Here is a 144179-nt window from a genome sequence, read left to right on the forward strand (position 1 = left end):
CAAAATTACTGTAGCAACTGGCTGTGAACCAAGGTAAATTTGAAGTGGTAGGGTGTAATACCAGCTATTAAGATAGGGGACATATTTTCTGGCAGGCTGACAGATGCTCGCTCCTACAATCCGTGTCTCCTATGCAACTGTAGAAAATGAAGACAAAACTTCCTCAAATTTACTGTCGGAATATATATCTATCTATATATATATAGATAGATATATATCTGTTTATGATTTTTGGGATACAAACGAAAACGCAGTTGCACCACAACCTCCTTGTGACCTTTGACCTTAGGCCTGCCAGCTGGACTTTGGTTTCAACCCCATAGAGGGGACGCGCTCCTTATCTGTGTCTGTGTGAAACTTGTGTTGATGAAGCTCAGTTCGAAGTGTCACAGTCAGTAAAAATTGTTTTTTGGGGTGATTTTCTGAAATGTAACTTTTGACCCTGACTGAGGTCTCAGAAAGTTGCTCACTATAACAAAATTGTCTAATGTGTCGTGAGACGTTTGCTTTGGTTATCTTCTCATTTTTACCAAAAACCCTCACACACCAGCATCCCATAGCGCCTCCACCTGGAACACAGCAGCTATTACACACAATCACACTGAATAGTCCACCAGGTGGCGCCACAGAGCCACAGATAATTCAGGGATTTGAACCAATTTCCACTGAGAGGAAAATATTCAGACTTTTTGTTGAAATAAAGAAAATCAAATCAAATCAATTTTATTTATATAGCGCCAAATCACAACAAACAGTTGCCCCAAGGCGCGTTATATTGTAAGGCAAAAGCCATTGTTAAGGATTTTGTATATATGTTATCACTGTTAAACATTTGTACATTTGTCTTCTTTCTCATGAGAACGGTGTTGTGCTGTTTTGCACTTCACCCTGAGAATGTACGTGTTATTCAACCTTGTTTTAGCTTTGTCTTCTTTCTCATGAGAACGGTGTTGTGCTGTTTTGCACTTCACCCTGAGAATGTACGTGTTATTCAACCTTGTTTTAGCTTTGTCTTCTTTCTCATGAGAACGGAGATGTGCTGTTTTGCACCTGTCTTAATGCAATCCTGAGAATTCAATTTTGTTTTAGCACTCTGGGGTCAATCTGAGCTGGGAATGAAGGGCTGGATGTACTTATTATTATAATATAACTTTGTTTTCGCAGCCTCTAACGACTGGGAGTAAGAGAACGTTTTGACTATTGTGATGTGGTGTTTAGTGTGAAGGAGTGTGAAAGACAGGACACTTCAGGCAGATGCAGAACAGCTGATACCTGCAACAGACGAACGAGATGTGCTGACCTGAAAGTGTTCTTCCTTACAGCTGCACTTATTGACGTATGCGTTTATGTTATGGGAAGAAACTTGTCTTGCGTCATCACCCCCACCCTTAGGACAACTTTCTTGTTTATGTGATGAGGGCGTCTCTTAATAAAAAGAGCGGCAAAGCAGGCCAGACTTTAGTGTAGCCTTGGTGTACAGCCTGGCCGCACTCCGCGCGTAAAATTTGACTTTCTGTCTCACTGGTGTTTCTTGACTCTGTTTGTCTTGTTAAAGGTTTTAAAAATGTTTGGAGGAGAAAATACCCAACATTGACTGGGGGCTCGTCCGGGATCTCAACAACACCGGAGGTGTCCAGCGGAGGTCGTCAAGTCCAGACGTAAATCCTTGGCCAAGGTCCGATCGATCGATTGATCGTGTCTGCAATTGTCGACCACCGTTGGCATCGTCTGGTTGACGAGATTTTCCCGAAGAAGACAGACAGGAAGTCGAGTCAGTGAGTAAAATTTCTTTGTAAACAGTACTGAGTGAGTGGTGATCAGATCACATAAACAGTTAAATTCCGCAAGCGATAATACAGAATCGTCTGTTAATGCAAAGCAGTTAAACTCTGTAAGGAGGGTGCGGACTCCTCTGTTTTAATACGCGTACCGGTAGGGGATAAAAGTGATCACATAAAACAGTTAAACTCCGTAAGCGATGATACAGATTCGTCTGTTAATGCAAAGCAGTTAAACTCTGTAAGGAGGATACGGACTCCTCTGTTTTAATACGTAAAGGAAATCCCGGGTAGGAATATGTGCACTGTAAAAAAGCAGTTAAATCTGGCAGGGACGGCGGAGTCCCCTAATGCAGGACATTAGTTAAATTTCACGGGAGGGCGAGCTCCCCTGGCATAAGAATACGCGTACGATTATTAAAAAGTGTTTCTATGTGTAAATAGTGTTTTGTGTAAGTGTAAATAACTGTGTGAAAGTGTAATATTTTGGACAACGTTAGTGACAACCGTGCGTGTGGAAGCAGCAGGCAAGTGATTCCGCTTCCTACGGGGAGGTGAAAGGAATCAACCACACGACGGCAAATTGATTGTCACGTCCAAAGAAAGTGTGAAAACTTCAGATTTAGAACACCCTAGGTGTGCCCCCGTCTGAAGTCCAAATTATAACAAGGGATAATAAAAATGGGGGGTAAGACGTCTATAAATAAGGGAAATTTATCAACTGACGACTGGAAATTTATGGAAGCAAAAAATCCAAAAACAACAAAGAAATTGGAGACCTGGATAAATAAACATGACTTTGACGGACGACTGAACCTGATCAGCATACAAAAGCTAAAGAAGGAGTTAGAACAGAAACATAAAGGTGATGAGAAAAAGATGAAGCAGGGAGATCCTTGCACTATTAGGTGAGGTGGTTAACAACACTGTATCCTAGCAATCATGACTGAACTACAGCAGACCCCGGAGCGGCGTGCTCAGCGCCGCCGCTGCCGGACTGTTGGTAGGGCAGTCGGTTGCGTTGTGATCTTAGTGTGTTTCGTGCTCCTCGGATTCCTGGCCTGGTGGTTGACCCAAGAATTGCAGCTCACTGTGGACCGAGCCAGAGAACAACGCAAGCAACGTCAGAAGAGGTTTATTCATAATGTGAACGAGACAGATGGACACCCTCATATATACCATACTAATATGTGGTACAGATATGTTCATTTATTGGCTATGGAATTACGTTACTAATTGTTATGTTTATTCGCAAATACCTATATCCTCAACACACCCAGCTCTGACGGCTAAACCGTACCCTGCTAGGGTGACAGAATGTCTTATCATACGGATGCATAATCAAACTGTATTTCGGGGGCAGTTCTAACACCACTTGCCTCAGTGCAACCACTTATATGATAGGGATTTCAACAGAGGACGTACAAGCGTGCCCAAGTGCTGCTCCATTGACTAGACTGAAGGGAAATGCAAAATATCATCACGTTAAATTGTCATCACAACGGCCATTCCCGATTTGCTTTTACAGGACAGGGAATAAAACTGTAGGTAAAATTAAGAAACGTCTGTGTACCCAAACGTATGTTTTATCAAATAATTTAAGCCTAGCCAAAACATAATATGTGGATGGTACTTATCTTCATCACATTGGACGGGGATGTAATTATACAGGCTCCTGTCCATGGGGAACGGATGAATCATGTGCTTATGTTAGTAAGTTTTTGCTACCACCTGTAAATGGTACTCCGGTGTATGATGACATCTATTGGCTTTGTGGTTCCAGACTGTACATGAGTCTCCCACCAAATTGGGGTGGTGTGTGTGCACCTACCCAGGTGACTGACCATACATATGTGGTAGTGCCAAGGACCTCCACAGAGAAGAATGGCAGCACCAGACGGAGGAGATTGATATACCCAGATGTGTTACCACATGATCACATGTGGGGCTCGGATGTACCAAAGGACCAAAAATTGTGGTCTGTAGGGGATAAAATAGCACATTCATTGTTCCCCTGGATAGGAGTGGGAAAAAATTCATTAATGATTGAAACTCTGAATTATCGATTGGGTCTGTTCATGAATGTAACTGAAAAAATAGTAGCAGCTCAAAACACTGAAATAGATGCTTTACGTACCATGGTGATGCAAAATCGCATGGTTTTAGACTTGCTTGATGGTTCACAGGGAGGAGTTTGTGCTCTGCTGAACACAACATGCTGTACTTTCATCCCAGACTCCATTCATTCAGTGGATATGCAGGACGCATTGGAAGAGCTGAATAAACTTCGTGATGCAATGCATAAAGACACCCTAGCCGTGAACCGGTGGAATCCCTGGTCCTGGTTGACTTCAGGACCATGTTGGCAGTTACTATTGAAAATGGTGACACCAGTTATTATAGTCCTAATTCTGATTGGACTTTGCATGTGTTGTGTGATCCCTTATATCAAAACAATGGTTGGCAAAATCAATCAATCAATCAATTTTTTTATATAGCGCCAAATCACAACAAACAGTTGCCCCAAGGCGCTTTATATTGTAAGGCAAGGCCATACAATAATTATGTAAAACCCCAACGGTCAAAACGACCCCCTGTGAGCAAGCACTTGGCTACAGTGGGAAGGAAAAACTCCCTTTTAACAGGAAGAAACCTCCAGCAGAACCAGGCTCAGGGAGGGGCAGTCTTCTGCTGGTGGTGTCAAATACATTTGTACAGTGTAATCTGGCCTTCCAACAAACTATGCCAAGATATCAAGCATTGAAACAGTCAGACCTTAGTGGAAAAAACTATAATGACTGTACTGAGAATTATGATGATATTGAAAAGCTCACAACTCCAGTTCAAGCTTGAACTGTTGACGTGATGAGTTAACACACTCTTAGCCTATGAAGCTTTAGCTGAAAAAGTAATAAGACAAGTGGTGTAGTCGAATAATACAGATAAACGGTTCATTTATACCAGTCAGCCGAAGTGGCGTGTGGTGGTGTGGTGATAACAGAATCTTTGACAGACTGCCACGAAATGTGTCAGGTTATTGTGCATTAATATTATTATTGTTACCCATGACCCCTGAAGACGTTACGACATATGCAGCCTCTCTTATTCCTGAAGAGTGGCAGAAAGGCATAGCCAGACATAGAGTGAAAAGAGATTGGAAAGGAGTGGGAAATCCAACATATATTGACGCAATAGGAGTCCCCAGGGGAGTGCCTGACGAGTATAAACTGGTTAATCAAATAGCAGCTGGATTCGAATCTTCCATCTGTTGGTGGTGCTCAATTAATAAAAACGTGGACAGAATAAACTACATCCACTACAATGTACAGAAATTAGGAAATTGGACTGAGGAAGGATTTAAGGCTGTCCATTCACAGTTAGAAGCCACGTCCCTTATGGCCTTCCAGAATCGTATTGCTCTGGATATGTTGTTGGCAGAGAAAGGAGGTGTTTGTGCCATGTTCGGAGAACAATGCTGCACATTCATTCCCAACAACACGGCTGCAGACGGCAGTCTCACTCAAGCCATTGACGGGCTGAGGACGTTGAACAGGAAGATGAAAGAGCACAGTGGAGTAAACACCGAAGGCTGGGATTGGTGGCTGGAAGGGATGGGAAAATGGAGGTCTTTGATTTCTTCACTATTAGTGTCTATAGCAATATTTGCTGCAATTCTAACATTGTGTGGATGTTGTTGTATTCCATGTCTCCGAGGCCTTGTAAATAGAATGATAACCACAGCAATAAGTCCAGGACCAGGAGGGGGTCCGGCATCATATCCACTTCTGGGGACAGACGACAACGAGGAGGACGATGGCTCTCCTGACCTGTACCCAGACCAATGGAAGTATGATGACCCAGACACCGATGATGGTGACAATGACGACATCACCTCTGGGGTGTAAGCCTAGAGAGAGAACATACCATGATGAACCTCTTAGTGAAAATCTCAAAAAGAAGTGCTAAGCTGAGTGATGCCTACTGTATGTTTAACAGGCGATAAACAGGAGGGGAATGTTAAGGATTTTGTATATATGTTATCACTGTTAAACATTTGTACATTTGTCTTCTTTCTCAGGAGAACGGTGTTGTGCTGTTTTGCACTTCACCCTGAGAATGTACGTGTTATTCAACCTTGTTTTAGCTTTGTCTTCTTTCTCATGAGAACGGTGTTGTGCTGTTTTGCACTTCACCCTGAGAATGTACGTGTTATTCAACCTTGTTTTAGCTTTGTCTTCTTTCTCATGAGAACGGAGATGTGCTGTTTTGCACCTGCCTTAATGCAATCCTGAGAATTCAATTTTGTTTTAGCACTCTGGGGTCAATCTGAGCTGGGAATGAAGGGCTGGATGTACTTATTATTATAATATAACTTTGTTTTCGCAGCCTCTAACGACTGGGAGTAAGAGAACGTTTTGACTATTGTGATGTGGTGTTTAGTGTGAAGGAGTGTGAAAGACAGGACACTTCAGGCAGATGCAGAACAGCTGATACCTGCAACAGACGAACGAGATGTGCTGACCTGAAAGTGTTCTTCCTTACAGCTGCACTTATTGACGTATGCGTTTATGTTATGGGAAGAAACTTGTCTTGCATCATCACCCCCACCCTTAGGACAAGTTTCTTGTTTATGTGATGAGGGCGTCTCTTAATAAAAAGAGCGGAAAAGCAGGCCAGACTTTAGTGTAGCCTTGGTGTACAGCCTGGCCGCACTCCGCGCGTAAAATTTGACTTTCTGTCTCACTGGTGTTTCTTGACTCTGTTTGTCTTGTTAAAGGTTTTAAAAATGTTTGGAGGAGAAAATACCCAACAGCCATACAATAATTACAGAAAAACCCTTGGCGACAGTGGGAAGGAAAAACTCCCTTTTAACAGGAAGAAACCTCCAGCAGAACCAGGCTTAGGTGTGACAATAATATGACAGACTGGTGTTCTGTCCAGGGTGGACCCCGCCTCGCACCCTATGACTGCTGGGATAGGCTCCGCCCCCCGTGAAAATGTGACGTCTTTGTGTCTGTTGTCCTGTTTGTCTTGTGTGTGTCAGATGACGTGTGAACATTAGAGGTGTAATAATATTCAGCTCCTGGTTCACACTTTGACACACTCACCAGATTTAGAACAAAACACAAACTCAGACTGTGAAAAATTACTTTATTCCTCCTCAAGACTCAAATGGACAAAAACACATTTTATCAGTTTGAGCATTTTTACAGTTTAATGACAGATTTAGGAGGAAAAACAAAACAAAAGAACAAGCTGTTTTACTTGGACATAGATCCACCTGTCTGATGGCTGCAGGTGGGCGGAGCCACGATGAAGATGTCCAAATGATTTGTGAGCAGACAGACAGACAGACAGACAGTTTCTTTGAACAAACAAACAAACTGTCAATCATGTGAAAATCATGTTAGTTTACAGGCTGAATTTACAACAACTGAGACGTCAAAATCAAACCAGCTGGACATTTATTGTCCAAATGTGTGTGATGGAATGTTTGTGTCCACAGGAGGAGACGTTTTGTCCTACAGTCCACAGAGAGACACTGAGGAACCAAAACCAGACCAAAACCCGAACCCAGCATACAGAGGTTCAGTGAACGTGCAGCAGAAGGTGTGGATGTGGATCAGAGAGTCAGAGGAGACGTCATAGAAGGACAGAGTGCCAGCAGGACAGTCCACAAACACTGAGACTCTGTGAAAGGACGAAGGAGAGAGAGGAAGGTCTGTTTGTCTGTTATTGTGATAGACAGAGTAACAACAACCATCAGAGCACATCAGACTCCAGGACTGATCATTAGATCCAAACAAACAGTCCAAACTGTCTCCTTTCCTTCTGATTCTTCTGTAAGTCACTGATATAAAAACGTCTCGTCTCCACTCGACCTCCCAGTAACAGCGACCAGTCAGACCAGTTGGACTCAGGACCTGAGGCCAAAGGTCAAATCTGTCTGGATGATCAGGATATGATTGATCCTCGTCCACATGTTCCACCTTTGTGTTGTTGTTGGACAGTTTGAGTTTTCTGTTCGCTGAGTTTGGATCCAGAGAGAGTTCACAGAAATCTGATGGAACAAAACACAACACAGGAATCAATCAATCAGTTCACTGATCAACACCACCCAACTGGAGTAATCAATCAATCAATCAGTTCACCAATCAGTACAACACTGCCGGAGTTATCAATCGATCAGTTCAATGATCAACACAACACAACCAGAATTATCAATCGATAAGTTCATTGATCAACAAAAGACAGCCGGAGTAATCAATCGATCAGTTCTTCAATCAACACAACACACCAGAGTAATCAATCGATCAGTTCACCGTTTAACACAACACAGCCAGAGTTACAGACCGATCAGCTCACCAATCAGTATGACGCAACCAGAGTTATTGATCGATCAGTTCATCTATCAGCATGACACAGCTGGGATTATCAATCGATCTGTTAATTGATCAACACAACACAACTGGAGTAATCAAGCAATCAGTTCACCAATCAACTCGATGCAGAGTTATCAATTGATCAGTTCCTTGATCAATGTGACCAAGCTGGAGTTACTGATCAAACAGTTCTCTGATCAGTTATCAACTGATGAATTTATTCATCAGCACAATTTTGATTCAGGGCGTGCACGGAGAGAAGAGGAGGAGCTAGTCACAGTCAGGTCAGACAGACAGGAAGTGGGTGGGGCCTCTCAATGTGCTGTGCACAGCTTTGTGGTTGAATCTGAACTTATTAAAAAAAAAGAAAAATAAACATGTGGCATCAGTGTTGATTTTGTTTCTGCCACAAATAAATCAAAGTGTGAAAACACTGAATTTATTTTCAAATTGTCAATTTGGAGAAGTCGTGCACGTGACACACGTGGATCAGACACGCCTTCATGTTGAACTCTGCTTCACTGTCAGTAGGACTTGAAAGAGTGATGTCACAGAGGGTGATTACTATGGAAACAGATGGATCAAAGGGAGGGAGTGCCAAGATGGCGCCGTTGTGTCTGGCTGCTCATCTGCTGCTCTCCAGTCTGTTATTTTATTGTTTTTAATTTATGCTGTTTTTGAGTCAGAGGCATTGCGGGTGTATGATCGCCAAACTCTGCTGGATCTCCAGCCCCTGGTTCGTGGTGTGGTGTGGTTTTCAGTGGGTGGACAGAACTTTCCGCCCCCATTTATATCGGAGGTGCCGGCTTTTCTGTGCCGTGCTCCTGCGCTGCCTTTCGGCCGAAAGCGCAGTCGTTGCCATGGGAGACGAAGTGGACGTCTGATGAAGCTGAAGCTCTGTTTGGCCTGCTGTTTGGCTTCCGGACGAGCTGTGCACAGAATTCTGGCAGGATCTGTGCTGCCCTGGCGCCTTGAGGATCCGGTTAAAACCTGTGTGGTGCCGCTGGTCGGCTCTGAGGACTGTCGGCCCGGACGTCCATGTCTTCGCCGGATTGATGTGCGCCAGTGGCGCTCTCGGATCCTGGGCTTGCTTCGCCGGGTTCTGAACAGTGAGACTGTCATCTCCACTGAGGTCCTTACCCTGGGTCTCCTGAACATCAGATCGCTGTCCTCGAAATCATTGTTGATTAATGATTTAATCATGGATCATCATTTAGATATGATTGGCTTGTGTGAAACCTGGCTCAAACCCACAACTCTCCTTCCTCTGAATGAGGCCTGTCCACCAGCGTACACATTTCGTCACGTGTCTCGTGGTATGAAGCAAGGTGGGGGTGTTGCTTTTATTTACAAATCTAGGTTTTCTTTATTAGCTGTTGGGGGTCACAAATATAATTCCTTTGAGCATCTGACTCTCCGTTATGCCCATGATGCTAAGTACTGTCAGGGTCATAAATCTGGAGCTCAGCTATGTTATTTTGTCACTGTTTATAGGCCCCCTGGCCCATATTCTGATTTCTTAGATGAATTTGGTGCGTTCATCTCTAGTTTGTCAACGAGTGCAGATAACATTTTGATTATTGGTGACTTTAACATTCATATAAATAAGGCCTCTGATTCCCTTTGCAATTCATTTATGCAAATTGTGGATGCTTTAGGATTCCAGCAATGCATTCAGGACCCAACACACATTAGTGGAAATACCCTGGATCTGGTTCTTGCACGTGGGTTTGCTGTCACAAATATTGACATTTTGCCTCTCGCATCTATAGTCTCTGACCATTCACTTATCAGGTTTACATTTACGCTGCCGCATTTAGTGGAACAACATACTTGTCTACAACGGCAGCATCGTATTAAACCCTCAACTATGACTGAACTTGAGGCCAGTCTACCTGATATTTTAGCTTTGATCTGGAGAATGCTAAATCAGTGGACAGCCTAGTCTAAATTTAACACTTAAAACTACACTTGATAAGATCTCGCCTCCTCTTTTAAGGTCACACCCTCCTAAGGCAGAGTCACCTTGGTTCAATGATTATTTGCGTGACCTCAGGCAAAAGGCTAGAGGTTTGGAATGGAAATGGTGTTGTTCCAAATTAGAGGTGTTCCGCCTTGTGTGGCGGGATGCTGTTTTAGATTATAAGCATGCACTACTGGCCACGAAGCGGAACTATTACTCTGATTTGATCCGTAAAAACAAACATAACTTAAAGTTTTTGTTTGACACGGTCGCATTTCTTATTCACGGGCAGCCACCTGTTAGTCGTTCTCCCTTTTCAGCACAGGATTTCTTGGATTATTTTGAGAAGAAAATAGAAGATATTAGGCTGAGCATATCTCAGCATGCCTCGGCCCAGTCATTAAAACCTGCTATGGAGGTGGGCGCTACCACTGAGGTGTTACCTAGATTGACAGAATTTAGTAGTATTTCAGTGGGCGTGCTGACGAAGCTTGTGGCATCTGCAAAAAGCACAACCTGTTTATTTGATCCTATACCAACAAAACTGTTTAAGGACCTGTGGTCCACTCTTGGGCCGACTGTGCTGGAAATTATTAATCTGTCATTAACCTCTGGATCGGTTCTGAAACATTTTAAATCAGCAGTGATTAAACCATTACTTAAGAAATCTAATCTGGACCCTAGTGTATTGAAAAATTACAGGCCGATATCAAATCTATCATTCTGTTCCAAAATTTTAGAAAAGGTGGTTTCATGGCAGCTCGTAGACCACCTTACTGAGAATGATCTTTTTGAGCCACTGTATTCTGCTTTTAGGAAATATCACTCCACAGAGACAGTGCTCACTAAAGTAGTGAATGATCTTCTGCGAGCATTGGACTCAGACGCCACTACGGTTTTGGTGTTGTTAGATCTCAGTGCTGCGTTTGATATCATGGATCATCATATTTTGCTCAATAGGTTGGAGAATATTTTTGGGATTACTGGAAGTGCCCTTGCCTGGTTGACGTCATATCTGTCCACTCGTTCTCAATGTGTCTTGTATAATGGCACTACTTCTGAACGTACTGACATGAGATTTGGGGTTCCACAGGGATCTGTTTTAGGCCCCTTGCTTTTCTCTGTGTATGTGGCACCCCTTGGGTGTATACTGCGGAGTTTTGGGATTGCCGTTCATTGTTATGCTGATGATACTCAGTTGTACATGCCAATAACTGCGGGAAATCTCACTCCCTTAAAATCCCTGGAGGACTGTCTTCTATCAGTGAGAAGTTGGATGTCTAGTAACTTCCTACTTTTAAACTTTGATAAGACTGAAATGATGGTTCTTGGTTCAGCGAGACATTGGCATCAGTTTGACCAGCTGGCGCTCAGCCTGGGTTTATGTGTCATACATCATACAGACAAAATGAGGAACCTTGGGGTAATTTCTGATCCCACGCTGTTTTTGACCTCCACATCAGGGATGTTACTAGGACTGCTTTTTTCCATCTGAGAAATATAGCGAGGATCTGCCCCATCCTGTCCATGGCTGATGCTGAGACCCTGATTCCTGCTTTTACAAGATTATTGTAATGTTCTATTTTCAGGGTTACCGCAGTCCAGCATCAGGGGTCTTCAGCTGGTTCAGAACGCTGCCGCCAGACTTCTGACACGTAGCAGAAGGTCTGAACATAACACACCCATTTTGGCATCTTTGCAGTGGCTCCCTGTCTCTGTGAGAGCAGGTTTTAAGGTTTTGCTATTGACTTATAAGTTTGTTCATGTACTGGCGCCATCTTATCTGGCTGATCTGGGGGAACTCTACATGCCGGCCCAGGCTTTGCAGTCGCAGGATGCGGGACTTCTCTGTGTGCCCAGGGTGAAGAAGAAGTCAGCAGGTCAAAGAGCCTTTTCGTAACCTGCAAACACCCTGTGGAACAGTCTTCCTGCGACCGTGAGGCAGTCTGAGTCTGTGGACATTTTTAAGTCAAGACTCAAAACCTATTTTTATTCTCTTTCTTATGAATAGTTTTTATTTTTATTTGTTTTATTATTTTACTTCTGTTTTTAATTATGTATTTGAATTTTTCTTATTCATTTGTAATTATTTATTCAATTTTATGTTTACTTGTTTTATGTAAGGTGCCTTGAGACGGCTTTTGCTGTGAATTGGTGCATTATAAGCTAATTAAATAAAATTAAATTAATTAAATTAATCAAAGTACAAACAGACTTACACTTCCTCAGACCTGGTCTCAGCCATCGGACTCCACCAGGATCCACCCTGAAAGGAGGAGGGGGCGGAGCAACACATGGGCTTTAATCATGGAAACATCAACATGACATTGATCTCATCTACATACTTTAGTTCTTCTCTTCTAACACACTCATCGCTCCAAATGGATCATTGTTGATCACCTCTAACTGTGCTGATCAGCAGGAACAAACAACTTTTGGATTTTTTAAGTTTGAAGATTCTGGTGAAAATCTGTTCAAGTGGATTTAATCCTTTAATCAAAGTCACCAACCCTGCTCCTGGAGGTCACCTGACTCTCCAGGCTCCGCCTACTGATCACTAAGTCAGGTGTGCTCAGCTAATCAGCTGCAGGCGTTACATGTCCCCTCATATTGTGGAGCTTCGTAGCAAATCCTCCAGAATTAAAACTAAATGTTTCAAAGATTATTAAACACTAGATTTATTTTTTCATGTTTGCAAATTTAATTTCCTGCTGTTCTTATGAAATCACATTTGTAATTTACATTTGTGGGGTTTTTTTTTCAGTCTTTGCAGAATGAATGACGTCCACATTAATTTCAGCCAATCAGCAGGCAGTATTGGTGAAAGATCCCTTCGTAAGATGGCGGCGTCCATGAGTTCACAGACAGACCAGATCAGATTTTCTTGTGATCTCTGGGACTAAAACAGAACACCTTCTGCTCTTTTTGGGATCAGATGATAACAGGGTCGTCCAGTCCACAGTCCATGTCTCCATGGAAACGTGTGAAAGAACAGAAGATCTTCTGTGTCTTTTTCTCAGAGTTGATATTTTGTCGTCTTTCTGGTTACTTTTTGTTAAACACGCGGCTGCGCTGCTGTGACGCTCATTTTGTCTCTGAGTCCCACAAGTCTCAGAATCTTCGTGGAATGTTTCAAATCTAATTTCCAGGTTTCATCATGTTTGACTTTTCTTTTTGTGATCTGTGACTCTGGAGGGAAAAGTTTCAAACTGCACTTGTTTAGAATTCAATCTTGGATTCTGAACTCACAGCGACAATAAGAACACAAAACTGAAATGTTCAAATCCTGAAAAATGTCCATTTATCATTTTGGAGACAAAGAAAAAAACAGATCAGTACTGGTTCAAGATCCAACATCCACTGGAGTTTTATCTTTTTTAAACAGAGAAACAACAGGATCAATTTCTGATTGATAAACTAAATATCTGAATTATCTGATTTTCTGTGTGTCAGTTTGATTCTGTTCCTGATCAGAATTATTGGCTCTTCACACAATTTAAAATATGTTCATAAATCAATATCAATAAATTTTCAATCACCAGAAAAACTGAACAACAACAAAAACAAAATGTTTTCACAGTCAAATAAAAAAACATTAAATATTTGTTTGGACATTTTCATTGACAGACTGAAGAATTTATAGAAAATTGTCACTTTTACAGCCAGTTTTCTTGAGACAAGTAAGAGGATGAACACATGAACATCTTCTTAGACTTCATTTCCATCAATCATTCAGCAACATAAAGAATATAAATACAAGAAAACAGATCAAATCAGGGCTCCGGTCTCCCATGTGCCTTCTGACAAACCAGCTGAAATTCTTCTCTTTACTTTTTTATTTATTCAGGTTCTTATTTCGGAAGTTTAATCACTGCTGATGTCTCAGAAAAATGTTTCATTCTGCACAGAAAATGATAATGTGTTCATCTGATCCAAAGAAAACTGACTGTGAAAATAATGATTTAATCAGTTAATCAATCAGCTGTGGCTGCAGCAGGTCCACATGGAGAACATGCAGGACAGCAGGGGCCTTATGGACAAAGCGTGCACACACACAAAAATGTGGCGTACGTCCGTCTCCATGCCAACCTTCAGATGGATCAAAAGTGAAATGACTGTGGAAATGTGCGGTGCGTCACGCAAAAATTCTGTCTGGTGTTCAGCTACTACAGCTACTGTTCCACTGCTGAAAACAAGAAGTTATCAGAGTGATGTGAACATCAGAGAAACACTTATGAGCAATTAACACACCCACGTGTTTGCAATTATGTGGGTGGACATAAAAGCATGTGCAAAGTGATGTGGAAAATGGCACCAACAATCACTGCGTTAACGTTGTTAGAGGACCTTATAAATGGAGCAATCACACGTGAACGTGTATTCAGGGAACAGGAGGATTTACTTGCAAATGACGATAATTGACTCAAAATCTGAATTCGATTACCAAGGACAGACTGGAGTTATGTGCAGAACTGCGGCCGGCCCAGAGTGCAATACGGCGAGGAGCCAGGGATTGTCTGTGCACAGGTGCTGACCACACTGGGCTTCCTGGCAACAGGGACATTCCAGTGGGAGCTGGCTGATCAGTCCGGAGTGTGTCAGTCAACCCTGAGCTGAGCCATGCCAGCTGTGTGGAACACAATCATCTGAATGTCATCCAGGTACATCACAATCCAACATTAAAGCACAATTTGCAGCGAGAGCCAGTTTCCCAAATGTGATCAGAGCAACTGACTGCACACACACGCATATAAAGATGCCATCACATAATGAATATGTTTTTGTTAATGAGAAACTTTTTCATTTCATCAATGTTCACATCATATGTGATGCACAGATGCATTGGGTTGAGGTGGGAACAGACTAGAAGCTGGCACACATAGTTTTTTTGTGTAATTGTTCTGAACGAAAAACAGTGTGGGCACATTTGGGCATGTGAGCATTCAAATATGTTATTTGTTGTTATGATAAATGTGTTTCTTTTTTCTTGATGGTGAGACTGGAGCAGCAGAGCTTCTTTACTGGTTGTCTCCCAGTGTTCAGTACTTGTCAATATACACACATGTAAAGTTGTGAATGTCACACAGTCGGCAGCGACGCACTTCACCTTTTTAATTTCAGTGTGTGTGTGTGCTGTTCTGAGCTGACAATGTTTACACACGCATGCACGAGCACACACACACACGCACGCACACACACACACACACACACACACTAACATTTTACCAGTTTCATGATTATTCTGTTCATCAGGGTTCCAAATAAATTATTGCTGCATGTCTTCATGTCATTTCCATCATCTGTAACTCACACTCAGTATAATTTCTTGTCTGTGTTCATGTTGTCTGGTGTGAGATTCAAGATTCAAGATTAGTTTAATTGCCATTTGTAGTTAAAAAAAACACATAGGAAATGGTTGTGCAAAAAGCTCAGTGCATCACACGCAAGAAAACAACAGACAGACATGGAATGAATAATCACATAAATACACACTGACACTGTGAAATACAGGTACAGAGATCAAGTTAAAAAGTTAAGATCAAATACTTTAAATAAAATAAGGTGCTGTAGGCAGGCTTAAAATGCACTATTCAGGCTGATCACAGCTTGTGGGAAAAAGCTCCTTGCATAACGAGATGTCTTACACCTAATGGAGTGGTACCTTCTTCCAGAGGGAAGAAGCTCAAACATGACTCTTCCAGGGTGGCCAGAAGGATCATTTATGATCTGAAAAGCTCGGTTTAAGAGTCTACTTTTGTACAACGCCTCCAGCACAGGCAGGTCACAGTTCACAGTTTTTTTTGGCTGGTGACGTTGTGGTGAATCACAGCTCCAGGGCCTATTTACATGGACTTGCATATTTAAATAGGGGCGTGGCCAGGGCAGAGTTTGGTGCGTCTGCATGTGCACTCAATTCCATGTTCAGTGAGCTGTACTAATGGAACGTGCTTGGATCCATGAGGATGCTCACTTTGATACATCTGAATATTTTTGTGTTTACACCAGTTTCTGGGTTTTGGCGTCCGACATGTTTCAATCAGAAATCCATGCAAGTCGTTGTACATGAGGCCCCAGGTGATCTCCAGGAGCAGGTTGGTGACTCCTGGTTCAGAGAAATGAAGCTTTTTGTCTCCATTCTTGTTTGAAACATGTGACTCTGAACAGACTGACAGTGAAAATGATCGACTGTTCTTGTTTGTGTTTGCACCAGAATGTGTGAACGACTAACAAATGATTTCCTCAAACATGTGCAGAACATATACACATTTATGTTCAGGGGCAGAGCTCGGTATGTTGGTGGTGGTGTTGGGGGTAACAAGGGAGGTGCAGGGGCATGACCCCAGAACATTTTGAAATTAAAGGTGCATTTTCCTGATTTCTCAGGCAGTTCAAGCAAGTATTTTGGACATTTGGAGCAGGTAATTGTAATAATTTTATTAACCTCCAGGTGGTCAACAGGAGGAGTGACTCTCCTCTTGTGGGTCAGACTGTGTTCACTCTGTCTTGTGTTGGACAGGAATTGGTTTTTGAGTGGCACAAATAATTTGTGTGGGATCTTATTGTTTTGCAAATAGTTGAATAAAAAACACCCGAAGCATTTCATGCATTTTATCTGCATTTTATTGTAAGTAGTTGTATATAACTTTGTTGTTTGCTATTTTTGTACATTTTTAAAATTTACAATTTATATTTGCATTCTGTTATGAAAATGGTTTGTTAAACATATCTGTGATTTTCACAGTAAAAAAAAAAAACAAAAAACTTTTTTCAATTATGATTTTTTTGTGTGAATTTACATTGACTGTGTTAATACATCAGAATGAACAAAAAAACTGTAAAGTAACACAGGTGAGGTTGTGCTGAAAAAATGACACCAAACAAGACAAAGTAAACAGTTTTATGGTAACGTGAAAAGTAGTCAAAAACGGCCAATTATACCCTGGATCGCTAAGAACTAAGCTTTTGGCTGACAAGTAGAAACAAAGATATTTAAGTTTTGGCGCACCTCAAGTGGGACGGGGGTGGGATTTATACCCCCTAAACCCCGCGCTTAGATCCATCAACTGTAATCTGTGTCATGTGTTGATGTGAAACAGTAACAATGAGTCGTCACAGAGAGTTTGCTGAGTTGCTGTTTGTCAGTGTGAGGTGTTTGAGGTCAGCTTGGTGTGTCAGGTCCACATGAACCAGTGGGACTAAATGTCTCCACATGGAGCTCCTCCATCAGACTGAGTCCATACCTGAGAGAGTCCAGAGTCCAGCGTGGATCCTCCAGTCCAGCAGACAGCAGCTTGACTGAGTCTCCTGGATGGTTGTAGCTCAGGTCCAGCTCTCTCAGATGGGAGGGGTTGGAGGTCAGAGCTGAGGCCAGAGAAGCACAGCCTTCATGTGTGATCAGACAGCCTGACAGCCTGCAGACACACAAACCAGCAGACACAATGTGAGGACAGTGTCAGGACGTCCCCACTTTGCAGCAGCACGGACACACTGATGTCTGCTGCAGGATGAGCTCATTACTGTGGTTACAAACACTGATATCCATCAACACTCACACAACATGACAGGGAGCAAAGCTGCAGCTTCACTCTGATTTATGGAGCTGCTGCACACATTGATGAGTCCTGACCTGAGAGTCTCCAGGTGACAGTGTGGACTCTCCAGTCCAGCAGACAGCAGCTTCACTCCTGAATCCTGCAGATCGTTGTTACTCAGGTCCAGTTCTCTCAGACTGGAGGACTGAGAGCTGAGAACTGAAGACAGAACTTCACAGCTTCTCTCTGACAGATCACACAAACTCAACATGAAGACAAAATCAACAAGAAACAGATTTGTGTTGTCATGCAAAGGTTCCAGTTTGTTCTAGACCTCAGACAGGATCCATAAACCAGCTTTGGACACTGAGTCAAACCTGAAAGTGTTTTTATTCAGTCAAACATGATTATTAACTGGACCAGCAGGAGACCTGGACGATGCCTGGTTAGGCAGAAAACACATGAACTGTCTTTGATTAAAGACATCAACAACATTAAAGACTGAGTGAGATTAAAGACAACTTTAATCCTTCTCAGTGCACTTTGATATGAATGATCAATACTTTCATTGATTTAACATTAGGAGCTAATGTTTGGACATGTGGACAGAAAGAAAGGTCTCTGTCCACACATAGGTGGGCACTCCCACATACACACACCTGACTTTCATACATCAGATATATTTATCTGTTAACAGTAATATGTTATTGAATAAGGTCAGATAAACATTTTTGATCCCTGAAGGGAAATTAATCCTCTGCATTTAAGCTGTTCTAATCACATTAGACACATTTCAGGAGTGTGCAGCTGCAATGCAGTACCCAAGAACCAAGCCCCAACCTCCACCCACAGGAAATGAAGCAAACCCGGAAGTTGAAAATTTTGCCTTGATTGGCCACTTGAGGCTGACTCCTAAAAGGAGTTACTTTCCACAGAAGCCCATGTTTAAATGTCCAACTTTAGAGCAGAAATAAACATGTTTGCAGCCTGGAACAACAGTTTTGGTGTCCACATACAGTTACCCCTCCACAACAAGTATAAAGGGGTGATTTTTTTTTCCTTTCCTTCTGTTTTCAAATACCTCACTCATCACTTTACCATGTTTTAAGCCATATCATTGTGAATAATTGTGAGGTAATTCAAGAGCCATGCCAGGAGAAAGTGCTACGTTTTCTGGTCAGACTGTGTCTCTCCTGTCTGAGCATTTAATTCCAAATATCTGGTATAAAACAGCTTGTTGTGCAGTTCATTCTTCTCATGGACCATTTGAGAAGTCTGTGCTCCAGTATTTCAATTGAATGAAATTTTCATGTTATTTAATTTGGTATGTTTTCACCATTAGAACTGTTAGCAGTTCAATCTGATATTAAAAATCGGTCCACATTTTTGCTCCACAAATGTTATTTGTTGAGATTTTATCTTAATAAAGACATCAACATGATTACTTCACAGCAACTAATGATAAATAATGATTTACTTATTCTGTTATCTGGAAAGTTTCATTCTGGTTCTTAAGTGAAGCTTTTTTTAAGTTTCTTAAAGCTTCTTAAAGTTACAGTCTGTCCATAAGCAAGGTCGGGTAGGATTACTTTGAAAGAATGTGGAAACCATTTGGAAGATTCAGGCGGCTTTCAGTGGCTTTTCAGTTGAGTGAGTATCTGAGAAATTGTGTAACAGCTGGGCATGTCACACCTTGTCCTGTCAGACTTCCAACACGGAGGTGCCTTTTGTTGTGCGCCATTGCGGTTCCGTCCGGACGCGCAAATTCCTCTGCACGTCTTTCATTACAAAATCTCCTGTAACAGTGGAATGTGCCGCAAAAGTGCTGATGTCCACCTCTTCTGCAATTTCTTTGGTAGTCAGACAACGTCCTGGATCAACATAGCCTTCACTTTGGAAATGATCTGGTCTTTTCAGCCTGTTGATGGCTCTCTCTGCCACTGTGGGCCGTCTTTAATCCGGTTGTAATGCTCCTTAATCTGTGTGACTCCCAGAGTGTCCTCACCGAAAGTCGTCTCACAGTTTCTGGAAAAATTTGATTCAGCGCTGCTCCAATCGCTCAGCCATTTCCCTGACAGTGCACGAAAGTTCAAGCTTGGCTGATGCAAGTGCACATGATTCAAATCCATATAGTTTTTGAAAAACAATAAAAAGGTCGGATACTTTTCTAACAGACCTTGTATAGGCCAAACACCATAGTAGGAGAAACATGGCCATATCATGATGCTTGCACCACCATGCTTCACTGTCTTCACTGTGAACTGTGGCTTGTGAGCGTGCGATCGACAGACAGATCGGTGCAGCATCTGCAGTGATGCGGTCGCTGTATTGGACCGTCGTGAGTGTGCATATCATAAATGCTTGGTCTTGTTGGATTTGTGAGAATCTACTGAACCTACTGGTACCTTGTTTCCCACGTAACAATAAGAAATGTACTAAAAACTTGGATTAATCTTTTTAGTGACATAGCACTACTATTATTCTGAACACTACTGTATGCTGACCGTATTAAAAATGCTGGCATACGCTGGATATGTCAAACACGTTAATGCAGCTGTCAGATCATGATGATGTAGTCAGTGTGCTGACAGCCCCGTTTCCACCGAGTGGTTCAGGTCAGTACTGCACAGCATGGTACGGGTCAGAAGGGCTTGGTTTGTGTTACCACCACTGGCCAGGAGTGGGAACAGCTCACCAAAAAGTTAGCTTTGGTAACCTCTAATGCGTTAACTGAAAAGGTAACTTTTATAACAGTAAACCAATAAACAGCTAAAAAAATTGAGCGGAAGTTACAGCTAATCACTAACTTTTAGTAGTGACTCGGTACACTGTCGACTAATGATAAGCCAGTTTTGAGTTTAAACACTGCAGGGGCTTCTGAGTAAATTCAAAGGCAATGACAAACCCAAAACGAATAATACATTAAAAAAAATAAATAACCCCAAACACCATCATCATGTTTATCAAAAGAAGACACAAGTTGTCTCTATATTACACAATGTGGCAAACTGCACGGAAGAAGGAGCCAAAGCTTTTGTCTTCATGCACCCTGCCAGCTGCTGTAAAGAAACATTTATTTTTCTCACACAACACAAACGGTGGCCGAAGACATCAATTGCCAAACAGACTATATTACTTGAACTAGAAAACCACAACACATCTAGAACACTAACAACACTGCAAAACCAACATGTACTACAATATCAGTAATAAAAAAAAAACAACAGCTAAACTCCCATAATGCATTGCAGCAGCAGAAGCACCACATCAATTCAGGAACAGCTCACCTGTGTTGCATTCAAGTCAACTGGTAAAATTGACACCTCATCCATGAGGTGTCAATTATACTGGGGACAACCGCCAAACCTTTTACACTAGTTCAGTTCAGTTCAGCAGCAGGGACGCCTGCAGCTGCAGGGAAGGAGCGCCAGTTTGTTAACTCCCCACACAGTGATATGATGATCACTGCTTTGCGGCACAGGTGATGATGATTTTTTTATTATTATTTTTTTTAAGACTTTCTGCCGCCCCCTGTGTGTCAGGAAAAAAAATGCACCCCAGGCAGCTGCCCGTTTCAAAAACTGTGCCTGAATGCCCAAAATGTTTTGAGGTACTCTGTGTATTATGACATATATCAGGGAGCTTTAATGTGACATTAACTTATATATATATATATATATAAAATAAATAAATTACCTGTAACTTATTACACGTACGTCCACATATGTCCAGTGTTTTTGTGTTGCATACGCTCACTAAGTCTTCAAGGTGTGACAGGGATATAAGATCTTTTTACTAAAAAAAAAAAAAGGTACCCACTTCACCACCCTGCTGTGTTTCCAGCAGAGACTGAAATCATTTTGTTCTGGTGTGTTACAAACAAACAAAGGCTAAGAATACTACTAGGAGACTTCATTCCTCTTTACTTTCCAACAGGTGCTCTTTTGTTGTGGGTTTGGTTAAAATACCAACAAGAAAAATAACAAAAAGCACTCTGTTAAAGAAAAACATATCAAAAAACCTTTAATTAAACATGACAAACTAATTAAAAACACAGGGACCTAAACACTGCAGACATATTAACACAAAACCAGGAAGGAAAGAAAAGTTTAAAAAGGCACCCATGGGTGTTAGATGGGTGGAGCTTTACTAGTGTGTCACAGGTCACATGACTGACAAGAGGATCAGCAAATAGGTATCAAAAAACTAAAAACACACTGAACAACAGACCATTTTAAAGTTCAGAGTTTATATACAGACACACAAGCAAGAAAGGAAAAAAAAAAAAACTTTTAAAATACACAATGTGAGTCCACAAATGACAAAAACAGACAAAAGTCACATTCAACATTCAGTCCAGGAAAAGTTGTGACCTTAAGTCTACTGATCCAAAACATTTCTCAGAGGATTTTAAATTGGTCTCCTCCTCCAGGAGGTTTTATGATCACCTCTATAACCATCACTTTGAGAGAAGAAGGAGAAGAGTGTCCCACCTGTTCTTTAGTTCTGGTTCAGACGACATATCTGAGTGTTGATGTGAAACTGAATCTGATGAAACAGTTTAGAATTCAGAGAAACATTTTGAAACATTTGAAGCAGAAACTAAATCCTGACCTGAGAGTGTCCAGGTGACAGTGTGGACTCTCCAGTCCAGCAGACAGCAGCTTCACTCCTCAATCCTTCAGAGTCCGCTCGGAATTAATAACTTCAAAACAAATTGCTGCTTTAAATAAAATGACACCTCTTACAAATGTTGCAATACAGACAATAAACTACAATCGACTAAAAGGTTTTTCCTCCCAAAATGAGACATCTTGCATTCTTTATAAACCTGACCTGCAGCACATCTGCAAGAGCTGCAGCTCATAGGTATGGAAATACATCCATGCCAAAAATAATGTCTGAAAGGAAATGTTTTTGACAAAAACTAATAGATTTTATATCTTTTTATGTCCAGAGATCAAGGAACCACCATATAGAGTTTATTATGTCCAGAGTTTAAGGATCCAGTAATCAATTTCATATTTATTTACTTTAAGACTCAATAAAATGTTGTTCAATTTCAACTTAATCAGCTTATAAAGCGCCAAATTACAACAAAAGCCGCGTCAAGTTGGCTCACACAGAACAGTTCAACATAAACAAATTTAAATAAATAAATAAATAAATAATCAAATACCTAATTAAAACAGAAGTAAAAGAATAAAACATAACAAAATAAAAACTACTCATAAGAAAGAGAATAAAATAGGTTTTAAGTCTTGACTTAAAAATGTCCACAGACTCCAACTGCCTCACTGAGGGCCATGTACTGGATTAACTCAGAATGACATTGCCCCCTCAACAAACTTCCCCAGCCTTCTGGACATGATCAAGGGACTTGGGCTGTCGTACCTGGCTTTTCCCCTTTGGGTAACTCTAGAATTTTTACCTTGAATTTTCAAAAGCTCAACCCCCCCTTGTTCAAGGGCAGTGGGAGGAGCCAGAAACTAATGAATATAATTTTAATGTCAGGAATAAACTCACAGACACGGAGAGAACATGTAAACTCCACACAGAATGGACCTGGACTTTAATGGGAACTGAACCTAAGACCTTATCGCTGTGATCAATCAATCAATCAATCAATTTTTTTATATAGCGCCAAATCACAACAAACAGTTGCCCCAAGGCGCTTTATATTGTAAGGCAAGGCCATAAAATAATTATGTAAAACCCCAACGGTCAAAACGACCCCCTGTGAGCAAGCTACAGTGGGAAGGAAAAACTCCTTTTTAACAGGAAGAAACCTCCAGCAGAACCAGGCTCAGGGTGAGCATGTGATACCCGCTGCACCACCCTGACATGTTTACAACAGAGACTGAAATCTTTTAGTTCTGGTTCAGACGACATATCTGAGTGTTGATGTGAAACTGAATCTGATGAAACAGTTTAGAATTCAGAGAAACATTTTGAAACATTTGAAGCAGAAACTAAATCCTGACCTGAGAGTGTCCAGGTGACAGTGTGGACTCTCCAGTCCAGCAGACAGCAGCTTCACTCCTGAATCCTGCAGCTGGTTGTTACTCAGGTCCAGTTCTGTCAGACTGGAGGACTGAGAGCTGAGAACTGAAGACAGAACTTCACAGCTTCTCTCTGACAGATTACAGCCAGACAACCTGCAGAGACGATTAAAAACAAGAGTTTCGTAGTATAAATTAAGTTAGTGTTCAAATATCAAAGTGTCTCTGTCCTTACAAAGCTTTTTTAGATGCTTTGATCACTGGCAGCAGCATCAGAAGAGCCTCATGTGAAGCAGAGTATTTCTTCAGGTCAAACACATCCAGATGTTGATCTGATGACAGTAAGATGAAGATCAGAGCTGATAAATGAGAAGGAGACAGATGTTCTACAGAGAGACGTCCTGAGCTCAGGAACTGTTGGATCTGATCCACTAGAGAACGATCCTTCAGTTCATTCAGACAGTGGATCAGATTGATGTTTCTCTCTGCAGACAGATTCTCATTGAGCTTCTTCTTAATGTACTCGACTGTTTTCTGATTGGTCTCTGAGATTCTGTCTGTCTGTGACATCAGGCCTCGTAGGAGAGTCTGATTGGTCTCCAGGGAAAGACCCAGAAGGAAGGCCAGGAACAAGTCCAGGTGTCCATTTGGACTCTTTAAGGCCTCGTCCACAGCACTCTGATGGAGACGTGTTAGTTCAGATTTAATAAATATTTTAGTCCACCAGGATGTTGTTTGTTCTTCTGACAGCAGATTGACTCCAGACTGGATGAAGGTCAGATGGACATAAAGAGCAGCCAGAAACTCCTGAACACTCAGATGGATGAAGCAGAAGACCTTGTCCTGGTAGAGTCCTCTCTCCTCTTTAAAGATCTGTGTGAAGACTCCTGAGTACACTGAGGCTGCTCTGATATTGATGCCACACTCTGTCAGGTCCTCTTCGTAGAAGATCAGGTTCCCTTTCTGCAGCTGATCAAACGCCAGTTTTCCCAGAGACACAATCATCTTCCTGTTCTCTGGATTCCACAGTGGATCTGTCTCAGCTCCTCCATCATACTTGATCTTCTTCACTTTGGACTGAACCACCAGGAAGTAGATGTACATCTCAGTCAGGGTCTCTGGCAGCTCTGGTGTGTCTCTGGTGTCCAGCACGTCCTCCAGAACTGTTGCAGTGATCCAGCAGAAGACTGGGATGTGACACATGATGTGGAGGCTTCGTGATGTCTTCATGTGGGAGATGATTCTTCTGGACTGCTCCTCATCTCTGAATCTCTTCCTGAAGTAGTCCTCCTTCTGAGGGTCAGTGAAGCCTCTGACCTCTGTCACCATGTCAACATACTCAGAAGGGATCTGATTGGCTGCTGCAGGTCGTGTGGTGATCCAGAGGTGAGCAGAGGGAAACAGGTTCCTCCTGATGAGGTTTATCAGCAGAACATCCACTGAGCTCGACTCTGTGACATCAGTCAGGATGTTATTGCTGTGGAAGTCCAGAGGGAGGCGACACTCATCCAGACCGTCCAAGATGATCAAGACCCGGAAGTGTTGGAAGCTGCAGATTCCTGCTTCTTTGATTTCAGTAAAGAAGTGATGAACAAGTTCCACCAAGCTGAACTTCTTCTCTTTCAGCACATTCAGCTCTCTGAAAGTGAATGGAAATATGAAGTGGACGTCCTGGTTGGTTCGTCCTTCAGCCCAGTCCAGAGTCAACTTCTGTGTTAAGACTGTTTTTCCGATGCCGGCCACGCCCTTTGTCAGCACTGTTCTGATTGGTGGCTGTGTGTCAGCTGAGACTTTAAAGATGTCTTCACATGTGATTGTTCTTTGTTGTGTGTCTGTTTTCCTGGATGCTGCTTCAATCTGTCTGACCTCATGTTCCTCGTTGACCTCTGAAGCCCCGCCCTCTGTGATGTAGAGCTCTGTGTAGATCTCCTTCAGAAGAGTCGTCTTTCCTGCTTTAGAGATCCCCTCAAACACACGCTCAAACTTCTGCTTCATGTTAGATTTGAATTTATGACGACAAACTTCAGCACGAGTTCCTGAAAGAACAAACAGCACAGATCAGTTATTGAATGATGACATCACTTCCTGTTTTCCTGATAGAATTCACACATGAATATATTTCAAATGGACAAACATCACGTGTTATTTAGTGTCTGTGTTAAATGTGGACAGAAGTCCTCTTACTGCTCAGCAGACAGTCAGCCAGCTCATCATAATTCATTGACCTCATCAAGGTCACTGTGAGGTCCAGGAAAACCAGTCTGCTGCTCCTCTGCTCCTCATCCTCACTCTGACTCTCCAAGTATTCTGCATCATCTGTCAGGAGAACCTTCTGGATGATCTTCAGCTCATTTTTAACAAGCATCAACATTTTCTCCTCAAAATTCTGCAACCGAACATAAAGCTGGAGGTAAAACCTCATCACTTCATACAAGTGTGGATTTTGTCTCCACATTATACAATTTTTTACTGTTTAAGATTCCCTGGATTTTGTTCATAAAATCCAATTCAGTTAAAAACATTGAAAAGTTAAATCCTTTAAATCATTTTTCTGAAAGGTGGAGATCAGAATTTGTCAAAATAAAGCACAAATAATTCAAATCATCACTTTCAACAACAGTAAACCCATGAATGGTGCTCTCATGAATATAAATGAGAGAATAAACATCATCAAAGTGTTTGTTGCTGCAGCATGAAGACATTATGAACAAACTGTCTAATGATAATATCTGATTGAAGTCAACAGACCAGAAACCTGTGGTTCAGGTGTGTTTGATGCTGCTGAGCAGATGAAACCCTGAGAACCTCTGAGCTCTGCTGCTTCACTCTGTGGACCAATCAGAAACAGTTTACTCACAACAGTTCACATCAACCTGCATCATTATTCTGAACACTCAAAGTGGTTTTCATGGTCGTCTTCTTGGTCCTGCTGATCCCACTGAGAGTCAAACAGTCACACTGTTTATCTGTCGACACAGGACCAAGAGGAGGAGACTCGTATTTCCGGCTTGGAGGAGGAAAGTTGCTGATTTGATCAGAATAAATACACAGCTGAATGACAATATTTTGGATATTGAAAACCATTTAAGACGGGATAATATTTGTTTGTTGAACTTCAAGGAGTCCACAGAAGGTGAGGACCCGATTTCATTTTTGAAAAGTTCATTCCAAAGCTCCTACAGACGGCCGTCCACAATGCATTGCCCCTGACATCCTACCTGCGGTTTGACTGGCTAGGAGAGCCTATACCCTGGACTGTGCTGATCTGATCGAAAGGAATATACATTTTTGGATGGCATTTCCTGCTGTGCTATGTCTCCAGCTAAATGGAGTCTGGAAAGCTTTTAAGGATACCGAAGAAACCAGGGCTTTCCTGGAGAGTCCGGATATCTCAGCCTGAGTTTTGCTTAATTTTTTTTTTTTTTTTTCTGGGCTTAACACTTAACTGTTGAGGTGGGTTTATTGATGGACAGATGTCCCCCTGGAGTTTCTAGTATAAACCTTTTCCATGTCTTCTGTTATTTTTGATCCATGTTCTTTTATGGTAATGTATTGCAGCATTTACATTTCCCTGCAATATTCAGTATTTTTTGAGGCTTGCTGTGTTTCTGTGTTGGGTTGTGCTGCTGTTCTCCCTCGTTCAATATTCATAAATGGGATTATCATTATTTTATTTTGAATTGGTGCACAGACTTTAACCGTGCATTTGTTTACTCTGATGGCCAGGGTGGTGTGCGTTAGGTAGTTTGTGAACTAGAGATGCACCGATACCACTATTTTCCAGACTGAGTACAGGTGCGAGTACATACATTTTGGTACTCGTCAATACCGAGTACCAATATGAATACTTAATGATGCCATTAAAGTTTTATGATGACTTTGAACACACGTTTTTTCATCAGTTGTTCCTTACTTTTTGACTGTAACTCCTACCAATTTCATTAACTTTGTTTTGATTTACAAACACTTCACTTAAATCATGTAGCATCACTTTTTCACTAAAACAAATTGTCCTGTTGTATGGCTGGGGGGGCCTGGCTGCCTTTTTGTTTCTGTCTTTTGTCCTGTCTTTTGTTTTTCCTTCCAGGTGGCTTGCATTTGGGACTGAGTGGCTGTGTAGCTGAGTTTATCAGGACCTCACCCTGATCACCTGAGGCTGATCACCTGCGGCTCGTCAGGACTCACAGCTGTGGTGCATCTACATGGATTGGAACATGGTGGCATTTAAGACTGGAGTACACAGTGTGTATTTGCCAGAGACTCGACCTTGTGACCAGACGGGTGAGATCGTCGTCTCGGGAGCCGTCTCATCATCAGTGGATGCAGAGAACGTCCAGGTTTGATGCATGGTCTGTGAAACAGGAGGGGGTGAGGTCTCACGCTCGTCAGCACACTTCCTGAGGTACGTTAGATTTTGTGACTAACATTTATACAGTCAGTAAATGTGGTGTCCCTCACACCTTATTATATTGAGCTGTATGTTGGTCGTGTAATCAGCTTCCTCTGCAGTGGAGTTTTGTGAACTGGGTGTTCCATGCCTGCAGGGTGGGAAGCTGATTAGTAATTAAGCCAGGAAGTGTTTGCTGTTTGTGCACCTTTGAGCGTTCTCTCTGTGTGTTGAGTGTGGACTCACATAATGATTCCTTCTTTCACAGACTCGGTTTGTCGCGGCCACCTGGGGGGTGTCGGCGGGGTCCTTGGGTCCGGGTTGGTTCTGGCTCCGGACCGTTGGCGCTGCTGGGAGCGCACCGCAAAACCACCACGCCAGACCGCGCACTTTTATATTTTTTCACAGCACTGTTATGTTCATTAAACTCTGTTATCCTTTGTACCGTGCTCTGCTTATTTTATACTGGGTCCTTCAAACGCTGGTCGGTTCTCCGGGCTGCGTCCAACACATAACATGTCCTTTGACATTAACTGTGTGTTTCTTAACAAACATGACACTGCCAGACATCTCACTTAAATGTAATCTGTGGACTTCAGCACAACAAAATAAACAACACCAATAACTGAAATAAAACTGTCCATCAAATATTTATGTCTGTGAGGACTAAAAGCCATTTTTGAAAATGTGAGGGGCAGATTGTTTTTGATGAAAAGAAGCTTCAGCTGTGAGATTGTTTCTGTTTTCATCTAGATTGTGTGTGACACTGAGCTAAACAGCTTTTCAGTCTCCACACTATTTTTTTAAACTTTAAATTAAATACACACCAGTAACATACACAAATACAAACCGTAAATGTTTTTTGTTTCCCCAAAGGTGGAACATGTAAGGTCGGAGGAGCACGCACACACACATGGTGTCACGCGACATCTCTGCAACACACGGAGGCACAACGGAGTAATTTACCATTATTTTATATTATTTTTTTCTTTGTGGATCATGGGTAATTTCCTCACGTTCAGACAGAATAGTCCCTTGCCTGTGGTAAATGAGCCATTAACGAGGAGCAGTGACTCAAATTCTGGCCCAAATTGTGGCCTGTGGAGGAGGAGCGGAGGATCAACACACAGCACCACAGACATTCTGCAAATGGATTACACTTGTACCCGACTTAGCAGGTCTCCCATCAGCCTGGACACCCTCACCAAGGGCTGAAACTCATCAAACTGATGGACAACTTCCACCGCTGAAACCGCGATCTGAGTTCTGACGGAGGAACTGGCGCAAAGTGCCGAAGTCACGGAGGAACTTTTTTTCAGCCACACAAGGAATTAAAGTATTTTCAGAAGTTTTCCAAACTCAGGAGGCTTTGTGTGGATTACTTTTCTTCAGGATCGTATGAAGATGAATTCCACTGAAACAGGTAAGACTTTTTATTTACTCTCTGGGTGAATTTTCTCCACATGGACAGCATTGACAGACATAGTTCGACTTCTGAGTAACTTACAAGAAAGCCTGTAAAAGTCCATAAATTAGCCGCATCATTGTTTAAGCCACAAAACATATGAAAAAAGTAGTTTCTTATAGTCTGGAAATCACAGAGTATGTGTGTGAAAATCCTCCATTGAGAGGTTGAATCACGCTGCTGTAAAGGGGAATCGGGTGACGTAGTATCGGAGACATTTCATGATTACAAGTACGAGTAAATGGATACAGGATTGGACTGACACCCGATACTGGTATCGGAATCGGTGCATCCCTATTGTGAATGCGTTTCAGTTTTAATTATTTTGTTTAGGGCAGTGGTGTCAAAAGTACACACATTTGTTACTTAAGTAGAAGTATAGATACTGCAGTTTAAAAACACTCTGGTAAAAGTTGAAGTATCAACTTGACCTCTTTACTCAAGTAAAAGTGAAAACGTATGTGCTCCAAAACCTACTTAAAGTATAAAAGTACAAGGTAACCTTAAAAAAAAAAAGGTAAATGTCACTATATGAATTGAAAGCTTAATTTAAAAACTGATTCGTTCTACATGTGGCCCAAGACCCAAAACCCAAAATTACCCCCCAACACCACCTGCACGAAAATGTTTCAATTCTAGAAGCTCTGAAATGCAATTTGGGACTATTCCAGACAATAAACTGCAGTGAGTGCAGCATCCATTTAGTGAAGGAAGAAAAACAAACAAACAACAAAAAAAAACTTTCCTTTTTCAAATTCATTCCAGTAGTATTCTGCTCTTACAAGGATGCAGCAGTTTTCTAGTTTGGTAGATAGTTCTGGAGGAAATCACTGAAGAAATTAACACAATGAAAATATGGTTTGACGGAAAACAAACTGTCATTAAATAAGACGGGTGAAGTGGAGGTGTAAGAGTCACTAGGTGTTCACAGGAAACACTTATTTATTTATGTATGTATGTATTTCTTTATTTATGTTCATTGTTAGTTGCTTTTATGTTTTGTGTTGTTTCTATTCAGGTTCTTTTGGCCTCTTTCTCTAAAATTGTATATAATAATCATTAGATTATTAATATATAAACAAAAATAAATTTAAGAAATATTACCATTTGAAAACAAGTGCACCCGAACGTGATGAGAGCTGCAATTGCTTTTAACATTGAAAATGCCATAGACATGCTAACGCGTTAGCATCGCTCCCGTTTTTAAGTTATAAAATACATCAACTGTTTCAGAAGACCATAACTGGTCGGTTTAACATAGAAAAGGTAAATAATACTCACAGAAGTATGCTCTTTAGGGTTGTAGCGGGGGAAATTAAGCGAAAGAAAGAATAAATGAAGCAATAGGTTGAAGCAATGCTTCAATCTGCGAACCACTGCTTCGATTGGTTCACGGTTCAAAGCAAAGCCGTGCTGCAGAAAAGTTGATTACAGGCACACATGACGTGAAATATATATATATATATATATATATATATATATATATATATATATATATATATATATATAAACACTAAACTGAAGCCAAGAGTAACAAGGCTGTTTGTTTTAAAAATGTAAGGAATAGAAAGTACAGATACTTGTGTGAAAATGTAATGAGTAGAAGTCAGAAAAATAAGTAATAGAGTAAAGTATAGATACTAAAAAGTGTACTTACGTACAGTAACAAACTATTTGTACTTCATTACTTGACACCTCTGGTTTAGGGCCCTGTCCCACTGGGGAGAGGATCAATTGCGCATGAATTGAGTACACAAATTACGGCGTTCGTTGTCGTCTGCAACAAAAATGGCCAAAAATGACAACCGTCCCAGTATGAATTATGGATATATTAATAATATTTTGCGAATATATGATGAACAATCACGGTTATATAATGCATGTAGTGAGGAAACTGATCCGACACAGTGAGATTATCACGGCTTTATTATGGGTGTATTATGAATGCATCGCGCACGTGTTGCGCATGCATGGCATCTGCAATGCAGTCATAAGCTCACACTGGCCTTTCGGCATCACTATTCACACCAACAATACAGCCTCTGGAGCAAGTGCTGGACTTGGACAAGTTGATCATAGCGTTAATGTTCATTTTGTCATGCAAGGGTTAAGAGTGTCACAGAAAACAGACTTCGGCATGAGTTGTAGCTAAACAGCAACTCTTCCCTTTGTTAGTGTTAAATAAAAGTCCTGGAGGAGACCCGATTGCAGCAGCTACGTCTTTGTGGATTTACATAGCCGGACTGGCACTGACTGGCAGGTATGTCGCTTTCTGCCACATATAGTGCTTTGGGTTTACGTGACATGTTTGTTATGCATTCACAGATTGTACGCAAATCAGCTGCAAAGCAGATGTAATAAAAACACTTCGTGGCCAATTTGTATGCATTCGCTACAACATATTTTAGTTTGTGATGTGGACGTGATGGGCACGATATATATCTGTTTTACACACTGTCCTAGTCTGCTGCCAAGCCACAAATCCCCATCAGTTGTGGATATCAGCGGTTAACGGCAGATATACAGCGCATAGAGTGAGTATGTATTGTGTATGAAATGAGTATATAGGGAGTATGTAAGGCAGATGTCATCCGCATCCAGATTTTTGAACAGCTCAAAAATCCTGGCTGTGGACATGCGTGCCTCTGTGGATGATCATGGGCATGTTCGGATGACAGCCGACTCATACAGGCATGTTACATGGATATTGCGGATATTTGGCGAATATGGGCCAATTTTGTGCGCAATCCATACGCAAATCCTCCTAAACGCCAGTGGGACAGGGCCCTTAGCTGCAACTGCAGTCTAGGACAGATCAGTCCTTTTTTTTCCTCCATGGGAGCTTTCGCTAAGGAAGTTTCCTTTCTGCTCATGCTCTGTTTGTATTTCTGTGTGTTTATGTTTTTGTGGTTGCTATGTTGGTTTTCTCAACTATAATGCATGAGGCCTTGATAATCCCGTGAGCATGTTACTATACTGAACTTTCTATGTCACCAAGGGATTCGGATTGCAGTGTTACAGGAGACCCATTTGCTTGGAGGCAACATTCACAGATTAGCATATCTATGGGGAGGTGATGGCCATACGCTTTGCCTCTCATAAGAAACAATCTCTCATTTACATACTGTGTATTTTACAAAGTAAACTTGCTGTTTTTGACAATCTTTTGCAGCAATGCTCTGACGAGGAGATTGCATCCTGTTACGACCTAGTTAAAAAAGAAACTGACATTCTTAAGTGCCCCTTCACACACAGTACGAAGAAGTACAAATCAGGGTGAATCATGGCGGAACAGCTCATATGAACGAACCACGAAAACATCGAACCAACGGACAGGTGTGAATGACACAGCTGCGGTTTCATGCACTCGGGAACACAGTGCGAGCAGCTGCACGATGTGTTACCACATCACGCAGCTGCTGTGAAAAATAAATAATTAAAAAAATACATGCTGTTTTGGTTTTATGCACATGGTATATGCACACAGGATCACAGTGCCGTGAAAATAAAAAAAAATAAAAATACATGCCACCCACGGAATTCGAACATGCAATTTCCAAAAGCTCTGATTGCCAGCCAGAAACATTAGCACTGAGCTACCATCACTGTTCTCTAAAAGGTGCGGGAAAATGGCTCATATCAAGAAGGAAATGGACATATTTAAAAAAATAAAGCCACACACCATATAAAAACACCACATTTTATGGAATCCCTCTTATCAAGTGGACAATACAGGTATGATCCATCTGTTCCTCTGTAGATGACCCATGGTCAAGACGTACAGTCATGAAATGACATGAATGAGAAGCAGGGTGCTCTTATCATATCCACATCTGCTGGCAGCATGTCCAGCCAGCCCTGCATGCGTGTCCAGCCTGACACAGCAAGCATTTTTGGTCTCATGGTTGCAGGGCTGGCACTTTTTGGCTTATGTGCTGCATCAAGAACCACTGCCCCTTGCTTATCCCTCATGATTAACAAGGTTGGCAAAGCAGTGCATTCTCAGACTGCGCTGACTCTTGAACTCAGATGCAATTTAGACGACATCTTATCTTCATTATTGGGATTTGGTTGTTCAAGTGGAACTGTTAAAAGTGTTTTTCACTGCTCAACCACAACACTCTAGGCTTATCTAGCCTCAAGGACAAATTGCCCGACTGTTTTCTCCTCCAGAGGAATGTCTTCAGGCTCTTGTGAGATTATTTGGCTCCTTCTTATCTCAACCCACATAGACAATAAACTGACAGACTTACACATGGACAAAGACTGAAGCATGCTCCATTTTCCCCTTTACCTCCCTTTCTGCTCCCCCATCAGTCACCCCATCCCGGCCACCGCTCACACCACCCCTTCTCACTCCTGGGGCTGTGCGGTTTTTAGCTGCGGCAAGTCCCCGCTCCCCCCAAGCTAGCAGTGTCGTGACTCTAGTTGCAGAGGCCTTCACCCACTTTACCTCAATTCGCATGATGGAGTGCTTCAAGTTTAGTACACATAAACAATGTCAAATGTATATGTCTTGTCTTTAATTTTGATGTGTGCCATTATTACGGTAAACAAGTAATAATTGTGGATTAATTGCTGTATCTTGCCTGAGGTAACTGGAGTGTTAATGTAATTGCCTTTTTTTGGATCAATAAAGATGTCTGAAGTCAGACACACACTTTAATTTGGGATTTTTGTGCATTGATGATGTGTACTTTTTATTATTGGCATTTACGGTTTAATTATTACAGTTTATTTTGTTTAGTGCTTTGATTCCTGTTCAAGTCTGATGTCTTATTTGCTCCCAAACTAGTAGTAAAAAAAAAAAAAAAAAAAAATATATATATATATATATATATATATATATATATATATATATGAAGTAAGTCCCTTTGGCTGCTCCCTTGTGTTTCACTCAGGGTAGCCACAGCAGTTCTAAGATGGACCTGCATGTTGAATATTGGCACAAGTTTTATGCCGGATGCATTTCTGGTCACAACTCCACATGACAAAAACGAAGATGGCAGGGTTGCAGTTTGAACCAGGAGCCTTCCACACTAAAACCAAATGCACAAACAACTTGGACAACACCCCCGCTGGATGTTGTACTGACAAAACTGGGTTTACCCTCAGTAGTGGAGTAATGGAGCTGCACAATCATGCAGATTTTCATATCTAGGGTGTTTACGCTCTGTTTTCCCAGGAAATTGTTATCATTATTATTATTTTTGTGGAGCTTTCCTGGACCATAAGTGCCAGCGGTCTGAAAAATCTTCAGTCAATGAGCAGGCTGCATGTGCACGTTAACACAGTATGTGAAAAACTGGCCTGTGGAGTGCACCATTTCTGCAAAAGCCACATTGATAAATCTACTGGGTTTCCTGTTGACAGATCAAAACTCTGATCGATTAAAAAAAAGCATCTTTTGAATTGTTAAAGTTTGATTTGGTTAAAGTGTGCATCCTTTCACTTGCCCTGTGAGGTGGAGAGCAGCCAGTGGACCAAGACACAGCACGGTTTGTTTTTAAAAATACACAAACACACTGCTTCACTTTAACATCTCTTGAAATGGTACCATGGTTACAGAACACTTTGTGAAAATGACAAAGATTGAACCCATTTCCACGTGGACAAGGACTTATTTTGTAAATTTCAGATAAGATGTAAAGTTGAAGTTGCAGCAAATGGCTTCTATTGGTATTTAAAAAAAAAGTCAATTCTTGAAGCTTCTCCCGAATGACTTGTGTGGGGGGACTGGTACTTGGATGGAAGCCCCCCTGCCCCAGATGTCTGGTGCCGTCACGCTCTAAGTTTCTGTGAGCCCTGAGACATTCCTTCAACGCTGTGACTTTGCAGCACTTGTCTTCTGGAGAAGGCTGTCCATCCATTGTCCAAGAGACATTTGACTAAACAGGCGATGAAATCACAGACTGTATATATGTTGGACAAAGTCTGCAGGTTTTCTGTTTAGACCCTGAACAGCTGATATGAAGCCCATTTCTGGGTGTCACAGTGTTGGCAGAAGCTGCAGCGTTGAACTGTGGCTACATCACAATGAACTCATTAATGAATAAAGGAGAGGATCGTGGGTGATTCTGTGTGTGATGACAGAAGCCTGGACACACTCCTCTCTTCTAGTCTGAACCAACAAACTAACAGACTAACCTCAGCTTGGAGGTTTATTAAATCATATTTCTGGTTACTGTGTGGTGGTGTTCCAAACTGTTTCATTTGGTGTAGACATTAAAAGTTATGAGCTGCTTATTTTCTCAGGTGTTGTGGCAATCCCTCAGTGTCTCTTCATGACTGAATGGGCCCAGTCTTGATGTGGACTGTTTCTGACACACTGTAAACAGTTGCTGCTGACTGCTTTCATTGATCTGGATCCTCGTTCTTCTCCTTATTATTATTGGTTAAGGTAATAGGATTAGTAAGTGGAATAGTTTTGACTGTGTTGAATGCTTTGGTCTCCAAAGGTCAAACAATGTCAACGTCCATTGGATTCTATGACATGTGACATATGTTACCCCATAATATGAGAACTAAGGATGTCACTTGGTGCAAACTATTCCTTTTTGAAACCCTATTAACTCAACCAATACTTTGCATCACTTTTCTACCAAAATTGGAGTAACTTTAACTTTTGAACCCTGTACAAACTGTAATTGACCTTTCTCACCATTCTTGCTGTTTTAACCCCATAACTCCAGAACATTCAGTTGTAGATAGTCCAAACTGTACCTTTTTGGAATCTTAATGTGGTATAGTTTTCAATATAACTGGAGCATTTTTAATTTTTGACCCCTGTGTAATTCCTCAATTGACCCCCAACCTGGCTGCCTATTGAAAATTCAAGTGGCCAATCGCTTTTTTCAAAATAGTAATGTTAAGGAGTATTGCTGCCAAATTTGGTGCTTGCTTCACCATTTGAATGATTCCACTGTCAATATTCTGTTATCTGCTGCACTGTCTGTGCTATTTGTCCCCTTTTTTGCTAAGACTTCCCTTCAAGCAGAGAGTAGATATGCTTGGGAAGTCAGCTGTCATCCATCCTAACAATCTGACCCACCCACTGAAGCTGGCTCTTGATGATGACACACTCAGGACACTGATGTTGGTATCGTAATCTTCCAGGGGTCGAAATATATTTTTTAACCTATTTGCACTGGTCCTCGTGACAAAAAAATTACTTGCACCAAAAAAAAAAGTTACTTGCACAACCAAAAGTCAGTCTTATATCAACCTTAATACTCATCTGATGTGTCAGACTCTTCCTCTCTGGGCCCGTAAAGCCTCTTTCATACCGGGGCTGCTTCCAGCTGTGTCGTGTATCGTCATGACAATGCCACGTGGAAGCAACTCAGTGCCGAAACAAGCAGCTCGACACCACAACAGCACGAGGGAGGCAAAGGACGAAGCAAATCAGACGCCAAAAATTAAACATGTTTAATTTTTGTTTGCGTCCTCTGTTCGACACAGAAATTAAGTGGTTTCAGCGCAAGTCAGAGCAACAGGATGGTACTCAGCGTGACTGGAAGCCACACACTCACAATACAACGTTACCCAATGCAATCTGATTCCTCCTGTGTTCCATTGTTACTGAAGTCTAAATCACACAGGATTGTTTTACACTGTGCACAGTGCAGTAAAACTACATGATCAAAAAAGAGCACAGAAAAAAAAATGCTGATTGTAGCTGCTGCTCCTCGCTCTGCTTCTCTCACAAAAGTGTTTAAATAAAATCCATAAACGTCCTGCTCACAGACTGATTGCCAGAGACAGGACATCTCCAGTCCACTCACGGACGATTTGTTCGCGCATGCGCACATCTCGCGGTCAAAGGAGGAAAGATAAACTCAGAGCGCTCACCTGCAGCCCTGCACAATAACAAATATAAACTAGAAGCACTCAGAGAGTGGAAACCTCCACAAAGGCCACGGGGTCACTGACGCCATAACATCTACACGCTGTGGAATCATTGAACCTAAAAAAGTCTAACGATGTTTGCTCAGTAGTAAAAAAAAGTTTCATCTGCTGTGACTCGATAGCATGTATCCTTAGCGCTTGGCATCACAGTTTATTGCAACTTGTACCTTTCCCAGAAGCTACTGTCATCTGAGCACTGATATTGATATTGCATGTGCTTATAGACAAAAACAAATGAGACAAAATTCAATTTATTATTCAACTAAACTGCAAATATATGAATTTTTTTAACATTTATGAAACACTTCTCTAAATAAATAACAGTACATTCTGAAATAGAACTATTTTTGAAGTGTTGCATGTGCCACATAATGAAGTTCACCTTCTATATGTTCAGTGAAGTGCACCGAAGCAGAATATATGCGACAGTAAGGTGCTGATGTCAGCCTCTGGGTTTTCTGGATCCTAGGCATGATTCATCAACACCTGGGAGTGGGTTTTGCACCTTGTGTACTTAGTTCAGTGATGAAAAGTTATTGTATAAAAACGATTTTTCGGTAATGGCAGTTTGAAGCTACATCAAATCTGATGACACCTTACTTAATCAGTACAGATTCAGCTACAATTTGGTGTTAGTTGTGCATCTCTAGCTTCATTTGTCGCCTCACACTGACACATTTTCTATTTTTCCCTATATTTTTGCATATTCTGGATCACCAGATCCGGAATCCGGATCCGATCATCACCAAACTTTGTTGTTTGATAGAACATTTGACTATGTTACACCCTGTTTTTTTTTCAAGCCTTTCTGCCTTGTTTTTTTTTTTGAGTTAGAAACTAGAATGTCAAAATTCCCCCTATCCCGCAATGGTGAAGAATCCTTTAAAAATTTCTGGATCCGGATCATGATCCGGGTCATCACTAAAATTTAATCACTTGTTCCTCTTGTCATTTCCAACCACTCCACAAAATTTCATCAAAATCCGTTCAAAACTTTTTGACCTATCCTGCTGACAAACAGACAGACAAACCAACAAACGCGACCGAAAACATAACCTCCTTGGCGGAGGTAACTAGAAGAGAAATCAGAGTGCACAGTCTGTCTGCAGCCAAACTGTGCACTCTGATTCCTCTGTGCAGAGAACCTGCATGCTGCGTTCTCACCTCCTCTCTGCCCCCTGCTGTGCGCATCTGACGCAGACATTCCTGTGTCATCATGACGCCACATGAAGCAACTCGAAGCAGGTCCAGTGTGGTTATGACAGAGTTTGAGGGAAGAGCAGCAGCAGTGGCAGTTTTTTTTTTTTTTGTCACAGATCTTTTATTTTATTAGTGGAACAAGAACAACATGTGGGCTTTTGTAACATCTGACATTTGAACAGGTTTAATTACATATACATATATATATATATTAGGGGTGTAACGATACAAAAAAATCATGGTTCGATACGTACCTCGGTTTTGAGGTCACGGTTCGGTTTATTTTTGGTACAGTCTGGGAACAAAATGCAAAACCTAAATTTGCTTGTTGTTTAAACCAACAATTTATTTTAATATTATACAAACAGGAAAATAAAATAATTGCAAAGTGCTGCCTGGTAATAAGTTAAATAAAAATTTCTCAAAAAAACAACAATATGTCAATTGATTTCCTGGAAGCTGCGCTCCTCATGCGGTGTGAATTCACACACACATACACACAGTGTAAATACAAGGTCTGTTAGAAAAGTATCCGACCTTATTTAAAAAAAAAAAAAAAAAACATATGGATTTGAATCACGTGTGCTTGCATGAGCCAACCTTGAACCTTCATGCGCGATTTTTTTCATGCCTGTCGGTTGCGTCATTCGCCTGTGAGCAGGCTTTGAGTGAGGAGTGGTTCACCCCTCTTGTCGTTTTTTTCATTGTCAGGGAAATGGCTGAGAGACTGACGCTTTGCTTGATCAAATTTTTTTTAGAACCTGTGAGGCACATCCAAGTGGACACCATTCGAGAAATTCAGGTGGTTTTTGGGGAAAATTTTATGGGCTTCAAAGACATTAAGGGATGTTACTGTCGCTTTAAGGATGCCCACAGCAGCTGTGGGGCGCGCCGCGCTCCAGCTGCCATCGACAGGCTGAGCGACCATTTCATTTCTAAAAGGATGGCTCTGTGGACCCGTGACCATCGTGTGCAATTTCTCTGGTTATCACAAGAGCTGGACATCACCCATTTTCCTGCATATTTCACTTTTAACAAGAGATTTTGTCTTGGAAAGCCGAGCGGATACTTCGCGTGTCATGATGGATTCGCTGCTGGACCGACACAAAACCACCTCCATTTTGGTCCCACAGGACGGCTTTGAGATGGCGTTCAGACAGCTGTCGGTGGTTTTTCAGTCGAGTGATTATCCAAGAAATTGGGGGCGAGCCTGGACATGCCAGAACATGTTCTGTGACGTTTCATCACGGCGTTGCTTTGCGCGTCGTGGCACCACCGTGACGTGCGGAATTCCTCCACACGTCTGTCTCAATTTGCCGAAAAAGTGCTGATGTCCACGTCTTTTCACAATTCCTGTGCTAGTCCAGACAACGTCCCGGATAAAACACAACGTCCTGAGACATGCCTTTCAGTGCTTACCAGTCTAGTGAGTATCAGAGAAATTGTGGAGAGCTGGACATGTCCCAGCTTGTCCTTCTGGCACTCCGAACCGGAGGTGTTCTTTGTCTCGCTTGCTGTCATGACGCGCGAAGCGTCTGCTCGGCTTTCCATGACAAAAACTCCTCATAACAGTGGAATGTGCCGTTCATTTCCAAACTGGACGCTGCGTTTTATCCAGGACATCATCTGGACTAGCACAGGAATTGTGAAAAGACGTGGACATCAGCACTTTTTCGGCAAATTGAGACAGACGTGCAGAGGAATTCCACGCGTCACGGTGGTGCCGCGACGCACAAAGCAACGCCGTGATGAAGCGTCACAGAACATGTTCTGGCATGTCCAGGCTTGTCCACAATTTCTTGGATAATCACTCGACTGAAAAACCACCGACAGCTGTCTGAACGCCATCTCAAAGCCATCCTGTGAGACCAAAATGGAGGTGGTTTTGTGTCGGTCCAGCAGCGAATCCATCATGACGCGCGAAGTATCCGCTCACCTTTCCATGACAAAATCTCTTGTTGAAAGTGAAATCTGCAGGAAAATGGGTGATGTCCAGCTCTTGTGATAACCAGAGAAATTGCACACGATGGTCACAGGTCCACAGAGCCATCCGTTTAGAAATGAAATGGTGGCTCAGCCTGTCGAAGGCAGCTGGAGCGCGGCGTGCCCCACAGCTGCTGTGGGTGTCCTTAAAGCAACAGTAACATCCCTTAATGTCTTTGAAGCCCATAAAATTTTCACCAAAAACCACCTGAATTTCTCGAATGGTGTCCACTTGGATGTGCCTCACAGTTTCTAAAAAAAATTTGATCAAGCAAAGCATCAGTCTCTCGGCCATTTCCCTGACAATGAAAAAAACGACAAGAGGGGTGGACCCACTCCTCACTCAAAGCCTGGCGAATGACGCAACCAACAGGCGTGAAAAAAAAATCACGCATGCGCATGAAGGTTCAAGGTTGGCTCACGCAAGCACACGTGATTCCAATCCATATGTTTTTGTTTTTTTTTTAAATAAGGTCGGATACTTTTCTAACAGACCTCGTATAAGGTCTCGCCTGTGTGTTTTAGTGAAGAAAAGTCGCTCTGCGGCACTTTGCACAGTCAGATCAGTTAGCGGAGCAAAGCCTTCTCCCCCATCCTTCTGCCCCGGGTTTAAGTCTTTGAGCAGCAAGTCGAAAAAGTCACAGTGCCTCAGTAATGTCTCATTTACCACAGCCTCCATGCAATTCTGGCTGCACAGGCGATGACATCTCAAGAAAAAGTTATAAAATTACTCAGTTCTTCATGTGGAGCAGGGACACCGTGCGCGTGCTGGATGATGTGCGTGTCAATTTTTAAGTATAACACTTCAGGGAAAACAATGCATTTGTGGTACATATTTAATTAAAAGTTACTCTTTCTGTCTAACATCTTTCTGTGTAAATATCTCATGTTTCAACGGGGAGACCCGCGGCTTATAGACAAGCACGGTATATTTATGTACAAATTCCTTTTTCTTTTTAAAACTGGTGTGTCGGCTAATATTCAGGTGTGCTCTATAATCCAGAAAATACAGTAAATAAACGCAACGCGAACTCACACGTGCACAGCCCTGTACCAAACCAAATGTCCTGTACCAAAACGGTTCAATACAAATACATATATATATACATATATATACATACATATATACATATATATATATATTTAAATTATACATTTATTGTTATTTACATTACTTATTAAGATGCTACTGTCTTATGTACAATTTGTACGTAATGTTGAAGCCCCTCTATTAAACAATCAAAAAGACTATCTGTCTTTATGAGCTTTTGACAAGAGCAGAAATTAGCTTTGAGTTAGCATACACGCTGACGTCTGCGAAATGTCTTGTACAGCACTCCAGAGGTGTTGTCAGGTTACAAAAACACCATTTTCACTTTGCCATTTGTCACTTTGTTCACTTATGTTTAAAGTTGCTTGACGCAAGGACGTTTCGCTTCAAATCGCAGAAGCTCCCGCAGCTAAAATTCTTGCTCTGGAAGTCTGACTTCTGTCTGACTCCTGTAGAGATGAATAAAACAGAAGCCAACAAAAGCTGGAGTTTTAAACCTAACCAGACCCCTCCTACTGAGATGCAGACTGCTATAGGCTAGTGACTAAATAAAAATAGCTCTAATTAGCAACTATTGTGCTCTAGTTAGCACACCTAATGACAGGACAGCTGTCTCTCTAATGATGGGATGGATGCCTTTCTGATGGCTCCCTTGGTGATGTGAGTGACTCATTACCATGAACAAAAGACTGAAACTCCTTTGACCTGAGTAGGATATGATTCCTTCTTTGTTATGTTCTCAAATGCCATATACCAACACAGTGCAGAGTAGCTACCTAAACTCTGTGAGTGAGATACATTATCTCGTCATTAGTTTTACATCCTCATTGAGCACTTCTTTGGATGCTGTAGCTCCTCTGAAAAAGAGAGCCTTAAACCAGAAGTGCCTGACTCCGTGGTATAACTCACAAACTCGCAGCTTAAAGCAGATAACCCGTAAGTTGGAGAGGAAATGGCGTCTCACTAATTTAGAAGATTTTCACTTAGCCTGGAAAAAGAGTCTGTTGCTCTATAAAAAAGCCCTCCGTAAAGCTAGGACATCTTACTACTCATCACTAATTGAAGAAAATAAGAACAAACCCAGGTTTCTTTTCAGCACTGTAGCCAGGCTGACAAAGAGTCAGAGCTCTATTGAGCTGAGTATTCCTTTAACTTTAACTAGTAATGATGGTATTTGGTTAGACTCTTTCTCTCCGATTGTTCTGTCTGAGTTATTTTCATTAGTTACTTCCTCCAAACCATCAACATGTCTATTAGACCCCATTCCTACCAGGCTGCTCAAGGAAGCCCTACCATTAATTAATGCTTCGATCTTAAATATGATCAATCTGTCTTTATTAGTTGGCTATGTACCACGGGCTTTTAAGGTGGCAGGATAGCACACATAGCGTGGGTGTGCATGCCAGCTTGGTTGTATAACCAACAGATTCAAATACCCCCCTTGATATGAATGCATCCTTTCTCTGCACATGCTAAACCTCTCTTTGAAAAGATTTGAACAACTCTACAAACTTTAGTGTTTTCAGACCTGTTTATAGCAAAAACAAATGTGAGTATTCTGTCATTTACTGACTAATCATATACTGAACATTTTGATTGTAAGAATATAATACACAATTCAATACAAAGTAACTTTCTTCCATGTGCTTTGTTATCCCCATACTCCCCTCTACCAATATTACACCCATGATATTTGACACCATGTGTGAATGAGTAGATATGCCGTCCTACTTAAAAATAGTCCTTAAATCTGATTTAATCATTATGGCAATATGTACCCTCAAACTGAGATTTTTCTGTACCTAATGGCCAATACTGCGTTATGTTTATCAAGTTCAAAATAAATACAGGGTAAAGTCTTCATAATACTGTCCCCAGGAACAAGGATTTAGACCTGCAGATAGTGTGCCAGTTCAGATATTCAGCATCTCAAATCCAAAATTAACATTTGCTTAAAAGCCATTTTATTTTAGTAGCATTCTTATGAACTAAATTTGCAATGTATCAACAATTATAAAGGTCATAACATCAATTCTGATTAATGATTATGAGCATACTTGATCTGCAATATAAAGTCTGAAGAACTTAATTGTTGTTTCTTGCATGCAGCAAAATTCAGTTTTCTCTCTTGGTTTGGGGATTCCAAACCTTTGCCTATTCGGACTACATATACTTATAAGATATCTACAATTATGACAAAATATAAACTTTGGAATATTTTGTAGATTACGAGGTCTGTCCAAAAAGTATCGGGCCTTTTAATTTTTTTCAAAAACCATATGGATTTGAATCACGTGTGATTGCATCAGCCAAGCTTGAACCTTCGTGCGCATGCGTGACTTTTTTCACGCCTGTAGGTTGCGTCATTCACCTGTGAGCAGGCTTTGTGTGAGCAGTGGTCCACCCCTCTTGTCGGATTTTTATTGCGAATAAATGTCTGAACGATTTGGAGCTTTGCTGCATCAAATTTTTCCAGAAACTGTGAGAGACCTCCAGCTGGACACCATTTGGAAAATTTAGATGGCTTTCAGTGACGATTTTATGGGGATTACACAGATTAAGGAGTGCTCCAGCCGGTTTAAAGACTGCCCACAGGTCTGAGAGCGCTGTTGTGTGGGCCGCTGAAGAGGAGGTACTGCTGGCCCACCACCACCAGAGGGCGCCCTGCCTGGAGTGCGGGCTCCAGGCACCAGAGGGCGCTGCCACCTCACAGGAGCAGCCAGGGTGACAGCTGTCACCCATCACCTGCGACAGCTGTCATCAATCACCGGATCTGCAGGGATATATCAGCAGGACGGCATCTCCACCTCATTGCCGAGATATCACACTACCAAGGAGGTAACGAACTCAGCCAATCATTCTGTTGATTAAAACCTTAATACCTTGTTGCTTGTGTATAGGACAGCTGAAGACTGTGTTGGACGTTATTGGATAAGTACTCACATTCCTACACTGCAGTATTGTATCTGACGAGAGGTGGAGGTGGTGTTTCCACCCTACGTGTTGCTGGGGTGCAGCCGCACCCACATCTGACTGTTTCGTTCCTCGCCAGCAGTACCGGGATCCGACGAGCTGAGGCAGTGGGCCACCTGGGAGTTCGGGACTTGGCGCTCCAGTATTCCCGGGGGTCGGGTGGTGCGGTGGAAATCGGGTGGTTCCGGTTCGACTTGGACAGACTCTCCTACCTTCGAGCCTGCCCACACGACACCATTGGAATTCGGCTTGTTCCCGAAATTGTAAATCAGTTGTGTTTGTTGTGCAAGTTTCACAACAGTAAAGCTTTGTTATTTGACTTCTCCATTGTCCGTGTCATTTGCGCCGCCTGGTTGTGTCCGTTTCCTACACTTTCACAACAAGCGCGGCGCACTCTGAGCGCTGATGGACAGGCTCAAACCCCGCTCAAACAGCCAGATCATTTCCAACGTGAAGGCTTTGTTGATCCGGGACGTCATCTAACTTTCACAAAAAAGGCAGAAGGCATGGACATCAGCACTTTTTCAGCACATTCTACTGTTACAGGAGTTTTTTTGGACGGCTTTCAGGTGGCTTTCAGATGGCTTCCGGTTGCTTTTCAGTCGTGTGAGTATCCGAGAAATTGTGCATGAGCTGGACATGCCCCAACATGTCCTGTGAGGCTTCATCACGGCGGTGCTTTGCGCCATGCGGCTCCGCCACAATGCAAATAATAAAAAGGTCCGATACTTTTTGGACATACCTTGTATATCTTAAACTGGTGAACCTGGGAACGCCGGGTACCCCAGCTAGTATATATATATATAATACACGTACTGTTACTTTACATACAATTTGTACATGTTCAAGGTGTTGTGAAAGTGTCGTGACACGGACCCACAACATCGGGGCGTTAATGACGGACAATGGATAAGCCAAAAGTAACAATTTAATGTTGTGAATCGCACAACGATGTACAGACAATAACAATATGGTGGAATGTCAATTATACACCAGGTGACGTGTGGGCAGGCTCGACGATAGAAGACGCCTGGCGAGAGAAGAGCCGGATCCCACACAGCTTCCACCACCAACAGAGCTGAAGAACACCGGAGCCGCCAAGCCCTGCGCCCCAGGTGGCCGCTGTCTTCAGCAGTCAGACCCGGTACTGCTGGCAGAGAACAGAGACAGTCCTGATGAGTGTGAGTTCGCACACTCAGTAATCCCACAGTCTGTATACAGTTAGGGGGAAAACCTCCACCTCCAATCACACACTCGTGCAGCTCCTGTGAAACCACTTATCTGGTTTGGGGTGTGAGGCGAAGCCGTCGCAGTCCACACCAAACGCCAATACCGCAGATAAGGACACCGTCACAGGAAAACGGCTGCAAATGAGATCAGACTATTAGTCACAGTTAAGCTTAGCAGAGTAATTACCTGAATGGTAGCTGATTTCTCAGCGGGGAGGTGGAGTTGCAGTCCGGCCTTTATGGTGGAGGTGATGAGTAGTGGATGAGTGACAGCTGGTACGGATGATGAGTGACAGTTGTCACTCCCGTTCGCTCCGACGCCCTCTCGGGCTTGAAGCCCGCACTTCAAGCAGGGCGCCATCTTGTGGTGGTGGGCCAGCAGTACCTCCTCTTCAGCGGCCCACACAACAGGACCCCCCCCCTCAACGGGCGCCTCCAGGCTTGTCCGGTTGACGGGTGTAGAGGTCGGCCAGGAGGGCCGGGTCCAGGATGAAGCTCCTCTTCACCCAGGAGCGCTCTTCGGGGGCCATAACCCTCCCAGTCCACCAGATACTGGAACCCCCGGCCCTTTCGACGGACGTCCAGGAGCCGGCGTACCGTCCACGCGGGCTCCCCGTCGATGATCCGGGCAGGAGGCGGCACTGGTCCCGGGGCACACAGTGGTGAGGTATGGCAGGGCTTGAGTCTTGACACATGAAACACGGGGTGTATCCGCAGTGAAGCTGGCAGCTTCAGCTTCACTGGGGCCGGACTGAGGACTTTGAGTATGGGAAATGGTCCGATGTACCTGTCCTTTAATTTGTGGGATTCCACCCGCAGGGGGATGTCCTTAGTGGATAGCCAGGCCTCCTGCCGGGGCTGGTAAGCAGGGGCCGGGGAACACCGGCGGTCTGCATGGACCTTAGCCCTCGTCCGGGCTCTGAGCAGGGCAGAGCGGGTGGTACGCCACACCCGATGGCACTTCCTCAGATGGGCCTGGACCGAGGGCACCCCGACCTCTCCCTCCACTAGCGGAAACAATGGGGGCTGGTACCCAAAACACACCTCAAACGGGGAGAGGCCGGTGGCAGATGAGACTTGGCTATTATGAGCGTACTCGATCCAGGCCAGATGGTCACTCCAGGCCGTCGGGTGCGCGGAGGTCACGCAGCGGAAGGCCTGCTCCAGTTCCTGGTTCGTCCGCTCTGCCTGCCCGTTCTTCTGGGGGTGGTACCCAGACGAGAGACTGACAGTGGCCCCCAGTTCCCTGCAGAAACTCCTCCAGACCTGGGAGGAGAACTGAGGACCACGATCCGAGACAATGTCTGATGGAATCCCATGCAGACGCATGACGTGGCGGACCAGGAGGTCTGCAGTCTCCTGGGCCGTCAGGAGCTTCGGGAGTGCCACGAAGTGGGCCGCCTTGGAGAACCGGTCCACTATCGTTAAGATGGTGGTGTTGCCCTGGGACGGCGGGAGGCCTGTGACAAAGTCCAGGCCAATATGAGACCAGGGGCGACGAGGCACGGGCAGAGGCTGGAGGAGGCCTTGGGCCTTGTGGTGGTCGGCTTTGCCCCTGGCACAGGTGGTGCAGGCCTGGACATACTCCCGGATGTCAGCTTCCATAGACACCCACCAGAAGCGCTGCCGGACCACTGCCACGGTCCTTTGCACCCCTGGATGACAGGAGAGCTTGGAAACGTGACAGAAGTCAAGGACCGCAGCCCTGGCCTCTGGTGGGACGTACAACTTGTCCTTTGGACCTGTCCCCGGGTCCGGGCTCTGTGTCAGGGCCTCCCGGACGGTCTTCTCCACGTCCCAAGGAAGGGTGGCCACGACAGTGGACTCTGGGATGATGGTGTCAGGGGGGTCTGACGGCTCGGTCTTGACCTCCTCTTCATGCACCCGGGACAGGGCGTCAGATCGTTGGTTTTTTGTCCCGGGGCGGTAGGTGATCCGGAAGTCAAAACGCCCGAAGAACAGCGACCAGCGGGCTTGCCTGGGGTTCAGACGCTTCGCGGTCCGGATGTACTCCAGGTTCCGATGGTCCGTGAAAACCGTAAATGGTACCGATGCTCCCTCCAGCAGGTGTCTCCACTCCTCAAGAGCCTCCTTCACTGCAAGAAGTTCCCGATTGCCGACGTCATAGTTCCGTTCAGCTGGGGTCAATCTGCGGGAAAAGTAGGCACATGGATGGAGAACCTTGTCGGACTCCCCGCTCTGGGATAGCACGGCTCCTATCCCTGAGTCAGAGGCGTCCACTTCAACTACGAACTGGCGCTTGGAATCGGGCTGCACCAGAACCGGTGCAGTCGAGAACCGGCGTTTCAACTCCCTAAACGCGGCTTTGCACCGATCTGACCAGGTGAAGGGGACTTTTGTGGAGGTCAGGGCTGTCAGGGGGCTAACTACCTGACTGTAGCCCTTGATGAACCTCCGGTAGAAATTTGCAAAACCGAGGAACTGTTGTAGTTTCCTACGGTTCGTTGGTTGGGGCCAATCTCTCATCGCCGCAACCTTGGCCGGATCAGGGGCGACGGAGTTGGAGGAGATTATGAACCTCAGGAAAGACAAAGAAGTGCGGTGAAACTCACACTTCTCGCCCTTCACAAACAGCCGGTTCTCCAACAACCACTGTAGGACCTGACGTACATGCTTAACATGGGTCTCAGGATCCGGAGAAAAGATGAGTATATCGTCTAGATATACGAAGACAAACTGATGCAGGAAGTCCCGCAAGACGTCATTAACCAATGCTTGGAACGTCGCGGGCACATTGGTGAGGCAGAACGGCATGACCAGGTACTCAAAGTGACCTAACGGGGTGTTAAATGCCGTCTTCCACTCGTCTCCCTCCCGGATCCGAACCAGGTGATAAGCATTCCTAAGATCCAATTTCGTGAAAATTTGGGCTCCATGCAGGGGCGTGAACACTGAATCCAACAGAGGTAAAGGGTATCGGTTGCGAACCGTGATCTCGTTCAGCCCTCTGTAATCAATGCATGGACGGAGGCCACCGTCCTTCTTGCCGACAAAAAAGAAACCAGCACCCATCAGGGAGGTGGAGTTCCGGATCAACCCGGCAGCTAATGAGTCCCGGATGTAGGTCTCCATTGATTCGCGTTCCGGACGTGAGAGGTTGTACAGCCTGCTGGACGGGTACTCAGCGCCCGGTATCAAATCAAGGGCACAATCGTACGGACGGTGCGGGGGCAGCGTGAGTGCCAGATCCTTGCTGAAGACGTCAGCAAGGTCGTAGTACTCGGCTGGCACCGCCGCCAGATTGGGGGGGGACTTAAACCTCCTCCTTAGCTGTCACACCGGGTGGAACCGAGGATCCTAAACACTCCCGGTGGCAGGTTTCGCTCCACTGAACCACAACCCCAGACGGCCAATCAATCCGGGGATTGTGTTTTAACACCCATGGAAAACCCAAAATTACTCGGGAGGTAGAAGGTGTTACATAAAACACAATCTCCTCCCTGTGATTCCCAGACACCACCAATGTCACTGGCTGTGTCTGGTGTGTGATTAGTGGAAGAAGGGTGCCATCTAGTGCCCGCACCGACAATGGTGACGGTAAGGCCACTAGAGGGAGCCGAACCTCCTTTGCCCATCTGCTATCCAGCAGATTCCCCTCCGACCCCGTGTCCACCAGTGCTGGGGCGTGAAGGGTTAGATCCCCACTCAGGATCGTGACTGGGATACGTGCAGATCGTCGGGGTCTCCCCACGTGGGTGTTGTGACCCACCCTTAGCCCAGTCTCTAAGGACAAGTGCTGCTGTTTTGACCGTTTGGGGCATTCTCTCTGTGTGTGCTCAGTAGAGCTGCAGAGAAAACACTCTCCACGGATCAGCCTCCTTTGTCTCTGATCTGATCGCTTTTTGGTCCTGCTCGTTTCCCTAGCAACGTCAGCAGGGGGTGCTGTCATCACATGGAGAGCCCTGGCAGCGGAGCGTGGGGAAGTCGGCTCCCTTTCGGACCCGGGAGGAAGAGGGACGGCTTGTGCCTGACCACGCCCTTCGTCTCACTCTCGTCGGTGTTCTGTTAATCGGTTGTCTAAGAGTATAACCAGGTCAATAAGCCCGTCTAAATCCCGCGGCTCGTCCTTCGCCACCAGGTGCTCCTTAAGGACCAGAGACAGTCCGTTTACAAAGGTGGCGCGGAGCGCAACAGCATTCCAGCCGGCTCGCGCTGCCGCGATGCGGAAGTCGACTGCATACTTCGCTGCGCTCCGACGCCCCTGCCGTATCGACAGCAGCACGCTTCAAGCGGTCTCGCCTCTATGAGGGTGGTCGAACACCTGTCGGAACTCCCTCACAAACTCAGTGTAAACCGTTAGGAGCCATGACTTCTGCTCCCAGAGCGCCGTAGCCCAGGCGCGTGCCTCTCCTCGAAGCAAATTTATAACGTAAGCCACCTGGCTAGCGTCTGACGCGTACATGACTGGACGCTGTGAAAAGACGAGCGAGCACTGCATCAAGAAGTCCGCGCACGTCTCCACACAGCCTCCGTACGGCTCCGGAGGGCTTATGTATGCTTCAGGGGAAGGTGGGGTTCATTGAATGACCAGCGGAATGTCTGTCTCTGGCACACTGTCAGCAGGAGGAGGTGCTGCAGCAGCGCCCTGAGCATGCGCTTCCACCTGGGCGGTGAGAGCCTCCATCCTACGATTGAGAATAATGCTCTGCTCGGTAACTAAGTCCAGCCGAGCGGTAAAGGCGGTTAAGATGTGCTGCAGCTCACCCAACATGCCTCCTGCTGGTGCCTGTGCACCTCGCTCTTCCATTGGCTGTTCAAGCGATGGTTGACGCCCCTCGGGATCCATGACGCTGGCCGAGAAATCCTGTTGTGAAAGTGTCGTGACATGGACCCACAACAGGGGGCGTTAATGAACGGACAATGGATAAGCCAAAAGTAACAATTTAATGTTGTGAATCGCACAACGACGTACAGACAATAACAATATGGTGGAATGTCAATTATACACCAGGTGACGTGTGGGCAGGCTCGACGATAGAAGACGCCTGGCGAGAGAAGAGCCGGATCCCACACAGCTTCCACCACCAACGGAGCTGAAGAACACCGGAGCCGCCAAGCCCTGCGCCCCAGGTGGCCGCTGTCTTCAGCAGTCAGACCCGGTACAGCTGGCAGAGAACAGAGACAGTCCTGATGAGTGTGAGTTCACACACTCAGTAATCCCACAGTCTGTATACAGTTAGGAGGGAAAACCTCCACCTCCAATCACACACTCGTGCAGCTGCTGTGAAACCACTTATCTGGTTTGGGGTGTGAGGTGAAGCCGTCGCAGTCCACACCAAACGCCAATACCACAGATAAGGACACCGTCACAGGAAAACGGTTGCAAATGAGATCAGACTATTTGTCACAGTTAAGCTTAGCAGAGTAATTGCCTGAATAGTAGCTGATTTCTCGGCGGGGAGGTGGAGTTGCAGTCCGGCCTTTATGGTGGTGGTGATGAGTAGTGGATGAGTGACAGCTGGTACGGATGATGAGTGACAGCTGTCACTCCCGGTCGCTCCGACGCCCTCTCGTGCTTGAAGCCCGCACTTCAAGCAGGGCGCCATCTTGTGGTGGTGGGCCAGCAGTACCTCCTCTTCAGCGGCCCACACAACACAAGGCCCTCTATTAATCAATCAATCATAAAGACTATTTGTCTTTATGAGGTATTGACAAGAGCAGAAATTAGCTTTGAGTTAGCATGCATTCTGATGTCTGAGAAATGTCTCGTAAGTCACTCCAGAGTTGTTGTCAGGTTTCACAAACACCATTTTTAGCTATAGAAGTGTTATTTTTCCCCATCATTTCTGTAATATATATGACACAGAGGTTATATTTACACACAAAGTAACCTGTTTCCAGCTAGCCTGTGACACTATCACGCTAACATCCGCAAAATGTCTTAAATCATTTCAGAGGTGTTACTAGCTTCCAAAACAGTGTTTTCAGTTTCAGATGTGTTTATTTCTTGCAACCTTTCACAGTTGTTAGAGCGAGCACTCTTAAGGGCTTTTCACATTGCATGCTTTATATGCGTTAGGTAACGCCTCCCAACGCATTTGGATGTCACGTGGGACACAGCAAGGGCCAAAGATGTTCAATTCCTGAGAAAGCTGAGTGATCGCCATCTTTGATTTGCGTCTGAGGAACCACAAAAAAAGCTTTAAAATCTACTTATCAGCATGACGCCGAGCCGAGGGAGGACTGATGATGGTGGGATATCATTCAAACCGTGACAGTGGGCTGACCTGCACAAAGCAGTCAGTGTTCAGGTCTCATCCCTGGGTAGACCGAGGTAGGCAGTCAGCGTAATGGAGCAGAACCACGCAGTCCAAAATTCCTCACTTTTGGATATATAAAAATACCCAGTTTAAGCAACGGAGCTTACTTCTTACTTACTTTTTTGAGGTGAGAATAATTTAAAAATAAATTGTGATGTGCACTTCTGAAGGTTTAATGTTCGGCTAACGTTTGCTTAGCCTTTTAGCTGCACAATCACAGTCAGCTGAACATTTTAACTTATATATATATATATATATATATATATATATATATATATATATATATATTTTTTTTTTTTTTTTTTTTTTTTTTTTTAACCAAATAAGCTGCAGCATTTTTGTTAATTCTGAGACCATAAAAACTCTCTTCTTTTTTTGTTTGTTTTTTTAACTGTTTAGTGTTTCTTCTATTTTAAGATAGGTTTTTTATTTGTCCCACAATCAGGAATTTTTGCTGTGCAGATGCACTTCAAAAACTTCAAGTGTTGAGCTAAACACCAAAACCTGAAGTCCAGTCAGAAGAAAACCTCTCTGCTTTTCAAAATGAGAGATAAAGTATCTTTAAAAACTCCACCAGAGTTCGAAGCTGCAGAGGAGACTTTGGTTAAATGTCCCGAGAGTCCAGCAAACCAACACCTGCTGTTTCATTTTATATTTTAACATTAAGGAATGAATCATTAAACATGTCCGTGAAGTCCAAAGTTAAGTCAAAAGACATTTGCACAGGTAGAAGAAGCCCCGCCCTGATTGTGCATAATTTTAAAACATTAACAATCACTACAATAGTAAAATTCATTTTTTCAGAAATTTCTCTGTCCTGATTGCAACATTCAAAGCAAACACATAATCAACGAGGACGTAATTAAATGTTGAAATGACTAAATAAAAAAATGATTTCATCATGAGGTTTATGTCGCCTTAACAATCACACTGCAGTCATTGTTAAATTATCTCCTGTTGCATTAATAATAAACATTTGTATTTATTTCCAGTGTCTGTTTTTTCTGGTTGAAATGAGATATGAATAATCTACCAGACTCAAAAAATTTACACATTTCTATGTTATTTTATTTGTCTAAAATAAACGTCCAAGGTTCCTTATGTTAAACAAGAAATCACATGTAAGTTATGGTTTTAATTTACAGATGAAGAAAAGTTTCTAAAGAATCTTTTTTGTTGTTGTTACTATTTTAAATACAAGTGTTCTATTTTTTTTTTATTTTTTTTTTTTACAATAATCAGAAATGAATTTTGAGGTAAAACAAAAAACAATTTTTTTTCAGAAAACTGCTCTGTATAAACGTCCTGTGACACATTTCTGCCACTGATCTTGAGTTCTACAGATCAGTGGTTTCTGCACTGCAGTCTTCCGTGTTTTGGCCTGACGCCTCGTGTCTGTGTTACATTATTAATGAAAGAAAATTCTGATTTATGCTAAAATTCAGAGGATGAATAATTTTGAAACAGATTTTAGTGTCAGTAAGATCTCACTTCTGTCCAGCAGACGCTCGTTGTCCTTTGAATTGAATGAGATGTCTCTTTGACCAGTCACTCTTCAGAGACATCAAGCTGGGTTCAGGTTGAGGTCCAGCAGAGGGCGCTGTGTCCTGCTGTGGTCTGGAACACACACAAAGCTCTGAGCAGTTGATAGATAGACAGATAGATACTTTATTGATCCTTCACAGGAAAATATTCTGTGGCAGCAGCTCACACAGACATAAATTTCATACATCTATCATCAACATATGATACAAAATAAAATAAAATGAAAGTGCAAAACCACAACATCATTTTAATAGTCAATGTGCATTAAACAGCCTAACAGCAGCAGGACAGTCTGTCTAAAATACTATGACTTGCTCCTCAGTACCAACAGCCTGTGACTGAAGGTGCTACAGGTGGTCACCTCCAGGGCATGGAGGGGGTGAGAGATCTTAGCCTTAATGGTCTTGAGCTTTGAGAGCATCCTCTCCTCAGACACCTGTTGGACTGGTGAAAGTTCTGAGTCATCTACATAGCCTGCTTTTTAATAAGCTTATTCAGTCTGTTTCTGTCTGCTACGAATGCCCTCTCCCCTGCAGGCTACCACTAAAAATATAGCGCTGGGCACAACTGTGTGGTAAACAGTCCAAAGCAAGGGTGGGTAGATATTAAATGACCGTGCGCCTCCTTACAAAATACAATTGGCTTTGCCCCTTGCGATACACAGACTCTGCCTGACTTTTCCAGTCCAGCTTGTGATCCAGCTGCACACCCAGGTATTTGTGGTTACAAACCACCTCCACCTTGGTGCCCTCAATGGTAATAGGTGTTGCATGGACCACTCTACCTCGGCTACAATCTACAGTCATCTTTTTAGTTTTTTTCCGGTGTTGAAGATAAGTTTATTGTGCTCACTCCAGGTCACAAACTCTCTGATGGATTTTCTGTAAACCTCCTCATCTTGTCCCTGAATCAGGCTGGTAACTGCTGTATCAGAGGATTTTTGGAGAAAGATGTTGCTGGTGATATGCTTGAAACCTGCAGTGTAAATGGTATAGAGGAATGGTGCCAATACCGTTCCCTGTGGTGCCCTCGTGCTACTCAGGGTGGTATCCAAGACACAACTTGCAGTCTGTGGGAGAGATATTCCACACACCACTGGACCACTGATGGACCCACCTCCCTTCTCCTTATCTTCTCACCCAGCAGCACAGGATGGATAATACTGAATGCACTTGTGAAGTCAAAAAACAATAACCTCACAAAACATTAGCCGTACCCAGATGTGTAGCATATAGATGAGTGCATCATCTACATTAATATTCGGTTGGTAGGCAAACTGTAGAACATCCATGTGAGGTGCTACAGTGGTCCTGATGAGGGGGAGGATCAGCTCTCTAACACCTTCATTACATATAAAATAAGGACTACAGGCCTATAGTCCTTATTTTCAGTAGGTCAACTGTTCTTTGGCAGAGGAACCAAGCAAGATGTCTTTCATAGCTTGGGGACCCTCTGTAACCACACAATTCAGTAGAGCCATTCTTGAATAGCTTAGGGCTGATTTTATCCGGTCACACTGCTTTCTCCATCTTCAATCGGTCCAACTTCCTCTTGGCCTGAGCTGGAGAGAGAGTCAGTGGTTTCCCTACCAGTGAAAGAGTGGAGCCTGGACCCTGAACAGCTAGTGAGGGTGGATTGAATGAAGGAGGAAAACACTGAAGTTGACAGGGAGCCGGCTGTAGTTCAGACAGACTGGGAGGACTGTAGGGACTGTGCTTGTTTGGGGTGGCCAAAGCTGTTAAAAAATGTGTTTAGATCATCAACTAGATTTTGGTCACCATCAGACAAAACTCCCCCTTTCTGTTTCATACCTGTAAACTTCCTCATACCAGCCCACACCTGCCTTGCACCATCTTGGTGCAGTTCTTGCAGCTATAAGCTCTTTTACCCTCCCTCAACCCCACCTTCTGTTCCCGTTGGATTTCTCTAACTTTGTCCCTGTCACCCATTCTAAAAGCCTGCTTCTTCTCATTTATAAGGGCTTTCAGGTTGCTGGTAATCCATGGTCTGTTGTTTGAATAGCAGTGATTGTCTTTGGAGGAGATGATGTTTTCATAACAGGTTGATTTGATTCTGTTAACACATCTATATCATTTCCGTACACCTCACTAAAAATACCCCAGTCAGTTCTCCCAAAACAACACTTGAGGGCTTCAACTGCCTCTGGGTTCTGGTGGTAACAAGCAGCCTTTTAACTGCAGGCAAGTAAGAGGGAGCTAGGTGAACCATGTCATGATCGGATCGACCAAGAGGAGGCAACGCATTTATACATGAGCTGAAATGTTCAAAAAAATATTTCACGCATAAATGTCGTGCTACGTGGCACAATCTAATCGCCAACACGATGTGCAGCTGATCAAGTGGAGTAAAGAAGAAGTGAACAGATCAAGTGGTGACGTCAGCGGATCACATCAGAGTGCAGGTCGTCTGAACGATTATAACAAGAAGTTAAGACATATTTAACAGGTGCACACAAGAAGGAAAGAACACACAACTGTTTTACCAACCCATGACAATGTAAACATGACAAATAATTACCTTTTTAGACGGCTCAAAATGCTTTCTGCAGCTTGTTAGGCACACGTGCGCGGTCGGCTGAAGCTGAAGCGTTCCTCTGTGATTCAGGAAGTGATTACAGCCATTTTCAATGGCCAATTTGCAAAGAAAATGATTAATCCGACACAAAATAATTATTTTATATACACTGCGTCCAGCGTAGAGTGTGTGGCAGCCGCGAGAACAAAGAACAGCATCCAGCTGGGAACACAGCAGGTGGGATCATCATGATGACGTGTGTGTGTGCTACTGAGTGAATCAAAGACATTCTTGTGTCAGGATGCCTTTAAGGCCCTTTCACATTATCAATCAATCAATCAATTTTATTTATATAGCGCCAAATCAATCAATCAATCAATCAACTTTTTTCTTATATAGCGCCAAATCACAACAAACAGTTGCCCCAAGGCGCTCCACATTGCAAGGCAAGGCCATACAATAATTATGAAAAACCCCAACGGTCAAAACGACCCCCTATGAGCAAGCACTTGGCCACAGTGGGAAGGAAAAACTCCCTTTTAACAGGAAGAAACCTCCAGCAAAACCAGGCTCAGGGAGGGGCAGTCTTCTGCTGAGACTGGTTGGGGCTGAGGGAAAGAACCAGGAAAAAGAGATCGATCACTAATGATTAAATGCAGAGTGATGCATACGGAGCAAAAAGAGAAAGAAACAGTGCATCATGGGAACCCCCCCACAGTCTACGTCTAAAGCAACATAACCAAGGGATGGTCCAGGGTCACCTGATCCAGCCCTAACTATAAGCCTTAGCGAAAAGGAAAGTTTTAAGCCTAATCTTAAAAGTAGAGAGGGTATCTGTCTCCCTGATCTGAATTGGGAGCTGGTTCCACAGGAGAGGAGCCTGAAAGCTGAAGGCTCTGCCTCCCATTCTACTCTTACAAACCCTAGGAACTACAAGTAAGCCCGCAGTCTGAGAGCGAAGCGCTCTAATGGGGTAATATGGTACTACGAGGTCCCTAAGATAAGATGGGACCTGATTATTCAAAACCTTATAAGTAAGAAGAAGAATTTTAAATTCTATTCTAGCATTAACAGGAAGCCAATGAAGGGAGGCCAACACGGGTGAGATATGCTCTCTCCTGCTAGTCCCCGTCAGTACTCTAGCTGCAGCATTCTGAACCAACTGAAGGCTTTTTAGGGAACTTTTAGGACAACCTGATAATAATGAATTACAATAGTCCAGCCTAGAGGAAATAAATGCATGAATTAGTTTTTCAGCATCACTCTGAGACAAGACCTTTCTGATTTTAGAGATATTGCGTAAATGCAAAAAGGCAGTCCTACATATTTGTTTAATATGCGCTTTGAATGACATATCCTGATCAAAAATAACTCCAAGATTTCTCACAGTATTACTAGAGATCAGGGAAATGCCATCCAGAGTAACGATCTGGTTAGACACCATGCTTCTAAGATTTGTGGGGCCAAGTACAATAACTTCAGTTTTATCTGAGTTTAAAAGCAGGAAATTAGAGGTCATCCATGTCTTTATGTCTGTAAGACAATCCTGCAGTTTAGCTAATTGGTGTGTATCCTCTGGCTTCATGGATAGATAAAGCTGGGTATCATCTGCGTAACAATGAAAATTTAAGCAATACCGTCTAATAATACTGCCCAAGGGAAGCATGTATAAAGTGAATAAAATTGGTCCTAGCACAGAACCTTGTGGAACTCCATAATTAACTTTAGTCTGTGAAGAAGATTCCCCATTTACATGAACAAACTGTAATCTATTAGACAAATATGATTCAAACCACCGCAGCGCAATGCCTTTAATACCTATGACATGCTCTAATCTCTGTAATAAAATTTTATGGTCAACAGTATCAAAAGCAGCACTGAGGTCCAACAGAACAAGCACAGAGATAAGTCCACTGTCCGAAGCCATAAGAAGATCATTTGTAACCTTCACTAATGCTGTTTCTGTACTATGATGAATTCTAAAACCTGACTGAAACTCTTCAAATAGACCATTCCTCTGCAGGTGATCAGTTAGCTGTTTTACAACTACCCTCTCAAGAATCTTTGAGAGAAAAGGAAGGTTGGAGATTGGCCTATAATTAGCTAAGATAGCTGGGTCAAGTGATGGCTTTTTAAGTAATGGTTTAATTACTGCCACCTTAAAGGCCTGTGGTACATAACCAACTAACAAAGATAGATTGATCATATTTAAGATTGAAGCATTAAATAATGGTAGGACTTCCTTGAGCAGCCTGGCAGGAATGGGGTCTAATAAGCATGTTGATGGTTTGGATGAAGTAACTAATGAAAATAACTCAGACAGAACAATCGGAGAGAAAGAGTCTAACCAAATACCGGCATCACTGAAAGCAGCCAAAGATAACGATACATCTTTGGGATGGTTATGAGTAATTTTTTCTCTAATAGTCAAAATTTTGTTAGCAAAGAAAGTCATGAAGTCATTACTAGTTAAAGTTAATGGAATACTCAGCTCAATAGAGCTCTGACTCTTTGTCAGCCTGGCTACAGTGCTGAAAAGAAACCTGGGGTTGTTCTTATTTTCTTCAATTAGTGATGAGTAGAAAGATGTCCTAGCTTCACGAAGGGCTTTCTTATAGAGCAACAAACTCTTTTTCCAGGCTAAGTGAAGATCTTCTAAATTAGTGAGACGCCATTTCCTCTCCAACTTACGGGTTATCTGCTTTAAGCTACGAGTTTGTGAGTTATACCACGGAGTCAGACACTTCTGATTAAAGCTCTCTTTTTCAGAGGAGCTACAGCATCCAAAGTTGTCTTCAATGAGGATGTAAAACTATTGACAAGATACTCTAACTCCCTTACAGAGTTTAGGTAGCTACTCTGCTCTGTGTTGGTATATGACATTAGAGAACATAAAGAAGGAATCATATCCTTAAACCTAGTTACAGCGCTTTCTGAAAGACTTCTAGTGTAATGAAACTTATTCCCCACTGCAGGGTAGTCCATCAGAGTAAATGTAAATGTTATTAAAAATGATCAGACAAAAGGGAGTTTTCAGGGAATACTGTTAAGTCTTCTATTTCCATACCATAAGTCAGAACAAGATCTAAAATATGATTAAAGTGGTGGGTGGACTCATTTACTTTTTGAGCAAAGCCGATAGAGTCTAATAATAGATTAAATGCAGTGTTGAGGCTGTCATTCTCAGCATCTGTATGGATGTTAAAATCGCCCACTATAAGTATCTTATCTGAGCTAAGCACTAAGTCAAACAAAAGGTCTGAAAATTCACAGAGAAACTCACAGTAACGACCAGGTGGACGATAGATAATAACAAATAAAACTGGTTTTTGGGACTTCCAATTTGGATGGACAAGACTAAGAGACAAGCTTTCAAATGAATTAAAGCTCTGTCTAGGTTTTTGATTAATTAATAAGCTGCTAATCCTCCGCCCCGGCCCGTGCTACGAGCATTCTGACAGTTAGTGTGACTCGGGGGTGTTGACTCATTTAACTCACAAATCACAACAAACAGTTGCCCCAAGGCACTTTATATTGTAAGGCAAGGCCATTAGAGCTGCTCATTGTGCCGTATCGTCTATGCCAAGTTGAGCAGCTCTCCGCCCACTTTTAGCAGCTCTACGTTGAGTTTTTGCTCCCTACGCAGCAGTATGTTGAGGGCTACATGCGGAGGACTTTAGAAATTAAACATGTTTAATTTTCTTCAGCGTAGAGAGCTGGACACAGTTTTAAGCAGGTCTGCACAGCACAGTGTTACTGCAAGCAAGTCTGTGCAACACGGGGACATGTAAACATCCAAAAACTGAGTGCGTGCATCCAGAGGAATCAGCTGAGAACATGATCACACAGGCCACAGTACCTGTGTGCTCAGAACAGGGAATCAAACCTCAACTCAGAAATCCAGAAACAACAGGTCGGTTTCTCTCTCTCTCGCTCTCTCCCTCTGTCACTCTCTCTCTCTCTCTCACACTCTCTCTCTCTCTCTCTCTCTCTCTGTGTGATCAAACAATATGCGCTGTGACTCTTTAAAATAAAAACCTCATCGCTGCATGTCGGTGTGATCATCAAATGTCCTGATCGATCAGGTCTGATCAAACCTGATACGTGCAGTGACTCTTTAAAATAAAAGCACCGTTGCTGCATGTTGGTGAGATAATCAGATGTCCTTATTGATCAGGTCTGATCAAGTCATTGGACCTGATCGGAGCAGCCGGAGCTTTAAAAGTTTGGAGTCACAGCGCTTCATTCACAGCAGTCTTTACCACAGCCAGACTCAGCAGCATCTGTACACGATGAAAATGATCAACCAAGACAAAATAATAATAATAATAATAACGTTAAATGACTGTTTCTGACGTGCACCACACCGTGCAGTAGAGAATAGAGGTGCACTTACACAGAGGCAGAAAATAGCAGCTTTGGCTACATACGTGGCAGCAATGAAACTGTAAAAACCTCATCATACAGTCCACTGTTTTCCAAGTGCAGTGATGTCTTCTGCACAGCTGACAGGAAGAACTGGTTTTAAATAGCTGCAAGGGCTACACACGACTGTGTGCACACATTAGAAAGGCATATTTAAATGAAACACAACGCCACAATGCGCAGCTCTACGAAGACGCCAGCGTGAAAGGGGCTTTAGTCGGCTCTCCTATGCCCCGCTGAGTCCCACAGTCAGATGCGTGTTCAGGTTTGTGGGAGGGGTTGGAAGCTAGAGGAAGTGCTACTCCCAGATCTTCCTAGCTGTCTTGCTAGCTCTCCAGGACTACCAACTCTAGCTTTAACCCACAGTAAATCCTTTGGGATATCATGCCTTATCCCAAATTTTGAGGCACTGTTCAGCTTTAACAGTCCTGGCACAAATAAGCCCACACAGGTGTGTCTTGGTTGCTTTCAGCAAACCTGCTCAAAGTTATTTGGCACATCGTTACAGATCATCTCCCACACCATAAAAAATCAATCAATCAATCAATCAATTTTTTTATATAGCGCCAAATCACAACAAACAGTTGCCCCAAGGCGCTTTATATTGTAAGGCAAGGCCATACAATAATTATGTAAAACCCCAACGGTCAAAATGACCCCCTGTGAGCAAGCACTTGGCTACAGTGGGAAGGAAAAACTCCCTTTTAACAGGAAGAAACCTCCAGCAGAACCAGGCTCAGGGAGGGGCAGTCTTCTGCTGGAGGTAGACACAAAAACCTGTCTTATTACTCTGAATCTCAACTACATGAAAAACTACATTAAAAACATGAACAAACAACCTATGCGAAGCTGCACGCAACAGGCTGCTGTCTCACCGGAAAGAGCAATGGAAATGTAAGTATAAGTACTATTACATTGCTGAAATAACACTCATTTACAACTAAAAGTTGGAGTGTTAAAAATACTTTAGTTGAAGTACTCTTCTCAAAACTACTGTATTTTCCTGGAGTATAAGTCATATTTTCTTACTACTTTGGGAGGCTGTTGGGTTTGCACCCTGTTTTTAAAGAAATGAGAGGCACAGACACTGTAATGAAACCAGTCACAGAGAGACAAATATATATATTTTTTTGCTCTGCGCAGAGGAGGAGAACAAGAAGCAGCTTATGTGCTAAGCTCCAAAGCTCTCCAAAAATCCCCTCCTCTGGCCCAGCCTTTTATTTAGTTCATCAACATGAGAAAAAACAAACAAGGACAGTCGGGAGAGGTTACACATGAGTCATGTCTGCAAGAGGGAGATATCGGGACAAGGTGACTGCTGGAACCTTCCATTCCTGCGACATGAGCCTTGCGGCTCGTCCACAGCAGGATAAGGCACTTATGTAACATGAAAAATAGCTTGCAGACAACAAGTCTTTCTTTCTAAAACCTCCTCTTCTCACTAAGAGGAAAAATAATATAAGCATAAACTAAAGAAAATAAATGATAATATGAGCATGAACTATATAAAATCCTTGACAGAGGCCCTGTGACTTATCTGGTGTGACATTTCTCCAAAAAATACTATACTTTTTTTGCACTTGATATTTAATTAATAACCAGTGAAATCAAATCAAATCAGTGAAATCAAAAAGGAATCCTTGTAGAAAATAAAGGAGTATATGTTACACCTGTTAAATGTGACTCTTTAAGAATAAAAGCCAAAGTCACACCATTTTTTTTTTCATCAGCTCTTTAATTTGGGATTTTTGTGCATTGCTTTTGTTTACTTTTTATTTCTGGCATTTACTGTTTAATTATTACAGTTTATTTTGTTTAGTGCTTCGATTCCTGTTGAACTGCAATGTCCATCCTACAACCAAACCAGTCATAAAATTTAACTAATATATAAAGCTGTGTGTGTTCGCTTTGCACAGCCATAGCAATTAAGCAATCGACACCAAATGTGCAGATTTTATTTATTTCTATTTATGTCCAGAGATCAAGGATCCAGTGACCAATTTCATATTTATTTATTTTAAGATTCAATAAAATGTTTCTGACTACTTCTAGTAGACAGAAAATTCACAGGAGGTATTAATAAGGGAATCGATAAAGAATTGGAATGATAGACTTTATTGATCTCACAGTGGAGAAATTCACGTTATGTCAGCTCTTAAAAAACACACAAGATGGGAGCGAGTAGAGGAAAATGTGCATCAAACAGCGTGTGCAAGGATAAGCAATAATAATAATAATACTTGGAACAATACAATAAAATAAGAAAATGTGGTAGAAATAGAATGTATATATATATACGACGCGGTGCGGCGGCACAGGAAAAACACCTCCGTGTTGATAACCATTTGTAAAATCCAGGCGGCTTTTGATGGCTTTCAGTGGAGTGAGTATATGAGAAATTGTTTAACAGGCAGGACATGTTCCAACTTGTCCTTAAGGCTTTCAACAGAGGTATTTTTCCTGTGGCGGAGCGTCGCGGCGGCTGCGTCCCGATGCGTGGACCCGTCCGCACGTCTTTCATTAAAAAAATCTCCTTTAACAGTGGAATATCCGGATAAAATGCTGAAACCGACTTCTTCTGAAACTTCTCTGTTCTCTCACGACGTCCTGGATCAATAGAGCCTGAAATGTGGAGGTTTTCAGCTTGAACAGGCTGATGACGCCGCCTGAGAGCGCTGAGCGACGTCTCGCACCGTGAAAAGTCCTTAAAGCGACAGTCTCACCTCAAAATCTCTCATCAGCCGTTAAAATTTTCACTGAAAACCAGCTTAATTTTCGAACCGTGTCCACTTCGATGTGTCTCACAGGTTTAGAAAAATTTTGATCAAACAAAGCGCCAGTCTCTCAGCAACTTCTCAGACAAAGGAATTCCGACGAGGGGCTGGACGACTCCTCCCACAAGGAGTGCTCACAGGCGAATGACGTCACCGACAGGCGTGGAAAAACTCACGCATGCGCACGAGGGTTCAAGCATGTCTGACGTAAAAACATATGAATGAAATCCATATAGTTTTTGAAAAAAATAAAAAGGACCGTTACTTTATTGACAGCCCTCGTATATATATATATATATATATATAAGTACATATGCATATATAAACATGATTGGAATTGAAAAAGTGCAAATGGCATCGATATTGATACAATCTGATGAATCCCCAGTCATAGCCACCTTCTTCAGCTTCTGTTAAATGTTGGAATTTAGCTCTGATGTGAATAATGACAGCGTGGCGATGTGACCTCTGACACTGACCTGGACAACAGTCATAGTTTCAGATCCTCATCTCACCTCTGATCTTTGATCTGGATCTCATGGTCCCCACACAGACTGGTTTTTGGGGATCCCTCCTCTGTGTCCTCACACTGATCCATTACAGAGTCCACACCTTCACACAAACACAACAACATGCTGTCATGCAGGATTTCCCAGCATTCCTCTGTGTTATGTGACAAACTCTAAAAGAAAAAAACTTTGAATTCAAGAAAAAAATGTAGCTAAATTAAAAGTTTTGTGGCAGCAGACCCACAGAACAACAGAGCACAAGATACAGCATCTCTGTCATATGATCCATGCAGAGGAGGAGGAGGAGAGCGGGAGCTTTGGTCCAAGCAGAAACACTGTTGTCTTACCCTCCTAACAGTCCCTTGACTGGCTACTTGAGGCTGGCTCCAAAAGTGAACACGTTCCCCTTCAAGTCCATGTTAAAATGTCAAACCTTTGAGCCGAATAAACATGTTTACAGCCTGATACAAAAATAAAGAAATAAATAATTTAATGAACACCTGAACTGAGGTTATCCTGTTAGCTGGTGGTTCTGGGTCAGTAAGAGGGGTGTGTTCAGGCTTTTTTTGTCAGACACAGAGCCACACAAACTCCACCCCTTTATACAATAATGAGTTCATTGTGAATCAACATCTGCTCTAAAATTGGTTCACAGAAACCTATGAGAAGAGACCCCCAGGTGGTCAGTCAAGGAACTACAAGAAATATGACTTACGCTTTGGGGCCAAAATTCAGCCCCTAGTGTTGTCACTTTGGCACTACAAACAAAAAAACTCACAAATAAATATAAGTTTAACCTTTACTTAACCACGATGATCACAATGAGACCAAGATCTCTTTTACCAGGAAGACCTGGACAGTTACAAAGTTTACAATTCACCAAACCTGAATATGCCAAAGTATTTAACTCCGTCATGATCAGGGCGTTTTCTTTACAAATCAATGTAAGTTTATTAGAGTCATTTCTTTGGCCAAATGTGTGGTCTGAGGGCCGACAGCAAATTGCATCTCTTCCACCGTCACACTAAAAATCAAAGGAAAAACTACAAATCATCATGTAACACTTAATGATGTCATTCACATCTAAAAAAAAATGATAATATTTACCTGATCATCAGCAGCCAACAGCAGAGACAAAAAGACACAGATGGCAGCACAAAAGACAAAGTAAAAGTAAAACACTCCTCCTCATATCTCAACTCATATATGATCACAACTTTGAACACAGTGTGATTTTGTGTCAAACAGTAACTCATCCGCGGTCTCACTCTCACTTCCTCTTTCTTGTGGCTGTAACTCCTGACACGGTGTAAAAACAGGATTCAGCTACTTTCTGTGTGCTGAGTACACATCATGAAAAATACCCGACCTTACATGTTCAACAGTTAATCACTTTATTTTCATTTAATAACACTATGTAACACAGTTTTTGTTCCTGGCTTCTAAGTGTTATATTTCAACTGCTTATGTCCAAAGTCTATGGAAAAATGACGACATTCAGCACAAACTTTGATTTTATTTTTTTTTTTTTTACGTTCTAGAAAGTTCTAAAAGTTTCTTGAAATTTCTAGATAATTCTGGAAACTTCTAGAAAATTCTGGACAGTTCTAGCAGTTAAAGAATATTCTAGAAGACTACTCATTAGTAGTGAAGGTGAATCAAGAATATTCTTGAAAACAGACAAATTTCAAAATATCATTGTCCTGATCACAGAAGCAACATTTCTGTGGAATAACAGCTATTTTCTATTTATTTAAGGCATAACAGGTTAGGAAAACACACTGTGTACCCAGGAACAAAACAAAAATAAAAATTTGTTACATAGTTTAATCGCTTTCGTCTTCCTGCTGTTAAATTCTGTTGGGTGTTTATGTCTGTCTTCGTCTTTGGTTATTGTGACAAACAGGGATCTCGTAACTGTACATTCAGTGAATAAAATGTTACCAAATCAACATCAGTATGTCTCGGTACATTACAGCATCTTTCCCTCAAACCTGACTAGTCTCCTAGTTCCTGCCACTGAAAAACATCTCCACAGCATGATGTTGCCACCACCGTACTTCACTGTAGGGATGGTGCCTGGTTTCCTCCAAACATGGCACCTGGCCTTCATGCCAAAGAGTTCAAGCTTTGTCTCATCAGACCAGAGAATTTTGTTTCTCATAGTCTGAGAGTCCTTCAGGTCCTTTTTGATAAACTCCACCTGACCATGTGCCTTTTACTAAGGAGTGACTTCCATCTGGTCACTCTACCATACAGGTCTGATTGATGGATTGCAGCCAGTTGGTGTTTCTTTTAGGGTTGTTCTCACCTTTTGTGCACACAATTGTTTTTTTTTGTTTTTTTTTTTGTTTTTTTGCTCCCTCATGTCTCTTTTATGCTCCTCGTAAGGACACAGTGTTTGTTGCTGGTTCGTTCAACCACATGACCAGCTCCTTTGTGCCCCTTTGGACTCAGATATAAGTTGAACATTTTTGCTCCTCATCAGTATTCTTGATGAAATTTCTTGGACTGAGACTAAGAAGATCATTAGGAGCCAGTGGATCATCTGAGTTAATATTAACTATTACTAACCTTTCATTGTGTCCTTCTCTGACACTGTGGAACCTGCAGTTGGTTCAAAGAAGAGGAACCTCTTTGAATTCAGTGTGTAATCTGAGTAAGTTACTGAGTAGCGATTTCACGTTTGGAGCCAAAACAAAACAAAAATAGTCTCTCCTGTCAGAGAGGAAAGGACTCTGTGTCCATCTGTCTGCCACAGAATGTGTGGGTGTGTCTTAAGGAGTGCAGACAGACTCAGTGGGCGTGTCCCTTCTCTCTCTCCAACTATCCTACCTGAGAGAAATGATTCTTTCATAACTGTGTAGAGTTTTTTTCCCCATATTTGAGAAGATTCCTGACACTAAAAACTGCAGAAGATGTAGCAAAAGCAGGTGCTGCAGCATATTTGTCTGAGTGTTAAAAATATCCATGAAAATAACACTGTTGTTGTCTCTTAGCAACAAAGTCAAAAACAGAAATGACCTTTAAAATGACCTTTGATTTCTACATTGACACTGTCAGTAAAAAATAAATTGGTGCACATTAGAACACAGAACAGAGCATCAGACTCAGACAGGACAGTGTGTTGGTGCTCTGGAAGCTCCGTCTTAAAGGGAGGAGTTTTCATTCACACCATGTGATGATCACATGAGGGGTGCCATCGTGACGTGCCTGGATCAGCTTTAAAATTCATGAAACTAATATTTGGACAATATCAGGAAAATTCTGAATGTGTTTGCAGCTAAAATGGTAAATTATAGACAAGACTCGACTGTTTATATTTTTTAGAACAAAGTGTTACATTAACCCTGCAAAAATCAGTCCTGACCTGGTGAAAACAAAATGCACGATACTAAAAAAAAAAAACAAGAATGTTTTTAAGTTCCTGATGAATTCTTGGTGTTCAGTTAAATCAATCATAACCAAAAATCAAAAGATGTGAGAATGTGATCAATCTGTCTGGAGGGGACCATGCTCAAAAGATGAGTGAGCACAAAGGAGGGAGACTGTTGAGGGAGGCCACCAAGAAACTCATCACAACTGTGAAGGAGTGACAAGTGAGGGAAGCCACCAAGACACTCATGACAACTCTGAAGGCATGATAAGTGAGCAAAGCCACAAAGACAACACCACTGAAGGAGTACAAGTGAGGGAATCCACCAAGACATTTGTGAAACCTTTAAAGTTATAAGTGAGGGAAGCCACCAAGATTACCATAACATCGCTGAAGGACTTCCAAGTTCCACTGGCTGTGACTGGAGAGTCAGCAACCTGCATCCCTCTGTCTGCTGCTTCAACAGTCACAGCTTTAAGGTTGAGTTGAACACAAAGAATTTGTTAAAAGGAGGACAAATGATCTTCCAGAAGGTGTCTTTTTTTTAATGTCTTCTTTATGTTTCTATGACGACGACGATGATGATGATGATGATGATGATGATGATGATGATTATGATGATGTCTGAAGTCACTGCTTTATACTCTTTTCTATGTTTGCAGTTAAAATACCAAAATCCAAGAGAACCTGGATTTAAATAAAGTGAGCAGATTTTGTTTTATGTTCTTCTACTCTGGTTATTGTCTCTTCCTGAAATTTGTGGTCAGTACATCACGTGCACTCGTACTGCACCGCCGTGCTGGACACGTGCACAGACTGGACTGATGTTGTGTTAGTCTTCACTGTCTGCTGTGGAGCAGCACGTTGGCAGCAGACGGGCACAGACCTCAGAGTCTGGCAGCATCCTGAGGATCCTCTCCCAGATCCTGAAGGAAAACCACACACACACCGTCAGGCTTTATTTCCACAAACACACTCACACATGGAAACAGATTGTTCAGACTGTGATGTTGTGTAACAAACTACACACTTTGACAGTGAAGCTGAAAAGGAATTTACACACTGAGTTTTGAACACGTCTACAAATTTAAAGGCTGCTGTTCTTGTGTCTGTCTGATTGTTGGACTTTCTCTCTAACTGGTTTGACGGGTTTGTCAGGGATGTCGTCAGCCTTATTAAACCTTTTCTCTCTGTGTCTCACTTTGGTTCCTGGGTTTAAGGTGAAGGTTTACTTTAGGTTTTTTTTTTTTATTATTATTTTTAATTCACTTTTTGACTGTTGTCTGTGTTTTTGTCTCTTCTGTTGGCTGCTGATAATCAGGTAAATATTTTCTTTTACTTTTAGATGATGTCATAAAGTGTCTGTAGTTTTGTTTCCTCCGTCTGATTGTGGTGATATTTTGAGTGCGATGGTGGAAGAGGATCAACCAGCAGATTACAAGTTGTTATTAACTGGATGAATCAGGCCGTGATGGTGTTTGTTTATTAAAACAGTCAGGTTTCACGGCTCTTCAATCAGAACACTCGTCTGGTCTCACTCCGCTTGTTCCAGTGAACTGTTTGAGAATGGACTGTGGTGGTTTGCAGGCAGGTTTAAAACTGATATTTTTAAATCTTCATCTGAAGCTCTTCCTGTCTTTGAGGAGGCAGCTGTTGGTTTTTGGAATCTCATACAGTGGGCGTGTCCACAGAATGAAGTACAATGATGGAAAACTTTTATGATTCTCACCATTTACAGAAGTGGATATTACAAACATTCAGTTGTGACTGTTGGTCACATGGTAAAGAAATATGTTTAATTTTTGAGTGTTTACATGAAATGTTTGGTTTTAGATAAAGTTAATGTTTTCTGTTATGAAGAATTTCTTATATTTTCTTACAGTTTGCTACAGTCAGAGAAATGCAAATTAAAACAAAGTGATTCTTACATTTGCTGTTATTTCACTGCAGACTGTGTCAACCCAAAGTATTTCATGTTTGTTTGTTTTTTTTTTTTGTTTGTTTTTTTCTGGTCAACTACATTTCTTTGAGTTCATCTATTCTTGCATTTCAGGTCTGCAACACAGTCCAAAAAAAGTGGGAAGTGAAAGCATTTACTACTTTGTAATGTTGCCGGGTGATTCTTTAACTACGGGCACTATTGGCCTTGTAAATGTAATTTCCACCACATCATTGCCTTACAATATAAAGCGCCTTGGGGCAACTGTTTGTTGTGATTTGGTGCTATATACATGTGCTCTGATGTCACTGTTTATCTCCATAGAAATACCCAAACAATCTTTCATACAAGCTGTTTAAAGGGACCAGTGTTGTGGTGGAAATTACGGCAATAGTGTGAGACAACTACATTTTGTTTAAAAAATCACAACAGTTGTATGACATTGAATACCCCAATTATGTTTTGATTATTTTACTGATATTTTATTCAGAGATATTTTGAAACATTAGAAAAAACGTTTCTTTACCATTCATTTTTATCATTGAAGATCAAAAGTCTGGGTGTGGGACAAGCACAAAACAGCAATATTTGCATATAATGATACTGAAAAAAGGTGAAAAAGTCATCATAGACTACTAGAACAAATTTCTTAACTCACTTTCATTGTAAAGATAACTATAAACGTGTGAAATTTCCCCTTCTTTCTGTTTTTCATACAATATGATCAAAGGACATAAGTGCCCGTAGTCTAAGAATCACCCTGCCATTCTTTCTCACAACACTGAAGAGATTTTGTGTTCCATTGAAGATACCAAGTGGCGAAACAATTCTATTGTTTTGTTTTATTTTGTTTTTCCATTATTTCTGCAGACACATCATGAAGTGTGCAACACTATGGGGTCATTGTCACATTTATTTATTTTGTTTAATTTGTCACACATTCTATACTGGGGACAGGTCTGAAACTGCAAGGTCCACTGTCTTTCTCCTCTTCTTCTGCAGCCATCCCTTTGTAACATTTGCAGAATGTGGTTTTGCATTCCCTTAGCAAAAAGTAGTATAATTAAAGTTCATTTTAGTAAGTATGCTTCAGTATAAATATAAGTATAGCAAGTATACTACAGACTGTGTACTGTTAGTATACTAGAAATTACACAAATTTAATACTTTTTCAGACTAAATTAGAACATTTCAAGTTTCCAAAAGTATATTTTAAAGTTTGTTTTAAGTTTGCAAAAGTACACTTTAAAGTATACAACAAGTACACTCATCTATATGCTATCAATGTACTTGGTATATCCCTCTTGTATGCTTAAAGTATACCACACCTACACTTATCAATGTACTTGATATATCCCTCTCCTATGCTTAAAGTATACCACAAGTGCACTTATCGATGCACTGCCATTGTACTAGTTGTATACTTTGAGTCCCTATTTTCAATTTATTATCATATACTTAAAGTATACTGTTATACACATTGGTTATTTCACTACTTTACATTTTATACTTTAATTTTGCTTGGCATATTACTTGTAGCTTACTATTTATATACTGAAAATATACTCCTTAAACTATTCTTAAAGCTTACCCATACTGTATGTACACAAGAGTGTGATGCATTTAAAAAAATTTAAAAATCACGACAGAATGTTGAAAACAAGTTTGATATATTTTCAAACATTTCAAAAACAAAGACCTATGAAATCAAGTCATTCCTGTTGTGAAAGTGTAGGAACACGGACCCACAACAGGGGGCGACAATGAACGGACAATGGAGGAATCAAATATACTGTTTTTACTGTTGTGAAAAAAAGGGCACAACAAATACAACTGATAACAATAGAGAGCTTAAGTCTAATTCAAAGGTGTCGTGTGGGCAGGCTCGACGATAGGAGACGTCTGTCCAAGTCGAACCGGAACCAACCCGATCTCTGCCGCCACCGGACCCCGGGGATACTGGAGCCGCCAAGTCCCGAATTCCCAGGTGGCCACTGCCTCCGCTCGCTGGATCCGGTACTGCTGGCAGGAAACAGAAACAGTCAGGTGTGGGCGCGGCTGCACCCAGCAACACGGAGGGTGGAGAGTCCACCTCCACCTCTCGTCAACAAAGCAACACTGAAGTGCAGGAATATGTGTACTTATCAAAAGGTCCAATTCGGTCTTCCGCTGTTCCACTCACTATCTGCGCAAAAGCAACAACGTATTAAGTTCAAAAAGACAACACAAGTGGCTGAGTACGTTACCTCTTTGGTATGGCGATATCTCGGCAAATGAGGTGGAGATGCCGTCCTGCTGATATACCTCCGTCTTGATTGGGATCAGCTGTCTCCCGTGATGGATGACAGCTGTCGTCCTGGCTGCTCCTGTGAGGCGGCAGCGCCCTCTAGTGCCTGGAGCCCGCACTCCAGGCAGGGCGCCCTCTGGTGGTGGTGGGCCAGCAGTACCTCCTCTTCAGCGGCCCACACAACAATTCCTTTGTGTAGAACATTAAAGGAAAAAAGTGCATGTAAAATGTAAACATAATGATCTCTGCAAGATGAAGTCCTTATTTGTAAAAATGGAAACATCACATCTTCAAGTGAGAACGAAAGTCCTTCCTTGTCAAAAAAAGGTAAAAGAAAAGTGCGAACCTTTAGAACCAAAAATAAATATCCATCCATCCATCCATCCATCCATCCAACCTCCCGATCCACACACACCTTCCCCAGCTCCCCAGAGGGAACCCTAAGGCAAAAATAAATAATTCAATTTAATTTATTTTCAATTTATTAATTCATATAGCGCCAACTCACGACAAAGTCACCCCAAGGCGCTTCACACAATTCACAACACAAATTAATCTAAAATCAATATTAAAAGAAAGAAAAGCACAATAAAAAGATAAACCACAGCAGAATAAAAAGAAATTACAAAGCAAAAACAAACAGATTAAACTAATGATAAGACAGTCTATAAAAGTGGGTCTTCAGTCTTGATTTAAAAGTCTCCACCGTGTAAGACTGCCAAATAACAGCAGGTAGATTGTTCCAAAGGGTCGGACCACGGTAGGAGAAGGCTCTATACCCCACAGATTTCTTTTTCATCCTCGGAACACACAGAAGCCCTACAATAACTACATAGAAAAAAAAAATCTGTACTTTTATGACTTCTTTTCAGTTACTTGAGTCAATGGCGTGACCTAGTATATCTTGCCCCAAGTGCATAATAGGTTTTAGTACTTTGTGACAGAAAGATGGAAAAAGTATACTAAAGTATAAGTTTTAGTATTAAAATACGAGGTCTGTCAATAAAGTAACGGTCCTTTTTATTTTTTTCAAAAACTATATGGATTTCATTCATATGTTTTTACGTCAGACATGCTTGAACCCTCGTGTGCATGCGTGAGTTTCAAAATATCTTTTAAATAACACTGCTCATCCTGTACTATTCTTATGAGAAATATATCTATTTTGTTTTTGGCAACATTTGTTAATTATTATAGTGTATAAACTCTCAGCACACAAGTGGGGGTAGCAAATTGTAAAGTGCTGCACAGATGAACACAGTGTCATTCAGGACTGGAACAAGAGGAACTGGGCTGTTTCATCCTCCCAACGGCCCGTTCAACGTGAATCCTGGCATTTGCAATTTTTCTCGTCTTTGCAACATCAGCAGAAGTTTGTTGATCAAAGCCTGAGCTGGGAGGAGGGATGTGCAGTTTGGCACAGAGCATAAAAAGGTCACATCATTTCTGGGGGGAAACAGTGAAAAACATTAGACTTTTCTTAACCCTCTTACATCAACCCTATATTTGTGGTCAATCCCCCAAAAAATCCACTTTTTTGCAGCATAACTACAGTAAACACCAGGATTGTAAAAATTTGTGACCTCTAGTCTGAAGGTGAAAGAAGCTTCTTATTTCAATGACATAATGTTACAAATGTGACTCAATGTACTGACAATAAAACATTTTAATTTCTTGTCTGCTTTTTTTTTTAGATATATTAAAATAAAAAAGCTAACTTTATGATAACTTAGTTTGGTGTTTGCATAAGTGAAAAGCTGATACATACAAAGAGAAAAATAACCATGACATAATTAACAACATTAAGCATAAATATATATATAAATATATGTAACAGTTTAGTTGTTCTAAGGAGAGTGTGAGAACTACAGACTTTCACAAAAAAAAAAAAAAAAACAGGTCTTGCACAGTAAAGTGTTCAATCAATCAATCAATCAATTTTTTTATATAGCGCCAAATCACAACAAACAGTTGCCCCAAGGTGCTTTATATTGTAAGGCAAGGCCATACAATAATTATGTAAAACCCCAACGGTCAAAACGACCCCCTGTGAGCAAGCACTTGGCTACAGTGGGAAGGAAAAACTCCCTTTTAACAGGAAGAAACCTCCAGCAGAACCAGGCTCAGGGAGGGGCAGTCTTCTGCTGGGACTGGTTGGGGCTGAGGGAGAGAACCAGGAAAAAGACATGCTGTGGAGGGGAGCAGAGATCGATCACTAATGATTAAATGCAGAGTGGTGCATACAGAGCAAAAAGAGAAAGAAACAGTGCATCATGGGAACCCCCCAGCAGTCTACGTCACAGCCTGATCATTTTGTTGCTTTGTTTCCAAACACTGGAAATGTCTCGTCATAGAACGGAGCCGACGTGGTCCAACTACTGACTATAGAAATGTTTACATACTGTTTTCTGTCCACAGCATGACTTCTTACAGCTCTTTAAGTTGTTATGTTGCTTCAAAAACACTTGTCTTCTTATCAGTGTGAACGGCGTCGGCAGTCTGTTTATATGCATTGACCTGTGAACCGGACGTGTTAGGATCTCTGCACTGAGAAACTCAAAACTGGCTTATTTCATGCTGCTAAAATGTTTTCCTTAAAGTGTGACTTTAACAGAGAGGACAGTCTGTGATACCTGTAACCACGTCCCCACACAGACGGCGTGGAAGACGTGGTCACACGTGAGGAGGAGGATCTTCTCGCCAACCGTGTAGTCCATCAGACAGATGGCACAGCTGTCAATCAAAAGCCAAGATGAGCACACGCTGAGTCAGCAGCTAACAAACATTTAACACCATCATTTGTCACCAAACACTTCAACAGTAGAATCATGTTCCACATGTAAGGTCAAAGGTCAGATTCTCTGAGCTCACTTCATGTTGGTGATGTTCTGGAGCTCCTGGTTGGTTACAGGTTCTTGGGGTGGCCCCGCCCCCTGTTGTTCATTCATTCATTAATTTTCTGAATCTGCTTATTCCAGTTAGTCACAGGGAGGCGGAGCCAATCCCAGCGGTCACTGGGGGAGAGGTGGGACAGACCCGGGACATCACGGGGACATATGTAGACGGACAAATACACCCAGAGGGAACCCACACAACCACGGCGAGAACACACAAACTCCACACAGAAAGGAACTGGTGGGACGCGACCCCAGAACCCTCTGACTGTGAAGCAACAGTGTGAACTACTGAGACACCGTGCTGCCCGAGTCCATGTGAGATACACTGACAAAAAGACAAAACAACCAAACTGACACTGATCACAGCCCCGGGACAAGTTTGGAACAAATGACCTCATGTCACATTTTAACATTGATGTGCACATTTTAAATATTAAATCTATATTTTAAAGTCACAATAAACATTAAAGAAACATTTAATTAATTTACTTTTGTTATTCGCCTCCATGCACAGCCTCGGCTCCAGAACCACTCTCATTGACAGGGGTTGGACCTTATTCTTCTCTGGAGTTGCCCAGGGTGTGAGGCGCCGGGCGGGTGTGGGGATACGCACAAGTCCCTGGCTGAGCGCTGCTACGTTGGAGTTTACCCTGATAGATGAGAGGGTCGCCTCCCTGCCCCTTTGGGTGGCGTGGGGGAAACTCTGACTGTTGTTTGTGCGTGTGCACGAACAGCAGTTTGGAGTATTCAGCCTTCTTGGAGTCCCTGAATGGAGTCCTGTACGGGGATCTGGTGGGGGACTCCATTGTTCTGCTGTGGGACTTCAACACACTTGTGGGCAATGAGAGAGACACCTGGAGAGGCGTGATTGGGAGGAACGGCCTCTCTGATCTAAACACGAATGGTCATTTGTTATTGGACTTATGTGCTCATCACGGACTGTCCATAACGAACACCATGTTCAAACATAAGGATGCTCATAAGTGTACATGGTACCAGATCAATGATCGATTTTGTGATCATATCATCTGATCTGAGGCCCCATGTTCTGGACACTCGGGTGAAGAGAGGGGCAGAGCTGTCAACTGATTTGGACTTTGGGCAGACCTGGTAAGACCAAACGAATGGTGCAGGTGAACTGGAAACATCTGGAGGAACCCACTGTCCGACAGATCTTCAACACAACTCCAGCAGAGCTTTTCTAGCATCTCTGTGGAGGTTGGGGTCATTGAACCAGAATGTGCAATGTTCAAAGTTTCCATTGCTGAAGCTGCAGTGGGGAGCTGTGGCCTGAAGGTCTTAGGTGCCTCAAGAGGCAGCAACCCTCGAACACTGTGGTGGACACCAGTGGTCAGAGAAGCCGTCCGACTGAAGAAGGAGACCAGATGTGGTCAAACATCTGGAGGTCAGAGGGGAAATGGTGTCAATCTGAAGGTCATCAGAAAAACTTGGATGTGTAAATATGGTTTGTTTTTCTCTGAAAAGTTGTCTGGTTTCATTTGACACACAAGAAACACGTTCTCGTAATAAGCATTTGTTCTTTACCCTTTACAATCACGACTATCATCAGAGCCTGGTTTCATGAAGCGGTCTAATCCTGTTTAGTGGACTAAACTCACTTAGTCAACTCGTCTTTTGACATTAGTTGTTGCACAAAGTACTTAATCTGCTAAAGTTTTGTGTTACCCGACTGAAGTTTTTAGCCTGGTACAGAGGAGGCTAATTTTATTTTAGTTGACAAAACTTAAGCATCTTACCTCAAAAAAAGCAGCTATCATGTACCAGTTGATGGAGGAGGAAGGAACGGTAAATAGACTGCATCAGAAGCTCAAAGCGCTTTACAAGTATGACTCACATTCACCTCAAAATTAATGTATATTTGACATTATTTTTCATGTTTGTTTCTTTAGTGTTTTATAAAAATTGGCCCAGTGTGTGTTATTACAGTGTTGATGGTATTGTTTCTGTACTGTGGTGCACTATCACACTGGGGATGACTGTGACGCCGGTGTACCGCCCACCCCGAGTTTCAGCCAAGAACTTTCCTCCGACTGAACTAACTTCCCAGGTTTTGCAGTGATATTTCCTCATGTCGTGTCAGTGTGGAACCGACTTGTTGTTCTGGGACAAGATGTCCATAGATGGAGGGGTATGGATGGGGGGGGGGGCATCATGTTCTGCAGCATCAACATGCGGTCCAACATCTGCTGGAGGTCAGAGGGCAACTGGTCGTTGCTGTCAATCTGCAGGTCAGAAGAATCAGATCAGAAGAAACATAGATGTGTAAATATGGTTGTGTTTCTCCAAAAAGCTGACTGGTTTCATTTGACACACAAAAAACACAAGTTATTGTAAGAAGCATTTGTTCTTTACGCTTTACAATCAGGACTATCATCAGGTGACTTGGTGTCTTGTTTTAGAGTTTTATGAAATCAGTTGGACCCAGAGTCGTACCATCACAACTCACCCACCAACTTTAGCAGCCCTGCTTCGATTTTGGGGGTCCTGATGTGTAGACATACAACCCCCCCCCCCCCCCCCCCCCGTCACAGGTTATTTCTGGTTTTCATTTCCAGCTGGATGGACTAAAGGTTTGCATGTGTATAAACGTAGTCACTTTGCTGATTGCTTTGCTAAATACTCATTCTTAAAAGTCACCAAGTTAGCTTACTAGTTACCTTATCAGTTACATTACTTATTCGTTACAGCTGCTAATAAAGTAACTGCATAAAGCTGCTAATGAAGTAACTGTATAAAGTAATGAAAAAAGTAACTATTCATGTAACTTTTCAAAGTAACTGTGGCAAGTTCACATTAGAAAAAAACAACTTTTTTTTTTGAAGGAAACGTGGACTAATATGATTTATAATCACTGCAGCTAAACAGGGTGTGAGGACAATCACTGAGAAGAAGCACATGACGGAACTCTAATGTTGTTTATTTACATGATAATGTTCTCTGAAAGTTTAATTCTGCTTAAAAACACCAGAGCCTGGACACAGTGAGTGTGATCTTTTTTAAGTCTGTCCCTTTAATTATGGATCACCAGCATTAAAATGACATCATAATGCGTGCTGGTTGCTAGGAAACAAAGTGTGATTATATACAGTAGCATGCAAATGACATCACAAAGCATGGTGGTTGCTAGGGAACAAAGTGGGAATTTGTACACATCACAAAGCAGTTTTCATCAACTTAAGTGAACATGTGTCAGTCCACCTTTGTCCGTCAACAACAGGAGCAGAAGATCCGAACCCCAAACCTTGAAATCACAAACTACTGTATTTCTAATTACAAGTTAAAGCTGACAAAGACACAACAGGCTGCTGACAACATGAAGAGTCCATCCAAACCAACAACTGCAGCTTCACAGGGACACAGGATCATTGAGACTGGAGTCTCAGGTACCGTGCAGTGGTACAACTATAAAGATGGATACGGCTTCATTCAGAGGGCGGACACAGGAGAGGACATTTTTCTGCACCATACGGCCATCAGAAACAGCAAACTCCAAAAATACCTCTCCACCAGGAGAGACGGTGAAATGGTGAAGTTTGATGTGGTGGAAGGAAGGAGAGGACCACAGGCAGAGAACCTCACCATCATCGTCCAGGACCGTAAGTAAACCCTTTTTCTTTTTGCCTATGTGTGATGTAAATGTCATCCTTGTTGTGTTTTGTATCTGATCTTTGCTGATGTGCTCTTTAGGTCAGACACCAAAACTAGACATTTCAAAGGCTCATCTGGAAAAGTTCCTGAAGCTGAAAAAGGACCAAACACTCCTCCAGAAAGAGCTGGAAGCTGTTCAAAGCCAGATCAGAAAAGAACTGGAAGATCTCAGGAGCAATTACAGCACAGGCCTGCAGGCCATCGAGACAAAGTATCAAAGTCAGCTCGAAGCTGAGAAGGACAAAGCCAGAAAAGAGCTTCAGGACCAACAAGAGAGATTCAATCAGCAGCTGGAATCCCAGAAGGCTGAAGCCAAAAAAGAGCAGCAACAACAGGAAATCCGATTCTGCAAACAGTTGGAAGCGCAAGAGGCCAAATCCAAGAAAGAGCTCGAAGAACAAGAAGCTCGTTTCCAAAAAGAACGGGAAGACCAGCAGGCCATTTTTCAGAAGGAGAAAGCATCAAACAAGGGGAGCTCCTGGTTTTATGTTTTCAGTGGGGCTTGTGCTGTTGCTGGTTTTTTATCAGCTAAATATCTGACAAAATAACCAATGGATCTGATCTGAATGTTTGAAAGGAATCAAGACTTTGCTGCAAAATTTGTAAATAAAAACATGCATAATGTTCACAGTCTGTTTGTGTCACAGTGTCGCATCTGTTTTTCAGAAAAAGGTGTGTGTGTGTGTTTGTGTGCACACACATACGCCAAGAATATTATTAATATAATATTTTTTGTTTGTTTGTCTGTTGTATTACTTTGTTTCACTGCGTTACATTACTGACTGGTATTTTTTTTTGTGTTTATTTTTTGTTTGTACACAGAAACTGATGTGCGGCGTGGGCGTTTATAAGCTTCTGCTTTTTTTTAATCTATTTGAGCAAGTTAAAAACATTTGTACATCAGCACATTCGTCTTTTTTAGAGTCCGTACATTGCTCAAAGGGAGTAGGATGAAGTCAAACTTATATTTTCTACCCCCTTTCACATGTACTGTTTTTAGCTGTGCAGACAAGAATAAATAAAACATTTTGTGATCATACATACCTATATAAACACACTTATTTATATACATATCAACATATATTTGCATAAATACATTACCTCTGTACACATATACACAAATACCTCTACATACACCAATACACATACTAGATTTGATATAACTTGATAATATAACAGTTTTAACCCACATACATGCACCCATGGGCACCCATGTCCATGCATGCATGCATGTTTCCCTGTATTCAATATGACTTGATAATAAAACAGTTTTAACCCACATACATGCACCCATGGGCACCCATGTCCATGCATGCATGCATGTTTCCCTGTATTCAATATGACTTGATAATAAAACAGTTTTAACCCACATACATGCACCCATGGGCACCCATGTCCATGCATGCATGTTTCCCTGTATTCAATATGACTTGATAATAAAACAGTTTTAACCCACATACATGCACCCATGGGCACCCATGTCCATGCATGCATGCATGTTTCCCTGTATTCAATGTGACTTGATAATAAAACAGTTTTAACCCACATACATGCACCCATGGGCACCCATGTCCATGCATGCATGCATGTTTCCCTGTATTCAATATGACTTGATAATAAAACAGTTTTAACCCACATACATGCACCCATGGGCACCCATGTCCATGCATGCATGCATGTTTCCCTGTATTCAATGTGACTTGATAATAAAACAGTTTTAACCCACATACATGCACCCATGGGCACCCATGTCCATGCATGCATGCATGTTTCCCTGTATTCAATATGACTTGATAATAAAACAGTTTTAACCCACATACATGCACCCATGGGCACCCATGTCCATGCATGCATGCATGTTTCCCTGTATTCAATATGACTTGATAATAAAACAGTTTTAACCCACATACATGCACCCATGGGCACCCGTGTCCATGCATGCATGCATGTTTCCCTGTATTCAATATGACTTGATAATATAACAGTTTTAATTCACATACATGCACCCATGGGCAACCCGTGTCCACACGCGCATGCATGTTTCCCATGTATTCGATATGACTTGATAATATAACAGTTTAAATCCACAAACGTGCACACCCGTGTATATACAGAAGATTATGTTATTCAGTTTCAGATTTTTTTTATATTTCAAGTTTTAAATTTCTTTTGAATTGATGTAATTTAGTACATACTTTAATATCCTCGGTTAGGTCATTCCATAAATCCACCCCATGTCTTGTAAGACACATTTGTTTCATTGTTGTATGAGCACACTGTTTTCTTAAATTATATTTCCTTCTTAAATTGTAACCTCCCTCTCTTTCACTAAACAATTTTTGGAGGTTATCTGGTAGTAGATTTTGTTTCACTTTGTAAATTATTTGTAGAGTTTTAAATTCAACAAGATCTCTACATTTTAGGATTTTGGATTGTAAAAACAGTGTACTTGTGTGATCTCTGAAGCCTGCGTCATGGATGATTCTTATTGCCCTTTTCTGTAGTTTAAAAAGTGTGTCTACATTACTTTTGTATGTATTACCCCATACCTCAACGCCATAACTAATATATGTTTGTATTAATGTGCAGTAAATAATATGTAAGGAATCCTGATCTAAGAAATGTTTGGCTTTCCCCATTATGGAAATACTTCTGGCCATTTTGGATTGTATGCTAGCAATGTGGGGTTTCCAGCACACCTTATGATCGATTATTATTCCTAAAAATCTGTATTGGTTAACCCTTTCAATAGGAACCATGTCAATTTTAAGATTTAATTTTGTTTTGATATGTCGGTTTCCAAAGAGCATTAGTTTTGTCTTTGAAATATTAAGTGACAATTTATTACCATCAAACCAATTTTTTTAATTTAATAATTTCTATTTCTATTTCAATCATATGTTGTTCCAGGTTTTCCCCTGAGCATATTATCGTTGTGTCATCAGCAAAGAGGATAAATTTCAGTTTTTCAGAGATGAGTTGCTAGTCATTAATGTAAATTAGAAAAGGTTTAGCTCCTAAAACGGACCCTTGTGGGACTCCACAATATATCTGTTTGAACGAAGATTTATGCTCTCCTATTTGTACATATTGTTGCCTGTTGTTTAAATAAGATTGGAGCCAATTTAGTGCAGTACCTCTTATGCCAATTTTTTCCAATTTACGTAATAGTATGTTGAGGTTAATGGTATCGAACACTTTTTTTAAGTCAATGAAGATTGCCATTGTGTGTTTCTTTTTATCAATATTATTTGTTATTTCTTCCACTAAATCAATTAAAGCTAAAATTGTTGATCTATTATTTCTGAAACCATATTGGTTGTCGTTTAATATCTTGAATTTTTCAATATATTGATCTAACCGTACTGTACATAGTTTTTCTAGAATTTTTGAGAACTGATATACACAGATATAGGTCTATAATTTGAAAATAGATGATTATCTCCACTTTTATATATGGGTGTAATTTTCTTCTTCTTCTTCTTCTGCCCCCACCCTTTCGGCCGCACTAAATTGGTAAATTGTTTGACTTTTGTTCAATATGTTTTAATTTTTGTTTTCTCTTGACTTGTTTTGTAGATGAGACATTTTGTTTGTACCTGCTGAAAAAAACAAAAAGTGAGAAAAAGAGAGGAATATTACTTTTTTTCCCAAACTTTATTTTACAATTTTCAGTTAACAAACACAAACGCTGAACACATATACAACATGAAAACCCACCCCCAACCCCAACCCCATTAGGCTCATGAAAAAATGAAAAAAAAATGAAATGGAATGAACAAGATCCAGTGCAAAAATTGCCAGGCAGGAACCTCTCTTAGTGTATTAGCTAAGTTGGTGTTATAGCTATATTAAAGTTAGAATATTTTCAACTATCCAGTGCAACAGATTTTAAAGTACATCAGTGGAAGGAAAAACCTTCTACAAACTCTGTGAAGGAAATCCAGGTCAGAGTGAAGTTTTTACTGTTGTGTGGGCCACCAGAAGAGGAGGTACTGCTGGCCCACCACCAGTGGGCGCCCTGCCTGAAGTGCGGGCTTCAGGCACGAGAGGGCGCTGCCGCCACGGACACAGCCGGGGGTGACAGCTGTCACTCATTATCTCTTGACAGCTGTCACCCATCTACTCAACATCATCTCACTCCATAAAGACCAGACGTCAACTCCACCTCGTTGCCGAGATATCGTACTTCGTTGGAGGTAATATCCTCAGCCATTTGTGTTACAACATATCTGTGTATTGTGAGTGGTTGCAGGAGTACCGGTCCCTCTTTCCGTGGAGGCTGAGTGAGTGCAGGACGGCACTCTTTTCCCCTGAGGAATCACTGCGGTACTCTGCAACATATTGAGTGAGAGGTGGAGGTGGCATTCCCACCGTTGTTGTTACTGGGTGTACACACACCCACACTTGACTGTCTTTGTTCTTGCCAGCAGTACCAGATCCGACAGTCGGGGACGGTGATCACCTGGGAATTCGGGACTTGGCGGCTCCAGTAGTCACCAGGTTCGGTGGCGGTGGAAATCGTGTGGTTCCGGCTCTTCTCAGGACAGACGTCTTCTATCCTCGAGCCTGCCCACACGTCACCTTTGTGGATTGACTGTAATCATATTCTGAGATTCTCTGTATATTCGTTGTGCACCTTCACAACATTAAATTGTTAATTTTTGGCTCATCTATTGACCGTTCATTTGCGGCCCCTGTTGTGGGTCCGTGTCACTACACTTTCACAACAGGATATCTCGGCCAGCGTCATGGACTCCGAGGGGCGTCACCCGGCTGTTGAACGACCAATGGGAGAGCAGGGAGCGCAGGCGTCTGCAGGAGGCGTGATTGGTGAGCTGCAGCACATTCTCACCGCCTTTACGGCTCGGTTGGATCAAATGACCGAGCAAAACATCCTCCTGAACCGCAGGGTGGAGGCTCTCTCCGCGCAGGTGGCGGCGAGCGCTCAGGGCGCTGCTGCAGCTCCTCCTCCTGCCGACCCTGTGCAGGATATGAACGTTCCAGTGGTGGTTCATCAACCCCTCCCACCATCCCCTGAAGCATACATAAGCCCTCCTGAGCCGTACGGAGGTTGTGCGGAGACGTGCGCGGACTTTCTCATGCAGTGTTCGCTCGTCTTCGCACAACGTCCCGTCATGTACGCGTCAGATGCTAGTAAAATAGCTTATGTGATTGCTCTGCTTCGGGGTAAGGCACGCGCCTGGGCTACGGCGCTCTGGGAACAGAACTCACGGTTGTTATCAGCATACACTGGGTTTGTGGGGGAGTTCAGAACAGTGTTTGATCACCCTAACAGAGGAGAGACCGCTTCAACAATGCTGCTGTCAATGCGACAGGGGCGCCGGTGCGCAGCCGAATATGCAGTGGACTTCCGCATCGCGGCTGCGAGGCCCGGCTGGAATAACGTTGCGCTCCGCGCCGCCTTCATAAACGGACTGTCATCGGTCCTGAAGGGGCATCTGGTAGCTAAGGAGGAACCGCGGGATTTAGATGGGCTTATCGATCTCGTTATACGGTTAGACAATCGGTTGGAGGAACGCCGTCGGGAGCGAGGCAAAGGACGTGGCCGGATACACGCCACCCCTCTCCCTTCCGGGTTCGAAAAGGGGCCGCCCTCCCCACGCTCCACAGCCGCAGCGCTCCGTGGGGCAACAGCTCCCCCTGCTGACGTTGTTAGGGAAACGCACAGGGTCAAAATGAGGAGGCTGGTCCGCGGGGAGTGTTTTCTCTGCAGCTCAAAGGAGCACACACAGAAAAACTGCCCCAAATGGCCACAACAACAACCGCCCTCAGAGACTGGGCTAAGGGGGGGTCAAAACATTCACGTGGGACACACACAGATTGCCACACGACTCCCAGTTACAATCCTGAGCGGGGATTTAACCCTTCAAGCCCCAGCACTGGTGGACACGGGGTCAGAAGGGAATTTGCTAGACAGCAGATGGGCAAGGGAGGTAGGGCTCCCTCTGGTGGCGCTTCCTTCGCCATTGCAGGTGCGGGCACTAGATGGCACCCTCCTCCCTTTATTCACACACAAGACACAACCAGTAACTCTGGTGGTGTCTGGAAACCATCGGGAGGAGATTGAGTTTTTTGTAACTCCTTCTACCTCCTGCGTGATTTTGGGCTTCCCATGGATGTTGAAGCACAATCCCCAGATTGATTGGCCGTCTGGGGTGGTGGTTCAGTGGAGCGAAACCTGCCATCGGGTGTGTTTAGGATCTTCGGTTCCTCCCGGTTTACAGGCTAAGGAGGAGGTCAAAGTCCCTCCCAATCTGACGGCAGTGCCGGTTGAGTACCACGATCTTGCTGACGTCTTCAGCAAGGATCTGGCACTCACCCTTCCCCCGCACCGTCCGTACGATTGTGCCATTGATTTGGTTCCAGGCGTTGAGTTCCCGTCCAGCAGGCTGTACAACCTCTCACGACCTGAGCGCGAATCAATGGAGACCTACATCTGGGACTCATTAGCTGCCGGGCTGATCCGGAACTCCACCTCCCCAATGGGGGCAGGTTTCTTTTTTGTGGGCAAGAAAGATGGCGGACTCCATCCATGCATTGATTACAGGGGGCTGAATGAGATTACGGTTCGCAACCGATACCCGTTGCCATTGTTGGATTCCGTGTTCACCCCCCTGCATGGAGCCAAAATCTTTACTAAGCTGGATCTTAGAAATACGTATCACCTGGTTCGGATCTGGAAGGGAGACGAATGGAAGACGGCATTTAACACCCCGTTAGGTCACTTTGAGTACCTGGTCATGCCGTTCGGCCTCACCAACGCCCCCGCGACATTCCAAGCCTTGGTTAACGACGTCTTGCGGGACTTCCTGCACCGATTCGTCTTCGTATATCTGGACGATATTCTCATCTTTTCTCCGGATCCTGAGACCCATGTCCAGCATGTACGTCAGGTCCTGCAGCGGTTGTTAGAGAACCGACTGTTTGTGAAGGGCGAGAAGTGCGAGTTTCACCGCACGTCTTTGTCCTTCCTGGGGTTTATCATCTCCTCTAACTCCGTCGCCCTTGATCCGGCCAAGGTTGCGGCGGTGAGAGATTGGCCCCAACCAACAAGCCGTTTTAAGCTGCAACAGTTCCTCGGCTTCGCTAATTTCTATAGGAGGTTCATTAAGGGCTACAGTCAGGTAGTTAGCCCCCTGACAGCCCTGACCTCTCCAAAAGTCCCCTTCACCTGGTCGGATCGTGCGAAGCCGCGTTCAATGACGGAGTTGAAACGACGGTTCTCTACTGCTCCAGTTTTGGTGCAGCCCGACCCTAGCCGCCAGTTCGTGGTTGAAGTGGACGCCTCTGACTCAGGGATAGGAGCTGTGCTATCCCAGAGCGGAGAGACCGATAAGGTTCTTCACCCGTGTGCCTATTTTTCACGCAGGTTGACCCCGGCTGAACGGAACTATGACGTCGGCAATCGAGAACTCCTTGCGGTGAAAGAGGCTCTTGAGGAGTGGAGACACCTGTTGGAGGGAGCGTCTGTGCGGTTCTGTGCGGTTTTCACTGACCATCGGAACCTGGAGTATATCATTTCCACCAAGCGGCTGAACCCCAGGCAAGCCCGCTGGTCACTGTTGTTCGGGCATTTTGACTTCCGGATCACCTATCGCCCCGGGACCAAGAACCAGAGGTCGGATGCCTTGTCCCGGGTACATGAAGAGGAGGTCAAAACTGCACTGTCGGATCCACCGGAGCCCATCCTGCCTGAGTCCACTATCGTGGCCACCCTCACCTGGGACGTGGAGAAGATCATCCGGGAGGCCCTGGCACGGAGCCCGGACCCAGGAACAGGTCCGAAGAACCGCTTGTACGTCCCACCAGAGGCCAGAGCTGCAGTCTTGGTCTTCTGTCACGGTTCCAAGCTCTCCTGTCATCCAGGGGTGCGAAGGACCGTGGCAGTTGTCCGGCAGCGCTTCTGGTGGGCGTCTATGGAGGCCGACGTCTGGGAATACATCCAGGCCTGCACCACCTGTGCCAGGGGCAAGGCAGACCATAAAAGGTCCCAAGGACTTCTCCAGCCGTTACCTGTGCCTCATCGCCCCTGGTCCCACATCGGCCTGGATTTCGTCACGGCCTCCCGCCGTCCCAGGGCAACACCACCATCTTCACGATAGTGGACCGATTCTCCAAGGCGGCCCACTTCGTGGCCCTCCCGAAGCTCCCAACAGCCCAGGAGACAGCAGACCTCCTGGTCCACCACGTCGTCCGTCTGCATGGGATACCCACCGACATTGTCTCGGATCGTGGTCCCCAGTTCTCCTCACACGTCTGGAGGAGCTTCTGCCGGGAACTGGGGGCTACTGTGAGCCTCTCGTCCGGGTATCATCCGCAGACCAATGGACAGGCAGAACGGGCCAATCAGGAATTGGAGCAAGCTCTTCGCTGTGTGACGTCCGCACACCCGACGGCCTGGAGTAAACATCTGGCCTGGATCGAGTATGCGCATAACAGCCAGGTGTCCTCTGCCACCGGCCTCTCCCCATTTGAGGTGTGTTTGGGGTATCAGCCCCCGTTGTTTCCCGTGGTGGAGGGAGAGGTCGGTGTGCCCTCGGTCCAGGCCCACCTGCGGAAGTGCCGTCGGGTGTGGCGCTCCACCCGTTCTGCCTTGTTGAAGGCCCGGACAAGGGCGAAGACCCATGCAGACCGCCGGCGATCCCCGGCCCCTGCTTACCAGCCCAGGCAGGAGGTGTGGCTTTCCACGAAGGACATCCCCCTCCAGGTGGACTCCCCTAAACTTCAGGACAGATATATCGGACCATTCTAGATCCTCAAAGTCCTCAGTCCTGCCGCAGTGAAGCTCCAACTCCCGGCTTCACTGCGGATCCATCCGGTTTTTCACGTGTCACGAATCAAACCTCACCACACCTCACCCCTCTGTGCTCCCGGACCGGCGCCGCCTCCTGCTCGGATCATTGACGGGGAGCCGGCTTGGACGGTGCGCCGGCTCCTGGACGTCCGTTGGATGGGCCGGGGGTTCCAGTACTTGGTGGACTGGGAGGGGTATGGACCCGAAGAACGCTCCTGGGTGAAGAGGAGCTTCATCCTGGATCCGGCCCTCCTGGCCGACTTCTACCACCGTCACCCAAACAAGCCTGGTCGGGCGCCAGGAGGCGCCCGTTGAGGTGGGGGTCCTGTTGTGTGGGCCGCCAGAAGAGGAGGTACTGCTGGCCCACCACCAGTGGGCGCCCTGCCTGAAGTGCGGGCTTCAGGCACGAGAGGGCGCTGCCGCCACGGACACAGCCGGGGGTGACAGCTGTCACTCATTATCTCTTGACAGCTGTCACCCATCTACTCAACATCATCTCACTCCATAAAGACCAGACGTCAACTCCACCTCGTTGCAGAGATATCGTACTTCGTTGGAGGTAATATCCTCAGCCATTTGTGTTACAACATATCTGTATATTGTGAGTGTTTGCAGGAGTACCGGTCCCTCTTTCCATGGAGGCTGAGTGAGTGCAGGACGGCACTCTTTTCCCCTGAGGAATCACTGCGGTACTCTGCAACATATTGAGTGAGAGGTGGAGGTGGCATTCCCACCGTTGTTGTTACGGGGTGTACACACACCCACACTTGACTGTCTTTGTTCTCGCCAGCAGTACCAGATCCGACAGTCGGGGACGGTGATCACCTGGGAATTCGGGACTTGGCGGCTCCAGTATTCACCAGGTTCGGTGGCGGCAGAAATCGTGTGGTTCCGGCTCTTCTCAGGACAGACGTCTTCTATCCTCGAGCCTGCCCACACGTCACCTTTGTGGATTGACTGTAATCATATTCTGAGATTTTCTGTATGTTCGTTGTGCACCTTCACAACATTAAATTGTTAATTTTTGGCTCATCTATTGACCGTTCATTTGCGCCTCCTGTTGTGGGTCCGTGTCACTACACTTTCACAACATTTACAGGCTTTACATATCGTGTATCTCAGCTTTTCCAAGGGTAGAAAGCATAGTACCTCGATCAACACTGCAGGAATGACGGGGCTGAATTCGATTTCCAATTAAAAAGTATAAGTCTGCGTGCAAGTAAAGAGGCGAATGCCAAGGAATTTTCTTGAAGATTAAAAACTTTGTGATCTGGAGGCGGTATGCCAAAAATGGCTGTATGATAGTCAGGTGTTATAGTCAGGCCACAAATTTTGGAAGATACTTCAAATATCTGTCTCCAGTAGTCATTGAGGGAGGTACATGACCAGAACATATGTCCTGTTGTAGCAGGTACATGACTGCATCTTGGACAACCAGGATCTATAGTGGGAAAAAGTTTGGATAATTTATCCCTTGAATAATGCAGGCGATGGAGTACTTTAAATTGAATTAGACCATGACGTACACACAATGAAGAAGTATGAATACATTTCAAACTGCGTTGCCACAAATCTTCAGAAAGCTCAACTCCTAAATCTTTTTCCCATGCCAATTTAGCTTTCTCCCATGACTGTGGTTTCAGTTCCCCTATCATATCATAAATCACAGATACGCGTTTCTTTTCATACAGGACCAATCCCGAATCACATCTACATGGTTCTTAGGTGGTGGGTGAGGAAATGATGAAAACTTTTCTCTGGTAAAGCTGTGTATCTGAAGAAACCTAAAATAATGTGATCTGGGTATATTATAATCGTTTTCCAGTGTCTCAAATGATATAAACACATTATCAGGGTATCAGTCACGAAAGAATACTAATCTATTTTTATGTCAATGTCGAAATGCATTACTGAGCTGTGATGGGGAAGAAATGGTTGTCTGCTATTGGAAAGTACCTACTGTATTGCTTTAAACCAAAGTGTCTTCTAAACGGTAACCATATTCAGTTTCACAGCCACAGAAACCTCTCAGAGTTCTACAGAACTACAGAGTTCTCATGGTGTGTTGGTGGCTTCCTTCCATCCTTCCTTCCTTCACTTGTCTCCTTTTTGCAGTGACTCAGTTTTTGTCAATTGTCTTCTCCTGATTGACCAAACAGCACCAGAACGTTTGTATTTCTGACTGACAGATCAAGTCAGTGAAGTCACAGATGTATTCAGTGACTTGGAAATGTTGATGTTTCCATCATCTGACTTGTCTGATGAGAAGTGGCTGTAAAAGTGATCATTTGTATTAAAATAACCATATTTGTCCGATTACTTAAAGACTGAAAATGGAACAAAAATGATCATCATCCCGACGTAATTAATGAGATAATGTTAAAACCTTTGAAGTCATTTTTAAATATGAACTACAATCAAATTTTTCTGTTTCATTTCAGCTTCATGTGGTTGTTTACAGACACAAAACAATTAAACAACAACAACAACAAAGTGTATGTGTCCAAATACTTATGAACCTGACTGTGTGCCAGCAGCAGTGACAAACAGATTCTATAGAGATTTTATTGTTTTAGAAAGTCACTTTAAAGCTTTGGAATAAGTTTGAAAACTGGAATTAATTAAACAAGAATGTTTCAATAAATTATCAAAAAAAACTAAATCAGCTTTGAAGAAACACAAATTCTCTTTATACGCTTTACCCTTAAAATTAAAGTGTTTTTTTATTATTAAAAATTGATTATGAACTAATTCTTCAAACTTCTGGAGAACAATGATCAGGCTGTAAAACTTTAAAATAAGTCTTTTACTTTCACATCCTCCTGAAAGGACAAAAATCTCTGACATCTTTTTAATTAATATTTGGGAAAGATTTGTTTTTTTACTGACATGCTATTAAATAAATAACAATAAAACCCCACATTTATACAGAAACACCATGTGTCTGAGACTCTTACACAGCGCTCAATAACGGACGTTAGTCCTGAATTAACTGTAACAGTTTGTTAATAGTTTTACTTCAACAGAAAGTGTTTTTTTTTTTAAATATTCTTGATAAAATCATGATTTTATGAGATTATGTCGGACGTGTTGAACTGAAAAAATTCACTGATTTTTTGAAAACTTTGTGTTGGACGTTCAACCTCCACCGCCTGTGATACTATAGTCTGACTACCGGCCCTGAATATTATTATATTCGGGAAACCGGCTCTCGCTGCACAATGCACTGTAATGTTGGAATGTGATGTACCTGGATGAGATTTGGATGACTGCATTTCACAGCTGACATGGCTCGGTGCAAGGCTGACTGGCACACTCCTGACCAGTGGTCAGCACCTGTGTAGCACAGAAAACCCCTGGGTTGTAAATGGACTGCATTTATATAGCGCTTTTCCATCTGCATCAGACACTCAAAGCGCTTTACAATTATGCCTCACATTCACCCCGATGTCAGGGTGCTGCCATACAAGGCGCTCACTACACACCGGGAGCAATAGGAGATTAAAGGCCTTGCCCAAGGGCCCTTAGTGATTTTCCAGTCAGGCGGGGATTTGAACTCATGATCTTCTGGACTCAAGCCCAACTCCTTAACCACTAGACCATCACCTCCCATCACCTTGCATTGTGCTCTGACCTGGCCGCAGTTCTATGCGCAACTCCAGTCACAGTGACCTGGTAACTGAAATTGGTTCATGAGCCAGTTATTGTTATTTGTAAGTAAATCCTCGCGTTCCCTCAATACACGCTCATGTCAGATTCCACAATTTGCAAAGTGCTTTAACAATGCTAACGCAGCCACTGTTGGTGCCATTTTCCGCATCACTTTGCGCATGCTTTCATATCCATCCATATAATTGCAAACACGTGGATGTGTTATTTGCTCATCACTGTGTCTCTGATGTGCACATCACTCTGATGACTTCTTGTTTTGTCCCCAGTATTGCTAATGTTGGGGGCGCCTCACCTCCGCCAACGAGGAACACCTTCATCTTAGATCAGTCACCCATTACCATGCAGCAGAAGCAGGAGCTCTCAGAGCTCCTTCTGAGGTTTTCAGATGTTTTCAACCTGTCTGACAGGAACACGGGCAAGTGCAGATTGGTGTCGCATCGCATTAGAACCGGTGACCATCCCCCCATTAAACAACAGCCCTATCGCACATCTCCCGAGAAAAGGGCTGAGATTGAGCGCCAAGTAGCTAGCCTGCTGGCAGACAGAGTGGTAGAGGAGAGTTGCAGTCCCTGGGCATCCCCGGTGGTGTTGGTGAGGAAGAAAGGGGGACAGTGGAGGTTTTGTATCGATTACCGTCGCCTTAATGCGGTGATGATTAAAGATTCACACCCTCTACCACGTGTGGATGACAGCCTTGATTTGTTAGCAGGCTCGGCCTGGTTCAGCACACTTGACTTTTCTAATGGTTACTGGCAGGTTGAGGTAGCTGAGGAGGACCGTGAGAAGACAGCCTTTACAACTGGCAGGGGCCTCTACCAGTGGAGGGCCATGCTGATGGGTTTGTCAAACTCTCCGGCCACCTTCCAGCGGATGATGGAGCTTGTTCTGAGGGGTCTGCCCTGGCACATTTGCATGGTATATCTGGACGATATACTGATTTACAGCCGCTCCTTTGGCGATCATCTCCTCCACATCGAGGAGGTTCTGTCCAGGATACAGCAGGCCGGGCTGAAATTGAATCCAAGCAAATGCCATTTCGCGAGGGATCATGTGGTTTTTTTGGGCCACGTGGTTTCTCGGCAGGGTCTCCAACCAGATCCCCGTAATACGGACAAGGTGAGGGCCTGGCCCACTCCACGTACCTCGGCAGAGGTGAGAGCATTTGTGGGCCTATGTTCGTATTACAGGAGGTTCGTGAAGGACTTCTCAAAACATGCAGCCCCACTGAGTTACCTGGTGGGTAAGAATGTGCCTTTTGAATGGACAACTGATTGTGAGGAGGCCTTTTCCTACTTTAAGCGGGTCCTGACCTCCTCTCCTTTGGTAACACTGCCAAATTTCGCACTCCCCTTTAAAGTTTACACCGATGCCTCCAATGAGGCAGTGGGTGCGGTGTTGGCACAGGATGGGGGGAGGTTGAGAGAGTAGTGGCATATGCCAGTCAGTCCCTCACAAAAACACAGAAGAGGTGGTCCACTTTTGATAGAGAACTGTGGGCGGTCGTGTGGGCCGTGCGTGAGTTCAAACACTATGTGGGGCTTTCCACTTTCTCTATCATAACTGACCATCGTCCGCTGTTGTGCATCAGGAACATGGCTATGGACAGTGACCCAACGGGTCATAGGAGTAGGTGGATTTTAGAGCTGGATCCGTTTAACTGGGTCATGATTCACAAGGCTGGTGTCCAGCACAACAACGCGGATGCACTGTCACGCCGACCGGCTTCTTCCCCCCGAAGGGACCCAGATAGGCTGGCTGAGGAGCTCACGGTCGCCTCCGTGGGAGAGTCGGGCTGCTCATCACCTCTCGGGGTGTCCAATTCAGGTCCGGAGGCTGCCTACTCCCTGTCGGGGAGCGACTCTGAGCTCCGGGCCCAGCAACAGGAGGACCCAGATATTAGCACCATAGTGGTGTTGTTGGAACGGAACGCGGCTAAACTACCTCGTCGGCTACTCAAGGGGTCCTCTGCCAAACTGAGGAAACTTGGAACAGATTTCAGCCGCCTATCAATGGTAGGTGGACTGCTGTGTCGGACTGTGCGGCTGACAGCACCTGGGGAGGACCAAATTCAGGTGGTGGTCCCCTCATCTATGGTGCCTGAGCTCCTGCCACAATTACATGGGGAGCCTACGGCGGCCCACTTCTCGGCGGAGCGAGTGTGGGAGACGGCCCGACGGTCTTACTATTGGCCCTGGTGCGAGCAGTGTGAGGCCTGCCAGACCCGCCGGTGCCCTGTTCCCAGACTGAGAGCACCTATGGGGGGGTCTCAGGTGGCCCGTCCACTATAGAGGGTGGCGGCAGACATTTTGGAGTTACCTTTGACCTCCAGGGGGAACAGATACGTTCTAGTGATGGAGGATTACTTCTCCAAATTTGTTAATCTGTACGCCCTGCCAAATCAGACAGCACAGACGGTGGCTCACTGCCTGTTTGAGGATTATGTGTTGGTGCATGGGGTCCCTGAAGTCCTTCACAGTGATCAGGGCCGCCAGTTTGAGGCAGAAGTGATTCAGAGCCTGTGTCAGCGATTTGGCATAAAGAAAACACACACCACAGCATACAACCCCAAATCTGATGGCATGGTGGAACGTCATAATAGGACTCTGATTGATCAACTGGCTAAAATGCTGCTGTCGCATGGGGGTGAATGGGACTCATATGTGAAGCAAGTGGCTTTTGCCTACAACACTTCTAAGCATTCCAGTACCCAGTTCACCCCCTACTTTCTCATGCACGGGCGTGAAGCGCGGGTTCCAGCTGACGTGCATGTACCATCAGGTATTCGAGACCGCGGGGGCGCGGGGGCGCGGGGACGCAGGCGGAGTATGTGTCGGCTATGGCAGAGAGGTTGAAGTCCACATTCAGCTTGGCTCGGCTCAATTTGGCAGAATCTCATGATCGGCAGAAACTGTACTACGACGAAAGTGGCTGTCACCGCGCCTATGGTGTGGGTGCACTGGTGTGGCTGAATAATCCCACTGAAAACCGAACCAAGTTAGCGCCACACTGGAAAGGCCCCTATCAGATTGCTCAGGTGTTAGCTTCAGGTGGGGAAGATGCCCTGACATATCGCATTGTTAACCCTCTGGACTCAATGGAACAAGCCCAGGTTGTTCACCATGACAGACTCAAGCCATACACTCTGCCACTGCCGACGCATACGCCTCCTGCTGCTCCTCTGGCTTGCAGTCCCATCCGGCCAGTCGTCAAGGCCCCAGATGTGGAGGGTCAGTCTGAGGCTGCGAGTGGAGATTACGGACTCTGGGGGATTTGGGGGCATCGGTGCCCACTCGATCTCGTGGGGGAAGAGAGGTACGACCTCCGGCGCACCTCAAAGACTTTATTAGGTTTTAAGTCCCGTGCAGCGCATTTGTTATGATTTTACGGTGATTGGTGGATGCTAATTACATCCAATTATTCAGGAGTCGGTTATACTGTTTTGTTTTTTTGTTGATGTTATTGTTTATTATGATGTATGTGCTTTGTTTACAGTGGTACCAGAAACAAGGACGTTTCGTGTTGAGGGGGGGACGTGTGTAACAGACTTTCTGATGTCTTTGCTTTATTTATTTCCTTTATTTACTGTGAAGCGGCACAGGGTTAATGTTGGCACTGTTGTGTTGCCGTAGGCGGGAGGCAGGAGCGAAGGGCTCCCGCTTTTGTGTGTGTGTGTACGGGAATGCGCGCGAGAACGTGCAATAAAGGAGCCACGCTGTTGCTGCGCTCGAACGGTCCACCGTGGTCCCATCTCCCTTTTTTTTATATTTCACGCCTGTCATACATACATTTGCACGTGGACGTGGAGGCGGCGTATGCAGGTTTTTGTGCGTAAGTTCACTTTGTACATGAGGCTCCTTGTGAGCAAACCCTGACGTCATAGTGCGTATGACCGTGAGACATGATTGTAAAGTGCTTTGATCTTCTTTGAACTGCAGAACTATCTTGTAGTCCTCACTCTGACCACTGGGGGCGGTATTGTACCATTTCTCTCTCTTCCGGGTTACAGAACCTGAGGTGGAGTTTTTTTTTTAACTTTCACTTTGTCTTTTGGACTGTCGTCTGCGTCTTTGTGTCTTTGCTGTTGACCTCTGGTGATCAGGTAAATATTGTTTGATACTTTAGGATAACGTTGTTAAGTGTAAAATGTCGGTTTGTAGATTGTTTTCTCGATTTACTCTATCTCACTTAAACTCTGTAAGTGAGATAGAGTATCTCGTCAATAGTTTTACATCCTCATTGAAGACAACTTTGGATGCTGTAGCTCCTCTAAAAAAGAGAGCTTTAAATCAGAAGTGCCTGACTCCGTGGTATAACTCACAAACTCGTAGCTTAAAGCAGATAACCCGTAAGTTGGAGAGGAAATGGCGTCTCACTAATTTAGAAGATCTTCACTTAGCCTGGAAAAAGAGTCTGTTGCTCTATAAAAAAGCCCTCCGTAAAGCTAGGACATCTTTCTACTCATCACTAATTGAAGAAAATAAGAACAACCCCAGGTTTCTTTTCAGCACTGTAGCCAGGCTGACAAAGAGTCAGAGCTCTATTGAGCTGAGTATTCCATTAACTTTAACTAGTAATGACTTCATGACTTTCTTTGCTAACAAAATTTTAACTATTAGAGAAAAAATTACTCATAACCATCCCAAAGACGTATCGTTATCTTTGGCTGCTTTCAGTGATGCCGGTATTTGGTTAGACTCTTTCTCTCCGATTGTTCTGTCTGAGTTATTTTCATTAGTTACTTCATCCAAACCATCATCATGTTTATTAGACCCCATTCCTACCAGGCTGCTCAAGGAAGCCCTACCATTATTTAATGCTTCGATCTTAAATATGATCAATCTATCTTTGTTAGTTGGCTATGTACCACAGGCTTTTAAGGTGGCAGTAATTAAACCATTACTTAAAAAGCCATCACTTGACCCAGCTATCTTAGCTAATTATAGGCCAATCTCCAACCTTCCTTTTCTCTCAAAAATTCTTGAAAGGGTAGTTGTAAAACAGCTAACTGATCATCTGCAGAGGAATGGTCTATTTGAAGAGTTTCAGTCAAGTTTTAGAATTCATCATAGTACAGAAACAGCATTAGTGAAGGTTACAAATGATCTTCTTATGGCCTCGGACAGTGGACTCATCTCTGTGCTTGTTCTGTTAGACCTCAGTGCTGATTTTGATACTGTTGACCATAAAATTTTATTACAGAGATTAGAGCATGCCATAGGTATTAAAGGCGCTGCGCTGCGGTGGTTTGAATCATATTTGTCTAATAGATTACAATTTGTTCATGTAAATGGGGAATCTTCTTCACAGACTAAAGTTAATTATGGAGTTCCACAAGGTTCTGTGCTAGGACCAATTTTATTCACTTTATACATGCTTCCCTTAGGCAGTATTACGGTATTGCTTAAATTTTCATTGTTACGCAGATGATACCCAGCTTTATCTATCCATGAAGCCAGAGGACACACACCAATTAGCTAAACTGCAGGATTGTCTTACAGACATAAAGACATGGATGACCTCTAATTTCCTGCTTTTAAAGTCAGATAAAACTGAAGTTATTGTACTTGGCCCCACAAATCTTAGAAACATGGTATCTAACCAGATCCTTACTCTGGATGGCATTACCCTGACCTCTAGTAATACTGTGAGAAATCTTGGAGTCATTTTTGATCAGGATATGTCATTCAAAGCGCATATTAAACAAATATGTAGGACTGCTTTTTTGCATTTACGCAATATCTCTAAAATCAGGGACTAGAAGGAGAGACGGGGACTAGAAGGAGAGAGCATATCTCACCCATATTGGCCTCTCTTCATTGGCTTCCTGTTAATTCTAGAATAGAATTTAAAATTATTCTTCTTACTTATAAGGTTTTGAATAATCAGGTCCCATCTTATCTTAGGGACCTCGTAGTACCATATCACCCCAATAAAGCGCTTCGCTCTCAGACTGCAGGCTTACTTGTAGTTCCTAGGGTTTGTAAGAATAGAATGGGAGGCAGAGCCTTCAGCTTTCAGGCTCCTCTCCTGTGGAACCAGCTCCCAATTCAGATCAGGGAGACAGACACCCTCTCTACTTTTAAGATTAGGCTTAAAACTTTCCTTTTTGCTAAAGCTTATAGTTAGGGCTGGATCAGGTGACCCTGAACCATCCCTTAGTTATGCTGCTATAGACGTAGACTGCTGGGGGGTTCCCATGATGCACTGTTTCTTTCTCTTTTTGCTCTGTATGCACCACTCTGCATTTAATCATTAGTGATTGATCTCTGCTCCCCTCCACCGCATGTCTTTTTCCTGGTTCTCTCCCTCAGCCCCAACCAGTCCCAGCAGAAGACTGCCCCTCCCTGAGCCTGGTTCTGCTGGAGGTTTCTTCCTGTTAAAAGGGAGTTTTTCCTTCCCACTGTAGCCAAGTGCTTGCTCACAGGGGGTCGTTTTGACCGTTGGGGTTTTACATAATTATTGTATGGCCTTGCCTTACAATATAAAGCGCCTTGGGGCAACTGTTTGTTGTGATTTGGCGCTATATAAAAAAATTGATTGATTGATTGATTTTTTTTCTGGTTCGGTGGAAGAGATTCACTTCGCCGTCGGACCTCAGACCACACATTTGCTCAAAGTTAATAACTGTATCAAACTTACGTTTATGTGAAGAAAACGCACTGATGACGAGTCTGAGTTAAAACGCGTTGACGTATTCTTGTAATTTATCAGTATTTAATTGTAGTGCAGTGTGTTCGGACTGTGAACCGTGTGTCGAAACTCTGAAGCTTGTGTCGAGTCCTGACTGCAGTGAAGCCCTGAATCGAGCTCCGAGATGACGTCACCACATGTCTGTGCTGCTGTTTTGTGACTGTTCTTTATGAATCAGCTTCAGGTTTACAGTTGAATCAAAAAGTCAAATGAAACAGACTCTGACACGATGAAATGAAAGTAGGAGGAACAGTTAAATATTGTTGTGAAAGTGTAGGAACACGGACCCACAACAGGGGGCGCAAATGAACGGACAATGGAGGAGTCGAATAACACTGCTTTTACTGTTGTGAAACAGGCACAACAAATACAACCGGTTACAATATCGAAATGGAGTCCAATTACAACGGTGTCGTGTGGGCAGGCTCGACGATAGGAGACGTCTGTCCAAGTCGAACCGGAACCAACCCGATTTCCTCTGCCACCGAACCCCGGGAATACTGGAGCCGCCAAGTCCCGAATTCCCAGGTGGCCACTGCCTCCGCTCGTCGGATCCGGTACTGCTGGCAAGAAACAGAAACAGTCAGGTGTGGATGCGGCTGCACCCAGTAACACGGAGGGTGGAGAGTCCACCTCCACCTCTCGTCAACAACAATGTAGGAAGGTGAGTACTTATCCGAATGTTGTCTAGTAGTCAGCTGTCCTATAGACAATCAAACAAGAATACAAGTAAAGACACACGTATGTGCAGGCTGAAATGGTTACCTCTTTGGTAAGGCGATATCTCGGCAAATGAGGTGGAGATGCCGTCCTGCTGATATACCTCCGTATTGATTGGGATCAGCTGTCTCCGGTGATGGGTGACAGCTGTCATCCTGGCTGCTCCTGTAAGGCGGCAGCGCCCTCCGGTGCCTGGAGCCCGCACTCCAGGCAGGGCGCCCTCTAGTGGTGGTGGGCCAGCAGTACCTCCTCTTCAGCGGCCCACACAACAAATATAGAAACATTTAAAAGACAAAATAAAAAAAATATATTAAAAACTATAAGACATTAATATCTTAAAGTGGGAGTACAAATTCAAGGTTTTTTGTTGTATGAGGTTAATGATGTTCTCATAGGGCAGCACAGTCTCATTTGAACCCCTGTGTGATATCGTGGGATTTGACCACATCTGGGGACAGCCAGCACGAACACAACAGAGAATCTTCAGGCGGAGTTTGTGAGTTTCAGCACAAACCATGTTTATTACATGGAAAACAATACAAAAACATTTAGACTTTTTTATCTGGTGACTGCAAATATCCAGTTTATACAATGAAGGTTTAGGTGAGTTTTACTGTACATGGGACTGAACAATAAATTTACCTCTCAAAGCTTTGACGATGAAGTCGCTTCTATCCTACACGGCTGACTTTATTTTCCAAATTTTGCATGGAACATGGCACAACGCCAGAAAACCTTTAGCAAAGCTGTCCAGTGGCACTAAGAGAGCGTGCATTGTGTGCACGCTCTTAATGGCTCATATATGCACGCACACACACACACACACACACACACACAGACAGGCTGAGTGATTATTGCAGCCCCACGTGTGCCACGCTGCACACTCACATGCGCGTGAGGTACACAGCCCCCCAGTCCTGTGTTTGCCATCCAGATGTTTGGACATCGGACAGTCTGCAGCACCTTTTATGGCCATCTGACAGCAGTCTGTGTTGTCTCCCTGTTGTCTACATGTGCTTTGGATGTCATCGTGCAGGTGTGGACAAGGTAATCTGGATGACCACGCCTCTTTTCCTCCCAACTGTGTCAGATTATGGCATGATTCCTCCACATTCTTGCTATGTGTGACGGGGTCTTTACTGTTATCAGCACTTTGGACTTTGTACTGAGGAGCTGCAGCTTACAGTCTGTTTAAGGTGCGGTTCAGCTGATGCAGACGTTTGTGTTCTCACTTATAGTTCTGTGAGTGTAAAGAGGCTGTGGAGGTTTACTTCAGGGGTTCTTCTGACAAACTCAATCTTTCTCTACCACTTTTGTCTGAGAATTTTCATCCATTTGGTTGCCTGCTCATGATCAGGTCAGTATTTGACTTTTGTCTGATTTCATGAAGTTTTATATGTTGTCATTTGTTTCATGGAGGAATGTCCTCTGTCTGTCTGTCATGGTGATGGGACTGTTCATGTGAATACTGGATTGTTGATGGAACAAGTTCTGTTGGCAATCGACCAGCAGATCACACATGGTTATTTACTGGATGACTGAGACAGTGATGGTGTTTGTTCAAGAACAGACATGTCAGTGATATACGAGGTCTGTCAATAAAGTATAGGTCCTTTTTATTTTTTTCAAAAACTATATGGATTTCATTCATATGTTTTTACGTCAGACATGCTTGAACCCTCGTGCGCATGCGTGAGTTTTTCCACGCCTGTCGGTGACGTCATTCGCCTGTGAGCACTCCTTGTGGGAGGAGTCGTCCAGCCCGTCGTCGGAATTCCTTTGTCTGAGAAGTTGCTGAGAGACTGGCGCTTTGTTTGATCAAACTTTTTTCTAAACCTGTGAGACACATCGAAGTGGACACGGTTCGAAAAATTAAGCTGGTTTTCAGTGAAAATTTTAACGGCTGATGAGAGATTTTGAGGTGAGACTGTCGCTTTAAGGACTTCCCACGGTGCGAGACGTCGCGCAGCGCTCTCAGGCGCCATCGTCAGCCTGTTTCAAGCTGAAAACCTCCACATTTCAGGCTCTATTGATCCAGGACGTCGTGAGAGAACAGAGAAGTTTCAGAAGAAGTCGGTTTCAGCATTTTATCCAGATATTCCTCTGTTAAAGGAGTTTTTTTAATGAAAGACGTGCGGACGGATTGCAGCGTCTGCTCACAGCCGCTGCGACACTCCGCCACAGGAAAAACACCTCTGTTGGAAGCCTTAAGGACAAGTTGGAACATGTCCAGCTGTTAAACAATTTCTCATATACTCACTCCACTGAAAGCCATCAAAAGCCGCCTGGATTTTACAAATGGTTATCAACACGGAGGTGTTTTTCCTGTGCCGCCGCACTGCGCCGGCTGCGTCCTGACGCGCGGACCCGTCCGCACGTCTTTCATTAAAAAAATCTCCTTTAACAGTGGAATATCCGGATAAAATGCTGAAACCGACTTCTTCTGAAACTTCTCTGTTCTCTCACGACGTCCTGGATCAATACAGCCTGAAATGTGGAGGTTTTCAGCTTGAAACAGGCTGACGATGGCGCCTGAGAGCGCTGCGCGACGTCTCGCACCGTGGGAAGTCCTTAAAGCGACAGTATCACCTCAAAATCTCTCATCAGCCGTTAAAATTTTCACTGAAAACCAGCTTAATTTTTCGAACCGTGTCCACTTCGATGTGTCTCACAGGTTTCGAAAAAAGTTTGATCAAACAAAGCGCCAGTCTCTCAGCAACTTCTCAGACAAAGGAATTCCGACGAGGGGCTGGACGACTCCTCCCACAAGGAGTGCTCACAGGCGAATGACGTCACCGACAGCCGTGGAAAAACTCACGCATGCGCACGAGGGTTCAAGCATGTCTGACGTAAAAACATATGAATGAAATCCATATAGTTTTTGAAAAAAATAAAAAGGACCTATACTTTATTGACAGCCCTCGTATTTTCATACAGGTGTCCCTGCTGTCCAGTCAGATCACTCGTCTGGTGTCCCTCTGTTTCTCTTGTTTCTGTTTCTAACCAGCTGTTGTTGGGTGAACTGTGGAGGTTTGCTCTTTTCTTTAAAATGCAACTCTCAAACTCTGGATGTGTCTAAAGAGTGAAGCAGGGTGACTGTTTTTGCAGCTCAGATCACATCAGATGTTTTTCACCTACAAACACTTGTTTTATTATCTTTAGTGTCACCAACTGACCTGGACTGAAAACCGGGTTTCTGCTGTGCAAAAGCTGATTGGCTGTTAGATTGAAACATCATTTCTTCCACAGCTAAAACAGGTCTCCACTTCCAGCTGAGTGGACTGGGAAAATGTAGATGAAGTGTCAAGTCCAGGGTCATTGGTATTTGAAAAGAACTTGGAAAAAACCCAACAACAACAAAAACCCTACATGTTGGTGCCTCCACTCTTATTCCACTGAGCTACCTGCTGTGCATTCAAAGAAAAGCTTCACAACAGCTTTCTTTTGGCTTTTCTCATTTTATTTGGGTCTCCACCATAGATCCTATATGGATCCACATGTTGATGTTACGCTGGATGACCTTCCTGATGCAGGTCCACATGTGTAATGAGAATGGAGCACGGATGGGCCTCAACCCACCCAAGATCTTACACAAAACTCTTATGCCAGCATGATGCCCAGTAGAGGTTGACTTAACGTACCAGTAATTTTTTTAAACATTTAGAATTCTGTTTTTCGTTCGTCTTGTCTGAAGACTGTGTTCTGTTCCATTTCTGGTTTCAGTCTAAAATGGCAGCAGCACTATCACAGCACCATCTAGCTGTCGTTGTCAAACAGGAAGTTTAATGTATTTTCCTGCTATGATGTTTGCAAATTCTGGCATTTCCATGAAATTTTTCTTTGAAACTACTGGAGTGGCACCCCCAGTATAGAGAACAACACTGGTGTTTGGTAAAAGTCAGTTTTATTCAGGATAGAAACAACTGAAACAGTCAGAGCAGAGGAAGTCCGTACCACAAATTCATCCAGGTGGAAACTGATGGTGAGAATGTATGAGGACACAGGCGAGAGTTCTGTGCAAAGGAAAACAGTCTGTCAGGCAATGGTACCCATGATGGAAGCAGGAAAGGAGTAGTCCAAATAAACAAGCGGCGAGCCAGGACAGACCAAATCAACATACCAGTTTGACAGATCAGAAATCAGCAACTCAAGAAACGCGAAGCAGCACCTTGCAACAGTAATTGTGGCATAAACACGAGTAAAGAACATGAGAAAGCACAAATGAGAGCAAGACATTCTGACACTTCAGTGAGTGGCTTTGTATAGTTTTATAATGTGTGAAACAATGAGGAAGTCTGAGTGCACATGAAAGTGGAAACTCAAGGGACAGGAAGTAGAGTTACTGCAAATGCACACGTAGCAGACGTCAAAATGAGAGCGTGAGGAACCACTAACATGAGGTAGAATTCACTCAGACATCGTGAAGAAACTGGGAGAAATATTGTGAAAGAGCCGTCAAAAATAATGTTCAGAAAACACACCAGAGATGTTAACTATAACAATCTTTGGTTTTATGAGTTATGAAACAGATGATCCAGGAATGAAATAAATTCACTTTTTCTTTTTTAAAATTTTTTCCTCACTATTACTTTCCATATGTACTTGTATTTCTTGACTTTTCATTGAACTGTAGCCATCTTTGTTCTGACACTGAGTGATGACAAAACTTTCTGGGTATTTCTGCCTCCCCCTTTGTTGTACAAAGGGGGAGGCAGAAAACAGCAGAAAACTACATCACTGTAAAACAAAAAACAAGGCAAATCAATATTTAAGTTCAAACTACTTTAATAAAACTCATGTATTAAAACAGATGTACCTGTGCATCACAAGTCTCGCTTCTCACTGCATCTGTTGGTCAGCCAATGCGAAATGTTGATTTAAATGCAACCCTGCCATAAAACCATAAAAAAGATTTACTTCTGTGCAAATAATTTAAACCACAAAACAATAAAAACTCACCAAACAATCTGTTGCATCAACACAAAGTATGGACCCAGGTAATGCCCCGGCCTCCCTTGGAAACTGGCACTTGCCACTCAACACCCCACTTCCACTACTTGTACTAGTCCGTGGGGCAACAGTGACACCCCATGGTTCCACCGGCAACACGAAAATAGCATCACGCCACACAAGGTGGAACACCTCTAATTGGGAACTACGCCATTTCCGTTCCAAACCTCTAGCCTTCTGCCTAAGGTCATGCAAGTAACCGTTGAACCAAGGCGACTGTGCCTTGGGGAGGCATGGCCTTAATAGAGGAGGCGCAATCTTATCAAGTGTGGTTTTGAGCGCTGAATTTAAGCTATCTGTAAGACTGTCCACTAATGAAAGTACAACCCCTGGCAGTAATTATGGAATCACCGGCCTCGGAGGATGTTTATTCAGTTGTTTAATTTTGTAGAAAAAAAGCAGATCACAGACATGACACAAAACTAAAGTCATTTCAGATGGCAACTTTCTGGCTTTAAGAAACACTATAAGAAATCAAGAAAAAAAGATTGTGGCAGTCAGTAACGGTTAATTTTTTAGACCAAGCAGAGGCAAAAAATATGGAATCACTCAATTCTGAGGAATAAATTATGGAATCACCCTGTAAATTTTCATCCCCAAAACTAACACCTGCATCAAATCACATCTGCTTGTTAGTCTGCATCTAAAAAGGAGTGATCACACCTTGGAGAGCTGCTGCACCAAGTGGACTGACATGAATCATGGCTCCAACATGAGAAATGTCAATTGAAACAAAGGAGAGGATTATCAAACTCTAAAAAGAGGGTAAATCATCACGCAATGTTGCAAAAGATGTTGGTTGTTCACAGTCAGCTGTGTCTAAACTCTGGACCAAATACAAACATGGGAAGGTTGTTAAAAGCAAACATACTGGTAGACCAAGGAAGACATCAAAGCGTCAAGACAGAAAACTTAAAGCAATATGTCTCAAAAATCGAAAATGCACAACAAAACAAATGAGGAACGAATGGGAGGAAACTGGAGTCAACGTCTGTGACCGAACTGTAAGAAACCGCCTAAAGGAAATGGGATTTACATACAGAAAAGCTAAACGAAAGCCATCATTAACACCTAAACAGAAAAAAACAAGGTTACAATGGGCTAAAGAAAAGCAATCGTGGACTGTGGATGACTGGATGAAAGTCATATTCAGTGATGAATCTCAAATCTGCATTGGGCAAGGTGATGATGCTGGAACTTTTGTTTGGTGCCTTTCCAATGAGATTTATAAAGATGACTGCCTGAAGAGAACATGTAAATTTCCACAGTCATTGATGATATGGGGCTGCATGTCAGGTAAAGGCACTGGGGAGATGGCTGTCATTACATCATCAATAAATGCACAAGTTTATGTTGATATTTTGGACACTTTTCTGATGTTTGGGGATGATGAAATCATTTTTCAAGATGATAATGCATCTTGCCATAGAGCAAAAACTGCAAAAACATTCCTTGCAAAAAGACACAGGGTCAATTTCATGACATAGGGTCAATGTCAACGAGCAGATGTGATTTGATGCAGGTGTTAGTTTTGGGGATGGAAATTTACAGGGTGATTCCATAATTTATTCCTCAGAATTGAGTGAGTCCATATTTTTTTTTTCCTCTGCTTGGTCTAAAAAAGTAACCGTTACTGACTGCCACAATCTTTTTTTCTTGATTTCTTATAGTGTTTCTTAAAGCCAGAAAGTTGCCATATGAAAAGACTTTAGCTTTGTGTCATGTCATGTGAGCTGCTTTTTTTTCTACAAAATTAAACAACAGAATGAACATCCTCCGAGGCCAGTGATTCCATAAGTTTTGCCAGGGGTTGTATTCTTTGTAATGGCTTGAAAATGCAGGTCAAAAGTCAGTGTGATCACCTGGAGATTTTTTTTTTTTTTAAGAAAAATGACACATGCTTCAACTTTACCATCAGCTGCTGATCAATCTGGTGTCTGTTTTGTGGGACCAATGACATCATCTTAGTGTTAGAATATAAACATAAGAAATTACTGAACTGTATTGAACGCTGCACAAAGATCCATCACCAGGAGAAGATCATCCACCATCTTATTGTCGTCTCCACAGAGTGATAAGTTCAAAATGCCGACTGCAGTCACTCAACGACATCGTCATCAGCAAGATGAGCCACAAGCTGCTGTCAAACAACTTTTTAAAAAGATTTGAGAAGAAATGATTTGATAAATAAATTAATGATAAAGTAGTAATTTTTTTACCAGATCAAAAATGTAAGTATTTTTTTCCTCCTCCATTTTTAATCAAATTCAACTTTATGATAAATTTCATGAGATGAATGTGTGAAGAATAAGAAAACACAAATTTCCAAGTAAAGCTTCAAAAGTCACTTCATGTTTGGGTTTTTTAAAACAGTTTTTAAACAACTTTTTTTCAATCATTGCAGGTGTCTGATCAGCTGTTTTAATGACAAAATTATTACCAAATACAAGATGGGCTTCAATGATGTGAGAAACAAAAACAAAAGAAGTGCTGACCTCATAAATATTCAGACAGTCAACAGAGATTCAAGTTTGTCATGTGACACAAAGGAATGCTGGGAAATCCTGTGTGACAGCATGTTGTGTTCGTGTGAAGGTGTGGACTCTGCTATGGATCAGTGTGAGGACACAGAGGAGGGACCACTGAAAACCCGTCTGTGTGAGGACCATGAGATCCAGATTATAGATCAGAGGTGAGACCAGGACCTGAAACTGTGACTGTTGACCAGGTCAGAGGTCAGAGCTCACATCATCACACCGTCATTATTAGGGATGGGTATCGAGAACCGGTTCCTTTCGGGTATCGTTAAGAAATGATTCAATCCACCGACATCAATAAGCTTTGTGCTTAACGATTCTGTTATCAGTCCTTCAGAGTGGCCGTTGTTTTGGCGGGTGTTTGTCAGGAAAATGATCATTTCTCTACATTGATTACAGACCCTGCAGCGGGTCCTTAATCAACTTTTCTGCAGCGCGGCTTTGTTTTGAACCTTGAACCAATCGAAGCGTGGTTCGCAGATTGAAGCAATGCTTCGGTTGATTGCTTCGTTTATTTCTTTTTCGCTTATTTTTTTCCCTCTGTTTAGTTTTGTGTCATGTCTGTGATCTGCTTTTTTTCTACAAAATTAAACAACTGCATGAACATCCTCCGAGGCCGGTGATTCCATAATTATTGCCAGGGGTTGTAATAATAATAATAATTTCCTGTGAAAACAGAGCGTAAACACCCTAAATATGAAACTCTGCATGATGGTGCAGCTCTGTTGCTCCACGACTGCAGGAAAACCCTGTTTCTGAAGACATTGGTTATTATTTTTCACTTCTTCACAAAGCTCTGTATATATAGATAGATCGAACGAACTTGAACAGCCCTGCCACCTTTCTCCTTGTAATGTGGAGTTGTGACAGGAAAGGCATCCAACATAAATCTTGTGCCAAAATTCAACATGCAGAGTGAAAAACAAAGGAGCAGCTGAAAGGACTTGTTTTATAATATATATGATATATGATATATAACTGATTAAATAGCAAGTGAAAAAAGTAGTTAGTACTCTGAGTACGTATTTTTTGGGTGAAATATTGTACCGGATAATTCACAGGACCTCACAATGTAGTAAGAAAACAATGACATAACAAAATACAGTAGTTTTTGAGAAGAGCACTTTCAACTAAAGTACTTTTTAACACTCAAACTTTTACATGTAAATGAGTATTCTTTCAGCAATGTAACAGTACTTGTACTTAAGTTTCCAGTACTTTCTTCCACTGCTCAGAGCTTTGTGTGTGTTCCAGACCACAGCAGGACACAGCGCCCTCTGCTGGACCTGAACCTGAACCCAGCTTGGTGTCTCTGAAGAGTGACTGGTCAAAGGGACATCCCATTTATTTCAAAGGACAACGAGTGTCTGCTGGACAGAAGTGAGCTCTTACTGACACTAACATCTGACTGTGTTCATGTTTTCAACATTATCCATCCTCTGAATTTTAGCATAAATAGTTTTCTTTAATTAATTATGTAACACACACACACACACACACACACAGGTCCATGAAGCTGACCGTGCAATAAACAAACACAGGAATCTGTGCACATGGTTTACAAAATTGTTAAATTTCCTTCCACCTGAGCCTCGGGGGCCTCCGTACAAATCTGAGACTAAAAGTCCTTTGACCAGACACAAAGGAGAGATGGTTTCCACTGGAGGTTTAAAGGGTGGTTCAGAATGATCTGATCCTGACCAGCACATCACAGATATAGTTGGAGAGTCGGCGCACTGTGCACAAATTTTGCATCAACTCTCTTCACTTCATAGTCGAGTAGAGCGGAGAAGGATTTTGTTTCATCAAAACAGATCAAATCTAGTCTTGTATCTCAGATGTACCTTCTTGCAATTTGTAACTAACCTTTTAAGTCTTTTTAAGAAAATCCTCCTCTGCTCTTCTTCATCATGAAGCTGTATAACTGGTGATACAAAATGCAAAGTTTGCACTGTGCACAGTTTCTCCAATCACAGACACTTAAGCCGAGAACTTCTTCTGGGTGTCTTGGTGGCTTTCCTCACTCTTCTCCTTCTTGCACAGTCACTCAGTTTTTGAGAACTGTCTACTCCATGCAGATTTACCATAAAGTGCCATATTGTTTTTATTTCTTCATAATTGATGTAAATAAAGTCCAAGACATATTCAGTGGCAGCTTCACCATCAGAGAGCCTCGACCACAACGACAACAAAAGACTCCAAGCTGTCATTGATGTTAAAAGGGGGATAGACTTTACACTGGGATACCAATTAAACAACTGCAAATTATGATGAAGACAATGCTGAGTCTTTCATGGCCTAATATTTATCTGTGGTGAAAATTTCATAAAAAAAAAAATTCTGTGCAGTAGTTTTGATGTAATCCTGCTAACAGACAAATGAAAGAGAGTAAATAAATGCAGATGATTTTAATATGTTCTTGGCAGACATAAAAATGCTCATACGGCTGAGGGTATTTTAAATGGTAAATGGACTGTATTTATATAGCGCTTTTCCATCTGCATCAGAAGCTCAAAGCACTTTACAAATAATGCCTCACATTTACCCCAATGTGAGGCTGATGACATACAAGAGAGAAAACTGACCCACCTTTCGTCAAAAAAGTGACAGCTGCCTATCAAAGCCCCGCCCCCTCTATGACGTCATAGCCAATCAGAATCGATGACGTCACTATGTCCTGCCCCTAAGCCCCTCCCCTAGTCCCGCCTCCGAGCCCACGCCCCTTATGACGTCACATCCAATCAGAGTCGATGACGTCAGTATGTCCCGCCCCCAAGCCCCGCCCCCGGCTTCTCCCCTAGTTCCGCCCCTGGCTCCTCCCCTAGCCCCACCCCCCAAGCTCCTCCCCTAACCCCGGCCAAGCACCGCCTCCAAGCCTTACCTCCCCTCCCACCCAGGGTCTAATATTTTAATGTCATTTTATTTCATGAATTAAAGAACGATTAAAAATACCTAGATCTTTTTAATGTATTAAAGAATTAACTAATTCTGAAATAATTAAACATAAATCAGTGTCTATTATTTAATGCCCCTTTAATATTTTTAATTCTTAAATTATTACGTTTCCTTTTCTGTTTTTTAATTCGTAAATTAAAGAAGGGGGTACAAATAGCCGTCTCTCGGCTGTAAGTCTTTGCAGCAAGACGGTCAAATACCCACGCATAGAGCCGCTCGCGGAAACATGACCCCACGGCTGTAAAACCTGTTGCAGATGCTGTGTCTGTGTGAGTGCGTGTGTGTGTGTGTGTGCGTGCGTGTGTGTGTGTGTGTGGCGGGACACCCGCTGAGCGGAGATGCTGCCCCGAGGTGATGAACCCGAAGAACAATAAACAATGCTCCTTATCACTCACGCCAGATGATGTTTTCTTTTAAGATATTAGCCGATCGATCATGGTGCGCGGGACACCCTCTGAGCGGAGATGCTGCCCCGAGCCCGAACAATCAACAATGCTCCTTATCACTTACGTCCCTGGGAACGAGTCAGCGAGCATTTCCACTACGACCGGTGAAGAGTGAAGATGCCTGGACCCCCAGCTATGGGTATAAAATAGAATACATTTGCGGAAAAAATCCTGGAAAACCATGTTGTTTAATTAAGTTTTCTTGTCTTCGAGCAGAGTGCGAAAACCGCATCAGCTTTCAGGGTAAGTGATTTAAGTAATCTGTTTTGATAGAAATGAGTGTTTTTAAATGATGCACGCCGTCTGAAACTGTCTTTTTTTTTTTTTTTTTTTAGACAAAACCACGCAGACGGTCCAGAGCGCGTTCGGACCCGTCCTCGGTAATATATTTGAAATAGTACAGAATATCCGCTTGCGAGGGTGATGCTTTGTATTCATTTATTTATGTTAATTCTAGAAATCAAGTCAGAGCCCCCTGAAGAAGTTCGAAGGCTGGAAGCCCCGACTTCACCACGCAGATGTAAGTACAGCGATCAAGATTAAATCACGGTTAAAAACTCTGGAATAACCCGATTTTTTCTGTCACAGCCCATGGAGAAGCGGGTCAGCGGGAGAGACCCGTAAAACGATCCACGGATGTACACGGTAAGGAGTCGGAGTTTATGTATTTATTTATTTATTTTAAATATTTAATAACTAACGATTTTCTCTTTTTTCAGCACGCGGTGGAGGGAGACCATCTATTTTCCACCGACACGCAAGGCTCGAAGATATTCTGAGCTGGGATTAACCTCATCACGCAACTTTCTTGAAAATGTGTAGTCTGTTTTTATTTTTTTATTTTTTCTCTTATTCCGATGGAACGGGAGAATTCATTTGAAGAGGTATATTAACTGAATTTCTTGAGGTAGATTCTTCCTGCTACAGATTTTAAAAGATGGAAGGAGAGAATTCACATCGGGAAAATAACTTCGGACGTGTATTGGATTTAAACGCTTCAATAATCGACTCAGCAGGGAGCGCTCCTGGAGCAGATGGTCCATTACCCGAGGCGTTAAATTCACCGCCTCGAAATAACATCGAGTCCGGAGAGAGACTTTTAAGCCGTGTTCGTTTAACACCGTTAAATGAGGCTCTTAACAATTTAGCGGCTGAACGAGAATCGGAAGAAATTAACCCCTACATCATTTCTGCGATTAACGCTATAAATTCGACGGTCCAGTCTGATACTGAAGAGCCCCCTGACCCCCCGCACACCTCACCTCCAGACGAGTCCGGTCCCGCGGCGTTGAACCAGGTACGTCTGACTCCGTTAAATAACGCCGTAAACCTCCTCGCGTGTGAAGTTAATCCTCACGTCCAATCCGCGGTGGATGAATTAAATCAAATGCCTAACGACGCTCGCGCTTTTTCACCTTTAAGAAGTCCCTCCCCGCGCAATGTGCGCGGAGAAGAGATTTTAAACAGAGCTCGTTTAACCCCGATAAACGCGGCGATCTCTGTTTTGATGGAAGACGGGGATGATGCACGACCGGGACCCAGCCGACACTCTCCCATGACGGGCGGTGGGGCTGCTAACGTCATCAGGAGACCTGCTTTTAACAATATCGAAATCAGGCTGCCTCTCAATTTCCAGCGCGCCGACGAAATTCCCGACTACGCGGAATTTTACCGTAACGTCGTAGGGGCTCTTCATAACTCGGTCGAAAAGGCTTTAACACACGCCAGGGCCGGGGACTTTATCCAAATGGAGATTCGTGGGGACTCAGTCTACAACGAGGCCGCTTTGATCAGCTCATATAACGACGCTGGCGATATGACGGGCTTCCAAAATCTGTTAGAACGATTGATACAATCCAATTCCAACGTTTTAGCCGACGAGTCTCTGGAATTAGTGGTTCAAGTCATCCGCAACCAGAACGGCGCGGGGAAGCGCAGAATAGATGACCTCCTCCATCACGAGGTTCTGAGGAAAAAATCCAAATGCCTTAATATCGTGTATAATCCTGACAACAGTTTATGTTTCGCGATAAACCTCGTTCAGTTATTGAATCCTCATCTGACTACGCACGAGGCGGAGCAGTGCGGGCTGGCGTTACAAAATAGCGTCGGATTAACGGAAGCTACGCCGGTATCTTTAGAGCAGGTGGGAAAATTTGAAAACGCTCTGGGTTGTAAAATTGTGGTGTTTTTCAGAGCCGAAGGGGAGAGAAAGCTGACAAAATTCCAGACAGGAATACCGGCGCAGCAGAAAACTCTTTTCGTTTTTCTGTTTAATAATCATTTTTACGGAATCATCGATTTAAAGAGATTTTTGGGAGTGAAATATGTATGTAAGTTTTGCTTTGAGGGGTACAATAACCACGCCTCCCATAATTGTCCGTCATATTGTAAAATTTGTGAATCCACGCAGTGTTATGAGAAAAATAACCCTGTATTCTGCAGCGGATGTAACAAGGAGTGTCGCTCTCCTTGTTACAGCCTGCATAAACAGCCGAAGTATCGTCCTTCCGCCGGTAAGTTCGTTAATGTGTGTGATAACAGAAAAAAATGCTCTCGATGTAAACGTGAGTATTACATAGCGTTTTCTAAAAACAGCGCTCCGCACGTGTGTAAGCAGAAGAGGTGTCATATATGCGGCGAGGCTCTCCAGGAGCCGAGCGAGGGTCACCTCTGCTATATGACGCCGGTCAAAGCTGAAGAGACGCATTCAGAGAAATATGTTTTTTATGATTTTGAAACGTATGTCGATAATAACGGGGAACACGTACCGTTTTACGTCAGCGCTGTAACAAAGACGGGTGATTTTTGGAGCGCATGGGGGACAGACTGCGTAGCCCGCTTCTTTAAACATTTTAGAACGAGAAAATTCAAAGAATACGTGTTCATCGCTCACAACTCAAAAGGTTTTGACGGCTATTTGCTTCTAAAGTATTTAGTCCAGCAGGGCGTAACCCCCGCTGTGATTATGACCGGGAGTAAACTATTACTCATGACAGACGCCGCCTTTAAACAGAAATATATAGATTCGTTATCTTTCCTTACAATGCGCTTATCTCAGATGCCTAAAGCCCTGGGGATCCGGCTGAAAGACGAAATCATCCGCAAAGGTTACTTTCCGCACCTGTTCAGTTCAGAAAAAAATCTGAACTATGTCGGTCCGTACCCGGACTCAGCGGCTTACGGGGTCGCAAATATGTCAGAGGGAGAAAGAGAGGAATTTAACGCGTGGTACGTGCGGAAAAAAAACGCAATTTTCGATTTTAAAGCCGAGGCCATTATGTATTGTGATAACGATACAAAAATCTTGGCTGCAGCCTGCTCCAAATTTATGTCTGAATTCATCGCTGAAACACTCGTGGATCCTTTTACCTGCGTTACAATCGCCTCGGCGTGTATGAAAGTCTTCCAAACTAACTTTCTTGCTCCAAAAACGCTGGCGATCCCCTCCGCCGACAATTATAGAACGAGGCATAAAAAATATTCGGACGTGGCCGTGCAATGGTTAGAATGGGTTGCTGAGACGCAAAACATTATCATCGATCATGCTCTAAACAGGGGCGAGAAAAAAATAGGAGGTTATTATGTTGATGGGTATGCTCAGATTGACGGCCGGATAAAAGTGTGGGAGTTTCTCGGATGTTTTTACCACGGGTGTGCAAGGTGTTTTACACAGCACGAAATAAACCCTCTCACAAACACCTCATTTGGAGAGCTCCACGCAGCGTGTCAGAAAAAAATAGCCTTTCTGCGGGCTATGCCGGGCGTCACCCTCAGCGTAATTTGGGAGCATCAATGGCTTGAAATGAGGCTGAGGGATGAGAGTGTTCGGTGTTTCCTCGCCCGCAGGGGGTTACCGGCCCCCCTCGAACCTCGCGACGCTTTATACGGCGGTCGGACTTGCGCGGCCCGTCTGAGGTACACGGCTGAGCAAGATGAGACGGTCTATTACGTCGACGTGACCTCGCTGTATCCTTACGTTAACGTAAATTTCACATATCCCACGGGGCATCCGGAAATTATCGAGAGAAATTTCCGAGACCCCAGGACTTATTTCGGGCTCATCAAAGCCATCGTGTACCCGCCCCAGGGGCTAAAATTCCCCGTCCTCCCACACAGAACTCCTCACGGTAAACTGGTGTTTACTCTGTGTCGCACCTGCGCTGATGAAAATAATCAAGCTGCAGCGTGCACACACAGTCAGCAGCAGAGAGCTCTGTCTGGGACTTGGACGACCCCGGAATTCCACAAAGCTCTGGATACAGGCTATGCTGTAGCTAAGATTTTTGAAGTCTGGCATTTTGAGGAAAAAAGTGATAAAATCTTTGAGGGGTACATAAACACCTTCTTAAAACACAAGCAGGAAGCCTCTGGTTTCCCTCCCAAATTTGATAAAGACTCCGAGAGCAGAGAAAAATACATCACGGACTACTGGCTGAATCAGAAGATTCGTTTAGACCCAGAAAAAAATCAGTCACAATCCGGCAAAATGACAGATGGCTAAGATCTGCCTCAACTCCTTCTGGGGGAAATTCGCCCAGAGGGCGAATCTGACGCAGACCGCGCTCGTTAAAAATGCTGACGATCTGTTCAGGTATCTGTTTTCTGAAGAGTACGAGGTCACATATCTAACATTCCTCAGCAGTCAGGCGGCTATGGTTCAATGGAGGTACGGCCCGCGGCACGTCAGCCGACTGGGTAAAACCGTCAATATTTTCATCGCGGCGTTTACAACGGCGTACGCGCGTTTGACCTTGTACGGTTTTATGGAGGCTGTGGCAAATCCTGACAGGACTCTGTATTATGATACCGATAGCCTGATTTACGTTTGTAGGCGGGGTGAAACCCCGCTGCCTACCGGTAATTATCTGGGGCAGCTCACCGACGAGTTGAACGGCGACGTCATCACAGAGTTTGCAGCGGCGGGACCTAAAAGTTACGCATATAAAACCGCACGAGGTAAAACGGTCATGCGTGTGAAGGGGATCACTCAAACCCACGAAAGCTGTCAGAAAATAAACTTTGACAGCGTCAAAGATCTGGTCGAGGGTTATATAAAAGATCCCGCCCTTGCTGCATCTATCATAACGCCGCAGCAGGGAATTAAACGTCATAAAAGCAGTTTCAGTTTGACAAACGTGTCATTTCAAAAATCCTTCAGGGTGGTGTATGACAAGCGGCATCTTTTAAAGGACGGGGAAACCGAACCGTTCGGATTTTGAAACATGTCTCACTCTGGAAATACGGTGGAGATTGACCCCAGACTTCAGCTCCCATTCTCCTGTCTCATCGTTGGACCGAGTGGTTCGGGAAAGACTGTGTTTGTGAAAACATTGCTGGAAAATTGTAGCCACGCTATGAGATATGTGCCTGACAACATTGTATGGCTGTATACGTCTGAACAACCTCTGTATTCTGAACTGAAGAATAAAAATATTAAATTTGTAAGAGGACTCCCTGACTCATTTCTGGACGACAGCCTTTTCCCTGAAGGTCAGAGCCATCTGGTTATTTTGGACGATCTCATCTTTCAAGCAACGGATCATCCTGAAGTTGTAAGAATTTTCACCCAGTACAGACATCACCGGAATATGAGCATCATCATGATCACACAGAACGTGTTTCATAAAGGGAAATACAGTCGAACCATCAGTTTGAATTGTAATTATATGGTGCTGTTTAAAAATCCCAGAGACAAGTTACAGATGAACATTCTGGCTCAGCAAATGTTTCCCGGCAGAAAACAATTTTTTTTGGAGGCACTTGATGATGCTACGAGCGTACCTTACGGGTATTTATTACTGGATTGCACGCAGGAGTGTCCAGATCAGTTCAGACTGAGATCGGGATTACTCCCGCACGAGTGGCCCACAGTTTATTTACAGAAAGATAAACGGATATGAGCTCTCTTTTAAAAAGGAACGCCCCCGCTCTTAAAGCGCTAATCAGAGCCGGGGCGAGGGAGCGTCACCACAGCCTGAAGACCTGCAGGCCGGAGCTTCTGAAAACTTTATCCGAGATCGCTTTGAATATATTAAAGGGGAATATCGCCTTGAGCGACTCTCAATTCCGGGCCTTGAAAAAACGAAAAAGAGTTTTACGTCTTCTGGCCGACAGAAAAACCAGTTATAAAAAGAAGCGGGGAGCGCTGATTCAGACGGGCGGCTTTCTCCTGCCTCTGCTCGCCGCGGCCCTGCCCGTTATAATGAGTCTAATAGTACCCAGAGGATAATGGCGTTCAAAGCGGCGCAAAAGATGTTTTTACTCACTCCACAGCAGATGCTTCAACTCGGTCATTCCGTTCCGCCGAGCGGAAATAACATCAGACAAACGGCGGAAAATGATTTAGACTCGCGAATGCGAGGTATACTGGAAGAACGTACTCACTCTCCTTATGAAAAAATTAAAAAGTATGAGGCTCTGCTGCAGCGCTATTTAACCCTGATCAAGCAGGGGGAACTCGAATCACGCGTTTCACCCCCGCAAGAGACTCGCGTCGCTAAGCAACCTGAGGAGGAGGGGGTGGAGGAGGAGGAGGAGGAGGAGGATGAGACTGTCACAGAGGTCCTGAAGAATATCCCCTCCAGAGAGCGTAGAAACGCTGAATATATTATGAGGAAATTATCGAAGGGTGATACGCGCTGGAGTCCATCGGGGGAATTTATTTACAAGGGGAAAGTCGTGAGGGGGTCTCACGCCATAGATCTTATGAAACATCTCGGATCCTCGTTCAAGAAATCGAGCCCCCCTACAGGCTGGGTGAAGTTCCTCAATATTTTACAGGAGCGGAACATCCCGGTGGCGTGCATATCAAACCCGCAAGCCCGCGAGCAGCTTCAGAAGCTTAAAAAAGGCCGGAGCAGCTCGCCGGATGAATCCCTTCTTTTAACCGATTCGCCGGCCAGGAAGAAACTTAAGAAAAAAAAAGACTTCCAACGCTGGGAAGGTTTCTCACCATAAAAGGAGGGTATCGAATTAAAAACTGACTGGATATTATGATCAAGATTCTTTAAAATACAACGCAGTCAGTCACGTTTTTGTATATTGTTACTAATAAAACACCGACTGAAACTCATCTCCGGCCTTCATCACTTTTATTCGGTATACGGTTTAAAAAACAACTTTCAACACTTCTCTACTTAATAACAACGATGCAAAAACATTAAAGGTATGATCGGGGGTGCATTTTCTACACATTCGGAACATTTTTCACAAAAAAACATAAAAAAAAATCAAAGGTCAAAGGTCAAAGCTTCTTTCTACGTTTAAAAACGGGGGTTTACATCATGCAAACGCGATAAAACTTTAAAGGTATGATCGGAAGGCCGCTCTCACACATCCACCCCGTTTTCAGGCGAAAAAAGCACATAAAAAAAATTTAGGATCAAAGATTAACACTTCTTTCTGTACTTAATAACAATGTTTTAAAGCGTGCAAACGTGAAAAAACTTTAAAGGTATGTTCGGAAGGCCGCTCTCACACATCCACCCCGTTTTCAGGCGAAAAAAAACACATACAAAAAATCAAAGGTCAAAGGTCAAAGCTTCTTTCTACGTTTAAAAACGGGGGTTTACATTATGCAAACGCGTTAAAACTTTAAAGGTATGTTCGGAAGGCCACTCTCACACATCCACCCCGTTTTCAGGCGAAAAAAAACACATAAAAAAAATCAAAGGTCAAAGGTCAAAGCTTCTTTCTACGTTTAAAAATGGGGGTTTACATCATGCAAACGCGATAAAACTTTAAAGGTATGATCGGAAGGCCGCTCTCACACATCCACCCCGTTTTCAGGCGAAAAAAGCACATAAAAAAAATTTAGGATCAAAGATTAACACTTCTTTCTGTACTTAATAACAATGTTTTAAAGCGTGCAAACGCGAAAAAACTTTAAAGGTATGTTCGGAAGGCCGCTCTCACACATCCACCCCGTTTTCAGGCGAAAAAAAACACATACAAAAAATCAAAGGTCAAAGGTCAAAGCTTCTTTCTACGTTTAAAAACGGGGGTTTACATTATGCAAACGCGTTAAAACTTTAAAGGTATGTTCGGAAGGCCGCTCTCACACATCCACCCCGTTTTCAGGCGAAAAAAAAACACATAAAAAAAATCAAAGGTCAAAGGTCAAAGCTTCTTTCTACGTTTAAAAACGGGGGTTTACATCATGCAAACGCGATAAAACTTTAAAGTTATGATCGGAAGGCCGCTCTCACACATCCACCCCGTTTTCAGGCGAAAAAAAACACATACAAAAATTAAAGGTCAAAGGTCAAAGTTTCTTTCTACGTTTAAAAAACGGGGGTTTAAATTTTCCAAACGCGATAAAACTTTAAAGGTATGATCGGGAGAGCGTTCTAAGACGGGGGTTACATTTTCACACGGAAAAACATAAAAAAATAGGAACGCCGGTTAACACAAGCCGTGACAATATTTAAACTCATGCAGAGGACCTGCTAGCTGGTTACAGGAGGTATTGCAGCTTTTCTTAAGGCAATAACGATATCTTTTCACAAAATCAGAAACCAAATCATCGTTCGCGATAGTATTTTCGGAGTATAAAGACACCACGTCCCGGTACGACTTCCCACTGGCTCTGTTATACAGATAATACACGCAGTGTTGTCCGCATACATCGGATAACTCGTGCTGAAGCTGCTTGTTGTGATACAGAATGTTTTTAACATCTGGGAGATTCTCCAGATATTGCAGGATGCTTTTAGGGTAGTAATCAAAGTCAGGGCTGAGGCCGAACGAGTCAAAAAAATGTGGCTCGACCATTTTTTTCAACGGTGAGCGCTAACCAGTGTTCTCCCGGTAAATGTCTAGGGTGGGTGTTTACAATGAAATATACGGGAGGGCCCGGCTTGATCCGGAATAACTCGTCAGACGCAAAAACACCGGCAAACAGGTCTCCTATTAAGCCCCTCATAACAGCGTCCAATTCCAGGGTGTTCATCAGTAAAAATCCACAAGGACCTGTCGCTTGGAATTAATCTCCAGGAGAGAATCATAACACGCGTACACTATCAGCGTGGTGGTATGCGGAGTCGCGACTCTGAATCTCATTTCAAGTCGCAGGGTGCCTGTGGAGACGGGGCTCAGAGCGCCGCTGTCCTCCTCCGGGTTTAAATTGAAGACGTACAGCGCGTAGCCGCGCGCAAAATCCTCCCGGTCTATACAGAGAGGCTGGTCTTTGAGGTGTCGTCCGGTCGCGGTGTAGAGATTGTAAAACTCCCTGACAGAGAGTTCGTTGTTAAATTCAGGCTGGAAAGCTTTAGCCGGCAGCTGTCTCCCGTTTTGACTGAGTGCGAGGTACTCCAGGTCATAGTGTGCAAATTCAAACGGGGACAGATCTCTTCTCCCACTGAATGCATTGTGATTCACCATACCCAGAACCACATATTTGGGCATGGTTCCTAAAAACAGGTTCTCCTGGTTGCATATCCTGGAATGGCTGGGGATCACGTAAGTCTTAACGTTGATTCGTGATAACAGGTACACGGCGTTCCCTTTCATGAGAGCCGCGGAGTGGCCCAATCTCACTGCAGGGGATACGGTGACTTTCTTAACGAATAGGGACGCGCCCAGAATTTTCAGCTTGAAAGTGGAGGCCGCCAGCCCCATCAGGCAGAAAGCATCGCTGGCTCGAATTAATTTAACTCTTAGATCAATGTTATTCAGAAGAAGCCTCTCGCAGAAAAATATGTCCGCGTGCAGCGGACCCTGAACTTGAAATTCACGCGATTCGGCACTAAAGCGCGCTCTGCTCACGAGGCCTTTATTCGGGCCCGCGTCATCCACAGCGGTCGAATTGTGCTGACCCGGGGTGTCCTTGTAAAACAAACCGCCCGTGAACTGCGATTTCAATGAAGCGGGGGAAAAGTTCAGCAGCGTCTCAATCATTGCCCTGTACGGGTGCGTCGCGCTGGACTGGGAAATCAGCCGGTCACCCAGAGTCACGTCGACTTGTGAGAAAATCGTATTGAGAGGATAATTTATGACGCCCACGCGGGCGTCATTAGCCAGGTCAGTCCCGTCGGCGTTTGTAATTTTCATTCGCAGATAAAGTAGCGTATTATTGAGGTCTAAATACCTCTCACCGTCTCCGGGGATAAAATACTCGATAGGGCCCATGTCCGTCAGGGCTGATAACGGGCTGACTTCAACGTATTGGCTTTGCTCGATGGACAGCTGGGTCCCGGGGACGGCGAATAAATCCAATTCGCTCATGGTGCATTCGGGGGAATTATTTCGCAAAAGAGACATTGTTTAAGAGAAAATATCCCCGGACAACCTCCTCTTCTTATGCTTCCTTCGAACTGTTCTGCTTTTTCCGGGGGTCTTTCGCTTTTTAACCGTTTTGACCCGTTTCCCCGGGGGGCGTTTCCGGGGCCTTCTTGAGAGCACCATGATCCCGGACCCCCGCTGCTGCTCGGGCTCCTGACTCCGTCCGGCCCTCTCAACAACGCGGCTCACTACGTCGGAAGCGATGCTTCGGGCTGCGTTTTTCAGGTGAGGTTTGGCGATCGTGTATCCTTGTTTAATCAGCGGCGACACAAATTTGAACAGTTTCGAAAATATGTTCCCGAGCCCGCGCCCGTACATAACAGGAGCGCCGTGGAAGCCGTGAAGGCCGTTCCCGACTTGATTTTCATAGTAAGGCACAAATCTATAAATGTCGGCTTTGTGCGCTGCCCCAGCCATTTTTTTTTATCCCGCCGGTTTAAAATGTAATGTCACAACCACTTTACCGTATCTGAAATCCACCGTTTGATCTTGATCGCTTTTGATTTTGATGCGTATTGTCTCAATATGTCTTTTTGAGACCGGGATGTAATAAGCGGGGTTGAATTTCTTTGTAATTATTTCCCGAAACGACCTCCAATTTCGAACGCTCGGAGGAGAGGAGCAAAAGCGTCACCCACCGCCTGAGGCTGTACAACGTCTGTATAACAGAACAGGTGATACATCCCTGCTTTTATATCGGGGTAGCGGGGACAGCTCGTGACCCCGGGTCCGCATCTCAGCCATTGATTAGGGTGCATCCCCAGCATGTACGCCGTCGGGGCTTCAAAATATACCTGGCTGGTACCGTCTCCTTCCCACAGAAACTTTTTCTGGATATCGTCATATTTTAAAGTCAGATTCGGATCTATAGTCTTCAAACGAGGGTTTATCAGCCCTGCAATAACCTCAAAGTTATCATAATATCCCGTGTCAAAATATCGCGAGTGAACGGCGAGTTTGTTCTTGCCCGTAATTTTCATCACCTGGAACGTACAGGAAGGCTTTTCCGGGATATTTAACCAGGTGTGCGGATAACAAATTTCCGTCAGCGCCACATCCCAGTCACCCTCTAGATCCAGGTGTCGAGCCAAGTCCACCTGGTAGCATGAAATTGTGTTGTCCGGGAATACTTTTAGGCTGGCGTTTGAAGGCAGAGTCATATAAAATCCGTGTTTCAGATCCCGATCCATTTCTCATATGTCGGTTGAAGATGGAAGTTCTCATATTTATACGGCCATCAGCTGGTCCGCGGGAACCCAGGAGTTAAATTTCTCGGGCCAATTTTTCCATCTGACAAATACAAATTTCTTTCCCTTGGTAAAACGTTCACGAATAATTTCTTGAACCTGATACGGTCTGTCTTTTGCTATTTTAACCTTCTGCAATTCCGGTTCATAGAATGAACCTTCAATGATCTCGCCGTCATAATCTTTCAATTTATAAACGGGCGGCGTACGTTGTATACATTCTGACACCGTGAACATTTCATCCGTAAAACTTTGTTCATATTTTTTATCAAAAACTCCCCTGAGCTTGGAGACCCTGACTATATCTCCGACCTTATATTTACACTTCACAGGCCTCCTGCGTAGGGTGGATGCCCCATACAAATTTTGAAACACTTGATCGACATTTCGATCATTAACCTCATTCGGCCTCATCTTAATGCTTTTATGATAACTCTCGTTATAAGCCGTGAGTAAAGACGGTAGGACGTTGATGTATCTTCTCGTGTTTTTAGCAGTAAAATATCTCCACATTCTCGTCTTTAGCGTGCGATTAAACCTCTTGACAACCGAGGCTTTCAGATCACTTGCGGTGGCAAAATGTAGAATCCGGTGTTTTTTCATTAAATCCTTGAACGGTTTGTTAAAAAACTCTTTCCCGGCATCAGTCTGCATCTTCAGAGGCACCCCGCTCTGCTTTAAGAGTGAGGCAAAGGCCTGTGAGACTTTGCGCCCTTGCTTTGACTTCAGAGGTCTGGCATACGCTTTTTTTGAGAAGATATCGATAACGGTCAGCAGGTACTTGTACCCGTCGTTAAAATCTGATAACCCCTGCATGTCGCATAAATCCGCCTGAAATTGGTTAAGCGGGTTTGTGACAAATACTCTATTTCTTGGAAAATGCGTCCTGGCAGGTTTGTGTAATGTGTATGCATCTTCCCCCGACAGGAAATCTCTGATATGCTTCATACGAATTTTAGAGCTGTGTTGATCATGCAGAGCCCTGCGTAAACGCTCCGGCCCTCCAAAACTCCCCGGATTTACCGGACTATAATATACATCCTTCATTAAACCCTCATCACCCATCTTTTAAGACGGATCTCTTCAGAATGATGAACCGGATAGTCCTTTTGCATTTTTATATGTTTTAGCGACCATAAATATTAGTCTTTTGTTTTAAATTGAACTCTGATTCAGCACCGCGGAGAGCGCTCACAGAGCAGCCTCGAGCTTTTAATAAGACCGTGTTAAAACCCCTCATTAATTCATACGAGCACCTTTTTTCCACCAAAACCTCGTTTGTATGACTCTGTCTTGCAATATGAAGCGCCTTGAGGCAACTGTTTTGTTGTGGTTTTGGCACTATATAAATTTGATTTGTAAAACATTTCACCCTTTTTCAACAATATTATAGGAAAGAACACAGGCCGTATAAGGTTTAGAATATATGCTTTATTACATTCATTAAAGTCACACACAGAGAAAAAAGCAATTGTTCATGTTTATTAAACACAACATGCGTGAAGGAAAAAAGTATACGTTTTAAATAGGAGCTCTTGGAAACGTTAAATTGAACTCTGATTCAGCACCGCGGAGAGCGCTCACAGAGCAGCCTCGAGCTTTTAATGAGACCGTGTTAAAACCCCTCATTAATTCATACGAGCACCTTTTTTCCACCAAAACCTCGTTTGTATGACTCTGTCTTGCAATATGAAAAACATTTCACCCTTTTTCAACAATATTATAGGAAAGAACACAGGCCGTATAAGGTTTAGAATATGTGCTTTATTACATTCATTAAAGTCACACACAGAGAAAAAAGCAATTGTTCATGTTTATTAAACACAGCATACGTGAAGGAAAAAAGCATACGTTCACGTACAAAACTGGAAAACTCTCAGTAATACATCTCCCCCGCATTTACGGTTTATTTCAGTATTCAGCTGTAAAAGTGTAGGAACAATCTCCCCTCTGGACACCCCCATCTGTTTCACCCGGCACGCTATCACATCCACAAACAGAGTGTATAATGTAAGCAGATGCATCGTATTACACCGTGTAAAATCGTCAGTGGTCAAAACAGAGATTTTCAGTAATACGTTGTACAGAGATTTTTCAGATGAATGGAGAGCCGCGCTGTAGATATGATCTGTCCAGACTCCGGGCCCGGGGCGACGTCTGATAACGTCGAAGACCCTCTCCATAGCGCATAAAGGCGGGGCGTCTGGGATCTCCAGCCTGCGAATGACTACCCGCTCCAGCTTATACGAGAGTCCACGTATAATATAAACTTCCCGCAAGCTTTGAAAGAGAATCATCACACAATTACCCATGACTGTAAAACAATATAATGATATTTAAAAAAAAAAAAAAAAAACAAACAAAAAAAAAGCAGGTTTTTCTTCAGTCGTCTGGGTTATAGACGGCTACCATCCCCTCCAGGTCGAGATCTGCGTCTTCACCGAAACATGTGTACAGTTCGTTGATCTTTGCTTCAAAATTATCAGTGTATTTCAGCTCAGTGAGGATGTTTTCTACCGCCCCCTGAACCCTCGCAGCCGATGGGTTGAGGAAGCGCTGGGCTAGGAGCTTTACCACAGCCGGAATGAAGGTCGGTCTCCAGAGTCTCACCATTAATCTCTCAAAATGTCCGGTAAAGAAATATTCATTTAACGGGTCCAGGCACTCGTGCTGGCGCTGGCTGGGGTGATCGATCTCACACCCGTAACAGAGTTTTTGTCTGTAACTTTTGATCACAGCCAAAAGTAAGTGTGCCACGCCGACTTTCACCGTTTTCAGGAATTCCTCTGACAGGAACCCGTCAGGCCGGTCAGATGCGAAAGATGTGGCGTATTTCTCAGCCGGCTCGAGGTCTTGTACCTCCCGCGGACTCGCGGCCTCCGTGACAGCGGGAAGAGACCCCACGCCTCCCGGGCTGGAAAGCGCGTGAGAAGGATGGATCTCGCCCCAGACCGCCTCGAGCTGAACTCCCCACGGGCTCTCGTACCCACCGCGGGTCCGTGAAGCCTGGCTCAGGGAGGGCTGGTCTCTTCCACAGTCGAGCGCGCAGTCACAAGCGATGTCGTCGGCCGCTGCAATGAGAGAGGTTGAGGAGCTCATGCTGGTTCGTCGTCCGATGCTTGAATGAGATGTGGTCCCCTGGTTTTTATAGAAATCCCCGTGCATGCGGGGAGGAGCTACGTCAGAGTTTTTTTATTTTTTTTATTTTATTTTTTTATTTATTTTTTTTAAGTAAAAAGAGGGGCCAAGTTTTTTCGGACTTCGATAACGTCCCTCCAGGCCAGGCACCTTGTAAAGAGGCCCGTAATCCTGTCGTTGCAGGTGTTGAACATCTCATGCCAGCTCTCAGCCGCAGCTGTGACGCTTCTGACGTGGCCGCTGGCACTAACCCGCTCCAACCCTCAGAGACAGTGTCAGGAGGTCCACGCTGGAATATCACCCTATAGCGAGGCCCCTGGGCGCTGAGCCAGGTGAGTTGGAAGCGTGTTTTCTTCTTTTCCGGCGTCCGATCTCCTGGAGGTTCAGGGTTGACCGTGTCGCGAATCATCGAGCCCGCCGCCGCGGAGAAGACACCCCAATCGGCGGAAGTAAGCGCCACCCGTGGGGTTCCTCGAGTGGCAGTCTCACCCTCGGCCAGAGTGAAGAAACTTACTTGGGCATAATACGGGTCGAACGTGTAAGTTAAACGTTCGTGCCCCTCCAGGCTGTACGTCAGATCTTCCTCCGGTATCGGCTGGCTCAGACGGCTGACGTACATTCTCGCTTTTTTTGGAGCAAGCGAGCCTTCTGTTGTCATGGTGATGTTAACCGGGGTCTCGCAGATGTAGCGGAGGATCGGAGTTCGTCTCGCCATGGTGAATGCTGTATGTCACTCTATCATCGGAAAGGGGATTTTTAAACCCTTCTTCGTCCGCGGGACGTAATTCCTTACCTTTTGCTCTAAAAACACCGTTTGGCGTAAGTGATAAGGAGCATTGTTGATTGTTCGGGCTCGGGGCAGCATCTCCGCTCAGCGGGTGTCCCGCGCACCATGATCGATCGGCTAATATCTTAAAAGAAAACATCATCTGGCGTGAGTGATAAGGAGCATTGTTTATTGTTCTTCGGGTTCATCACCTCGGGGCAGCATCTCCGCTCAGCGGGTGTCCCGCCACACACACACACACACACACACGCACGCACACACACACACACACGCACTCACACAGACACAGCGTCTGCAACAGGTTTTACAGCCGTGGGGTCATGTTTCCGCGAGCGGCTCTATGCGTGGGTATTTGACCGTCTTGCTGCAAAGACTTACAGCCGAGAGACGGCTATTTGTTCCCCTTCTTTAATTTACGAATTAAAAAACAGAAAAGGAAACGTAATAATTTAAGAATTAAAAATATTAAAGGGGCATTAAATAATAGACACTGATTTATGTTTAATTATTTCAGAATTAGTTAATTCTTTAATACATTAAAAAGATCTAGGTATTTTTAATCGTTCTTTAATTCATGAAATAAAATGACATTAAAATATTAGACCCTGGGTGGGAGGGGAGGTAAGGCTTGGAGGCGGTGCTTGGCCGGGGTTAGGGGAGGAGCTTGGGGGGTGGGGCTAGGGGAGGAGCCAGGGGCGGAACTAGGGGAGGAGCCGGGGGCGGGGCTTAGGGGCGGGACATACTGACGTCATCGACTCTGATTGGATGTGACGTCATAAGGGGCGGGGGCTCGGAGGTGGGACTAGGGGCGGGGCTTAGGGGCGGGGCATAGTGACGTCATCGATTATGATTGGCTGTGACGTCATAAGGGGCGGGGCTTGGAGGGAGGACTAGGGGAGGGGCTTAGGGGCGGGACATAGTGACGTCATCGATTCTGATTGGCTATGACGTCATAGAGGGGGCGGGGCTTAGTGACGTAGTCGATTTTGATTGGCAGCTGTCACTTTTTTGATGAAAGGTGGGTCAGTTTTCTCTCTCATACAAGGTGCTCACTACACACCAGGAGCAATGAGGGGATTAAGGATCTTGCCCAAGGGCCCTTAGTGATTTTCCGGATAGACTGGGATTTGAACTGAGTCTCATCTGGTCTCAAGCCCAATGCTTTAACCACTAGACCATCACCTCCCCCATTTTTCTTTATATTTATATTTTCAAACATAAAAAAGAAAAAAAAAAGAATAATTAGCCCTCTCGCTTTCTCTCTCTCCTTATGTTAATTGTCTTTGTGTTTTTGTGTTTTCTTTCATTTCTGTGTCTATGTGTGTTAGTCGTGTGGTTTCCCTGTTTCTGTACTTGTTTGCATCCTTGAGTTCCACTTTAGTTTTCTGCCTTTTCTTCTTTGGTTTTTGTATTTGGTTTTGGTTTTAGTTTGAGATGTTTTGGTTCTACTCACACCCAGGGCTCTTTTGAGGTTTGTGTCACTTTCTGTTGGTCAGTTTCTGTGTGTTTTTGTAGGTGTGTGTTGTTTCCTGGTCTCCCCTACACCTGTTACATTTCACACGTGTTGCTTGTCTGTTTATTTGTGTTACATTAAGTGCTGCACCGTTCTGCTTTGGTTTGACAAATGATTCTTTGTCACCTCTCATTCCCAGTTTGTTGTTTGTTCCTTGACACCTCTGTGAGTTTTTCTGTTGTATGACGTCTCTGTGTTCATTGTCCTTTGTTTCACCATCGATTTCCATTTACTCACTAGATGGAGGTCCGGGGCGATGCGCTCATTCTCTGGCTGTTGCCAGAGTGCCGCCATCTTGGTTAGTGTCTGACAACCAGAGATAAATAGAAATCAATGTTTTTAAGAGAGTTTCAGGATAAATCTGCATTTTCTGTGCTGTTACATTTATTCAAATTCAGTCCCACATTTGTACAGACAATATTTGTCAAAACAAATACAGAACAGGATCAGATAATTTATATAATAGACTTGATTGAATTTCTTGGTCACAGTCCACATAGAAAATAAAACCATCAGTTTGTCAAACACACTATGTCCGTCACGACACCAGATACTAGTCTGATCCTTAATTTCATTATGAAGTTAAAAATGGGAAAAAACAAAAAAATCAGGGGTGAAAGTAAGAGCTTCACACGCTTGCATCATATTAAAGATATTAATATTAAAGAGTGCTCTTAACCCACCTGCAGCGAGCACTTCTCCACGAAAATATCAAATAACAAATAAATGAAACATCTGCGCCAGCCAGGGGGACGTAAGATTATTGAATCTGGTCCAGGCTGAAATAAATCTGAAAACACTAGATTGGAATATTCAGTATATCACAGAGAAATAAATCTCATTCATGTATATTCTTATATTAGTAGAATATACAATGTCAAAGCGACTGTCATGTGACCCACCAATTTGAGAGAAAAAGCATTTTCATTCTATGAATTTGCTCTGACAGAATATCTCAGGATGGAAAACCTGATGTGAAGAAAAAATCTGAGGCTGATTAAAAAGGGATAAATTGAGACTTATGAAAGTGAGACTTCAAAATGAATCACAAAATGAATGGTGAGATATTTATCACAACAAAGCATTCAGGCAGTAAAACTGAAGTCACTACTTTACAGAATACAGATAGACACAAAATAATTTTCTAACCTTTGTTCAGCAATTTCAGTAATTTCCTTACATCATTTATATTACTTATAATACAGACTTGTCAGGATTCATGGTGAGGAATGAACAGAATGCAAACTCACAGAAACTAGAGTTGGAGTAATAAAAGGCTTTATCTGGAAAAAGTGGCACAGATTTTGTACACGGGTGATCAGTCAAGGTGGCAGAGGTAATAGGTAGACGTAAGGCTGAGGTGTGGTCAAAGCAAACTGGGTTCAGTGGCACAGAGTAGCAATGTTGTCAGGACTGAGGCAGAATCAGAGTCAAAAAACAAGCACAGTTCAAAAAAGCACAGTGAGTCCAAGTATAAGGGCTGAGGCAAAAAACAGGGTCTAACACAAAGCAAGGTCATACACGGCTGAGCAAAAGGTCAGGAGCAAAACAAGGCTGGAATGCAGACTAGGTCAAACGCACTGGCAGAGGAGTGGAGAAAGTGAAGGCGTTAAATACACAGGTGAGGTAATTAGCTTAACAAGGTGCATGTGTGGATGAAAGTTCCAGAAGGGAGGTGTGGTTGGGTGAATCCAAGAGGAGCGAAAAGATGCAAGAGAGTAATGCCTGGTTTACACGACAGGATTTTAAAATGATCTTTAGGTTTCCAAAACCTGAGAGACCACACGTGAAGATGAAAAATCATAGATCTAACAGGTTTGGTCGTACAGTGTGTAGTGTTCAGCCACACGGTAAGGACAACAATACCACACACGAACAGATTTAACACACGAACATTTACAGTTCAGACAGGAAATCTCACAAAATCTCTCGAGATTAAATGTGACTTTAGAGTAAACAAACGGAGGTACTTTATGGACTATTTAAAACAGAGGGGAAAACGATACAAAAAGAAAAGGCGTTCTTTAAAGGAGTGAAGACAGCGCGACCACCGGACTTTCTGGTAAGTCAGAACAGCTGTTTTGATTTTATTTCCCGCTCCGTACGTCTGTCACCTCACTTTCTTATTGGCTGCACGTCACATTCAGCAGGCTGTGAGCTCATTTGTGGTCGGAGGACACAACACACGCTGCGATATCGGGCCAGAAAAATCCAACATGTTGAATATCCCCAATTTGCGATCGGAGCACTCCTGACACCTTTCCGAGCAGATCAGAGCGCTCTGAACACACCACACACGGCAGGAGTATCTAATAAGATTATCTTTGACGTCATCACGATTGTCGGCGCGTCCTTAAGATTGTCGGAAGGGGAAGATCGGGTCCGATATCGGCCTAATTATCCTGCCGTGTGACCCCGGCTTAAGGGAGTGATTCAGGGGGACTGTGACAAAGATGAAACAGACAAGTGCAAGAGAGTAAGTGAACCTAAGGACAAAACAGAGACAAAGATGAAACAAGCACGTGCAAGAGTGTACTTGAAGGGCCACCGGAAAGGATCCCCAATGCCAGAGGCCAAAAGAGCAAGAACAGAAACAGACAACCTGCCCCGGGGGTGTCAGTCCCCAGTCAAAACCACAACCGGGGGTCGACTAAGAGGTAGGCCAAAACCAAGAGCAGGAGGTCGACCATGAAAACCAAAAGTTCCCCACTTCTTGGTTTCATCCAAAGCCAGGGAATGTGGCAGAGCTGTGCATGTCGTGGTCGATGCGATCGCTGCTGGTGTGATCCGTGGCGGCATAGCAGAAGTCTGTGGTGGTGTGCGTGCCTTGACGGTGTCGGCAGGTGGTGCTGCGGAGAGCCCCACTGAGACACGCCGTTGCGTCGGAACTGAGCACAGGCTCTGCTATAGTCTGGAACACACACAAATGGCTTGCCTCTACTGGTGGTTGGCTCTCACTGCGGTATTGTATCACTTCCTGTTCCGGAGCACAGCGGTGTTTTGCTGTATCTGTTAGCTGTTTAATCTGCGCAGTTAGATTGATCCAGTTACCTAGATAACGATTTGTTTCACAGTGTAATCTTCACGTGCCTTAACTAAATCACTCCCTCTGCTGAATCACCTCTAAATTATTTACACATTATTCACTTTGTGTGTTTCTACGAATCCGCTAGCTTAGCGCAGCTACTAGCTCTTAGCCGGTTTAGCATGGCGGCTTCTCCTGTCTCTCCTGCACTTTTCTGCTCTGGGTGTGAAATGTTTAGTTATTCCTCGACCTCCTTTAGCAGTAATGCTACTTGTAATAAGTGTAGCTTATTTGTAGCTTTGGAGGCCAGGCTGGGCGAATTGGAGACTCGGCTCCGCACCGTGGAAAATTCTACAGCTAGCCAGGCCCCTGTAGTTGGTGCGGACCAAGGTAGCTTAGCCGCCGTTAGTTTCCCTCTGGCAGATCCCGAGCAGCCGGGAAAGCAGGCTGACTGGGTGACTGTGAGGAGGAAGAGTAGTTCTAAACAGAAGCCCCGTGTACACCGCCAACCCGTTCACATTTCTAACCGTTTTTCCCCACTCGACGACACACCCGCTGAGGATCAAACTCTGGTTATTGGCGACTCTGTTTTGATAAATGTGAAGTTAGCGACACCAGCAACCATAGTCAATTGTCTTCCGGGGGCCAGAGCAGGCGACATTGAAGGAAATTTGAAACTGCTGGCTAAGGCTAAGCGTAAATTTGGTAAGATTGTAATTCACGTCGGCAGTAATGACACCCGGTTACGCCAGTCGGAGGTCACTAAAATTAACATTGAATCGGTGTGTAACTTTGCAAAAACAATGTCGGACTCTGTAGTTTACTCTGGGCCCCTCCCCAATCGGACCGGGAGTGACATGTTTAGCCGCATGTTCTCCTTGAATTGCTGGCTGTCTGAGTGGTGTCCAAAAAATGAGGTGGGCTTCATAGATAATTGGCAAAGCTTCTGGGGAAAACCTGGTCTTGTTAGGAGAGATGGCATCCATCCCACTTTGGATGGAGCTGCTCTCATTTCTAGAAATCTGGCCAATTTTCTTAAATCCTCCAAACCGTGACTATCCAGGGTTGGGACCAGGAAGCAGAGTTGTAGTCTTACACACCTCTCTGCAGCTTCTCTCCCCCTGCCATCCCCTCATTACCCCATCCCCGTAGAGACGGTGCCTGCTCCCAGACCACCTGGGAGCACCTTCAACTGCACCACAGACTAAAACAGTTAAATGTGGTCTATTAAACATTAGGTCTCTCTCTTCTAAGTCCCTGTTAGTAAATGATATAATAATTGATCAACATATTGATTTATTCTGCCTTACAGAAACCTGGTTACAGCAGGATGAATATGTTAGTTTAAATGAGTCAACACCCCCGAGTCACACTAACTGCCAGAACGCTCATAGCACGGGCCGAGGCTGAGGATTAGCAGCAATCTTCCATTCCAGCTTATTAATTAATCAAAAACCCAGACAGAGCTTTAATTCATTTGAAAGCTTGACTCTTAGTCTTGTCCATCCAAATTGGAAGTCCCAAAAGCCAGTTTTATTTGTTATTATCTATCGTTACTGTGAGTTTCTCTGTGAATTTTCAGACCTTTTGTCTGACTTAGTGCTTAGCTCAGATAAGATCATTATAGTGGGTGATTTTAACATCCACACAGATGCTGAGAATGACAGCCTCAACACTGCATTTAATCTATTATTAGACTCAATTGGCTCATTTGGCTTTGCTCAAAATGTAAATGAGTCCACCCACCACTTTAATCATATCTTAGATCTTGTTCTGACTTATGGTATGGAAATTGAAAACTCCCTTCTGTCTGATAATTTTTTAATAACATTTACATTTACTCTGATGGACTACCCAGCAGTGGGGAATAAGTTTCATTACACAAGAAGTCTTTCAGAAAGCGCTGTAACTTGGTTTAAGGATATGATTCCTTCTTTATGTTCTCTAATGCCATATACCAACACAGTGCAGAGTAGCTACCTAAACTCTGTAAGTGAGATAGAGTATCTCGTCAATAGTTTTACATCCTCATTGAAGACAACTTTGGATGCTGTAGCTCCTCTGAAAAAGAGAGCTTTAAATCAGAAGTGCCTGACTCCGTGGTATAACTCACAAACTCGCAGCTTAAAGCAGATAACCCGTAAGTTGGAGAGGAAATGGCGTCTCACTAATTTAGCTCTTCACTTAGCCTGGAAAAAGAGTCTGTTGCTCTATAAAAAAGCCCTCTGTAAAGCTAGGACATCTTACTACTCATCACTAATTAAAGAAAATAAGAACCCCAGCTTTCTTTTCAGCACTGTAGCCAGGCTGACAAAGAGTCAGAGCTTTATTGAGCCGAGTATTCCTTTAACTTTAACTAGTAATGACTTCATGACTTTCTTTGCTAATAAAATTTTAACTATTAGAGAAAAAATTACTCATAACCATCCCAAAGACGTCTCGTTATCTTTGGCTGCTTTCAGTGATGCCGGTATTTGGTTAGACTCTTTCTCTCAGATTGTTCTGTCTGAGTTATTTTCATTAGTTACTTCATCCAAACCATCAACATGTCTATTAGACCCCATTCCTACCAGGTTGAGCAGCCTGGTAGGAATGGGGCAAAAAACAGGGTCTAACACAAAGGAAGGTCTTACACAGTTGAGCAAAAGGTCAGGAGCAAAACAAGGCTGGAACGCAGACTAGGTCAAATGAACTTGCAGAAGAGTGGAGAAAGTGAAGGCGTTAAATACACAGGTGAGGTAATTAGCTTAACAAGGTGCATGTGTGGATGAAAGTTCCAGAAGGGAGGTGTGGTTGGGTGAATCCAAGAGGAGCGAAACGATGCAAGAGAGTGAGGGAGAGATTCAGGGGGATTGTGACAAAGATGAAACAGACAAGTGCAAGAGGGTAAGTGAACCTAAGGACAAAACAGAGACAAAGATGAAACAAGCACATGCAAGAGTGTACGTGAAGGAAATGCAATCGGTGACTAAAATCAGTGACAATAAAGGAACAAAGTAAACACATGGCTAAAGTCAAGAAGATAATAAACATAGCAAAGAATCTATAAATTACCATCTGACCTGTAAAACAGAAAACAAAACACAAGACAACCATATAAGCTATGTGAAGAACACAAGAGGACTGAAACAACTAAAGACTACATTATAAGAATCAGGAGACAAACCAGAATGGCTAACACAGTGGAAACAACCATAACTGGATGGAAACAATGAATGAATAAACCACATGACTAAATTATGAAAAACAGAAAATCCAAAAATAAACAGAAAACAAAACCAGAGACTACAGAATATAGAACAGAAAATAAATGATGAACTCAGACTGAAACTAATAACGAGAAAACTGAGCTATGAAAATGGGAAATAAGTGAACCTACCCCACCTTGGGGCTGGACCCTGACTACACTTATGAAAGCTCACTCTACAATTTATTATTGTTATTTAGTTTTATTTATTTAATATAATAATAATAATAATAATAATACATTCCATTTATAGGCATCTTTCAAAAAACACAAGGACACCATTACAACGCAGAAATAAGCAGATATAAAAGCATAACCATAAACAAATTAGAATTAAAAACTTAAAGACATTTACCAGTTAAAATAAATTATACACCAATTCAAAACAAAACAAAAGTTATGCAGTGAATGAGCAGCGCTCATTTTGAATATGTTTTCTTGAACAGGTGGGTTTTGAGACATGATTTGAAAATAGCCAGAGAGTCAGTGTTACAGAGTTCCAGAGGTGGGTGGCAGAGTGACTGAAAGCTCTAAATCTCATGGTGATCAAGCGGGCAGGAGGAATGGTGAGGCTGAGAAAAGATGATGATCTGAGGGTACGGCTGTGTGTGTGTGTGTGTGTGTGTGTGTGTGTGTGTGTGTGCGCGTGTGAAGATCGATGAGGTACGGCGCTGCGAGGTTGTGGAGGGACTTGAAGGTTAGAAGGATGATTTTATAGTCAGTGTGTTGAGTAACTGGAGCCAGTGAAGTTTTGAAGAACGGGGGTGATGTGGTGAATAAATCGTGTTCCTGTGATTATATGAGCTGCTGCATTCTGAACCAGCTGGAATTTATGAAGAAGCTTTGGGGGAGACCAAAGAGGAGAGTTGCAATAGTCCAGGTGGGAGATGACCAAAGAGTGAACCAGGATGGCAGTGCTGACAGAAGTGAGTGACGGGTGTAGACGATTAATATTTTGAAGATGGAAATATGCATACCAGGTGATGTTATTGATGTGGGTTTGAAATGACAAAGTACCGTGGATGAAATAGAGTATTATGTTTCCAAAATATATTACCGATGGGGAGAAGATAAATAATGAAAAGGATGGGACCAAGAACAGAGCCTTGGGGAACACCAGAGGAGAGGGGAGATGGCTGTGATGTGAATGTTTTTAACTGAATATACTGAGTGCGGCCAGAGAGATAAGATGAAAACCAGTCTAAAGGAGTGCATGATAAACCAAGAGCTGCCAGTCTATGAAGGAGGATAGAATGAGAAATGACCAGTGATGCCAGTGATGCCGTGGGCAGGAGGTTGGGGTTCGACTGAACTGCCCCCTTTCAGCGAGCTGTGAGCTTTTCATCCGCGTTTTTTTGCAGCTGCTCGACTCGTCCTCACCTCTTAAAGGGCGGTGATCAGCACACCTGCACTGAGCTTTACAAAGACATTTTTACACTTTTTTTCCTCCTTTATTTAGAATTCTGAGCTGAGCCGCTCTGTATCTGGTCGTTAAAAACAGCTGATCCTCCGCGACGTGTCAACAACTAACACTGTTTTCCACTCAAATGCACCTAAACTCTCTTTCTGAGGACCACATGATGTGAAAACACAATAAAACTTCCTTACCTGTAAATCTGGTCCTGTTTTCTGCATAAATAAATGTTATCCATTCTTTGTGCTCAAACGCCAAAGCAGGGGCGAATCCAGATGGAATGGGGGCGTGGGGGAGGGATGTGCCCCCCTCACAACACCCCTAGATTAAAGGTCCAGTTTTGAAGCCGTTTTTTACTACAACTACTAATACTGCTTAAAATAATAATAATTTCGACAAGTAAAATGTTTAGAGAATTTAAATGTTAGAAAAATGTTAGAATTTAATAGTTACATTTATAAACAATGTAGGTTCGAAATTGCAAGTTTTACTGTTACAGTGCTGTCAACAGTTAAATATGAGGTCAAGAAAGAGGTCTTTATTTTACTTTTTATAAAACAAGTATTTGTTTTCATTGAAGTCAAGAAAGGGTGACTATAAAGTGAGTTTTGGCAAAACAGGTATCATTGTCATGTTGACGTGGGTTGTTGTCGGCAGCTGGGGAAAGTAACTAAAAAAGTAACTAGTAATCTAACTTAGTTACTTTTACAATTGAGTAATCAGTAAAGTAACTAAGTTACTTTTTCAAGGAGTAATCAGTAATCAGTAATTGGATTACTTTTTCAAAGTAACTGTGGCAACACTGGAAATGACCTATTTAACATTTAGTTAACCAGCTGACAATCATTTGTCAGCTTGTTGCTGCACCCGAATGCTGACCAAAAAAAGCATTTTCAGATCAGTTTAACCCAGGTTTAAGTCAGTGCATCATCATATTTCTATTTAATTGAATTTTATTTATTTCGACACACATGGTTGAATTAAAAAAAAAAAGAAATACAATATTTACAAACACAAAACAAAACAATACAGCTAAACAGAAAACAAAATACAACATTCCAGAACTGACCAAAATCAAAACCCATGTGACCGAAAGGGGGTGGGTAGAAGCATAACTTATCAAGACCCATCCCTTATTCCACAAATTCAATAAATACACTCACTACTAGTTAGATTCATTGATACACCCAGACACACACATATATATACACATATACACACACACGTTTGCATATATATATATATATACACACACACACATATACTTGTACAATACATATACCATCACATACACCTCCCAGTCATGTTACAGGACATACCCACATATACCTAAGCATACATACCTACACACAAGCAAACACTACATACTAGACACAGTCACTTCACAACGATCTCACTACAATATTTTGAAACAATTACTTTCTTGCAGAGTCACTTAAAACATGCCAGAGTACCACACGTTTAGGAGAGACTCAAAAGGAGACTCATTCCACATCTTCACCCCCGTCACGGATACACAAAAACCTTTTACATTAGTGCGAATTAATGGTTTGTTGAATAATACACAGCCACGTAAACTATACTCAGAATCCCTCATTTCGAACAGCCTCTGGGCAAGGCTTGGTTTTTTGCTTTAAACAAAATCTGTAGTGTAATGTACTCCACCATATCTCAAAATTTTATTACGTTCAAAGAAATGAATAGGGAATGAGTTGGTTCACGATAGTGTTTATTGCAGATGATACGTATGGCTCGTTTTTGTAGAAGGAATATTTGATTAGTGTTTGATTTGTAAGTATTTCCCCACGACTCAATGCAATATGTCATGTATGGTGCTATTAAAGAATGGTATAAAGTAAGTAACCCTTCCCGTGATAGTATGTCTTTGGCTTTATACAAGATGGCGATAGATTTGGACATTTTTGATTTGATATAGTTTATATGTGCTTTCCAGCTTAGTTTATTGTCAATTATAATACCAAGGAATTTATTCTCTGTTACTACCTCTATTTCCGTATAGTTTATAGTCAAATTTTTAAATTTAGGTAATTGTTTATTTCCAAATATAATACATTTAGTTTTCCCAAGGTGGACTGACAATTTATTAGCGTCAAACCAAGCCTTGAACTTTCCCAATTCGTTCTCCACCATGTCCAGAAGCTGTTCGACATTATTACCACTGCAAAACACAGTTGTGTCATCAGCAAAGAGGACACACCTCAGTGATCTCGACACCCAGCTTATATCATTAATATACAGTAAAAATAACAATGGACCCAATACTGATCCCTGCGGCACACCACACGTAATTTCCCGGAGTTCAGAATCGATATTGTTAAAGTGAACATATTGAAATCCACCATGTAAATAACTATTTATCCAATCATATGCAAGACCTCTGATTCCGTATTGCTGCAATTTAGATAATAGTATTCCATGATTAACTGTCAAATGCTTTCTTTAAATCAAAGAAATGCTTACTGTGTATTGTTTATCAATTGCAGTTGCTATATTTTCCACCAAATCCATCACAGCAAGTGGTGTAGTCCGAGACTTTCTGAATCCGTATTGTTCTTCGCAGAGTATGTCGTATTTTGATAAATAGTCCTGCAGTCTCTTAGCAAAATTTTTTTCTAAAATTTTGGAAAATTGTGGCAAAAGTGAAATAGGTCTATAATTAGAAAAGGTGTGTTTATCGCCGGATTTAAACAGAGGTATTACTTTGGCTATTTTCATTTGAGAGGGAAATGTACCAATGCTCAGTGACAAATTATAAATGTAATTGAAAGGTTTTACTATACAATCAATTTTTTTCAATAAAGCCATATTCAAATTGTTAAAATCAGTCTTACTTTTGGAACCATGCACCAAATCAATTATTTCTCTCTCATCAGTGCCACCAATAAACATTGACATAGATTTATTAAATGATGTATTATTGACCCAGAAGTTGTTATTTGATGAGTCAATACTACAAGCAAGATTTTTCCCAACATTAACAACATATTCATTAAAATGGTTAGCAATAGACTTGTCATTGATCATATTGTTACTATTTAAATGAAAAAATGAAGGATAATCTCTAACATTTTTACTCTTATTTATTATTTCATTTATAATATTCCATGTTTTTGATGTTGTTTCTATTTATAACCAGTAACTCACTATAATATCTTTTCTTAGAAAATCTCATAATAATTAATTTATTCTTATATATTTTATATTTAGTTTCAGCTTCCTTTGTTCTTAATTTTATAAATTGTTTATACAACAAGTTCTTCTTTTTACATGCATTCTGAAGTCCCTTAGTTATCCATGGTTTATGACAATATCGATTTCTGTGCCTTTTGTTAACAAGAAGACAATGTTTGTCATAACCTGGAGACAATTTAAATAAAAGCATTATAAGATTCATCAACATACACCTTGTCCCAGTTCTGGCGCAATAATTCCTCCCTAAAATTATCAATGATTACAGGTGTTAGTGTTCTCCTCAAAGTTTTTAGTTCACTTTGGTGATTACTGCTACTATGACCCTGTGATGCAAACACAGTGAAAACTGGCAAATGATCACTAAGATCACTTACCAAAATTCCTGCTGTGAGATTACCAGATATAGCATTAGATAGAATATTGTCAATAAGGGTTGTTGAGTTACCAGTGATTCTGCTTGGATGAGTGATAGTTAATCTAATAACTGATGATGTAGAATAACTCTAAACAAGATGGCAGCTGCTGGCAACAGCTCACAGGCTGCATCTGCTATCTAGTGGATTAAATAGAAATCGATGCTTTTATCCCAGTTGTTCGTTACCTGTTTTTTGGTTTGTGTTACATGTTAACTCCTGTTGTTGCCTTTGAACTCCCTCTGTTTGTTTGGACTGGACTTCTGTGTTTTGGTCAAATAAATCACTTTTGTTCTCCATTTACATCCTGTTCAGTTTCTGTCTGTGTCCCAACAAGATGTCATTCCTATCAAGAAGCCAGCCCTCCATGCAACTGTGCATGTGCACCCATGCACAGTTGTCTCTACCCAGACTTTCACACCTCCCCCGTCCACACTTCCCCGTCAGGTTGACGTTGCCTCTCTTTATCGTGCTGAACTCCCCGACCAAGCAACCGAGGAATGAAAATACAAGAGCAATATGTGTCTTTTCAACTTTTAAAACTTAAAATTTGCATGTGCACGCTATATTTTCAGTGCAGTATTGTTGGGACGCACAATTCAACCACTCAACTCGACAGAACATCCACACGCGGAGTTAATCTACCCCACTGAAGGAAACGCACTTAAGTTTTGTCTTTACATGAAAATAGAAGTGATAAGTGTCTTTTCAATTTTAAAAGTTCAAATTTGCGTGTGCATGCTGTATTTATAGCACAATATTGTCGGGACGCGGAACGGAACTGTGTGTCAGAGTAAGTTTAATACTTTAATTACATAATTTAATGTAAAATTATTTTACTGGCGGGATATCAGGTCATAATGATATTTTAACATGTATGTTGCAAGCTTTTTTCCGTGTGTGTTCACTTGTGTATCCACATTGCAAAAGCAGTAACATCCGGGCACTTCATCAATATTTTACCCGGTTAAGAGGCATCATGTCGAAATCCATGAAGGGACATTCGTGTTTAATGCATGAGGCATGAGGAGTGAGGACTCGAGTCCTCATATTAACCTCTAATCTGAACACCTGGGATCAGCAGGATCAAGAAGACGACCATGAAAACCACTTTGAGTGTTCAGAATAATGATGCAGATTGATGTGATCTTGAAGCTTTTTGTGTTCAGACATAATGTGAGTAAACTGTTTCTGATTGATCCACAGAGTGAAGCAGCAGAGCTCAGAGGTTCTCAGGGTTCCATCTGCTCAACAGCATCAAACACACCTGAACCACATGTTTCTGGTCTGTTGACTTCAATCAAATATTATCATTGGACAGTTTGTTCATAATGTCTTCATGCTGCAGAAATAAACACTTTGATGATGTTTATTCTCTCATTTATATTCATGAGAGCATCATTCATGGGTTTACTGTTGTTGAAAGTGATGATTTGAATTATTTGTGCTGTATTCAAATTCTGATCTCGACCTTTCAGAAAAAATGATTTAAAGGATTTAACTTTTCAGTGTTTTTAACTGAACTGGATTTTATGAACAAAATCCAGAGAATCTCAAACACTAAAAAAAATAGTATAATGTGGAGACAAAATACACACTTGGAAAAAAGTGAAGAGTTTCTACGTCCATATATATTCTGTTGCAGAATGTCGAGCAGAACATGTTGATGTTTGTTAAAAATGAGCTGAAGAGCATCCAGAAGGTTCTCCTGACAAATGATACAGAATACTTGGAGAGTCAGAGTGAGGATGAGGAGCAGAGGAGCAGCAGACTGGTTTTCCTGAACCTCACAGTGACCTTCATGAGGTCAATGAATTATGATGAGCTGGCTGACTGTCTGCTGAGCAGTAAGAGGACTTCTGTCCACATTTAACACAGACACTAAATAACACGTGATGTTTGTCCATTTGAAATATATTCATGTGTGAATTCTATCAGGAAAACAGGAAGTGATGTCATCATTCAATAACTGATCTGTGCTGTTTGTTCTTTCAGGAACTCGTGCTAAAGTTTGTCGTCATAAATTCAAATCTAAGATGAAGCAGAAGTTTGAGCGTGTGTTTGAGGGGATCTCTAAAGCAGGAAAGACGACTCTTCTGAAGGAGATCTACACAGAGCTCTACATCACAGAGGGCGGGGCTTCAGAGGTCAACGAGGAACATGAGGTCAGACAGATTGAAGCAGCATCCAGGAAAACAGACACACCACAAAGAACCATCACATGTGAAGACATCTTTAAAGTGTCAGCTGACACACAGCCACCAATCAGAACAGTGCTGACAAAGGGCGTGGCCGGCATCGGGAAAACAGTCTTAACACAGAAGTTGACTCTGGACTGGGCTGAAGGACGAATCAACCAGGACGTCCACTTCATATTTCCATTCACTTTCAGAGAGCTGAATGTGCTGAAAGAGAAGAAGTTCAGCTTGGTGGAACTTGTTCATCACTTCTTTGCTGAAATCAAAGAAGCAGGAATCTGCAGCTTCCAACACTTCCAGGTCTTGATCATCTTGGATGGTCTGGATGAGTGTCGCCTCCTACTGGACTTCCACAGCAATGTCAGCCTGACTGATGTCTCAGAGTCGAGCTCAGTAGATGTTCTGCTGACAAACCTCATCGGGAGGAACCTGTTTCCCTCTGCTCGCCTCTGGATCACCACACGACCTGCAGCAGCCAATCAGATCCCTCCTGAGTGTGAGGTCAGAGGCTTCACTGACCCTCAGAAGGAGGAGTACTTCAGGAAGAGATTCAGATATGAGGAGCAGTCCAGAAGAATCATTTCCCACATGAAGACATCACGAAGCCTCCACATCATGTGTCACATCCCAGTCTTCTGCTGGATCACTGCTACAGTTCTGGAGGACGTGTTGGACACCAGAGACACACCAGAGCTGCCAGAGACCCTGACTGAGATGTACATCTATTTTCTGGTGGTTCAGTCCAAAGTGAAGAAGGTCAAGTATGATGGAGGAGCTGAGACAGATCCACTCTGGAATCCAGAGAACAGGAAGATGATTGTGTCTTTGGGAAAACTGGCTTTTGAGCAGCTGCAGAAAGGGAACCTGATCTTCTATGAAGAGGACCTGACAGAGTGTGGCATCGATATCAGAGAAGCCTCAGTGTACTCAGGAGTCTTCACACAGATCTTTAAAGAGGAGAAAGGACTCTACCAGGACAAGGTCTTCTGCTTCATCCATCCGAGTATTCAGGAGTTTCTGGCTGCTGTTTATGTCCATCTGACCTTCAACCAGTCTGGAGTCAATCTGCTGTCAAAAGAACAAACAACATCCTGGTGGACTAAAATATTTAAATCTGAATTAACACGTCTCCATCAGAGTGCTGTGGACGAGGCCTTAAAGAGTCCAAATGGACACCTGGACTTGTTCTTGCGCTTCCTTCTGGGTCTTTCCCTGCAGAACAATCAGACGCTCCTACGAGGCCTGATGACACAGACAGACAGAATCTCAGAGACCAATCAGAAAACAGTCGAGTACATCAAGAAGAAGCTCAATGAGAATCTGTCTGCAGAGAGAAACATCAATCTGATCCACTGTCTGAATGAACTGAAGGATTGTTCTCTAGTGGATCAGATCCAACAGTTCCTGAGCTCAGGACGTCTCTCTGTAGAACATCTGTCTCCTTCTCATTTATCAGCTCTGATCTTCATCTTACTGTCATCAGATCAACATCTGGATGTGTTTGACCTGAAGAAATACTCTGCTTCACATGAGGCTCTTCTGATGCTGCTGCCAGTGATCAAAGCATCTAAAAAAACTTTGTAAGGACAGAGACACTTTGATATTTGAACACTAACTTAATTTATAATATGAAACTCTTTCTTGTTGTTAATCGTCTCTACAGGTTGTCTGGCTGTAATCTGTCAGAGAGAAGCTGTGAAGTTCTGTCTTCAGTTCTCAGCTCTCAGTCCTCCAGTCTGACAGAACTGGACCTGAGTAACAACCAGCTGCAGGATTCAGGAGTTGCCCCAAGGCGCTTTATATTGTAAGGCAAGGCCATACAATAATGATGTAAAACCCCAACGGTCAAAACGACCCCCTGTGAGCAAGCACTTGGCTACAGTGGGAAGGAAAAACTCCCTTTTAACAGGAAGAAACCTCCAGCAGAACCAGGCTCAGGGAGGGGCAGTCTTCTGCTGGGACTGGTTGGGGCTGAGGGAGAGAACCAGGAAAAAGACATGCTGTGGAGGGGAGCAGAGATCGATCACTTATGATTAAATGCAGAGTGGTGCATACAGAGCAAAAAGAGAAAGAAACAGTGCATCATGGGAACCCCCCAGCAGTCTACGTCTATAGCAGCATAACTAAGGGATGGTTCAGGGTCACCTGATCCAGCCCTAACTATAAGCTTTAGCAAAAAGGAAAGTTTTAAGCCTAATCTTAAAAGTAGAGAGGGTGTCTGTCTCCCTGATCTGAATTGGGAGCTGGTTCCACAGGAGAGGAGCCTGAAAGCTGAAGGCTCTGCCTCCCATTCTACTCTTACAAACCCTAGGAACTACAAGTAAGCCTGCAGTCTGAGAGCGAAGCGCTCTATTGGGGTGATATGGTACTATGAGGTCCCTAAGATAAGATGGGACCTGATTATTCAAAACCTTATAAGTAAGAAGAAGAATTTTAAATTCTATTCTAGAATTAACAGGAAGCCAATGAAGAGAGGCCAATATGGGTGAGATATGCTCTCTCCTTCTAGTCCCCGTCAGCACTCTAGCTGCAGCATTTTGAATTAACTGAAGGCTTTTTAGGGAACTTTTAGGACAACCTGATAATAATGAATTACAATAGTCCAGCCTAGAGGAAATAAATGCATGAATTAGTTTTTCAGCATCACTCTGAGACAAGACCTTTCTGATTTTAGAGATATTGCGTAAATGCAAAAAAGCAGTCCTACATATTTGTTTAATATGCGCTTTGAATGACATATCCTGATCAAAAATGACTCCAAGATTTCTCACAGTATTACTAGAGGTCAGGGTAATGCCATCCAGAGTAAGGATCTGGTTAGACACCATGTTTCTAAGATTTGTGGGGCCAAGAACAATAACTTCAGTTTTATCTGAGTTTAAAAGCAGGAAATTAGAGGTCATCCATGTCTTTATGTCTGTAAGACAATCCTGCAGTTTAGCTAATTGGTGTGTGTCCTCTGGCTTCATGGATAGATAAAGCTGGGTATCATCTGCGTAACAATGAAAATTTAAGCAATACCGTCTAATAATACTGCCTAAGGGAAGCATATATAAAGTGAATAAAATTGGTCCTAGCACAGAACCTTGTGGAACTCCATAATTAACTTTAGTCTGTGAAGAAGATTCCCCATTTACATGAACAAATTGTAATCTATTAGACAAATATGATTCAAACCACCGCAGCGCAGTGCCTTTAATACCTATGGCATGCTCTAATCTCTGTAATAAAATTTTATGGTCAACAGTATCAAAAGCAGCACTGAGGTCTAACAGAACAAGCACAGAGATGAGTCCACTGTCCGAGGCCATAAGAAGATCATTTGTAACCTTCACTAATGCTGTTTCTGTACTATGATGAATTCTAAAACCTGACTGAAACTCTTCAAATAGACCATTCCTCTGCAGATGATCAGTTAGCTGTTTTACAACTACCCTTTCAAGAATTTTTGAGAGAAAAGGAAGGTTGGAGATTGGCCTATAATTAGCTAAGATAGCTGGGTCAAGTGATGGCTTTTTAAGTAATGGTTTAATTACTGCCACCTTAAAAGCCTGTGGTACATAGCCAACTAACAAAGATAGATTGATCATATTTAAGATCGAAGCATTAAATAATGGTAGGGCTTCCTTGAGCAGCCTGGTAGGAATGGGGTCTAATAAACATGTTGATGGTTTGGATGAAGTAACTAATGAAAATAACTCAGACAGAACAATCGGAGAGAAAGAGTCTAACTAAATACCGGCATCACTGAAAGCAGCCAAAGATAACGATACGTCTTTGGGATGGTTATGAGTAATTTTTTCTCTAATAGTTAAAATTTTGTTAGCAAAGAAAGTCATGAACTCATTACTAGTTAAAGATAATGGAATACTCAGCTCAATAGAGCTCTGACTCTTTGTCAGCCTGGCTACAGTGCTGAAAAGAAACCTGGGGTTGTTCTTATTTTCTTCAATTAGTGATGAGTAGAAAGATGTCCTAGCTTTACGGAGGGCTTTTTTATAGAGCAACAGACTCTTTTTCCAGGCTAAGTGAAGATCTTCTAAATTAGTGAGACGCCATTTCCTCTCCAACTTACGGGTTATCTGCTTTAAGCTACGAGTTTGAGAGTTATACCATGGAGTCAGACACTTCTGATTTAAAGCTCTCTTTTTCAGAGGAGCTACAGCATCCAAAGTTGTCTTCAATGAGGATGTAAAACTATTGACGAGATACTCTATCTCCCTTACAGAGTTTAGGTAGCTACTCTGCACTGTGTTGTTATATGGCATTAGAGAACATAAAGAAGGAATCATATCCTTAAACCTAGTTACAGCGCTTTCTGAAAGACTTCTAGTGTAATGAAACTTATTCCCTACTGCTGGGTAGTCCATCAGAGTAAATGTAAATGTTATTAAAAAATGATCAGACAGAAGGGAGTTTTCAGGGAATACTGTTAAGTCTTCTATTTCCATACCATAAGTCAGAACAAGATCTAAGATATGATTAAAGTGGTGGGTGGACTCATTTACTTTTTGAGCAAAGCCAATAGAGTCTAATAATAGATTAAATGCAGTGTTGAGGCTGTCATTCTCAGCATCTGTGTGGATGTTAAAATCGCCCACTATAATTATCTTATCTGAGCTAAGCACTAAGTCAGACAAAAGGTCTGAAAATTCACAGAGAAACTCACAGTAACGACCAGGTGGACGATAGATAATAACAAATAAAACTGGTTTTTGGGACTTCCAATTTGGATGGACAAGACTAAGAGACAAGCTTTCA

At 43.1% G+C, this 144179-nt stretch overlaps 2 protein-coding genes and 1 long non-coding RNA gene across 4 annotated transcripts in view; 1 reads left to right on the forward strand and 2 right to left on the reverse strand.

Annotated features, from left to right (window-relative positions):
* Positions 1 to 6920: 6920 nt before the first annotated feature.
* On the reverse strand, positions 6921 to 65161 carry LOC117503798 (NACHT, LRR and PYD domains-containing protein 3-like). Of its 2 annotated transcripts, XM_034163061.1 has the most exons (10): positions 65031 to 65161; positions 63930 to 64026; positions 53627 to 53752; positions 26407 to 26485; positions 25843 to 26044; positions 23894 to 25694; positions 23641 to 23814; positions 17366 to 17536; positions 12344 to 12390; positions 6921 to 7839 (listed from the first exon to the last, which is right to left on the reverse strand). In XM_034163061.1, the coding sequence occupies exons 2-10, from the start codon at positions 64010 to 64012 to the stop codon at positions 7301 to 7303; spliced, it is 3222 nt and encodes a 1073-aa protein (XP_034018952.1). In that variant the 5' UTR covers positions 64013 to 64026; positions 65031 to 65161; the 3' UTR covers positions 6921 to 7300. The 2 variants fall into 2 exon arrangements, with proteins under 2 accessions (XP_034018952.1, XP_034018953.1); XM_034163062.1 differs by lacking the exons at positions 6921 to 7839; positions 12344 to 12390 and adding an exon at positions 14042 to 14751.
* A 40275-nt stretch (positions 65162 to 105436) lies between these two features.
* The window catches only part of LOC117503795 (NLR family CARD domain-containing protein 3-like), a 554615-nt gene continuing 515872 nt past the window's right edge, over positions 105437 to 144179 (forward strand). The window contains exons 1-2 of the mRNA XM_034163051.1: positions 105437 to 105693; positions 106793 to 106918. Of these exons, the coding sequence (XP_034018942.1) occupies positions 105452 to 105693; positions 106793 to 106918 (368 nt within the window). The 5' untranslated portion in view covers positions 105437 to 105451. The remainder of the gene's footprint in view (positions 105694 to 106792; positions 106919 to 144179) is intronic.
* LOC117503808 overlaps positions 140244 to 144179 on the reverse strand; it is a 23115-nt gene continuing 19179 nt past the window's right edge. The window contains exons 3-4 of the long non-coding RNA XR_004558670.1: positions 142748 to 142752; positions 140244 to 140365 (exon numbers count right to left, since the gene is read on the reverse strand). This is a non-coding gene — a long non-coding RNA (uncharacterized LOC117503808). The remainder of the gene's footprint in view (positions 140366 to 142747; positions 142753 to 144179) is intronic.

Source organism: Thalassophryne amazonica, chromosome 22, assembly GCF_902500255.1.
Source record: "Thalassophryne amazonica chromosome 22, fThaAma1.1, whole genome shotgun sequence".
Taxonomy (NCBI): Eukaryota; Metazoa; Chordata; class Actinopteri; order Batrachoidiformes; family Batrachoididae; genus Thalassophryne; species Thalassophryne amazonica.

What these genes read in the sequence shown, in the direction of transcription:
- LOC117503798 (XM_034163061.1), bottom strand. Translation starts at nt 64,012, where the DNA reads ATGGATCAGTGTGAGGACACAGAGGAGGGATCCCCAAAAACCAGTCTG. An exon ending in CGAGCGTCTGCTGGACAGAA is followed by an intron (nt 26,486 to 53,626) that starts GTGAGATCTTAC and finishes ATTGGTCCACAG; the next exon opens with AGTGAAGCAGCAGAGCTCAG. An exon ending in TGTCACCTGGACACTCTCAG is followed by an intron (nt 17,537 to 23,640) that starts GTCAGGATTTAG and finishes GTGTGTCTGCAG; the next exon opens with GCTGTCAGGCTGTCTGATCA.